The sequence below is a fragment of the Oncorhynchus kisutch genome, linkage group LG6 (genome assembly GCF_002021735.2).
Source record: "Oncorhynchus kisutch isolate 150728-3 linkage group LG6, Okis_V2, whole genome shotgun sequence".
In the NCBI taxonomy this organism is placed as follows: Eukaryota; Metazoa; Chordata; class Actinopteri; order Salmoniformes; family Salmonidae; genus Oncorhynchus; species Oncorhynchus kisutch.
The window spans coordinates 37,353,277-37,473,276 of NC_034179.2; the positions used below are offsets into that span (position 1 = coordinate 37,353,277).

Below are 120,000 nucleotides of genomic sequence, written 5' to 3' on the forward strand. Positions count from 1 at the left end.
GTCTTAATACATTTAGTTTCCTGGATGTTGTTTCCTGGATGTTTTGTTTATTATGTTACGTTTAATTTACGAGACCAGGCTGCACAGCCAGACTTTGGTCCTGGATTAACCGTAAACCCTGAATATTTGCACACTAATCCAGCTTCTGAAACCTTAAATATGGTTTGAATATTTCAGAATTCTCTCAGACCAGTCCTTATTACTCCTGAGCCAAAGATTATACATCCTGATAACTTAACGATACTTTTGTCTTGGCATTTCTGTATGTTCAGGAGATAGACTAGACCTCTAAAATAAGAGTATCAATAGATAAGATCTTGCAATACTGTTTTGCTTCTCTCCCAAGTATGTTCCCATGTGCTGAGTCTGTGTACAGTATGTTATTGGAAACACACATGAATAAAGAGAAAGAGAAAGGCTCTGTATGGCAGCTAGCCTATAAGATCTTCTCTTCTTCTCCTCCTCTCCCCACACTTGGACCTGGTGTCTCTGTAACCATGGCACTGCAGGGATCGCATTTAGAGGCGGTGGGAGTGTCAGTCAGGCCTCTTTAGCAGAGCCAGAGGGAAGAATAGAGAGGGGTTTGGTTAGCATTAGGTCATCACCCCCCCCCCCCCCCCCCCCCCATTCCCCCCTTATATACCAGCCCCCAATCAAGACTGCCTACTATAAGTGCATCTCTGGCTATGACAGAGCTCATCTCAGGGTGCTGCGATGCAGAATGACATCTCAATGAAAGGCCAGCGCCAGTCTTTTACTAGGACCTTTTCACGGCTGCAGGCTTTGTCCCCCCGCGCCCCTCTGTGCAGAGACTCTGGTTTTTTGGGGTGGTCAGGGGGTGGGGGATGACCACAACGGGCTGAAGGAGGATGCGGGTGGGGTTGGGGGGGGACACTGTCATGCCCCAGTGCCCCTCAATCAGAGTCTGAGTCATTGGCCGCAAAATTGGCTCGCTCCATATACCTTGCCTTTGCATATGAATGGGCCGGCCATTGTCCAGGACTAAATGCACATTAAACCTGTCTGGAAACAAGCGAAAGGAGGCGAAAAACTTTTTTCTCTCTCCTTAATAAACTAATTAATTGGACTACGTGTTTCTAGAAGAACGACCTCAAAGCTTTTTATTTGTACCCAATGGTAAAACGTACCCTGTAAAGAAATAGGATGTTTATCGTTTTAACAGAGAGAGAGAGAATAGTGCTCGGTCTGTATCTGTGACTTTGTCTGGCTCCAGTCCAGATTGAAATTTGGTTCTTTTGTTTTGGTGAGAGTGGTAATAGACTCATTGAAGGCTGACACCTTGGTCTCAGAGACACGCTGGTTAAACGGCCCACCATAAGCTTTTGTTCTGGTCACTGTGGAGACAGAAGGGTAAAAGACTGTCTACTAAAGATGTCCACCTTCACCCATGCCAGACAGACAGTTTACTTCAGAGAGATTACGATGCTTATCAGAGTTGGGGTCAATTCCAATTCAATTCCAGACAATTCAGAAAAATCCCTAAACTGTACATTCCATGGCTAAAGGTAAAAAAATCGTATATATTATTATACTTTTTTTTTAAATGTTAAAAAGTTTATAAAGGATGATATGAATAAAGGATCAGGTGACTGAGTTTTATGTGTGAGGCCATATAAAGGACATTTAGGGGTCACTGTGAGAGAAGATGTGACCTATCTTATTCTAGACTAAGTACAAATGTTAACATACATGTCATTGGGACAACTATATAAGCAGAAAATATTGTATTCTAACATTTTTAACATAGAGGTTTGATTTTCAACATCTTTTTGTGCCTGATCGATGTGAAAACACCCAAAGCTAAACTCTCTACTGTTCATTCAGAGGCATCACTGTCCACAGTGCAGAACTGGAGCGAATGTTTCTGGCGTAGCTCCTCGTCGTGCTTTGTGCTCTGGTTCTGGTTGTTTTGACTGGACTAGCACCATGCGGGCCAGCACCGCCACTCTCTCTGGGATCCTGGGGGAACAACGTCTCCAGATCCAGGCCCGACCATGCAGCCGTCAGCTGCCCAGTGGGGTTTGTTTGTGATGGATACGAGTCGGCCCACAGCAAAGCTCCGGCACAATGTCCAGCCTGCTGGTTCAGGGGGCCAGCTGTAGGGGCCTCTCAGTTAGGGGCCCCCAGGGCCAGCACTGGGCACTCACCATCACAACGCAGGCAGCTGCAGTATCAAGCACTCTCATCTCAGCCTGCTTATTCTTTTAATTAGACACTCAGAGAATTAGCTCCCCCCCCCCGCCAGCCCCCCCATCCCCCCACACCCCTGCCCTATGTGGGCTCCTTCAGCGAGGTGGCAGGCTGTGGCCCTATGAGACACAGCTCATATGCATAATCCAGCAGGACCCCAGCTCTCTGAATGAGCTGTTCAAAAGGAGCCCGCACCTCCCGGTATTGGGGGGCCGTGGGCGCAGTGAGAAAATGAAGACCTCTGCTCCCCTCTAAATCCCCAGGAATTTCTCATTAAGCGCAGGTCTCGGGCTCCTGAAGACCCCGGCCCCCCCTTGAGGAGACTCAACCCGGGCAGAGAGAATGGCTACTCCAGTCCACTTTGTGTTAGCTGCTGTTTCCCAATGCTTGTTATTCACATCTTCCCTTTCTCCCGGCACAAGAGGCTTCTCCCAATCGTGCTTTTCAAAGCCCCTCAAGACTTCCTCTTCTTTTCACTTTATTTTCATGTGTGAGTGTATGTGTGTGGGTGTGTGGAAGGGCCCAAGCTTTGGGTTAGAGAGAAAAGACTAATTGAAGTGACATTTTTTAATGGTCTCCTGAGATATTTGGTGTGGAAGCAGCGAGGGCGGATTCATCCGGACACTCACATCAAACAATGTGTTTTTTGGCGCCTTGACTCAAGTTAGCGATAGGCTCAATGCATGTGTATGGAAGAGAGTGAAGAGCTCTGAGAAGGGTAGAGAGGATGGCAGACTTTAAAAACATCTCTGGCTAGTTATTCAGCCGAGGGTGTTGTTACTGCTTCTAACTTTTTGCAGATATTTAAACATAAGATGCCAAAATCCCAAAGACGCTGATTTATATATTTTATTTAACGATTCTGAGAAAATAACAATGGAATATCAACACCCTTCTTGTTTTAATGCTTCATTACATAAGTGGGCTAATGTGCCCTGCCCATCCCAGTCTGTTGCCAACGTTTAAAATGCACATACAAAAACAAACGCTATGCTTTATGCCATCTGCATTTTGAATATACAGTACTAATGGAATTTGATGGAGTGCTCAGATTCCCCTCTGTCATCCCCATAAATAGTGCTTGTCATTTTGTAAACACAGCTACTGTATAAGAGATGCCCTTACCTCCACTTCATTGTGAAATCACGTACCTACAGGAGAAAGCTAAAAGCAATCTTGATAACATTAATTGATTGATCAGCATAACTCTTGAAGAATTTCAACATGGCCTATCCGCATGTCTATTACAAATACAGACAGAGCTTACCCTAATTGGCTCACAAAGTTGGCCTATTGTAGAGTAGAGATTGGCACTACAAGCTGTAGTTCCACACATTACAGTATATTTATCAGCTGTGCGTGCGTACTACTGTGCCTATTGGGATATGTTGGAATGAATGGAGCGGAGGTTTATTACTTGAGTCCTGTCAACAGATTTGATGGGTGTAACGGGATTCTTCCTGGGAAGGAGAGGCGGACCAAAATGCAACGTGGTTGAAGTTCATGTTTTTTTAATAAGAAAACTAAACATGAACATAATACAAAACAATAAACATGGAAAACCAAAACAGCCCTATCTGGTGCAACAAACACAAAGACAGGAAACAATCACCCACAAAACCCAACACCAAACAGGCTACCTAACCTTTATACAGAACCATGAGTGCATGGAACTCCCTTCAATCTTACATAGCACAAATCAACACCTCACAGCACAACGCCTCTCCCCCATGTGACCTACTTGTTGTGTGTATGTACTGACATGTCTATGTAACTAATAGGTGCACACACACACTACATGTTAATGTTTTTAAATGCATGTAAATTGTAAAGTATTTTGTCTGTAATGTATTTTTCGTTATGCGTTGAACCCCAGGAAGACTAGCTCTCGCCATTGGCGTCGGGTAATGGGGATCCTAATGACAGTTTTTCTCAATTGCTAAAACACTAAAACCCATTGGCTGAACAAAGTTCTCAGTTGCCTGGACTCATTTAGCTAATTATGCCGTCTGTTGTCAATACCTTAAACCATTTCACATGGTAAAACACAATTTGCAGATCTCACTTAGACTTTTTAGCAAAACTCTAAACACATTCTCATTCTCAAAACACATTCTGCACTCTAAATGCACATGTCATCCATACTGGTAAACACAAGTGGCAACAATCAAATACAAATAGAGAACACATGTCATTGATTGAACACAACCACTCAAAACTGATTTAACCTGTTTCAAATGATGCGACACAACCAATATAAGCCAGTTCAGAGAGCAAACAGGTTGTTGAAGGTGGGAAGGAGAAAGTCTGAGAATGGATAGAAGAAACAATGTGAGAGGACGAGGACGAGTGCGTATGCGAGGTGGGCGACGATGAGGAAGAGGAGGAGGAGGGCAAGAAAGAGGAAGAGGAGGACGAAGAGGAAGAGGAAGACAAAGAGTGGAAATATCTGATGAAATTTGTGCAACAGTTATAGACCATGTTCTTGTCCATGGACTGACAATGAGGGAAGCAGGACTTAGAGTGCAACCCAATTTGAGGTGATTTTCTGTGTCCACCATAGTAAGGACATTCAGAGAAGAGAACAGGTACAGGATACTACTGTATTTTTGTAATTGCAAATTTACTGTACTACACTATATGCAGCTGTTTCAATAGACATTTGTAAAGTTAATGACTGTATGTATTGTACTGCATGAATATGTTTTGTAACTGCACAACTACTTTTTGCAGAATTGCAAGGCTGCCACATGCAGGTGGTGTCACACCCTGACCATAGTTTGCTTTGTATGTTTCTATGTTTTGGTTGGTCAGGGTGTGAGCTGAGTGGGCATTCTATGTTACATGTCTAGTTTGTCTAGTTCTATGTTTGGCCTGATATGGTTCTCAATCAGAGGCAGGTGTTCGTCATTGTCTCTGATTGGGAACCATATTTAGGTAGCCTGTTTGGTGTTGGGTTTTGTGGGTGATTGTCCTTGTTCCTGTCTGTGTTACTTTGCTCCAGTATGAGGCTGTTTCGGTTTTCATGTTACGTTTATTGTTTTTGTATTTGATTCGTGTTTACTTTGTTTCATTAAACATGGATCACAATAACCACGCCGCATTTTGGTCTGACTCTCATTCACCTAAAGAAAACCGTGACAGGTGGAAGGACAGCTATATTCACTTGGGAGCAAGAGGCCGTTATAGTTGGCATGGTCCTTGAAGATAATGCAATACGACTCAGAGAAATCCAGGCACGAGTGATACAAGACAACACACACATCCAGGGAATCGACATTGTGAGCATTTCCACAATATTGACCGTGTCCTCCATCGTAACAGGATGCGAATGAAACAAGTTTACATAGTACCTTTTGAGAGCAACTCACCAAGGGTGAAAGAACTGAGAGCTCAGTATGTGTAAGTAAGTGTGCATTCAGAAACATTTACTGTATTCCATATTGTCTACAGTACTAACACATACTATGTGAATGACATTACTCTTCAGTACATACAATGTATAGGAATCAGAAGCCTAATTGTACTCTACAGTATAGCACTGTCTCTGTACGACTTACAAAATCCTACATACAGTATATTGTATTTCTACAAGGACAATATTTGACTTGGAATCCTTGGACAGACCCCATAAGTTCATGTTTGTCGATGAAGCAGGCTTCAATCTAACAAAGAGGAGAAGGAGAGGCCGAAACATGATTGGACAGCGGGCCATTGTTGAAGTCCCTGGTCAACGAGGTGGCAATGTCACAATCTGTGCTGCTATCAGCAACCATGGTGTTCTACATCACCATGTTACACTCGGGCCATATAACACCCAGCACCTTCTAAGATTTATTGCCAATCTAAGAGATATTTTATTTGAGCAGCAGGTTCAAGAGCAGCAGGGTCAAAAGCTAAATGAGAATCCCATTCCCACCTATGTGATAGTGTGGGACAATGTCAGTTTCCACCGAGCTGCTCAGGTAAGGGAATGGTTTAACATCAATGGACAGTTTATGAACTTGTACCTCCCTCCATACTCGCCTTTCCTGAATCGAATTGAGGAATTTTTCTCCTCTTGGAGATGGAAGGTGTATGATAGACAACCCTACACCAGAGTAAATCTGCTACAAGCCATGGATTTAGCCTGTGGTGATATAGGTGAGGAATCATGTCTGGGCTGGATACGGCACACGAGGCTTCTTCCCCCGTTGCCTCAGGAGGGACAATATTGCTTGTGATGTCGACGAAGTGCTCTGGCCTGACCCAGCCCAAAGACAAGAAGAAGCACATTGATCACGTTTACTCCTTTGATTTTTGTCCCTTTTAGTATTGTATACTGTAGTACAGTGCATTGTAGGATGTATACTGTACAATGGACAAATTGTATGGCCCTGAACATTGTGCTTTCCATTTATTAACAGTACTGACTGCTCAATAGATTTTGAATGGTTGCAGGTTCATATCAACAAAGAACAAGAATTACAGTATCACAGAGACAAAGGACAAGTTTGTGAGATGCAGAGTACAGTACTGTAAAAATAGGGGTACAAGGAGGAGGAAGAAGAAAATTGCAAAGAGCAAAGCAGAGTAGGGTTTTCTGATCAATTTTGAGCTACTATGATAGAACATGTTTTCGTTCATCAAAAGACAATGACGGAAAAATATGAATATTTTTTTTGATTAAAAATGTACTTCTCCCTGAGAATAGTATGTTTTGAACAATGTGTTTTCTATTTTTCGGTGTATTGTTTACTGACTGCTTGAGAGTGTATATCATTTTGATCACTTTATTTATGATTTGAGAGCAGTGTTTGATTTGGAACACAGGTAAAAACTGTTTTGAGGTGAATGTTTCATTTTGCGAGAGGAGTCAGAGGTTATGTAAATAGTGCTTGAAGATGAGTTTTTGTGCTTAATGTTTTCAGGAAATGGAGCAAGGTTTCAGAAATTGTGTTTTAGTGATTGAGAAAAACTGTAATCAAATCAAATCCCAGTTTACATGAAACTACCTTTGTAAATCAAGGTTGTGAAGGGAGAGAGAGAGAGCGAGAGAGAGAGAGAGACGGAGAGAGGGTGAGAGAGAAAGAGTTGGGTAGAAAGAGGAGAAGAGAGCTGTCAAAAGCACGGACAGCTGACAGCTGGGATTGGGGATGTGAATCATCGGGGTTGGAAGCAGTGGGGGAGTGGAGCGGAATTTAAAACAACAGGAAGAGTCTTCCACACAGTGGGTTCCTGGAGGGAGAGGAGGACAGCGTTGGCCTCCAGAAACTTTCCTTTGTGATATAGTGACAGAGAGACGCCTAAAACTTCATTCACGAGCAACCTCACCCCCCACACACACTCACTCACATGCACACATGCATGGATGCTTGCATACATACACACACATATGCACGCCTACACACCCAATCAGCGTCCCATTAGTGATTCAGTGCAAAGCTTAATTCAGTGCTTAATAAAAGTTTAAACTCAGATGTTGTCGTGTTGGAAATAAAGTTTCTGTTGTTTGTGAACTGAAGTATTCATTGGGGCCCTATTCAAATCATTCCTGGTGTGAGATCAATCATGTATTTGTCTAATCAATCTACATGGCAAATACACAAGCATTATTATTATTATCCATTTTTGTTACAATGGTATATATTGCATTAGTACACATCAAATCAAATCAAATCAAATTTATTTATATAGCCCTTCGTACATCAGCTGATATCTCAAAGTGCTGTACAGAAACCCAGCCTAAAACCCCAAACAGCAAGCAATGCAGGTGTAGAAGCACGGTGGCTAGGAAAAACTCCCTAGAAAGGCCAATACCTAGGAAGAAACCTAGAGAGGAACCAGGCTATGTGGGGTGGCCAGTCCTCTTCTGGCTGTGCCGGGTAGAGATTATAACAGAGATTATAACAGAACACATAATACACAACACAAGTATTACACATATCTTATTTCAATTTGGTGCCTTCAATGAAAGGAATTTAAAATATGTATTTATTTAACCAGGTAAGTCATTGAGAACACATTCTGTTTTACAATATTGACCTGACATATATTTGTTAAACCAACTTCTGTGTTGTTACATGAGTAAATGTATATGGATTTATTGTTTTTCAGAATCAGAATCACTTTACTTGCCAAGTACATTTACACATACCTGGAATTTGACTCAGTGAATTGGTGATGCCAGAAATAGCCCATGTACAGACAGAATACAGGCATAAAGTCAACATAGTCAACATACAGAATACAATATGAATAAGGTAAACATAAAACTCTGGAGTATAATATGATTTACAGTAAGGATATAGAATTTACAGAGGGGATATCTAACCTGGCGGGTTGGAGCGTTGGGCCAGTAACCGAAAGGTTTCTGGAGTGAATCCCCGAGCTGACAAGGTAAAGATTTGTAATTCTGCTCCTGAGTAAGGCAGTTAACCCACTGTTCCCCGGGCACCGATGACGTGGATGTCGATTAAGGCAGCCCCCCGCACCTCTCTGATTCAGAGAGTTAAGTGTGGAAGACACATTTCAGTTGAATGCTTTCAGTTTTACAACTGACTAGGTATCCCCCTTTCCATTTCCCCATATATGCAGAGGGAGGGAGGCTGCCATGATGGATATATACATGCATATACTGTATACAGATGTTTTTATAGCAAAAGGGTCTAAAGGTTCAGTATATATTATGTATATTTGCCAATGAGATCAATTCCAAGTGTAGGTAGATGAGGTTTGAAATTATTTGTGTTTATTTCATTCATGTTCCATCATGATGTCTTGTCCTTCATATCACTGGACTGGTATGAGCAACACAGCAGATTGTCCTCCACCTTTACCATGTGTTGTGCTGCCCCTTGGTGGTAGACTTATGCCACTACAGGTTAAATTAAAAGTTGTATTTGTATAGTAGGCGTATGTATTGTATTCCTTTTTTATTAACATTGTTCAGCGAGGACCCAATATTCAAAATACTTCTGCTGTAGATCGACGATGTTGGAAATAAAAATGTTAAATGTGTAAACATTTACAATTGCCTCTAATTATCTTCACATTCCTTATACTTATGTGATAATATCATATCCACCTCTGCGCAGACGACACCATTCTGTATACTTCTGGCCCTTCTTTGGACACTGTGTTAACAACCCTCCAGGCAAGCTTCAATGCCATACAACTCTCCTTCCGTGGCCTCCAATTGCTTTTAAATACAAGTAAAACTAAATGCATGCTCTTCAACCGATCACTACCTGCACCTACCCACCTGTCCAACATCACTACTCTGGACGGCTCTGACTTAGAATACATGGACAACTACAAATACTTAGGTGTCTGGTTAGAGTGTAAACTCTCCTTCCAGACCCATATCAAACATCTCCAATCCAAAGTTAAATCTAGAATTGGCTTCCTATTTCGCAACAAAGCATCCTTCACTCATGCTGCCAAACATACCCTTGTAAAACTGACCATCCTACCGATCCTCGACTTTGGCGATGTCATTTACAAAATAGCATCCAATACCCTACTCAACAAATTGGATACAGTCTATCACAATGCAATCCGTTTTGTCACCAAAGCCCCATATACTACCCACCATTGCGACCTGTACGCTCTCGTTGGTTGGCCCTCGCTTCATACTCGTCGCCAAACCCACTGGCTCCATGTCATCTACAAGACCCTGCTAGGTAAAGTCCCCCCTTATCTCAGCTCGCTGGTCACCATAGCATCTCCCACCTGTAGCACACGCTCCAGCAGGTATATCTCTAGTCACCCCCAAAACCAATTCTTTCTTTGGCCGCCTCTCCTTCCAGTTCTCTGCTGCTAATGACTGGAACAAACTACAAAAATCTCTGAAACTGGAAACACTTATCTCCCTCACTAGCTTTAAGCACCAACTGTCAGAGCAGCTCACAGATTACTGCACCTGTACATAGCCCACCTATAATTTAGCCCAAACAACTACCTCTTTCCCTACTGTATTTAATTAATTAATTTATTTTGCTCCTTTGCACCCCATTATTTTTATTTCTACTTTGCACATTCTTCCATTGCAAATCTACCATTCCAGTATTTTACTTGCTACAGTGCCTTGCGAAAGTATTCGGCCCCCTTGAACTTTGCGACCTTTTGCCACATTTCAGGCTTCAAACATAAAGATATAAAACTGTATTTTTTTGTGAAGAATCAACAACAAGTGGGACACAATCATGAAGTGGAACGACATTTATTGGATATTTCAAACTTTTTTAACAAATCAAAAACGGAAAAATTGGGCGTGCAAAATGATTCAGCTCCTTTACTTTCAGTGCAGCAAACTCTCTCCAGAAGTTCAGTGAGGATCTCTGAATGATCCAATGTTGACCTAAATGACTAATGATGATAAATACAATCCACCTGTGTGTAATCAAGTCTCCGTATAAATGCACCTGCACTGTGATAGTCTCAGAGGTCCGTTAAAAGCGCAGAGAGCATCATGAAGAACAAGGAACACACCAGGCAGGTCCGAGATACTGTTGTGAAGAAGTTTAAAGCCGGATTTGGATACAAAAAGATTTCCCAAGCTTTAAACATCCCAAGGAGCACTGTGCAAGCGATAATATTGAAATGGAAGGAGTATCAGACCGCTGCAAATCTACCAAGACCTGGCCGTCCCTCTAAACTTTCAGCTCATACAAGGAGAAGACTGATCAGAGATGCAACCAAGAGGCCCATGATCACTCTGGATGAACTGCAGAGATCTACAGCTGAGGTGGGAGACTCTGTCCATAGGACAACAATCAGTCGTATATTGCACAAATCTGGCCTTTATGGAAGAGTGCCAAGAAGAAAGCCATTTCTTAAAGATATCCATAAAAAGTGTTGTTTAAAGTTTGCCACAAGCCACCTGGGAGACACACCAAACATGTGGAAGAAGGTGCTCTGGTCAGATGAAACCAAAATTGAACTTTTTGGCAACAATGCAAAACGTTATGTTTGGCGTAAAAGCAACACAGCTCATCACCCTGAACACAGCATCCCCACTGTCAAACATGGTGGTGGCAGCATCATGGTTTGGGCCTGCTTTTCTTCAGCAGGGACAGGGAAGATGGTTAAAATTGATGGGAAGATGGATGGAGCCAAATACAGGACCATTCTGGAAGAAAACCTGATGGAGTCTGCAAAAGACCTGAGACTGGGACGGAGATTTGTCTTCCAACAAGACAATGATCCAAAACATAAAGCAAAATCTACAATGGAATGGTTCAAAAATAAACATATCCAGGTGTTAGAATGGCCAAGTCAAAGTCCAGACCTGAATCCAATCGAGAATCTGTGGAAAGAACTGAAAACTGCTGTTCACAAATGCTCTCCATCCAACCTCACTGAGCTCGAGCTGTTTTGCAAGGAGGAATGGGAAAAAATTTCAGTCTCTCGATGTGCAAAACTGATAGAGACATACCCCAAGCAACTTACAGCTGTAATCGCAGCAAAAGGTGGCGCTACAAAGTATTAACTTAAGGTGGCTGAACAGGTGGATTGTATTTATCATCATTAGTCATTTAGGTCAACATTGGATCATTCAGAGATCCTCACTGAACTTCTGGAGAGAGTTTGCTGCACTGAAAGTAAAGGAGCTGAATAATTTTGCACGCCCAATTTTTCAGTTTTGATTTGTTAAAAAAGTTTGAAATATCCAAGAAATGTCGTTCCACTTCATGATTGTGTCCCACTTGTTGTTGATTCTTCACAAAAAAATACAGTTTTGTATGTTTATGTTTGAAGCCTGAAATGTGGCAAAAGGTCACAAAGTTCAAGGGGGCCGAATACTTTCGCAAGGCACTGTATATTGTATTTACTTTGCCACCATGGCCTTTTTTTGCCTTTACCTCCCTTCTCACCTCATTTGCTCACATCGTATATTGACTTGTTTATACTGTATTATTGACTGTATGTTTGTTTTACTCCATGTGTAACTCTGTGTCGTTGTATCTGTCGAACTGCTTTGCTTTATCTTGGCCAGGTCGCAATTGTAAATGAGAACTTGTTCTCAACTTGCCTACCTGGTTAAATAAAGGTGGAAAAAAAAAGAGAGAACAATGCCATATCTATTCATCCCTTATAGGGCATAATAGGGCCTACTGAAAAAATAATGGTCGCTTTAGAGCTTTGGGTGGCAGAGGTCAAGCTTATATTTGACCACTAGGTGGAGTAAGGAGTGAGTAGTGCAGTGGAGCCTGTTGGCCGCAGACCCAGTAGGCCTCATTAGATCAGATCTGAATGTCTGGGACATTTGGCCTCCAAACTAAAATTAAATATTTTTTTTGTGACCTGATAGGCCATACAAACGCCATACAAGTACAGTATGTCCGCTCTTCTACTTCTTCTACTTCTAGTGTCTACTTCCTTTTTTGAGGAGCATGAGAGAGGTTGTATTTTGTCAATATAGTAGAAATCTCACTATAATAGTGCAATTTAATAGATATATGTTATACAGAAAAGGTATAGTGATTTCTATGTAACCAAACAACTTGTGATTAAAGTGCAAAAACTTTTTTAAAGGATCTTATCTAAAATGTATTCTATTGCACTGGATGTTTAAATAATTAAGAGTAGGAGTTGTAGGGCCTTCGTGATTCTAATGTTCATAAGTACAGCTGCATGTCCTCTGAGCCAATGGGCTCATGTCTCATACACAATGCTGCAGGTGGAAGGGGGAAGAAATGGCGCGCCACTAACTAAGCGGCTTCCTGTTCCCAAGGCCGCAGGAAACAACCTCCATACGTCCTCCCTCCTTCCCTTTCTCTCTGGCCTCCACAGGAGCGACAGAGCGTGGCAGGAGCCTGGGAGTAAACCAACCAGGGCTTTAACAAACTGCTGCATCCACCGCACAAATAGACAACAATAATAACGCAATGGATGCACCGTTTTTTACACACAACAACATGTTACATATGGTGGTTCTACCCACTTCCTTCCCCACCTGAATAAATGTCTGCTTAAAGAACACTTTATGGTGTTACGCTCCAATGGCTCAGATGAAGCACTGATTCTTATGGAGGAGAAGGAGAGATTGTTTTGTTCGGGGACACTGGTAGCAATGTGACAGATGACAGAAATAGAAATGGTTACTCCTCTGAGGCATGTCATTTACTTGTAATAACAACAGTTTCTGTTTCTTTGCCAGATGAGTCATAACTCATAAGCAGGTTGGGAAGGTGATGGAGAGCAGGGAGGAGTATGGCATCATCATTAAGGGGACAGCGTCACAGTGGATTTGAAGAGGTGACCTTCACCATCCTCAGAGCACAAAACTGCTGTTAAAAGCTCTAATTTGCAGTTACACAATTACACTCATGCAATCAGGAGGTCGTATTAAGTATAATCAATGCATCATGACTTAGTTGTTTACTTTTCAGGGTTTTGCATTCACCACCACCAATAGCTGTTAGATCTGATTGACCCACTGACCTCGAATTATCAATGGGCCAATTACAGTTTTCAATACGTTTAGTAGTGTTATGAAAAAAGAGTTACACTTTATACTACATATAACACTGTTATAAAAATGACATTACTTATGTCATTAATAGTCATGACTGTTGGTGTGCGCTTGTGACAGCAGACTTTGCACTGTCATCATGACACTGTTAATTCAATCAGATGTATTTATAAAGCCCTTCTTACATCAGCTGATCTCACAAAGTGCTGTACAGAAACACAGCCTAAAACCCCAAACAGCAAGCAATGCAGGTGTAGAAGCACAGTGGCTAGGAAAAACTCCCTAGAAAGGACAGAACCTAGGAAGAAACCTAGAGAGGAACCAGGCTATGAAGGTGGCCAGTCCTCTTCTGGCTGTGTCAGAATTGCCTAAGCCAGTTGGGCTATTTTAAACCTAGCTAATTACTTCATTGTGGCATATGACATCATAAGTCATACAAGCTAAACTAATGTAGTAGGCGTAGAAATACGCCAGAGCGGAGTCCCCACTTCCCTTTTTCAGGGGAAACAGCAGTTAGGTTACTGTATCCCTGAAAACCGGCAACTTCCGCTTTCTAACAACACTGCTAAGGGTGGTTATAAACTGACTTCAAAAGCTTACTGTTAATAACATATGGCAGTGTTAAAAGTGTTATAGGCCTAACAGTGTTATGTAGCCCTTATGACAGAGAGTTTTAGTAAAGGGTTACCAAATAAAGCATGCGTATGGATACTGACACATGACTGAATTACATTATCGTCGTGTCATGGACTCATAGAGGACAGTTCATTAACATAAGTGACCAAATCAAGCTGTCAGTAAGTAGGCTAATAGGCAGTGACAGACTTTAGAATGGGCCTGTCAATCACTCTCCCCACAAAGAGGCATGATGAACTCGTTTACAGATAAGATACTTGTAAGAGTCCACATTGTACAGGTGAAGAGTGAAAACAGCTCGGGTAGAGGTGGAGGAGCACAGGTGTATAAATCAGGCATGGCAGCATGTGGTGTAAAATAAGATAAGAATAGAGTGGTCCATAAAAAGGCTTACTTAAACCTGACTAACTTCATCAGAAACTCATGTGCTCCTATCTCAAACCACCATTGTCTTCTGCTATGACTGACTTTGCCGACATTACGAACTGCACAGACACAGAGACAGCACAGCACAGAGGAACACACGGCTCACAACAAGATGATGATGTAAGAGTTTACTTTAAGTCGATTTCTTGACGGATATGTAAATAGATAGGCTTTACATCGTGTTATATATCTTTTTCTCGTTACAGTGCAGTCTAAAAGGAAAGAAAGACGCGTTTAGTAGGGCTTGTAGACGCATGAACGTGTTTGATCTGTCGGGGCGCTATTTTGACTGTGTGTGTGCCCATCGCCGTACACTGCAGGCCCTCTCTCCCACCAGGCTCATGCGAGCGAGGCTGAGCAGGCAGCGCAGTTCTTCCGTGAGGCTTCAGATTTCCCCCTCGATCAAAAATATCGCATATTAATTTTATGGAGAGTGTGAAGACATAGCTTGCCTTCTCGAAATATAGAACTGTTATTTGATTAACATCTTTGCATATTTATTGGTTGTGCATTTATCTAGGACGACTCCACTCCACCCCCTATCCACGGTCTCTACCAATATAATTTCCTTTGCAACAATCCACACAAATAAGACAATACGTGATTCAAACTCTCTTTTTACGTTCAGGGCATGATGGAGTCTATGGAAATGCCTGCGAATTATGGAACACTGTCCCCCTACTACACACACCAGTTACATTTGCCCGTCGTGAACCTTTCTTCTGTAACCTGACATATGATATACACTAAATATTATTGTGGAAAGTGGTTTATTCAATGGTGTTTAATGAATGAATGCAGCTTTGCATTGAGGCTTTGGAATGTTTTGGATGGATTGGAGATGTGTGCGTTGCGGTTCAATCATTTTCGCTTTGATGTGAACTTCATATCGAGCATATTAACACTTTGTGGCCTGTTTTTTGTGAACCGACTCCATTTTGAAGGACCCGGTGAGCAGAGAAAAAGGTTTTGCAACTCGTCTAAAGACAAGGAAGCCATCTGTTTTCTGGGTAGCCTATATTAGAATGCATTTACATTCTAAAACTTTCTAATCCCAAAATGTAAAAGCGCATGAGATGTCCATATGGGGTATGATATGATGCCATTATTGGCACAGATTGAGCAAATGACAGGCATGTCATAGTGATTAATGTGAATGACAGCAATTGAACATCTATGTGATAATTAAAAACCAGTAGAGCGGAATATGCCCGTAATTTTTCCATCCCAAATATTTTTGGTGGAACTCAAAGCCTCAGCATTACTCCAAGCTGGGGGTTGGGAGGCAGTGCCGATTGGTCCGCTCTCACACAGACACGGGCAGGCAGGGGCTGCAAGGGGCAGGTCGACAGCTAGGAAATAGTCATAATTTAATAATGCATTGAATATGAGGTAACAAGGAATTAGAAACTTATAGCACTGTATGATATGTCGCTGTAAATGGGTGGTTCTCTCAGTAAGTGAAATGCATGCATATATTTATCGTTTGAAGGGGCCGCCGGTGGTGTAAGAGCTATCGCAAGTAGAGTATATGTCCACAGGATCCTGGCCTAGTATTGCTGCTGCTGGGATTCTCCTCATCCGCTTTCACAAAATTCGAAAATAGCATATTTAATGATAGAAATGAAAGGTTTGACAGTTGTTTTTGCGGTGACCGACATTTAAATGGTAAGATTCTTGCGGCATATCATTGTCATACGCGTTTTTATTTGTTTAAACATTCCGTCATTGTGCACAGTATACATCTGTCGGTGGAAGTCTGTACGTATGTGTGGCAGTGTGAACTTGTGTGTCGATACTGTATGTTCGCGTGCCAGCTATGCACTGAACCGATATATCTGTGGTGCCTCGTGAGCCATGGCACACAGAGTTGATGCACAGGCGCTGTCAGGAGCTGTCCATTTTATTCTTGGTTTCGCGATTTCTTCATCAGTCTTTTGAAATCAACTTAACCCTTCGTTGTTGCTGGGCAGGACAGCGTGTCATTACAGGTACTCTGGTCTAATTTTAACATGACCAGCGGCCTGCCAAACGCGCAATAGGTTGCCACAATTCCACGTTCTTGGCGGTGTAGCGAGGAGTGGAATGACACTGTTGCCTAATACTTTATTTCCATTTTTTTTAGGTGGGGAAAGATAACCATATCACACTTTTATATATAACGAAACTCAGTCATTTAAAACTTTCCTAATTTTACAACACTATTGTTTTTTTACAACATTTTTAATAACTTTTCAATAATATACCATTACCATCCCCATTTTTGCCACTTTCTATAATAGCTAACCACGAACAGTAAAACAAATTGTATGTGATCAATAATTGCAAATCAATGCAATTAAAGTTGCTATCACTTATTTTTTTAAATATTTTTTGGGCCTATTTTCTGTTTTTTTATGTTTAGGATGGAGCCTTACCAGGATGAGTCGGCCCTATGAACTGCCCATCAGCAATGCTCAGGCCTGTCACACTGACCCAACAGTGACCTCTGCCCCCAATGACCCCTTCTCTCCCTCCTCAAAGCACAATAACCCCAATTCTAGACTAGACCCTCCACGTGCCATGCAACTGTCCACCGCCCCTGCCCTCAAACCTCCATCCACCTATGGGTTCATGCCCAAGAACCTATCCTCTTCCTACAGTCCTCTGAGAAGGCTACAGCACCTGACCACCATGGTCAGCCACCCAGACCTGATACAGGTTGGAGAGGGGGAGAGGGAGGTCTCGCACACCCGGAATGCTGTTGGGAAAACTATCTTTGGGAATTCCTTGGCCCTCACAGCTCCCGAGCCAGGCAGGAGAGACAGAGACACCAGTAAGACTAATCCTAGTGTGGAGAAGAAGAGTGACTGTTGCTTCTCTGACCCACCTAGTCCAGACTTTTCACTGGATAGCAATAGCCCTTTTGCGAATGGCTGCCTGCACTTTGAGTCCACTTTGTTTGATGATGATGATGACGAAGAGGATGATGAGGATACAGCTTTACCTCTGACAGACAGACATAGCAAAGTTGGAAAGTCACCTGAACCTCTTCCTGAATTTTTTAACTTGAAGGTAAAGAAATTACTGAAGCCAGGGCTATCTTTGGGTAAAGGCTTGCAGTCCCCTAGTGTCCCCCCATTAACGGCACATGAAGGTTCAGACGAGGACTGGAGGAGTAACTGTGAGCCGCTCTCTCTTGGGAATAGCCCCTCTGGGCCTTCAATGGCAAGTCCTACTACTGTTATGAACCTTTTACATAACATGGCTATTGACAGCAACATCATGCAGTACCCAACAGCCCTCAAATTTAATCCTGTAACATGTCACAGTTCTGGCCTGGGTACTTCCTTTTCAGTCCAGATCACCTGCTTTACTCTGCAACATAAATTGTCAAGCTTATTGGTTTTGATTATATGTGAAATGTCAATGAAGATAGTGAGAGGCCTAAATCCTAACTAATTAGCAAGAAAGGTCAAGCGAGGTCACTTCCTCTATAATAGATAAGATCCTCAGAGCTGGAGATGATCCATGTAATTCCAGCATATCATATGGTGAATTACAATCAATAGTTGAAATTATACCTTTTGAAATACCTTTTGAAATTAATAAAACACCTGCACAGAGAAAAGTCATTAGTCAGGCCATATCCAGAGCTTTGTTTAGTGGCTGGAATGTTATGCATGATCAGTTGATACAAGTTTAGTCAGGTTGACTGACATCTAGGCTAGAGAGTGTGCACAGAGCTGATATATGCATTTTAGTGTTTAAAAGATAGTTGGTAATATAATGTGGATTTGCACTATCTTGCATCTGGTGAAAATTAGGATAGAGTTGCATGGATTTAACTTTACCTAACCTAATTTACCAGGACTTTGGTCCTGGCAACTCAGCAACCGTTTAGTCTTGGAAAATATTGGAATGCTTGCATATGTTTACATTTGCGTATATAAATTGGCATGTAAATTCTGATATAATACTTTTTTTACTTACAGTACCAGTCAAAAGTTTAGACACACCTACTCATTCAAAGGTTTTTCTGTATTTTCTACTATTTTCTACATTGTAGAATAATAGTGAAGACATCAAAAATATGAAATAACACATATGGAATAATGTAGTAACCAAAAAAGTGTTAAACAAATCAAAATATACTTTGTATTCCTCAAAGTAGCCACCTTTTGCCTTGATTGCAGCTTTGCATGCTCTTGGCATTTTCTCAACCATCTTCATGAGGTAGTCACCTGGAATGCTTTTCCAACCGTCTTGAAGGAGTTCCCACATATGCTGAGCACTTGTTGGCTGCTTTTCCTTCACTCTGTAGTCCAACTCATCCCAAACCATCTCAATTGGGTTGAAGTTGGGTGATTGTGGAGGCCAGGTCATCTGATGCAGCACTCCATTAATCTCCTTCTTGGTCAAATAGCCCTTACACAGCCTGGAGGTGTGTTGGGTCATTGTCCTGTTGAAAAACAAATGATAGTCCCACTAAGCTCAAACAAGATGGGATGGCGTATCGCTGCAGAATGCTGTGGTAGCCATGCTGGTTAAGTGTGCCTTGAATTCGAAATAAATCACTGACAGTGTCACCAGAAATGCACCCCCACACCATGCTTCACGATTGGAACCACACATGCGGAGATCATCCGTTCACCTACTCTGCGTCTCACAAAGACACAGCGGTTGGAAACAAAAATCAAAGGACAGATATCCAACGGTCTAATGTCCATTGCTCGTGTTTTTTGACCCAAGCAAGTCTCTTCTTCTAATTGGTGTCCTTTAGTATTGGTTTCTTTGCAGCTATTCAACCACGAAGGCCTTATTCACGTAGTTTCCTCTGAACAGTTGATGTTGAGATGTGTCTGTTAATTGAACTCTGTGAAGCATTTATTTGGGCTGCTATTTCTGAGGCTGGTAACTGTCATGAGAGCCAGTTTCATCATAGCGCTTGACGGTTTTTGCGACTGCACTTGAAGGACCTTTCAAAGTTCTTGAAATGTTCTGTATTGACTGACCTTCATGTCTTAAAGTAATGTTGGACTGTTGCTTGTCTTTGCTTATTTGAGCTGTTCTTGCCATAATATGGACTTGGTATTTTACCAAATATGGCTATCTTCTGTATACCCCCTACCTTGTCACATCACAACTGATTGGCTCAAAAGCATTAAGATGGAAAGAAATTGCACAAATTAACGTTTAACAAGGCACACCTGTTAATTGAAATGCATTCCAGGTGACTGTCTCATGAAGCTGGTTGAGAGAATGCCAAGAGTGTGCAAAGCTGTCATCAAGTCAAAGGGTGGCTACTTTGAAGAATCTTAAATCTAAAATACATTTTGATTTGTTTAACACTTTTTTGGTTGCTACACGATTCCATATCTGTTATTTCATAGTTTTGATGTCTTCACTATTCTAGAAAATAGTAAAATAAAGAAAAACATTTGAATGAGTAGGTGTGTCCAAACATTTGACTGGTACTGCATATAACATGAATTTAAACCTTTTTAAACATGTATTGAAGTAATTTAAATATTGATTATTTAGTGTCTATCAACAGATGGACAGCCCAAAGAAGAAGTCCCTTCCACCTGTAAAGTTTTTAGAGGGTGAAGTTATATGGGCAAAGTTCAACCGAAGACCCTGGTGGCCTTGTGAGATGACAGTTGACCAAGTACAGGGAACCTACCACAAAATGAAAGGTAGGCCCTGGTCCTGGGTATTATTTTAACAACTCATTGTTTTTTTAACTGATCTTGTAGGACAGATTTGTACTAGCTTGGAAGTGTTATATTTCACAATCCACTTTACATTGAAATGGACACATCTCTCTTGCAAAATGTATTTTATACCTGTGATAAAGGTTAAATGAATATGAAATCTACCGGATCCTTTGCTCCTGTGTGGTGATGTTTCAGAGCCCAGTGATAGGCCTTGTCGGCAGTACCACATCAGAACCTTTGGAGAGCCGTTGGAACTGGCCTGGGTCGCAGGAAAAGCTACACACACTTTTCATGGAGGCTTTGAGTTTGAACAGCTCCCCTTGATACGCAGGAGAGGAAGGCAAAGAGACAAAGACTACAAATACACTGTAATTATTAATGTGAATCAAACATGTGGCTCAGCTTTTTTGTATGTTGGACAATAACCAATCATGTTTTACCTGAATATATCCAAAATACAAATATTTGTGATTACAAAAACACTTTATTTTCCTCCATAGATACCCAAGCGTTTTAAAGCATCTTGGGAAAAAAGTGTGGCTGAGGCAGAAGCTGTCCTCCCAGAGCGGCCCAAAATGGGGCCCTCTAGACCTGACTCCATAGATACAACCCTCCATGATGGGTCCATATTAGAGAACAAGGACCTTCCAATTCCCCCTTCCTCCATTCCATCTGCCTCTATATCCCCTGCACCAAGTCACATAACAAACGGAACTGTGTCACCACAAAGTAAATCTTCCCCAAAAGGAAGCATTTTCAAGAAGCCTCAGAGGAAGAAGAATCCAACTAAAGCATCAAAAGCCAAAAATGAGTTCTTCAACACTGAAACATTAAGAAGCACTGACAAGCCAGAGGGGGACATCGAAGAATGTCCGTATTTGGACATTGACTCTATCCCCAATATTTTGTGTCCTAAAGCACTTGAGCGTCAATCCAAGCCCTCTCAGACTCAGCCCTCAGTTCCAGTAGTAGAAAAAGTGAAGAAGCAGCCTGAAGTCCAAACTGGCCTGTGGTTCAGCAAACCAGGAAAAGACAGGCGACTCATCACTACCACCTCCATATCTAAACACAATTCCTTTAGCAAGGGCCCCTGCAAGAAAAATACTCAAACTGCAGCTGCTGTCAACAGACAGACACAAGTGTCCAGTGTGGCAATCAAGGAATGCTCTAGTCATCAGTTGAAGACTTCAGTGTCCAGTGTAATAGTCAAAGAACGCCCTGCTGATCAGTCGAAGACTCCAGTGTCCAATGCAACAGTCAAAGCAATGACTGGTAATCAGTTTAAGACTCCAGTCTTAAGTGTGCCCAAGCTCACGGATCAGTCGAAGGACCTGGGCAAGCAGCCTGCGCATCTGCCCGCTAGCAACCGCCTCATGACCAGAGCTCTTAAAGCTATGGAGGAAGCTGAGCGGAAGGTGTCATCTTCCAAAAACACGCCCTCTGATAAACCAGAGACCAAAACAAACTGTTATACAGAGGACAAACCTTCAAAGGTTGACAACGATAATCAGATCATGGCTTTTCCAAATTGCTCTTCATCAAAGTTCACCAGGTCGAAGGACTTTGAGGCAGAGGTTAAGACAGAAAATGAGAGCTTCTTTGTATCCCAGATGCCTGCGGATTTCATACCTCTAACTTCTGGGAAGGAAAAGAAAGAGAACCGTGTGTCTCACATCTCCTCCTGTTCCTCTCCCTCGCCATGCTTCTCTCCCATGGATGTCTTCAAAGACATCAAAGAGTTATCCTTCAAGTCCCTGGAATCAAGTGATGGTGATGGAAAACATGTGTCTTTTAAACCAGACACTAACTACAAGTTCAGTACTTTTCTCATGCTGCTGAAGGACGAGCACGATACCAGGGAGAAACATGGTACACCCTTGGAGCTGGAAATCGGACCACCCACTGCCCATGTAAAAGAGGAGCCTTCAGTAATTCCACCCTTACTAGGAGAGGAGTCACTCAGTCAAGGCCCTAGTCTCAGTAAAAGTCAACAGTGCAAGGGCAAAACAAAGGCCAAACCCATGCTCAAGTCTTCTCTGAAAGTAGAAATCCCACAACTTGAAGGCAGCATAAACCAGGACTTGAAAAGGTCAGCCAAAAAGAGAGGCTTGTCTGGGACTAAAAATAAACCTAATAGAAAAGAGCCTTGTGGTAAGAGGTCTCCTGGACCTGGCTACCTTGGGATGGAGGCCTCACACCATCTTTCTAGCAATGCCTGTCCGAAGTTTAACCATGATTCAGGGACATTAGGGGGGTTGGGGGAGGGCTGCAGTGGGCTAATGAATGAGAGACTACAGAACATGGTGCCTTTGGAGCAGGGTGGTGCAGACCCATCAGTGTCCTTTCAGACAAAGACAAGGTTGGACCAGCAGATTATTCCTGCCATCAATTCTGCAAACACTACACAAAGTACTGGGGAAGGCCAGGAGGCTCCCACAGGTAAGGAATAGTTTTTTCTTCTTCTTGGTTTGACAGAAGGGTATCCCAAAGGAGATTATGACTGATCAATGCATTGACTTTGCTTTGGGAATTATACCATAATGAAAATATCAAAAGCTATAATGTGATAGCTTCCGATTCAGGGCCATGATGCCAAATTCTGTAGATCATGAAATGTCATGGTTTTTACATGTGTGGCATATTCATACTTTTTGCACACTTGTCCTTCATCAGCACATAAACGAATTAGAAAACCAAGCAAAAGACTCATAGAATGGACAGAAGAGTATGATCAGATATTCTCCACAAGGAAGAAACAGAAAAAGGCCCTCCAGTCTTTGGGAAAGGTAGCTCACTCAAACATACAGTATTACATCTCTTGGATTTTCAGGGTTTTGTATCATCATACCAGTTCTATACCCTCTTCATGTTTTTCCAGGTGGCACAGTCCAACAGCAACAAACCAGATCCCCTACCATCAGAGAAACCCACACATGACCATGCCCCTCTGAACCCACTTCCTGAAATACAATCCCTGCCCCCAGAGGAACCATCCAAGACCCCAAATGGACAAGCCCCTCCCCGAATAGAGAACACTCCCCCTCAGGATGCACCTATCCTGTCCATAGATACTCTAACCCTGCCTCCTGAAGCAGACCCTTCGCTGTTGTGTGACAGTCTTACAAAGAGTGTTGGTGAGAAACCATTTACATATCAAATGTATACTTTGGTTGAATTGCAAAAAATTACAAAATGTTTTCGTAAGCAATGTGCCCTGAAACCAAGGAATTACTGGTTTTATTACATTACTCCTCTGTAGTAGTGGTCTCATTAACCCAGATGTGTGTAAAGGTCCACAATAACGCTGTCCTGTGGCAGGTGACGTTCCTTACTTGGAAACCATCCGTAAGAGACAGAGAAAACCCACTCTGAAGATTCTGGAATACTCAGAGGCTGCCACAATCCCAAAGAAAAAGGTATGGAGGGGTTAGGGAATGGTTGTGCTTTGTTCATTAACCTTTTTGGGATAGGGGGCAGCATTTTCACTTTTGGATGAATAGCATGCCCAGAGTGAACTGCCTCCTACTCGGTCCCAGATGCTAATATATCATATTAGTATTAGTATCGGATAGAAAACACTCTGAAGTTTCTAAAACTGTTTGAATGATGTCTGTGAGTATAACAGAACTCATATGGCAGGCGAAAACCTGAGAAAAATCCAACCAGGAAGTGGGACATCTGAGGTTTGTCGTTTTTCAAAGCTTGGCCTCCGAATACACAGTGGGATATGGATAAAGTTGCACTTCCTACGGCTTCCACTAGATGTCAACCGTCTTTTAGAAACTTGAATGAGGATTCTACTATAAAGGAGGGGCTCATGAGACCTCTTTGAGTCAGTGGTCTGGCAGAGTGCCTTGGTCTCATGACGTGCGCTCCCGACAGAGTTACCTCTCGTTCCAGTGCTTTTCTGAAGACAAAGGAATTCTCCGGTTGGAACATTATTGATATTTAATGTTAAAAACATCCTAAAGATTGATTCCATACATCGTTTGACATGTTTCTAAAGGATTGTAACGGAACTTTTCAAGTTTTTGTCTGGACGAAGTGTCTGCGCCTCATGAAGATGGATTATTGGGCTGAACACGCTAACAACAAGTGGCTATTTGGACATAAATGATGGACCTTATGGAACTTTATGGAACAAATCACTCATTTATTGTCGAACTAGGATTCATCAGAGTGCCGTCTGATGAAGATCATCAAAAGTAAGTGAATATTTATGGTGTTGTTTCTAACTTTGTTCACTCCAAAATGGCTTTGGATTTGGAATCAAAACATTACTGCACGTAAGGCGCCAATGTAAACAGAGACTTTTGGATATAAATATGCACATTATCGAACGAAACATACATGTATTGTGTAACATGATGTCCTATGAGTGTCATCTGATGAAGATCATCAAAGTTTAGTGATTCATTTTATCTATATTTCTGCTTTTTGTGACTCCTATCTTTGGCTGGAAAAATGGCTGTGTTTTTTCGACTTGGCTATGACCTAACATAATCATATGTTGTGCTTTCGCTGTAAAGCATTTTTGACATCGGACACAATGGGTAGATTAACAAGATGCTTATCTGTCATTTGCTGTATTGGACTTGTTAATGTTGGAAAGTTACATATTTCAAAAAAATATTTTTGAATTTCGCGCGCAGCCTTTTCAGCGGAATGTTGTCGAGCGGAACCCCTGCCCTAGAAAGGTTCAAACTTCTTTTGGCTTGTGGGCAGTATTTCGACATCTGGATGAGAAGCGTGCCCAAAGTAAACTGCCTGTTTACTCAGGCCCAGAAGCTTGGATTTGCATATAATTGGTAGATTTGGATAGAAAACACTCTAAAGTTTCCAATTTAAAAAAAAAAATATCTATGAGTATAACAGAACTGATATGGCAGGCGAAAACCTGAGGAAAATCCATCCGGGAAGTGGGATTTTTTAGATGTGGGTAGTTTTCAATTGAAGAGAGTATAGAGTATCTAATGTGTTAGGACCCAGATTGCCGTTCCTATGGCTTCCACTAGATGCCAACAGTCTTTAGACATTGTTTCAGGCTTGTTTTCTGAAAAATTAAGAAGAATGAGACCTTTCTGTCAGTGGATTGTAGAATCATGCAGTGCTGGTTTGCACGTGTGACCAAGTGCACGCCCTTTGTTGTTTTTCCTTTCTATTGAATACGCTTTTGTCCGGTTGAAATATTATTGATTATTTAGACAATTGACAACGTGAGGATGTATTTTTCTGTATTTTTTGATCGCCTTTGAGCCAGTTGATTACTGAACAAAACTCGCCAACAAAACTGAGTTTTTGGGATATAAAGATGGACTTTATCGAACAAAACAAACATTTATTGTGTAGCTGGGACTGTTGTGACTGCAACCATATGAAAATCATCAAAGGTAAGTGATTCATTTTATCGCTATTTCTGACTTTTGTAATTCCTTTACTTGGTTGTAAAATGATTGTATGCTTTTGTAAGTGGGGCGCTGTCCTCAGATAATCGCATAGTATGCTTTCGCCGTAAAGCCTTTTTGAAATCTGACAAAGTGGCTGGATTAACAAGAAGTTAATCTTCAAGCCGATGTATAACATTTGTATTTTTTATAAATGTTTATTATGACTATTTCTGTATTTTGAATTTGGCGCTCTTCACCGGATGTTGTCGAGGTGGGTCGGTAGCGGAAAGGTTAAGGGGACAATGTGCAGTTCAATCAATAACAAAGCATACACCCCACCACCTTTTTGCGTAAAGGGCTTAGGAATGGAGCTGGAGAAATGTAACCACCAAATTCATAGATTATTATTATTTATTTACCTTTATTTAACTAGGCAAGTCAGTTAAGAACAAATTCTTATTTTCAATGACGGCCTAGGAACAGTGGGTTAACTGCCTGTTCAGGGGCAGAACGACAGATTTGTACCTTGTCAGCTTGGGGGTTTGAACTTGCAACCTTCCGGTTACTAGTCCAACGCTCTAACCACTAGGTGGGGCAATGGATGCAAGGACTGACCATCTATGAGATCAAAATGATAGTTTTAATCATGTTTTTAAGCTATACAGTGTTTGTTTACAATGTGTTTGTTTACAATGACATTGTTTACAAACAGTGGAGGGAAAAAATATATATTTTGGGTCTGATGGGGTTAGACAGTTGAAATAAGCTCATGAGGCATTTATACGTTACATTCTTCAAGAAACAATTGCTATATATAATTAATTTTAAAGTAAAGAAAAAAATGTACCAATTACAGATTGCCCCTTTAAGGATTTTTGTATCTGGTCACTACTGTGATAGGCTGTAAGGCCTATCACAGTAGTGAAGGCCTTACAGCAGGGGTTGACTGGTTAATTGTGTATTACAGGTCAAGCCCCTGAAGTCCAGCTCATCAAGCCAGGCTGTTCATTCAGGTCAGTCTACACAGGAAGGACCTCCCTCAAACTGTCCGCATTACACAGTTCTTAAGCGTCTTTCCCACTGTTGTGTAAGATGTGTACAGGAAAAGCATTAAGAAATGTAAGGCTATATACTGTTTATCACAATGCTTTGTGATACTGCTTTCATTTACCTCATGATTGTCAATTCAGAGGTTTGATTGGTCTTGGGATCAAAGTTGACTTGACTATTTTTTTCCCCAGGCTCTAGACAACACTCCTTTAAATCAAAGTTCAAGCAACCAATGACATCCACCACTGCATCCTCCACAATGTTGCCCTGCACCCCTGCACCCTGCCCCCAGACACAGAGTTGCATGGAGAGGGGGTCAGACATCGACCTCACCACGCCCCCCACTAAGGACACTAATCTCCATGACGATGGGAGGGACACCATAGACCCAGAGGTCAGACAAGAGGTTAAATCTGCAGCTTAATTTGATGGTCCATATGTTTTACCTGATAATAACATAGAAATTACATGGTAAAATTGTAATTACAAAATAACGACCCAAAAAAGAAAAGAATAACACTAAAACATGCATCAATACGTACCTGAAAACATTCTGCATCGAATAGTGTTACGGCATGATTGCTTGCAATGTGGCTTTCGGTGCTTGAACTGTCCTGCTGATTTTCTTCTTATTTGCACCTCAGGGTTTTGCATCCAGTTTCGATGACAGCTTTTCATCCATGAGGGAGGAGTCTTCACAGTGCGATGACACACTCTTCCCCAATAAGAAGATCATAATGGACAGAGGGGGCGTGGCCTCATTGAAGGAGAATGTGTGTCAGGTGAGTACGTCTAACATCACCAATATAAGAGTGGTAAGGGGCCTCCAGAGTGGCGCAGTGGTCTAAGGCACTGCATCGCTAGCTGTGCCACTAGAGATCCTGGTTTGAGTCCAAGCTCTGTCGCAGCAGGCCGCGCCCGGGAGACCCATGGGGTGGCGCACAATTGGCCCAGCTTTGTCCGGTGTTAGGGGAGGGCTTGGCCGGCAGGGATATTCCTGTCCCATCGTGCACTAGCGACTCCTGTGGCGTGCCGGGCACAATGCACGCTGACACGTTAGTCAGGTGTATAGTGTTTCCTCTGACACATTGGTGCAGCTGGCTTCCGGGTTAAGCGGACGTTGTGTCAAGAAGCAGTGCGGCTTGGCTGGGTTGTGTTTTGGAGGACGTACGGCTCGTGACCTTCGTCTCTCCCGAGTCCGTAGAGAAGTTGCAGCGATGGGACAGGACTACCAATTGGATTCCACGAAATTGGGAAAAAAATCTATAAAAAGAGTGGTTACCTTGTGTTTATTTAACCCTTTGACATGTACCAACAAACGGGTGTGATCATTCTACAGTGGTCCCTGCAGGATATACTCAAACCGGTGTGATTAGAACTCTTATTTAGAACGTCCAGTTTCGATTGACGCAACAGTCTGCGATTGAGCTGGCCACACTGTTTTTTCACAGAAACATTTTGCACAAACACAGTCCTCACAAAGTTATGTCCTGAATGTGAGCAGTTTATTTTTGGATGCAATGTTCAGACATTCAGAAGTAGCAACGTCATAACACAATCATTCAGCCGGAAAATGTAGGCTACATTAGTCCTAGCACTAACTCTCGGCTGACAGAAACCACAATATGAATTATCTAATAGCAATTACTATTTATAATTCATCACATCATGGGTGAGCTCACCATTGATCGAAATAATTGAGTAAAACACTTTCTAAAAATCTTAAGTAATCCGGCGATATTTCGTTTGTGCACGCCACCATGTTTGTTTTTTCACTCCAACCAAAGATATGAAGAGGAGGCAAGATGAGTTTGGTCTGTTTGCAGTATGCATGTTGAAGTGGTGTGTCGTCTACGATCAATCACTTCCATTCAATTGCGGAAGTTTACTCGAAAGATAAGTGAACCATTCCTTCATCTCATTATAACATCTTTGGTCTGACAGATGTTTACGTGACACCCAGAATGCATTGTATAATGTCAACAAACATGGTGCCACACATAGCTGGCAAATAGCTTAGCATTAGCTCATCATAATTAGTACAACCTTAAAAGAGTATTTTACACATATCGCAGGTATCTATTACAATCTATGCAATAATCGGAATGCATTATTTGTCACAAGTACATGTCAATGTGAATAAAACTGTAAATACATTATGCTCTACATATACTGTACATACAGTACCAGTCAAAAATGTGGACACACCTACTCATTCAAGGGTTTTTCTTTATTTTGTACTATTTTATACATTGTAGAAACTATGAAATAACACATATGGAATCATGTAGTAACCAACAAAGTGTTAAACAAATCTAAATATATTTTATGTTATAGATTCTTCAACATTGCCACCCTTTGCCTTGATGACAGCTTTGCACACTCTTGGCATTCTCTCAACCAGCTTCATGAGGTAGTCACCTGGAATGCATTTGAATTAACATGTGTGCCTTGTTAAAAGTTAATTTGTGGAATTTATTTCCTTCTTAATGCATTTGAGCCAATCAGTTGTGTTGTGACAAGGTAGGGTTGGTATACAGAAGATAGCCCTATTTGGTCAAAGACCAAGTCCATATTATGGCCAGAACATCTTAAATAAGCAAAGAGAAACGCCAATCCATCATTACTTTAAGACATGCAGCTCAGTCAATACAGATAATTTGAAGAACTTTGAAAGTTTCTTCAAGTGCAGTCGCAGAAACCATCAAGCACTATGATGAAACTGCCTCTCATGAGGACCACCACAGGAAAGGAAGACCCAGAGTTACGTCTGCTGCAGAGGATAAATTCAGTTACCAACCTTAGAAATTGCAGCCCAAATAAATGCTTCACAGACACATCTCAACATCAACTGGTCAGAGGACACTGTGTGAATCAGGCCTCCCTGGTCGAATTGCTGCAAAGAAACCACCACTAATAAGAAGAAGAGACTTGCTTGGGCCAAGAAACACGAGCAATGGACATTAGATGGGTGGAAATCTGTCCTTTGGTCTGATGACCTGCATCAGATGACCTGGCCTCCACAATCACCCTATCTTAACCAAATTGAGATGGTTTGGAATGAGTTGGAGCGCAGAGTGAAGGAAAAGCAGCCAACAAGTGTTCAGCATATGTGGGAACTCCTTCAAGACTGTTGGAAAAGCATTCCAGGTGAAGCTGGTTCTGAGAATGCCAAGAGTGTGCAAAGTTGTCATCAAGGAAAAGGGTGGCAACTTTGAAGAATCTCAAATATAAAATAGATTTTGATTTGTTTAACACTTATTTGTTAACTACATGATTCCATACGTGCTATTTCATAGTTTTGATGTCTTCACTATTATTCTACAATGTAGAAAATAAAGAAAAAATAAAGAAAAACCCTTGAATGAGCAGGTGTGTCCAAACTCTTGACTGGTACTGTACTGTGAAACGACAACACGTTATACAGAAAATACGGCACTTACTTTGATAGCAACACACATGTCCAAAGTTATAATTTTGGGGGGAAACAACAATAGTGGCATTGAGAGCGCCAGCCCAAAAATGTGCCAGAGGGAAAAAGTTTGTGCAAGACTGGGTAAATGTCTGCATACTCGATCTGCGTAACACTGAGGAAGTGCTTGGGCTCTCCTTGAAGAAATTTGTCCAGCTCAGTAAAGCCTCAAACATAAATTGTCTGCAACAGTGAAATGGGATACTTCTATGTTAATTAATGTGGAGGCGGAACACACCTCAATTCAAACTGTTGTTAGAGAATAAAACTTGATAAAAAATCATTTGAAATTGACAAGTTGAAACATAACCTACAGATAATTATCAGGCAGCGTGTGATAACTATCACGTTGCGAAACAATCCCATTTTGGAATGTGCATAAAACAACTCACGCTGGGGTGACCGTTAGGGATATTTGGAACTCACATGTGAAAAGGTTAAAGTGCTATAAGTGATTGTGGAGTCTGTTTGCTCTTTGCCCATCAGAAAGTTTCAGACAGCTGTGTACATTGTTCTAATGTTGTGTAAACCTTTATGGACTGTATGGGTAGGTATGTGAGAAGACTGGGGATCTTCTGCTGTGTGAGGGCCAGTGTTGTGGGGCCTTCCACCTCCAGTGTAGCGGCCTCACAGAGCCTCCTAAAGGGAAGTTCATCTGCCAGGAGTGCAAGTCTGGTGGGTCAAGCATATATTCTGTAAAAACACAACCACTGTATCCTCATTAACATATTTTTTATGCCTCATTCCTACTTGGACAAAATTGTGGAAAGACTATTATTAGCTGCATCTAGAGTTATCAGTGTGCTATCTGATTGTTTCACACATAATTTTGCTGATTCTCTCCCCTCAGTTACCCTCTCATCCTAACATCCACCATTCTCTCTGGCTTGTAAAAGCAAACCAGTTTATTAAACTTGATGTGTTTGTTGCTAGGTGTCCATACCTGTTTTGCGTGTAAGAAGCCCGGGGAGAACGTGAGGCGCTGTATGATCCCAGTGTGTGGGAAGTTCTACCATGGAGAGTGTATCGCCAATCACGCTCCCGTTGCCCCCCTGCACGGGGGCTTCCGCTGCTCCCTCCACGTCTGTCTGTCCTGCTTCATCACTAACCCTGTCAACCCCTCCGTCCCCAAAGGTGTGTGCTGCTCTGCTCCACCCAGCACAGTTCAGTTTAATTCGATTTTATGCAAATCTTCTCAATTGCAATCACCTTACCCTGGTAACTCTACAGGAGAACGGGATGACATATGTTTTCTCAAATAATTTTCATTTTGCACAAGAAATTCAGATAGTTCATATCAACACTATGATAGAAAGACCCACTACTTGAAATTAGCTGTGGGAAGTAAATACCAGTCAAAGGTTTGGACACAACTACTCATTCATGGGTTTTTATTTATTTTTTACAGTTTCCTACATTGTAGAATAAAGTGAAGATATCAAAACTAAGAAATAACACATATGGAGTCATGTAGTAACCAAAAAAGTGTTAAACAAATCCAAATATATTTTATATCTGAGATTCTTCAAAGTAGCTACCCACTGCCTTGATGACAGCTTTGCAGACTCTTGGCATTCTCTCAACCAGCTTCACGAGGAATGCTTTTCCAACAGTTCCCACATATGCTGAGCACTTGTTGGCTGCTTTTCCTTCACTCTACGGTCCAACTCATCCCAAACCATCTCAATTGGGTTGAGGTCTGGTGATTGTGGATTCCAGGTCATCTGATGCAGTAGTCCATCACTCTCTTTGGTCAAGTACAGCCTGGAGCTGTGTTTTGGGTCATTGTCCTGTTGAAAAACAAATGATAGTCCCACTAAAAGCAAACCAGATGGGATGGAGTATCACTGCAGAATGCTGTGGTAGCCATGCTGGTTAAGTGTACCTTGAATTCTAAATAAATCACTGACAGTGTCACCAGCAAAGCACCATCACACCTCCTCCGACATGCTACACTGTGGGAACCACACATGCAGACATCATCCATTCACCTACTCTGTGTCTCACAAAGACACGGCGGATGGAACAGAAATCTCAAATTTGGACTCATCAGACCAAAGGACGGATTTCCACCGGTCTAATGTCCATTGCTCGTGTTTCTTGGCCCAAACAAGTCTCTTCTTATTATCGGTGTCCTTTAGTAGTGGTTTCTTTGCAGCAATTTGACCATGAAGGCCTGATTCATGCATTCTCCTCTGAACAGTTGATGTTGAGATGTGTCTGTTAGTTGAAATCTGTGAAGCATTTATTTAGGCTGCAATCTGAGGTGCAGTTAACTAACAATTTATCCTCAGCAGCAGAGGTAACTCTAGGTCTTCCTTTCCTGTGGCAGTCCTCATGAGAGCAAGTTTCATCATAGCGCTTGATGGGTTTTGCGACTGCACTTGAAGAAACTTTCAGTTCTTCAAATTTTCCATATTGACTGACCTGCCTGTCTTAACCTCTCTTGGGTAGATGGCAGTATTGTAAGTGTCACTCCAGGTGGACTCTACTGTTTTGGTGTGCATGAACTGGAGCACGCTTCACGTTGTTTTTATCCGGTATTAGAAACAGTTTATTCCGTCTTCAATTGTATTGATTATTTACGTTTTAGGGTACCTGAGGTTGGATTAGGAATGTTGTTTGAAATGTTTCGACCAAGTTTACAGGTAACTTATTAGATACTTTGTAGGCTTGTTGGACGAGTTGAAACCGGTGTATTTCTGAATCAAACACGCTAAATAAATATAATTTTTTGAGACATAAAGAAGGACATTATCGAACAAAAGGACGTTTTGTGATGTTTCTGGGAAGAATATCTTCAAAGGTAAAGCATTAATTATATCGCTATTTCTGACTTTTGTGGCGCACCTGCCTGGTTGAGATATGATTTTCAGGTGTTTGTATGTGGGGCGCTGTCCTCAGATAATCGCATGGTTTGCTTTCGCCGTAAAGCCTTTTTGAAATCTGACACAGCGGCTGGATTAACAAGAAGTTAAGCTTTATTTTGATGCATAACACATATATTTTCAAGAATGTTAAATATTTGAATTTGGTATTTCTGAATTTCGCGCTCTGCAATTTCACCGGATGTTGGCCAGGTGGTACGCTACTGTCCCACCTGCCCATAAGAAGTTAAAGTAATAATGGACTGTCGTTTCTGTTTGCTTATTTGAGCTGTTCTTGCCATAATATGGACTTGGTCTTTTACCAATCATACCTTGTCCCAACACAACTGATTGGCTCAAATGCATAAAGAAGGAAACAAATTCCACAAATTAACTTTTAACAAGGCACACCTGTTAATTGAAATGCATTCCAGGTAATTACCTCATAAAGCTGGTTCTGAGAATGCCAAGAGTGTGCAAAGCTGTTGGCAAGGCAAAGGGTGGCTACTTTGAAGAATCTGAAATATAAAATATATTTTAATTAGTTTAACAATTTTTTGGTTACTACATGATTCCATATTTGTTATTTCATAGTTTTGACGTCTTCACTATTATTCTACAATGTAGAAAATAGTAACAAATAAATAAAAACTCTTGAATGAGTAGGTGCGTCCAAACTTTCGATGGGTACTGTATGTGTACTAGATATTCTAACTAACAGCTCATTCTGCCTCTGTCCCCCCTGTGTTGTGTGGCCTGTAGGTCGTCTGACACGCTGTGTGCGATGCCCTGTGGCGTACCATGCCAACGATTACTGCATGGCAGCGGGCAGTGTGGTCCTGGCCAACAACAGCTTCCTGTGTCCCAACCACTTCACCCCCCGCAGGGGATTCCGAAACCATGAACACGTCAACGTCAGCTGGTGCTTTGTCTGCTCTGAAGGTACGCCGGCCTCCACATATGTTGGGTTGTTAGAGTCCGATATGCATAGATACACTCAGTAAATACTTACCTACATATGTAATGTGTATTACATGATCAGGGTACAATTTTCGCAGAACACATGATCAGAGTTCATATGTACTACAGCCCAGTTACATCTCTGTTTGCTCATCTGAGTTTTCAATCTCATAGACCAGTCCAGTAGACAAACTGTTATTCCTCTCCCATGCTCCAGGGGGCAGTCTGTTGTGCTGTGAGTCGTGTCCTGCTGCCTTCCACCGGGAGTGTCTGAACATCGACATGCCCGAGGGCAGCTGGTTCTGTAACGACTGCCAGGCCGGGAAGAAGCCCCACTATAAGGACATCCTGTGGGTCAAAGTGGGCCGGTACAGGTCAGTACAGCCGCCTGGGGACCAACCTCACTGGCTATCCATTGGTTGTCAAAACAGCAACAAGTTGCCTAAAGACGAAACAGATGGCATCCAGGATATTAAGTCCTTCCCTGCCTGAACCACATTCCTCATGATAATGTGTCCTTTAGGTGTTCTGACATTACAAAACCACCAAGGTACTGAGAACTGAAATGCACCTGTATTTCTCTTCACAATATGGCAGTGGTTGCAAATGGTAGTGTTTTTTCTGCCATGTCCCATTTCCTTTTCTTGTTCATATCGTCTTTTCCCTTCCTATCTTCTGTCTAGGTGGTGGCCTGCGGAGGTCAACCATCCCAAGAACATCCCGGAGAACATCCTGCGTATGAGGCACGACGTAGGCGAGTTCCCTGTGCACTTTTTTGGCTCCAACGACTACCTGTGGACCTACCAAGCCAGAGTCTTCCCCTACATGGACGTAGACACCAACAACAAGGAGAAGATGGGGAAAGGTGTCGACGTCATCTACAAGAAAGGTATTCACACCAATTTTGATTGGCAGTAGAGGAAATTTGAAGGGGAGGCTTGAGCTGTGCAAGTGTGTGTAGCGTGGGTGTGTGCAGAGAGTAAGAGTGTTTTGTCAAAGTGAATTATGACAAGGTTGTCGTTGACTTTATGTTAATCTTTCCCCAGCTTTGGAGGAAGCTGCTCGCAGGTTTCTGAAACTGCAGGCAGAGAAAGAACTAAGACAGCTTCAGGAGGACAGGAGGAATGACAAGAAACCCCCTCCATACAGACACATCAAGGTACCATAACTGCCACATCTCTTGCCGCACAAAATGTATACATTAAAGGCCCATTGAAGTCAAAAACATGACTTCCTGTGTTTTATATACACTGAGTGTACAAAATATTAGGAACATCTTCCTAATATTGAGTTGTACCCGCTTTTGCCCTCAGAACAGCCTCAATTCATTGGGGCATGGACTCTAAAAGGTGTCGAAAGTGTTCCACAGGGATGCTAGCCCATATTGACTCCAATGCTTCCCACAGTTGTGTGAAGTTGGCTGGATGTCCTTTGGGTGGTGGACCATTCTTGATACACACAGGAAACTGTTGAGTGTGAAAAACCCAGCAGCGTTGCAGTTCTTGACACACCCAAACCAATGCGCCTGTCACCTAATACCATACCCCATTCAAAGGCACGTCAATATTTTGTCTTGCCCATTCACCCTCTGAATGGCACACATACGCAATCCATATCTCAAGACTTAAAATCATTCTTTAACCTGTCTCCTCCCCTTCATCTACACTGATTGAAGTGGATTTAACAGGTCACATCAATAAAGTATCATTGCTTTCAACTGGATTCACTTGGTCTGTCTATGTCATGGAAACAGCAGGTGTTCCTAATGTTTTGTACACTCAGTGTGTATTTCTACTATGAACTTGCAATAATACTGTAAAATTGTGAAAATTATAATAATGGCCTTTTAGTGTAAGAGCTGTCTGATAAGACTGCCTGAAATGTCAGCCTGTTTTGGAGGGATGAGGTTTTGGCCTGCCTGGTGACGTCACCAGACGGTAAATTAGTTAATAGACCAATAAAAAGGAGAGTTACAAACCTTTCTGCCAATAACAGCTAGTTTTCAGTTTTCCCTTCCCCACTTAGATCACTCCCAGACTCCCAACTAACAGAAGTCATGCTTGAGAAATTGCTCTTTGCTAACAAGCTATTTTTGTACATTTTTGACAATTTTTATTGAAAACAGTAAGGTACTTAATTGTTACCCAGAAATGATTTGATATTGAGATTTTAAAAAGTCTGCGTTGGACCTTTAAGTTTTAGTTTTGAGCTGTAGAAGTATTACCACACCCCCTTTGCAACTTCATTCCTCTGAAGTCACTCGCCTAACCCCTCAGGTGAATCGGCCAATCGGGAAGGTGCAGTTCATCACGGCTGACCTATCAGAGATCCCACGCTGTAACTGCAAGGCTTCAGACGAGAACCCGTGTGGCATCGACTCTGAGTGTATTAACCGCATGCTGATGTACGAGTGCCACCCCCAGGTGTGCCCAGCGGGCAATGGCTGCCTGAACCAGGCCTTCACCAAACGCCAGTACAGCCAGGTGGAGATCTTCAGGACTCTGGCACGAGGCTGGGGCCTTCGCTGTGCCCATGACATCAAGAAGGTAATGGTGGAGGTTTTACCATTAATCATGTAAAGTAGAGATCAATGTGCCACCATGAAACTGTATCCCCTGGGGCTTAAACTATATTTTCAAAAGGCTATGGATTTGAAACAGGCTTTGTTTGATTCTTCTTCAATCCAGACAGATTTCAATTCCAGCAGACTTTTTTTCTAGAAAGTGTAAGCAATATTTTGGATGTTAAAGGAATCATGAAGTATGACTTTTGAAAGGGTAATCAGTGATATGATAATCTAATCATCAAACCATAAAGTTGATGAAGCCCTGTCATCAATGGCCATCATGGCTTTGAAACATTGATTTGCACAAGTCTATCTGCTATGATCTTTACATGTAAATTACCCTTTCAAAAGTCAGTTAAAACCAAGGGAGCTCTCAGATGAATCCAAGAGTAATTATTTGAGTAGTAGAATGATTGGTAGTAGAATGAGTGTTCCACTGTGTCTCTCATCCTGACGGTCATGGTTGTGTTCTCAGGGGGAGTTTGTGAATGAGTACGTAGGAGAAGTGATCGATGAGGATGAGTGCCGGGTCAGGATCAAACATGCCCAGGATAACGACATCTGTAACTTCTACATGCTGACTCTGGACAAGGTACGGCTCAGGAGTCAGGATTTCAGAGCTCTCGTGCGACTGTCTCTTGGCCTGAAGTTACCTCTGTAATCGTATGACCTTTAACCAGGATTTCTGTAACTAGCTACAGGAAGTTGTCATGGGTTATTAATGCTATTGGCTATGTTATTGGTTATTATCACTACTATTGACAATTGTTGGTTTCTTGCTCTCTTAGATGTTAAGTCCCCGATTCCGAATGATATTTCTGTGAACAAGCCGCTCTGTGAACGGCGTTACATACTCTATGAACGCGCTGGTTGTCCTGATTCATATGCGCTATTGCAAGCGCAGCTGTGAGTTTCACGGACACAGGAAATCTGGTATTTGCATAGGGAGCGACGCGTCACATTTTCTTTGCCTGTGAATCTCACAGCACATGTAAAAAGTCAAGCGGATGCAACAACAGTGGTTTCAGCTCGCTGTGATGTTCTCAGGCGGATTTATAGCTCTGAAGTTGTAACGAGTCTGCACAAATTTGAATGGTATCTCAACGCCGCTCAGAGGACGTTTGGCAGAAAAGTCTCTGTCGTCAGCCATATGAAACAGTGCCAATGTTGTACTGTCACTAAGTATGCTCATATTTATTTTACAGTTATAAGAAAGGTGAAATCTTATAATAAGTCATTTATAATTTGATGTTTTACTGTATTTAGAAAGAATTTCAGTCCTTTCATGCCCTATTGCCCCATTTTTTTGCATAGGGGAACAAATCATAATACAGAGCTGCCAACTCTAACGCAGTGGCCGTGAGACACGCATTTGACCCGCATTTGACCCTCTTCTCACGGCACACCTCTTATATTTCACGCATTGAAAAGTACTGCTTTTATCTATTCCCTTGAAAAGTACTGCATTTATGTAGTCCATTGCAGTCAGCGCGTTAACCTTTCATCTGTGCTCCGAATCGTTTTGAAATCGGAGCATCTGCACATTCAATTTAACATCATCACGAGCGTAACCTCTTTCATTGTCCTGTCTTGCCACAGCACTGTGAACCGCGGCACATTGAAGCATATGATTGGCCTAGTTATGTAAGGGATCAGGGGGGTTGGTTGCATGTTTTAAAGATACACCCCTCAATATTAGAGTAAAAAGAGCTGCGCTGTTTTATGTACAATGTTGTCAACTAAATTAGGTGGCTGTTACTCCCGTCCGCATTGCAGAATGCAGCCTTTTGACAGCATGTACTAAAGTCGATTTAATCCACACTTGCATTAGTCCCCTCTTTTGGTGATTGGCATTTAGGATAAAAACTAATTTATGCTTAATCCAAAATGTGTTCGGAGGCTCCGTATGGATAGTGTGACGCAATCATGGATCCTCCAGAGACATGCAGAGGCCACATTTAGCTCCATACCGCATCGCCGTACAACTCCCAAATTTGGTAACAATGCGGAGGGTTTCTTATATCGATGTATAGCTCCGCATTGACATGATTGGTTGACGGTAGGTGGGGGCGGGAGGTCCTGTTGAAACACAAACTAATTTCCTTGACAACTTCCTTCACAACAGCTCTGTGCTGTTTCGTGAAGCGCAAGAAGTATGAATGCCCTGACTTCTGCAGAGGCCGTATCGCCATAAATGCTGCACTGCCAATGCAGACGTCAGATTGACAATGCATTGCCTTTTAGGCTATTACAACGAAAAGGCAGCAGACAGACCTACAGTATGTTTTATCAGGGAAGTTTGGTAGGGTGAACTGATTTGTAACTATGATAATAATTTTGTCAAACAGACTGTGAACCGAAAAGTGTAAGTTTGATTCTAGACTATACAAATTCTAGACTATAACTATACCAATAATTTGGTCAGTGTGTAGGTGCAGATTTATGTAATCTTGTTTTCGGGAGATTTTATTATCTACAGTATTTACTTGATCTAGTCTGATCAGTGGAACAATTCTCATTCTTAACAGTGGGCTAAAATATAGGATAATTAGTGTGGCTTGTCAGCAAGAAGACTACTGTTATTCCCCACACATATTTTATTATTACACTTCTTCCCAATTTTGACAGTGTAATCACATATTTGAAATCTGATATGACTACTTGTGTCTTTTGAAAATGAATTGTATGACGCTATGTATTAATGCAGCCATTCATGGACAGTTTTGAATAAGTCATATTATTCCATATTAAATGCTCCAGAAATCAAATGTAATTTATCAGATGAGAACAGGGATCAATCTCTTTTTCCAACCTTCGCCCTGTTTGTAGAATTTGCCGGTCTCCCTATCTCATTTCATTACTGTCTGAATAAAGCGTCAAACAACCTACAAATATGTTAACAAAAAATGTCAGCATACTTTAAATTTCATAATAATCTCAAAGAAACAAAGTCATCCAATTTTGAGTGTTTATTTAATGTTGAAAGCATCCTGAATATACCTGACCTGTGGTTTTTATTTTAAACTTTTCCACCCTGGTCATAGGCCTATGCCATGTCAAAAATCATAGAATTGCAGGAAGTTAGCTTAAAATGAGGAACATTTTCCTGGGGGAGGACACCCAGTCCTCCATCTAGGGATTGTGCCAGGGCTAATGAAATTCACATAGCAAATCTCACTCCAAGCTTTCTCCAAAAGTTGGCAGTCGTGTCATATTTATAATTTTTTATATTTCATAATATTTGAACTATGTACTTGAGCTTAGGTCCTCAAAAGTGAGTACACCTCAGCTATTTATTGTTTAAAAAAGTACCTTAGAGGTGAGTTCTACACCTTTCTAAAATTATGCAGCATTACCATTTATGTTTATGGCCATCTTATGAAAAATTATTACTTTTGGGTATGTCTATTTAGGCAGAAAGCTACATTTTGCCCTATCATTCAAGAGAGGGGGTTCTTTTGGTTTTCTGTATTTCATCTCAGAAAATTACATCTGCTTTGCATGGTATCATAAAGACACCCAAAAGTAATGATGATTGAACAGTGTTGTCCATGTCGGTGTGTTGATTAGGATAGGATCATTGATGCTGGGCCAAAGGGGAACCAGGCCCGCTTCATGAACCACAGCTGCCGGCCCAACTGTGAGACACAGAAGTGGACGGTGAATGGAGACACGCGTGTGGGACTCTTCACTCTCATAGATGTCCCTGCAGGTGAGCGGAGCTTTGGCTTAAGGAGTTTGTGCTATATTACAGCTTTGGTTTTTGGCAACACTTTTCATTATGTAGGCATTGGCAGGAGAACTACACTACATGACAAAAATTATGTAGACACTTGCTTGTCGAACATTTTCGTTACAAAATCACTGGCTTTAATATGGAGTTGGTCCCCCTTTGATGCTATAACAGCCTCCACTCTTCTGTGAAGTCTTTCCACAAGATGTTGAAATATGGCTGCAGGGACTTGCTTCCATTCAGCCACAAGAGCATTAGTGAGGGCACTGATGTTGGGTGATTAGGTCTGGCTCGCAGTCGGGGTTCCAATTCATCCCAAAGGTGTTCGATGAAGTTAAGGTCAGGGCTCTGCGCAGGCCAGTTCTTCCACACCAATCTCGACAAAACATTTCTGTATGGACCTCGCTTTGCGCATGGGGGAATTCAGGACAGGTCCTTCCCCAAACTGTTGCCACAAAGTTGGAAGCACAGAATCATCTAGAAAGTCATTGTATGCTATAGCATTAAGATGTCCCTTCAATGGAACTAAGGGGCTTAGCCTGAACCATGGAAAAACAGCCCCAGACCTTTATTCTTCCTCCATCAATCTTTACAGTTGGCACTATGCATTCCGGCAGGTAGCGTTCCCCTGGCATCCGCCAAACCCAGATTCACCAGTCAGACTGCCAGATGGTGAAGCGTGATTCCACGGCGAGCTTTACACCACTTCAGTTGATGCTTGGCAATGCGCATGGTGATCTTAGGCTTGTGTGCGGCTGCTCGGTCATGGAAACCCATTTCATGAAGCTCCTGACGAACAGTTATTTTGCAGACGTCGCTTACAGAGGTAGTTTGAAACACGGTAGTGAGTGTTACAGATGAGTTTGAAGTGCTTCGCGCTTCAGCACTCGGCAGTCCCGTTCTGTGAGCTTGTGTGGCCTACCACTTCGCGGCTGAGCAGTTGTTGCTCCTAGACGTTTCCACTTCACAATAACAGCACTTACAGTTGACCGGGGCAGCTCTAGCAAGTCAGAAATTTGACGAACTGACTTGTTGGAAAGGTGGCCTCCTATGACGGTGCCATGTTGAAAGTCACTGAGCTCTTCAGTAAAGCCATTCTACTGCCAATATTTGTCTATTTAAAAAAAAAAAAAAATATTTAACCTTTATTTAACCAGGCAAGTCAGTTAAGAACACATTCTTATTTTCAATGACGGCCTGGGAACAGTGGGTTAACTGCCTGTTCAGGGGCAGAACGACAGATTTGTACCTTGTCAGCTCGGGGGTTTGAACTCGCAACCTTCCGGTTACTAGTCCAACGCTCTAACCACTAGGCTACGCTGCCGCCCCAATGGAGATTGCATGGCGGTGTGCTCAATTTTATACACCTGTCAGCAACGGGTGTGGTTGAAATAGCCGAATTCCCTAATTTGAAAGGGTGTCCACATACTTTTGTATATATAGTGTATAAGGGTAGCATTGTATCAGGTATATAAGAAAAGGAAGTTACATCATATTTACCACTGTGAGGGCAAAGTAGGCCATAATTTGTGTATTTACAAAAAAAAATCTTACACAGTAATTACATAGGTTATTCCATCAGCAGTTCATGTCCATCTCTCCATCACTTGTTGTGGACACTGGTTTATATCTGTCCTCTATGGGTCGTTTTGTCTGTCTCCAGACACAGAGCTGACTTTCAACTACAACTTGGAGTGCCTTGGGAATGGGAAGACTGTGTGTAAATGTGAAGCTCCAAACTGCAGCGGCTTCCTAGGAGTTCGGCCAAAGGTGAGAGGAGACACTGGAACCAGATGTTATTATTTATGACATTCATCCACAGAATGAATAAGATACATCAATAGTAGAAACAATCATGATAACGATTTTAAATGATCTTTTCACAAATCCAAGAGGCCTTTGATACAGTATTCAAAAGAGTAGTCATGTCAATGGGAATGAGATAATTGAATGAAAGGGCCATCTTCAGTTTGGGTTTCTGTGTCTCTATCAACATCCTGACCCTTCGTCCTTCCCCAGAACAACCCTCCAGCAGACGACAAGGGCCGCAAACTGAAGAAGAAGGTCCTGGCTAAACGGAAGAACAAGATGGAGTTGACCAAGGAGAGGGAGGACGAGTGCTTCAGTTGTGGGGACGGGGGACAGATTGTGTCCTGTAAGAGACCAGGCTGTCCCAAGGTCTACCACGCAGACTGTCTCAACCTCGCCAAGAGGCCTGCAGGTCAGTGGCACAGTTAGATTCCTGTCAGAGGACATGATATCGTAGTATTATAGCTCGTAATGGTTTGTTATATTTCCCCTCTGTTACTGTAGGTTTGTGTGATTGAGAATGATATGCATGACATATTTCATGCATTTTCACTGTTTGAAGTCTGCCAGATCCCTGGTTAGCAGTCTCAGTGAGCTGATTACTTCTCTGTGTTACTGCTGATGTAGTCGTGTCTGACTGCCCTTGTCTGATATACCGTATCTATCTCCCTGCTCTGTGCTGCAGGTCGGTGGGAGTGCCCATGGCACCAGTGTGACCTGTGTGGTAAGGAGGCAGCCTCCTTTTGTGAGATGTGTCCCAGCTCTTACTGCACACTGCACCGCGACGGCATGCTCTTCATCTCCAAGCTGGACGGACGGCTGTCCTGCAGCGAACACGACCCCTGTGGACCAGACCCCCTGGAGCCAGGGGAGATCAGGGAGCACCTACCCGACATCTGTGCTCTCTCACCGGGCCTGGAGGCTGGCGTAGTAATCCCTGGTGCTGCTGTGGCTGGTGCTGCTGCTACAGTCACTACTACAGGGGACCCCGAGCCTTGCCCTGGTCCTGAGTCTGAGTCTTTCCCCCCTCTCCCCAGCTCTAGCCCCATCTCTGGTCACTTTTCTGTCCCAATATCTGGCCCCATCAGCACCCCTCTAGCCAGCTCTGAGGCCCCCGATAGCTCTCACCTTTTCCTTCCCCAGTACTCACCCATCTCTTCCTACGAAGATGAGAAAGAAGAAATTGAGGATCCTTTGGGTGATGAAGAGGGGGATGAAGAGGGGGATGGAGAGGGGATGGATGGAGAGTTGGAGGATGGCGAGATGGAGGGTCTTGAGTTGAAAGATGAAGTAGAAGAACAAGTGGAGGAAGAGGAAGAAGAGTAAAGACATAATGTTTCAACAACTGCATGGTGGCTTATCATTCCACACAGTTCATACAGGGTGGAGGGGACATGGACACTGATCAGCCAAACCACAGAATAGCCCCGTCAATCACTGCTCTTATTGTCCAGTGAGCATGTGATTGTCCTGAAGGTCTACCATGTGGGGAAAAGGGATACCTGCTTGTTCTTGAGGGTGGGCCAGAGCTCAGCATCATGTAGATTCACTCATCTTTGTATATAAGGATCTGTTCTTGTCCAGAGGATTTATAGATCTGTGAATTCACACACCGCCTTGTTCAGTCAGACCCCCGAGAAATAGCAGGATGTTACAATGGAGTCTGGGCTGGTGTGTCGAAACGAAGTAGGATGGAGTTGCCGCTGGACACTGATCACGTCTAGCGTTTTCCCCCTAATAGTCAAGGTTACGGTTTGGGGTGAGTACACTGATCCTGGATCTGTGCTTAAGGGCACAATGGAGTATGATGGGAACTGTATTCATATAGCTAGGCCCATTTGGATCTCTTCATGGTTCGTTGTCAAAGCTGCTGGTTTTTGTTTTAGAACATGTTTACACTTCTGCACCTCCTCTTTGAGGACACAGCAACTAACTTATCTGAAGGGTCATCTTTTTCAAAGGGGAGACTGAAGAGAAGCGGGACAGTGCTGTCAAAGGCACGGATATCCCCTCATGAGCAAGTAGCCTATAGTTGAGTCTGTTTCTCTCTGAAGCAACTCTACTGCATGGCACAAATGAGTAATGCTGTGAAATGAGTACATCAGCCATGGAAATGATTAGTCACACTATCAACCAGTCCTTTCATCCTTGTCATTGTTGTGCAGTGCACAGTCTATATCCGTATCTGTTTGATGATCATTAATCTACTGTCTCTGCTGCCCCCTGCCTTACCACACCAAATGATACAGACACCTAGACAATACACATGCAATCAAATGGCTTAGTTAGTACATGTGGGTAGTACATCAAGGAGATGGCTTGATATTGAACATGCCCACATCCTAATCCATGACAGCACTTTGCGTTCTCCCCTAACCCTGGCATTGCATCACCATTAGCTCTTCTGTACTGATATCTGTTTGAGTGCAGTTGGCTGTACTGTAGGTCTTGGAACACAAGCTTCCTCACATGGTGGAGCTTTGTCTAGAAACTGAACTGAACCTTCAATGTGAAAGTGCCATTGTACTCAGCTGTTGAGTACGCGGCTTGACGTAACCTTACATCTAAGATAGCTAGCTCTTGTGTGTGAATTATACTCTATGACATATTTATGTAGACCTTTATAACGCACAAATTAAGACGGGACTGATTTATAGTAGTGGCATTGCTATGTCTCTTTATATCATCCATACTTTCCATTTGAAAGGCTATACTCCTGCCTTTGGTTTAGCACTAAAAATGACAGATCTGTTCTGTTCCCCGGCTAAAATGCTTTCACTACAGTATGTTTGTCTCTGCTATGTGTTTTGTCCCTCTTGAAGCTTGTCTCTGTCTCGCTGTCTTTGTTGTGTCCGTTTTTCATCTCTACTTATATGCCTTTTCAATTGAGTCAATCAGTTTTGGGGTTTCTATGAAAGAAGGGAGGTGAAGTTGGTGCTGGAGGGCCATAGAACAGAATGAAGTGGATTTGCCATTTCCCTGTTATGGGGATGTTGTGTTTCCATTTCTGAAGCTTGTATCATGCCTTTACAATAAGCAATATTTGTAGTGATTAATATCGCCCAATCTTGTAACTTTAGTTATGTCGAAGTATCTCTAGCAGCCTTTATGTATTAAAACTTAACTGGCTTAGTTTTAATTCATCATGCAAATATGTGCAATTTCTTGCATTTGAATAGAAATCCAACCAGTTTTTTTTTATGATTTGAAAAATGTATGAAACAGTTCGGTCCCTTCTTATCCATATACTGTTACTGTGAAGGTTGCCATGGTGCCCACTGCTGTTGCTCCAATATAGAGATACAGGCACCATCGTCATGGCCTGACTTGAACATCTTTACCCAGGAGTTATACAGTAACTCATAATTGTATTTTAATAGCACTAAAACAAATACGAATTTTAACAACACAGATATAAGATCCTAACTGATTAATACATCTGTTGGAAGAATATTTGTGCCTGTATATAAAAGCTAAATATGATGAATGAAAAAAACATGACCTTCAAATAAGTCTAGAGCCAGAAGATATGCGTTCTCTGGTCTCAGCTCTGTCATCAACCTGTCCAACGAACAAGATCACTTACCTTTAATACATATTGGTTGTTGGTTGAGTTGCTGTCAACAGATGTGGTAAATAACACTTTATATTGCTGTAACAATATCACAGTCATCAAGCAGATAATAGTAGGCTACGATAGCACAGTAAGAGGAGGTCGAGGGTCATACATCACATGAGACGAAACTCCCAACTATCACCACAGTACTTTGGAACTTGTGATACGATAATGAGCTGTATATCTTTTTCTACATGGTCAGTTACCCCTCGGTCCTCTTTGAAGGGTTGTCTGATAATGCACAAAGAGTTGGGAGGCTGTATCACTGTTTATATACATTCATACACATGTAACAAAGCTTCTTTTTTTTTTGCTGTCATGCTTCTTAGCTTCTGACTTCCTTCCCTCTCTGCCTTATTCAGACGTGTAATTAATCTGTTCAAAATGTAACCGTTGAGAGTTCAATAATATCCTTCTGCCTTGTGAGGAGATTGAAAGGTGTTGTATTTGTTTGTACATAATAAAGAAAAAGCTAAGTTGCAATCACATGATCTGAACGTTTTTCTTCAACTGTTTTTTGGCATTTGGATTTTGGACCGAGTTTGTATTGTTATTTTTCAGAAGGTACATTTTAAGTTAAAAGCAATCTTACTGTAATAACAATTAACAAATTATTGCATTGGGCTGGGGTAGATAATAATCCACATTAGAGGTGCTTATGTTATAGCAACTGGCTTTAGCAGTTGTTTTTAGTTTTAGCTCAGTGTACTGTTAGCCTTGTTAATAAAACTGACCGCTGTGCTCACCCCTGTTTCACCTCACATGTTGCTTGGAAGTTTTCATAGACCTTAGCCAAATACATTTAAACTCAGTTTTTCATCATTCCTGACATTTAATCCTGGTAAAAATTCCCTGTTTTAGGTCAGTTAGGATCACAACTTTATTTTAAGAATGTGACATGTCTGAATAATAGTAAAGAATTATTTATTTAATATTTGTTTTATTTCATCACATTCCCAGTGGGTCAGAAGTTTACATACACTCAATTAGTATTTGGTAGCAGTGCCTTTAAATTGTTTAACTTGGGTCAAATGTTTTGGGTAGCCTTCCACAAGCTTCCCACAATAAGTTGGGTAAATTTTGGTCCATTCCTCCTGACAGAGCTGGTGTAACTGAGTCAGGTTTGTAGGCCTCCTTGCTCGCACACGCTTTTTCAGTTCTGCCCACAATTTTTCTATAGGATTGAGGTCAGGGCTTTGCAAAAGGCCACTCTAATACCTTGACTTTGTTGTCCTTAAGCCATTTTGCCACAACTTTGGAAGTATGCTTGGGGTCAATGTCCTTTTGGAAGACCCATTTGCGACCAAGCTTTAACTTCCTGACTGATGTCTTGAGATGTTGCTTCAATATATCCACATAATTTTCCTACCTCATGATGCCATCTATTTTGTGAAGTGCACCAGTCCCTCCTGCAGCAAAGCACCCCCACAACATGATGCTGCCACCCCCGTGCTTCATGGTTGGGATGGTTTTCTTCGGCTTGCAAGCATCTCCCTTTTTTCTCCAAACATAACGATGGTCATTATGGCCAACCAAACAGTTCTATTTTTGTTTCATCAGACCAGAGGACATTTCTCCAAAAAGTACGATCTTTGTCCCCATGTGCAGTTGCAAACCGTAGTCTGGCTTTTTTATGGCGGTTTTGTAGCAGTGGCTTCTTCCTTGCTGAGCGGCCTTTCAGGTTATGTCGATATAAGACTCGTTTTACTGTCGATATAGATACTTTTATACCAGTTTCCTCCAGCATCTTCACAAGGTCCTTTGCTGTTGTTCATCTCCTAGGAGACAGAACCCGTCTCCTTCCTGAGTGGTATGACAGCTGCGTGGTCCCATGGTGTTTATACTTGCGTACTATTGTTTGTACAGATGAACGTGGTACCTTCAGGTGTTTGGAAATTGCTCCCAAGGATGGACCAGACTTGCAGAGGTCTACAATTCTTTTTTTGAGATCTTGGCTGATTTCTCTTGATTTTCGCATGATGTCAAGCAAAAGAGGCACTGCATTTTAAGGTAGGCCTTGAAATACATCCACAGGTACACCTCCAATTGACTCAAATTATGTCAAGTAGCCTATCAGAAGCTTATAAAGCCCATAACATCATTTTCTGGAATTTTCCCAGCTGTTTAAAGGCACAGTCAACTTAGTGTATGTAAACTTCTGACCCACTGGAATTGTGATACAGTGAATTATAAGTGAAATAATCTGTCTGTAAACAATTGTTGGAAAAATGACTTGTGTCATGCACAAAGTAGATGTCCTAACCGACTTGCCAAAACTATAGTTTGTTAACAATACATTTCTGGAGTGGTTGAAAAATGAGTTTTAATGACTCCAACCTAAGTGTATGTACACTTCCGACTTCAACTGTATCTGATATAGTGGAGTTAAACAATATTGCGAGCAGCGGTCAGTCTGGTTGACCAGGCTAATGTACTGAAAGTGTCACACAGACACACTAACAAAGAGACTTGCAGAAATTGAATCTTTATTTTTCCAATTTACAACATGCTAGAAAACACAGTCACTGGAGTCCACACAATGAATGATCATATCAGCAGACTCTGTGGACCTGTAGTGTTGGAAATATATGCATGTTATCTACAAGGCCTCAGACACATGTGGGACTGCAAACAACCTCTGGCTTCATGCTTGTACACATTGCACCTTCTAATAAGAGTCCTGTAAACCATTCAGAAAATGAAATATGTGAACTATCCCTCTTTCTCAGGCACCAGGTCTGCGCCCTTGGGGAGTGACAACATAGAAGATGCTGCGTGTGTAAACAATAATGGAGCCTGCTATACACCGCTAATGATGGATATGTGATTCATTACTCAAGGGAAAACCAGCCTGTGGGCCCATTGCTGCTGCTTACTACTAGTCTCCTACATGCACAACTTCAGTGGGACTGAGAAAAAACCTCAGTGAGGTTTCAGTATTTCCTCTCATTTATCTTTGCACTCAAATTCAATAGTAGTTCTAACTAAGCTCATTTGAACACACATTGGTAAAATCTAGTAAAAATCAGCCATTAGCTAGACTGTCTCAAAAGGTCAAAGGTGTCTCGAAGTGTAAACATTAACAATACATTCACAGAAAGTTTAAACTTCCCATTGTGTGTGAAATAACGACAATGGTCAGCCACAGTTTGATGAGGTGTCTGTGAAACATTAAGTTAGTGACTTGCTGGATATGAAACACATTAGCTACACATAGCTGTCTGTATATAGGGTTTCTTTTTGCAATGGCATTATCTAGTACTTTTAGCCATGGCGACGTAACTCTCTTATTACAACATTTACCCAAAAACCTTTTCCTGTGTTGGTGCATTCCATATACGTTCAACTGTATGAGAGCTTATGACAACAAAAAAATATATGTTACATGACAATAAATGTGCAGGTACATAGTATGGCAAGTCCATTGCAACCTAGAGTAGACAATGAAAATAGTCTATAGTTTAAAGCCCCAAAACCCACAGAATGGTCATTGAAATCAAGTACTTAAAAAGCACACTCACTCAAGACATTTGATTATGGGATAAAAGCTATACATGTCATTGGCATAATGAATTTATATAAGGGAAAGTTTGAGATTTACTGGGGTGGGGTGGTCCAAAATAGGGGTGTCGTCTAACGTTTTTTCTTTCTTTCTTTTTGCTTTTGGGAGGGTTTTTATTGGGCACAGGGGAGGGTAGTGTGTTGTTTCCCTGGTTTACATTCGTCCCTTTGCAGGTTTTACTATATAATTTCTTCCATCCTAGACAAATGTCCTCATCCGCTTGCATGCACCTCCCTTATATCAAGTTGCTTTGGTTCTTCTCTTATGCACTATGCTTTTCCGTGAGCTACCTTTTACTATACCACAGGTCAGTATAGTATACCAGTCTATCCTGCCTTCTATCCACCATTCATAGTGACAATAGCGCTAGGTGGATCATTTGTCCAGATCTACAATAGGCTAACTAGCATCATACCACAGATAAAATCATTCAAAGTTGCACCAATTTTCACTATCAGCAAAGAGGCCAGGTGGGTCATTGCGCATGAAAGAACTGTGAAGAAATGAGACACGCAACTCAAAAAGCTCCCCTAGTCATCTGGTTCTGGGACAATTATGTTTCAATTATCCTACATAGACTAGCCTATAACACCACAATGCAATGAGATATTACATTATTGTTTTCAAGTACAAAATTTAACTCTAGGCTATAAACTGCAGTGAAAATTGTATTTAAATAATGGTGCAAAAGCCCTGTGATTTGAATGTTTCATTCCATTTGGATCACTTGTGGGTCTACTCGCCTGTTAATAAGGTATAGGCAGAGTAGCAGGCCAGTTTGGCTGTATTTTAAGTTCTGATACTGATATGCATTGTCTGTTGCAGATCATCATTCTCCCAAGTCATTCTATAATAAAAATGTGGCCACATATGCTCCCAGCAGGCCATTATTCAGGAAAGCTTAACGCGTGCTCTGCCTCAAGAGATCCATCCCAGCGGCTATTTCTCACGCACCTAGAAACTGTGCAGCAGCCATTTGATGAATGGAAAGAGACATATGTTTAACTCCAAAAAGTGTAATGACATTTGGAGACTGCCAAGCCAAGCCTTCGATACTGGGTAGGCCTGCAAGGTAGGGCAGGATCTAGGCCTATTTTCAGTTTGTCGAGATTGACAGTATATTTCATTGTAGTGTTGAAAACACAAACCATGAACTTGAAGCGCCTGAAATGGGTATGCTTTGCTTATGGGTTGTGTGGTGCATTGACATTAGATTTCTAGCTAGCTGAGCATTGTCTGCAGCCGGCTCTGATCGTAGTGCATCGACTGTGCCACAAACCATGCTGAAGTGGCAAAGTCGATATCCACATTTATAAACACAGTTATTGTTATTTGTGGTCGTACATTTCTTTTCCTGACACCTCAAGTTGGACACTCTAACCCCCCCCCGCCCCAGTAAACTTTGAACTGTCCCTAAATGGCCCTATACACCTCTATCCAACTACATAAACGCAGCGACAGAGTAGTTGTCACACATAGTTCTACGTATATTTGTTTGGCAAAAATTTGGGAATGGATCGTATGCGATGCTCCGTTGCTCTGTTTGCATGAAGTGTATAGCGGCATTAAGGTGAGTTGATAGACACTAAGGAAAACAAGGCTTTTTAAAAAGTGGGGTTGAAGTGCTATTTCCTTGTCTGCTTCATTCCGATATCCCCCTTGGCAGGTATTTTGTCCTGAGAGAGGGGAAGTCCAATCATTATGAGCACTCCTTTAAATGCAGTGAGCATTGAGCCTTCTATGGCACAACTAAAAAAAGCAATCAAAAAAACACAGTACTGCTTGAACTCCTCTCTTTCTTTCTCTAATTTTAAATTAACAGGCTCCAGGTGGGATGTCTAGCATCCATCCAACATTTCCAGGTTGGTTTTAGGGCAAGTGACTGCTGTCTACCAGTAAAGGTTTAATTGTGGCAGCAGGAATAGAAATAAGAGTCCTTCTTCTGACCCAAGTCAATACCTGTCTCTTCTGTAAAGAGAGAGCAGAGTTGTATCAACCAGACCTATTCAGGAGAGCAATAATTCACCACAGTAGAGATTGAGAATGATAATTCATGACAGTAATACTACCATTGCAGAATAAATGTGCACTGACAGCTAAACTATAGAAGCAATATCTAAGAAGAGAGCCAAAGTCTCACCGGTCATGAATTGGAAGGAGATGATATTAAAGTCCTCTGCAACTTTTTGGAACAGCTCATCTGGAATGTGGTTAAAAGAGAATATGAGTCTACTGCTGCAATTAATATTTTTGGGAAATGTAGTTTTATGAGACTATACACTAGATTTGAAATTAACTGACCATATGAGGTGTCACTTACCCACGTTGTTGCCTGTTTTACTGGATGTTTCAAAATGCTGAGCCCCAATCTCTGTAGATGAGAATGTTGAAAGAATAAACATAAACTACTCTAAAACAGCCAGTCCTTATACTAATCTGCCGGTGTAAAAAGGGCTTTATAAATAGATTTGATTGATTGATGTCTGGTAAGACACTCAGACTCCATGATTAAGTGGGAGTTAGTGATGATGATTATCATAGCAATTTACCATCAGCAAAGTCCTGAACGTCATGGTAGTCTACTTGCCGCAGGCCCCGGTCACTCTCAATCAGGTCAACCTTTGTGCCACACAGGTATATCTTGCAGTGCTTCAATGGAGGTCATAGAGGAAATTGTGAGCAGTTACATAGGATCATTTACAGAGCAATACCCATCATGGAAAGTGAGTTGTGTTTTTATAAAAGGGTCTCGAACCTCTTCACAGTTTTGCACCTCCTTCACCCAGAATTTAGCTCGCTGGAAACTGCTGGTGTCTGTTAAATCTACAGGAGGGAAAGTCACACAAATAAGATCAATGAAAACACAAAACTTGACTAAAACATGATATATTTTCATAGTTATAAAAGTATATTCAACCTAGAATATTCTGCATTACTATTACTAGATAGTACTGTTGCAATGTAAATCAGCCCATAAAAACCACACTAAAAACAGAACCAGCTACAACCAAAAAAGAAACAGAACAAATTGAGTCATCAACTGTGGTAAATGCCTCATCAGATATTTTCCAAACCATGAAAATTCCCCCAATGAGGGTTATATGATTGCAGGACACGTGAGCACAATTCACAACATGCAGAGACGTTAATTGCTCTCAACAAGAATTTCCTCAATGAAACATTTTGGATATAAGAACTCCATAGTAGCAAAATATAAATAAAACGTAGACAATGACAAAAAAGTAAACAATAATAAACCTAGACAGAGTGCTACTGACAGTGTCATTCCATGGGGATTAGGATTTACCATAGCAGACAATGGCAGCCCTGGCTCCTCTGTAGTAGATTCTACTCATAGCCTCGTAGCGCTCTGATCCAGCCGTGTCCTGGGTTGCAGAGAAGGAATCACTTATAGTGATCCACACATAGCCAGTAGCTACCCCATATCAAGCTACGATGGATTCATTCATTTATTTTCCAGGGTTTATAATTCACCAGACAGTGCCATAAGGCGTATAGAGACTCATGCAAATGTATTTGCCATTGTATTTTACGTAGGATGACATCAGTCATTGTCACTCACCCATATTCCCAGGGTAACCACCTTGTCTCCCACCTGGATTGGTTTGGCAACGAATGCAGCCCCAATAGTCTATCGAAGAAAGACAGATTGCAAGAAAAAAAAATTGCAAGTCAAATATTGAGAAAGAATCTTCACACATAAGCAGAGAGAGCATCCCACACATCCAGTTGGAATCACACACTGTCCTAGGAAATTAACTGATACTCACGTTCTGGTAGGGGCCGACAAGAAAGCGATGGTGGACATATCTCTCTACAAGGCTGGTCTTACCTACACTCTCCTTCCCAAGCATAACTACTTTGGCATCCACACGCATTGTCATACTGCACAAGACCAAGATGAGATAGGAGAGGAGGAGCAGGAGCAGGAGAGGGGTAGACCAGGATGCTGAAAAGCTGTGCAACAGAAAGAGAGACAATACAATTCGTATTTTATTCAGCAGCAAGTAGCTAGTAAGATTAAGTTGGGCCTGTAAACCCATGCTGCGTCAAGAAACAAAACTTCTGTAAAATGTGGTATCAAACTGTCTGTTCAAGCTTGGTCCCTAATGTAATCTCCAATTGAATTTTTTTTTTTTTTTTTTTGAAGTGACACTCAATTTAATGGGTGGCAGCCACCCACCGCACCAACAGAATGACGGGTTAATCTGCTAGTCGGAACTAGGAAACTGACATTTCCGATTTACTAACAGGTTGTAGTTATACACGTGCCGCATTGAACCAGTTAGCCAGTCGGACATCTCCGAGTTTCTTAGTTCAGACTAGTATGTGAACGCGCCAACTGTATCATAAATTGCGAAAGCAGAATTTGTTCCAAGAGAGCAGCATACATTTCCTGTCAACAATTTACAAGAAGTTCAAATGGGCATGGGTGTGTAGCTAGATAGTTAAAATACACGTAATGTTAACAATACGATAACGTTAGAGAGGTCAACAATCAACAAAATGGTACACACAATTAGCAGACTTGAAAGATGACACAAAATGCGAATTAACTGTTCGCTAGCTAGCTTGACAGTTGCAATAGTACTATTAGCTAGCTAGCCAACGTTTGCCATCATACATTAGCTAATGATGACTTGCTAGGTAACGTTTTCTAAAACCAAAACACTTACCTGCTTGGCAAACTCAGCTAAATGTGTTCAAATTGAAGAATGAGAACCGAGTCGGATTATACTAAACTAAATGTAATAGCTAGCTCTTATGTGAACATTTCGTTACAGTTAAAGTTAGCTATCTAACTAGCTGGCTAGCCAGTGTTTGAGCCACTCGAGGTTGCTCTTGTTGTTGTCAGCTTACGCAACGTCAATTGTACTACAAACTAAAATTACAAGCAGCAGAAAGATCCCGAACACGTACTGTATATTGTCTATGACATTGCTATGCCATATGGCAAATCTTACTCGACATGCATTTCTGGCAGGCTCAGCCTCATTGTTAGCTTGCAAGAGGCTTTGCTATGGGGAACTACTTAGAGGAGAGACATTCTACAGAATAAATAAAGGTTAAATAAATAAATAAATATACAGGATGTGATGTCATTAATAACCATAACCCCCTTTTTTAACACAAAATGGTTCAAATCATTTTAATTACAGTTAAATGTTGTTTGATATAAAACAAATATTTCAAAAACATGCCCAACTCACCAGGCAAGATGATCATTCTTCAATCAATTACGGTCATATGAGTTGCTCCCAAAATTCTGATTTGAATGTATTTATGCTTTGAACATTTTATATAAAATAGATGAATATGGGAAATATGCATCAAATTGATGTAGTACATTTCTCAAAACTACAGTTCCAACACAAAGCCCATTGATCATTATTTATTGTAGTTCCTGTCTCTCATCATCATTGAACCTCTGCTAGCTAGCTACATGTCAATTATTAGTTTAGAATAGCAAAGTCGATTGAATATAATGATTAGAATTAAGGACTGGCTCAAAACATGAGAAAATAACTAACGACCAGCACTCTTTTAAAATAGTGCAGGCTGAGTTTTCTACCACCCTTACGAAAAAAGACTGCAGTCAGAGAGCAGTATAACTGTAGTACAATGCAGTTAAAGTGCAGTCTAACTGCATTATGTTGTAAATACTGCGTCCAAAATAACAGTTTTTTACTACAGTAATTTTTCAGTATAACGGCAGTTAGAGTGAAGTATTTTGGACGCAGTAATTGCAGAATAACTAGGACGCAGTAATTGCAGAAAAACTACACTGTAGTTATTCTGCAATTACTGCGTCCAAAATATCACAGTCGACTGCAGATACTGCACTTTTACTGCAGTTTCAAAATGGCAATCTTTTTTTGTAATGGCAAAAACGGTGTATAAATGCAAGAATGCCCCCGAAATCAGGTATTATCTATCGTGTGACAACTTCTCCCAAGGGCTGTGTCCTGCCGGGAATCAGAACATCCATTGTCGCAACGTTCGATGTGCAATGAGTTTCTGCTATTAGTAGGCCTACATAAAAAACATTCTGCTTATTTGTCCAAATGGTACATAGTTAATTAGATCATGGTTTGTGTTGGGACTCGTAAGTTGTCACACGATAATTCCCGGGTTCGCAGGTATTATTTCTTAAGTAATACATTTCTCAAAACTACAGTTCCAACACGAAGCCCATTGGTTAAAACTGCATAACAGTGTATTTTTGGTCTCTGTGATTGGTGCATTGATCCCACCCTCGAAAAGCCTCATGTCCCAGTACAGTCCCAACCAAGCATAGAGAAACAAACATGGCTGATACAGAGGGAGCCGAGGAAATTTATCCAGGAATTTTGCAAGAAATTTTTACTTCCCCGTTGAATTTGAGTCTGCTTGGCCTCTGTATATTTCTTTTGTACAAAATCTTCCGCGGAGACAAACCTGCAGATATGGGCGAGGTCGAGGAACCTCTGCCTAAACTCAAGAAAAGGGATTTCACGTTAACGGAGCTGCAACCGTACGATGGGCTGCAAAATCCAAGAATTCTCATGGCTGTCAATTTTAAGGTGTTCGATGTAACCAGAGGAAAGAAATTCTACGGGCCAGGTAAAATACGTTTGTTTTCATGTGCTGTCCGTCGAGCAAGGACTTGGCTATTTCCGCCTAGAATAATGGTTGGCGCAACTGTAGCCAAGTGGCTTGCTGGTCTTTCGATTGTATTACTAAATGTGTTAATTATATGTATGTGTGTATATTACTAAGTTGTTACATTGTAACTGCGACCATTCTAAAACGCCACTCCCCCCCTCTCTTATTCATGAATCATTTGCCCAGGTTTGAATTTCACAACACGCGAGCTGCTAGTGACGTGGTCAGTCTAGTTGGCATGTAACCTCTCACCGAGTTGATTGATCCTGCACTGTCACGCAACCCCTCCTGAGGAACGCCCTCTCTGAAAATATGTATAAATTGCAGTATTTTCAGTCTATTATAGTCTATGTCCCTTATTGCTGCTCCTCGTTTATGATGTTGTGTTTCAGTTGCCTTCATTCCATTTTAAAAAAAATAGTTTGACACAGGTGAATGCCTTGCACAAAGGTTTAAAATGAAATTCAGCCAGACCAGATGGTTGCACAAAGTTAGGCTTGTTGAGGCCTATTAGAGAGTAATGTTAGTTCTCATGTCACAGATTCAGACTGTCCCTTCTGTCAGCCTCAACATCTATAAAAAATGGGTTACTGTTGGAGCTATCTCTGAAGCTGTCATAGAATACAGTCAGCTATGTCTGTTGGAGAGCTTGTGGAATTTAATTTACACTATAAAACTGCATACTTTCAGAAAATGGTAGTCATCGGCCAATGTATACACACTGATAGTTTATTAGAACCTGTCTATTCACAATCACATTTTAGTTCATAAAATACTTGGCTGAATTTCAAATCAAACTTTATGTCTGTGTGATGGTTTCCAGAGGGTCCCTATGGAGTGTTTGCTGGTAAAGATGCCTCCAGGGGCCTGGCCACATTTTGTCTGGAGAAGGAGGCCCTGAAAGACACCCACGACGACCTCTCGGACCTCAACGCCATGCAGCAAGAGAGCCTCAACGAATGGGAGACCCAGTTCACTCGTGAGTTTATGCAGGAGTTGATAGAAGTTGCTACAAAACACTGGTTTAAATTCTGATACTGTATTTTCTACTTCTACCTCAAGCGGAATGACCCTCTTGCAGTGAACATCACACACACCACTCAACAGTCTTTAAAAACAAAATGTTTTTATTTAACTAGGCAAGTCAGTTAAGAACAAATTCTTATTTACAATGATGGCCCAGTGCAAGTTCTTCATGCCCCCGAACAGTTTTGATGGCTTAGAATGATTGGTGTTTCAAATCCATTTCTCTATTGTGCCTCAGGGCATAGCTAGTGTTTGTGTGATCCAGTCTTTTTGTGCTTTAGTCAACTCCTCTGTGTTCCTCAGTTGAATGGCTTGGCAACGGCAGAAGAGTTCTGCACAAGCAATAGTATAGTGCCATGCCAGGGCATAATGTAATAGTACTTTGCATCAAAATGAATCTTTTTGATACACTTTCATCTACATACCATTGAGTAGTGCTGTGAATTTAAAACCACACATGGGAGTCTTTCTGGGCCAAGGCTGATCTCCACCCAGTGATTACCATGTCCTTGATAATGGCTCTGATGTTGTGTCTGGCGAAGGTCTCTGAGGGACTCAATGTAATTTTCTTCTTCTTCCTGTCTTTCACAGAAAAGTATGACTACGTCGGCAAACTTCTGAAAGCTGGAGAAGAACCTACCGAGTACACAGATGACGAGGAGGTCAAGGACAAAAAGAAGGACTAGAACTCAAGTACACAAGAGAAATTCAGATGCCTTAATTTTTTCAGGATAATGTGATGGATATTGCCTTGTGTTGCTGCATTTGAACGCAATGCTTTCTCCTGTATGGTTTTTGTATTATCACATTTTCATGGACCATCGCCTCTTATGCTAATTTCAAATGCTACAGACCTTAATTTACCAAAATCTAGTGGATTTTTGGTTAAGGTTTGAATAATTCTTGAATTCTGTGGTGTCTTTGTAAAGTTATATAGGTACTATTAGTTGTCATGTAGATGCTGATGGAAGATCTATTACTGTAGCTTGAGATGAACGTATTTCATTTTTGTAATCATGAGATGACCACAGATTTTCAACACAAGCAGATAACATTCCATCAGAAATATTTTGTTTGTTTTTTGGCTCTGGTGTTAGAGTATCTATAAAAAAAATCTGAGTTATCCATCACTAAGCATAGCTAAATATCACATACTCGGTCTGACTGAACTGCAGTTAGTTTCTCATATGCGTTAGAGAAGATCATGCTTGATATACTCACTCTAGCATTCACTTTCAGCATAACTTTGTAATAATAACACAATTGGTCTGATAATTCCACACACTGCTAGTGTAGGGCTTGCACTGGATGAAGTATGTTTTAGGATGTTCATACTGTAGCACAAAATATAAAAATGTTGAGTGAACTAAGGTGCTTCCTGTACCAATTATGTATGCCATGGTAAATACTCCCTGGAATTGGCCAGAATCTGGACTCAAATACTGGTAAACACAGGAAACACTCTACAAAATGCATTACAAAGGAATGTCCTAGTTTGTGTGATCATGACACTGATATTTTGATATGATAAATAAATCTACCCAAATGTTTAATCAACCTGTGTATGGTGTTTGTCAGTGTTTTTTGTTGATGTGTGTTTATGAATGTTGGGTCTGAGCATGATATATTCAGGACACACTAGTGACAAAGCTCTGGATTGATGATGGGCATGATTGTGTGCATGGAGCCCACCTGAAATAATAGGTGTTTTTTTAGTCTATAATTCTGAACAGTATTTACTCAGTGGTGGTGAAAGTATTTTCCAATTGTCATACTTGAGTAAAAGTGAAGATACCTTTAATAGGAAATTACTAAAGTAAAAGTGAATATCATCCAGTAAAATACTACTTGACTAAAAGTCGAAAAGTGTTTGGTTTTAAATATATTTACAGTGCATTCGGAAAGTATTCAGACCCCTTGACTTTTTCCACATTTTGTTACATTACAACCTTGTTCTGAAATTGATTTTCCCTCTTAATCTGCACACAATATCCCATAATGACAAAGCAAAAACAAATTTTGACATTTAAGCATATGTCAAAAAAAATATCACATTTACATAAGTATTTAGAATCTTGACTCAGTACTTTGTTGAAGCACCTTTTGCAGCGATTACAGCCTCAAGTCTTCTTGGGTATGACGCTACAAGCTTGGCACACCTGTATTTGGGGAGCTTCTCCCATTATTCTCTGCAAATCCTCTCAAGCTTTGTCAGGTTGGACGGGGAGCGTAGCTGCACAACTATTTTCAGGTCTCTCCAGAGATGTTCGATCATGTTTGATCCCCAGTCTGATGTCCTGAGTGCTCTGGAGCAGGTTTTCATCAAGGATCTCTCTGTACTTTGCTGCACTCATCTTTCCTTCAATCCTAACTAATCTCCCAGTCCCTGCGGCTGAAAAACATCCACACAGCATGATGCTGCCACCACCATGCTTCACCGTAAGGAGTTCCAACTTGGTTTCATCAGACCAGACAATCTTGTTTCTCCTGTTCTGACTCCAAGGGGACTGTCATGTGCCTTTTAATTAGGAGAGTCTTCCGTCTGGCCACTACCATAAAGGCCTGATTGATGGAGTTTTGCAGAGATAGTTGTCCTGGAAGTTTATCCCATTTCCACAGAGGAACTCTGGAGCTCTGTCAGAGTGACCATTGGGTTCTTGTTCACCTCCCCGACTAAGGCCCTTCTCCCCCAATTGCTCAGTTTGGCCGGGCGGCCAGCTCTAGGACGAGTCTTGGTGGTTCCAAACTTCGTCCATTTAAGAACGATGGAGGCCACTGTGTTATTGGGGACCTTCAAAGCTGCAGACATTTTTGGTACCCTTCCCCAGATCTGTGCCTCGACACAATTCCTTCAACCTAATGGCTTGGTTTTTCCTTTATCCAGTTAAAACCTTTCCTCCAACCCCCATGTTATCCAGCTTGATAGGGAGGCCTTCCTTCCACATCATATCATAAGCCTTCTCTACATGAAAGAAAACGGCTACCACCACCACCTTATTTGCCTGTGCCTTACATATGACTGACTCAAGTTACAGTACAGGATCCATCATTCCCCTGCCTTTCCTGAACCCACTTTGATCAGGTGACATTAGTCCTCTCCTCTCCAGAAAGTAAGTCAGCCTTTCCATTATCATCCTTTCCATAAGTTTACATACGTGAGATGTCAACACTATCGGCCTACAGCTTGAAGGAGTATTGGGTTTTTTCCCAGGTTTATGTATTGGTACCTCTACCGCCTGCTTCCAACTTCCAGGCAGTTTCCCTTCCTGCCACCCCTTATTGAAAAGGCCCAATACTTTCCCCATTGCAATGTCACTGAGATGAGCCATCATGATGTAACACATCTCATCCTTCCCGAGGAGATGTTACCCCAGCTTTAGCTAATGCTCTCTTCATCTCAGCCAACGTAAAAGGGCCGTTCAATGTATCCCCCACCACCTCTTTCTGATCCACAACCCCCGGATCTTCTCCTCTGACCCATCTCTCCCACGTTGCCCCTCTTCTGTCAGATTATTTGAGCTGTGCACCTTCACAAATGCCTGGGCTAACATCGCTGCCTTCTCAGTATCTCTCACTGCAACAATCTCCCCATTTTTCAGCACAGGGATATCCCAATCTCTTCTGACCCCACACATCCTCTTAATAATCCCCATACTTCTCCCGCAGGAGTGGTCCTGCCGATGTTTCCAAAGAATCGGCGCCCACACTCCCTCTTAGCTGTCCTAATGATCCTCCTTAATACTGCTTGTGCTTGTTTATATTGAATCAGGTGCTGGTAATTATGGGACCTTTTCAACATTCTGAAAGCCCTGTTCCTACACTCTTCACCATGGGACTGCGTTACTCTTTCTCCCCTGTACCCATAGGAATCACCTTATTCCATCATTGACCTGAGACAGCTCCTGTTCACTCAACTCCTGAAACTGACGCCACTCCGCTTTCCCAAAACCATCTCCTCAATCCATTTCCTACTGAAACCTCCACCCTCATTCCTACAGTACAAATGATAGGATAGTAATCACTACCCACTGTAGTTGGGAGGTATTGGAGGAATCTACCTCTGCCTGCCATTGAACTTGAGATCAGAGTAAGATCCAGAGCAGATTCATTTCCAGTTATTGGGTCAATCCTGGTTCCCCGGCCGTCATTAAGACTCACAAGCCCTTTCTCATCCAGTAGTTCCTACAACACTTGTCCGTTTACATCAGTCCGTGACCCTCCCCATAGTGTACTATGAGCATTAAAATCCCCACACCACATTACCCGTCTCCTATCTTGACCTTCTACATTCCTAAGGGCCAGCAAATCTAGTCTCTTACACAAGTTGTAAAGGTTCACTATTACCATATTCCCCCCTGGCAACCACACCTCTACCACAACATACTCCTGCTCCACACCCTCTCCCACACACCTATATGGGATCTCCCGCTTTATAAAGGTAGCACACCCTCCTCCTCACGTTGCCACCCTATCTCTACGGACTGCAACATAACCTAGTAATACAAAATCTAGAGTAGGTTTTAGCCATGTCTCCTGGAGACACATCACATCAGGTTTGGCTGGTAACTCCTCAAGAAACTGCTTGAACTCTTGCCCATTAGCCATCAAACGTCTGGCATTCCATTAAAGGATTAACACCATAATGCAAATTAACCAATACATGTTTCCTGGCTGTGTCATGGTTCCACCTGTCACCAGAGGGTGTCAGAGACCATCCTAGAGACATTAACGGCACTTAGGTGTGTCCTATTTACTCATTATGAGTCTTTTCTGTTGCTCTTTGAAGAAACTTGAATTATTTACCATGTGCGGTCATTTCCTGAGTATGGTTGTCAATACTTAGTGTTTGTTGTTTTTCAAGTGCACTGTGATCCTGCCTGCGGCTACTGTTTCTCAGTAAAGTATTATGTTAATCCTTAACCACTGATTACTCATCTGGTCTCTTCTCTCATCTGGTCTCTTCTCTGCGCCCAACCTCACCACGTCACAGGCTGGACTGATTCTCAATCTTATTGAGGTCATCCTGTACATTTTCCCATGTCAGTCCTGTAATCCCAAGATATCTTTATCTTCTTAGTCCTCGATTGTAATTTCTGTGCAATTGATTGCTGATGTCACAAATGTAACACACTTCCTCATGTCCAGTCTTGTGTTCTCCCCCATTCTGCTCCCTCCATCACACCCAACCTGCATCTCAATCTGCCCTGGAATACCTGCTCTTCTAGGTGCCTCGATTGTTTCTGTGTGAACTACCTTCATTGCTTCTGCATACGAGATGTTACGCTCACTCCTCACCTGCTGCACTTCAACCTGTCTTTTCATCACTGAACAACCCCCATACACTACACTATGGGTGCCACCACAGTTACAGTACTTTAACTGAACCCCATCTCCACATACATGTTCTCCCCCACACTTCGTTCATCTCCTTTTGTCTTTACACACCACATGTCCAAACCTTTGGGCAAACATTTATAGCAATTCAATGGTTTCGGAACATATGCTCGCACAAACTCAGCAAAAAAACATAATTTGTAAAAATCCAAATGACAAGACAGATCTTCATTGTAAAGGGTTTCAACACCATTTCCCATGCTTGTTCAATGACCCATAAACAATTAATGAACATGAGTCTGTGGACAGTCATTAAGACACTAACAGCTTACAGACAGTAGGCAATTAAGGTCACAGTTATTAAAACTTAGGACACTAAAGAGACCTTTCTACTGACTCTGAAAACCTCCAAAAGAAAGATGCCCAGGATCCCTGCTCATCTGCGTGAAGGAACGCTCAACGCACCAGGAATGCACAATCCCTCCATCAGTGCTCAGACTGTCCACAATAGGCTGAGAGAGGCTGGACTGAGGGCTTGTAGGCCTGTTGTAAGGCAGGTCCTCACCAGACATCACCGGAAACAACGTCGCCTATGGGCACAAAACCACCGTTGCTGGACCAGAAAGTGCTCTTCACTGACGAGTCACGGTTTTGTCTCACCAGGGGTGATGGTCAGATGCGCGTTTATCGTCGAACGAATGAGCATTACACTGAGGCCTGTATTCTGGAGATGGATCGATTTGGAGGCAGAGGGTCCGTCATGGTCTGGGGCAATGTGTCACAGCATCATCGGACTGAGCTTGTTGTTATTGCAGGCAATCTCAACGTTGTGCGTTACAGGGAAGACATCCTCCTCCCTCATGTGGTACCCTTCCTGCAGGCTCATCCTGACATGACCCTCCAGCATGACAATACCACCAGCCATACTGCTCATTCTGTGTGTGATTTCCTGCAAGACAGGAATGTCAGTGTTCTGCCATGGCCAGCGAAGAGCCCGGGGCTCAATCCCATTGAGCACGTCTGGGACCTGTTGAATCGGAGGGTGAGGGCTAGGGCCATTCCCTCCAGAAATGTCTGGGAACTTGGTGGAAGACTGGGGTAACATCTCACAGCAAGAACTGGCAAATCTGGTGCAGTCCATGATGAGGAGGTGCAGTACTTAATGCAGCTGGTGGCCACACCAGATACGGACTGTTCCTTTGATTTTGACTACCCCTTTGTTCAGGGACACATTATTCAATTTCTGTTAGTCACATGTCTGTGGAACTTGTTCATTTTATGTCTCAATTGTTTAATCTTATGTTCATACAAATATTTACACATGTTAAGTTTGCTGAAAATAAATGCAGTTGACAGTAAGAGGACATTTATTTTTTGCTGAGTTAAGTAACTCATATACCCAATCCTAAATTTTCTTGGCAATAACAGATCCTCAAAGTTTAGTGCTTGAGTTTGAGTGCCTTATACTATTTAGCATTGATACACACCACCACCACCAAACTTCCATCATGAAGAACTTTAGCAGTCAACCTCTCCAACTTTACTCTCCAAATCCCTAGCCATCGCGGTCAGAATCACCGCCGTGACTCCACCATGATTCTTAAATTTCACCAACACCTTAAACTCCACTTCTCTCAGTAAAACACTGCGACCCCAACCTCCATCATCACTGCTCTCCTCTGACAAGACCTGCAAAGGCTCCTCAGGCTTTCTTGTCTTAACCTTTACACTTACTGTACCTCTACCTTTTCCCACTCCACCACTACACTCCACCACTACATCCCATCCTCCTCAACTCCTAACCTCCCCACCTTTCCTTCCATCTCTGCTCCAGTCACAGCCCAGTGTTGCTCAACCACCTCCACCAGATTTCCTCTCCATTTCGTTTTTCTTTGTTCAAATCTGTTAACTTTGCTATATTGAATAATTGTTGTTTATCTATCCTAATTTACCAAACGTGGACAGCTCAAATCAAGTTGTCATCTCAAGTATGATCAATGGAAACAGGATGCACCTGAGCTCAATTTCAAGTCTCATAGTAAAAGGTCTGAATATTTATGTAAATAAGGTATTTCTGCTTTTTATTTTTAATACATTTGCAACAAAAAAAACTGTTTTCACTTTGTCATTATGGGTTATTGTGTGTAGATTGATGATTATGTATTTATTTCATTAATTATAGAATACGGCTGAAAAGTAACAAAATGTGGGAAAAGTCATGGGATCTGAATACTTTCCGAATGGACTATAAGTATCATTGGGTGTCAAGACATTTTTTTTGAGTAAAAGGTACATTACTTTCTTCAGGAATGTAGTGAAGTAAAAGTTAAAGTTGTCAAAAATATAAATAGTAAAGATTCCCCAAAAAACTGCTTAAGTAGTACTTTAAAGTATTTTTACTTAAGTATTTTAAACCACTGTATTTATTCATCACAATGTCCGAGTTCTCTACAGTGTGTAAAACATTTTATCACGTAATTACAGAACCTGTATGTTATAAAATGTGACAAAATATATGTCAGAAGTGGGATTTGAACCCACGCCTCCATTCGGAGACCAGAATTCCCGTTCATACGGAAGGAGCTGATCCTTGAGTCTGGCGCCTTAGACCACTCGGCCATCCTGACACTGATGTGAAAAGTGGGAAAATAATGGTATTTCAAAATTGGAGCCAGCAATAATTTCAGTTAATTATTATTTTGTACATTATTATTATTGATGGTTGAATATTTATTTACAACATAGTGCATTACGCACCAACAGTAAAACATACAGTAAGACATAAAAAAAATAAAATAAACGCTCATGTCAGTTCGCGTTAGTTATGCGCATGAGCGTAGAGTGCTTTTTAAATAGTTTCCGGTATTTGTCACCAACGTTCTTCCATTTTGTTCTTCAAGGGTATCTACAAACCTCAAGTCGAGCCAACATGTTTCGGTTTGTTAAAGCAGCGCTGAACGTCTCCGGTAAGACATCGTTTAAAGTTATAGAAATCTGATCCCTTCATCTTGTGTTCGTTTGAACATTTCTGTAAACGAGCAATTATTGTCTGAAGCTAGCTCGCTAGCCTACCTAACGTTACCAAGTCTTAGCGCTTGTAATTTTGACTGCGTGAATGTAGCAGCCAAGCTAGCGCTACTAGTTGGCATGCTGTTTACTTAAATCTTTTTACAAAAACTTTACCTTGATTTGTCATGTCTGTTTTTATTCTGTAACTTTGTCATTGTTAGCTTAACTTGCAGGCAGTGAGGGGAACAATCAGACGGTCATTAACAATGTCAACTTCTCTCCTAGCTAGTTAGCTAGACTCTCGTTACCTCATCCCAAAGCCAGGCGTTAGGTTGGGTATTGCACCAGTTTAGCATACAAATACATACGTGAAAGTCAGATACTACAGATCCAACATGACAATGTGATAGTCAGTGGAGAAGTCACATTGACATTCCATCTCACGACTCTTTGGATACGATGAGTCCTGTGTGCTAACAAATTTGCGTTCCATGACCCTGTTAATTGTTTTACGCCTGTGTTAAACAGTATAACCAAGGGCTCATAACCTCCTCAACAATGATAATCACTCACTGTGTGGATGTTGTTCCCTGCGCAAACAACGCAGCTATATTTTGTTTTATATATTCAAAGCAGGACAAGGTGCCCGTCAAGTGAGGCTCAGTTCGACGCACTCCCCCGAATTCCATGCCAAGTATGGCACCGGACTGATGATCGGAGGATTCGCGTTTTGTGTGTCTGTCTGGGGATTTGTACGTTTTAATATCTTTGTGCACATTTCTTGTAAAACACCTTGTGGTATAGAACAATATATACATTTGTATAGTCTTGTGTGTATTATTCCTTCCCCAAAAGCTATGCATCAACATCAAATGTATTTATAAAGCCCTTTTTACATCAGCAGTTGTCACAAAGTGCTTATACAGAAATCCTCACTTGAGTATTCATTCACTTGCTATGTACGCACATCAGTTGTGTTTTGTGATTCTGTCTCCTCGTTTTCAGGTACTGACACAAACCGGCATCACATGGAATCTGTCTCCAGTCGGCAAGGTCCAGCCTAAACCATGGAGGGAGGTAGAAGAATAATGGACTGAGGCTGCTCCCTTTTCCTCTGTGGAGATAGACCACAGTCAACACCACAACCCTTAACCCAGATATCCCTATAAACATTCTGGTTGTACAGATGGATACCCACATTTTCAGCTTGTTACCGCGCTGGCATTACCTATATATACATTAAATTTAAACTAAAAACCTTGACTGATTATTTTACTTAGGCACACTGTGTCCCCTTTCATGTACCTTTTCACATGGAAGGGTCTACACTTGTCAAATGGAATCAGGAAAGTAAGAGTCAAGAACTTTATGGACAATACCTGCTCAATGTTTAGACTTTATCTGAAAATACTTTCACATGTTATTTGTCAATGTTCAGTGTATTTACGGATGTCATTCTACGTGATTCTGAGGTTCAGGCTTGGATGCATGTCCTGTCACTACTGACTTTTTCCCCACCCCCCCCCGTTCTCCCCAATTTTGTGGTATCCAATTGGTAGTTAGTCTTGTCCCATCGCTTCAACTCCCATAAGGACTCGGGAGATGCGAAGGTCGAGAGCCCTGCGTCCTCCGAAACCCAACCCAGCCACACTGCTTCTTGACACATCTTAACCCGGAAGCCAGCCGCACCGATGTGTCGGAGGAAACATTTCTGACATGCCGTAATTGCCTGACCAATATGTAACTGAGGGTGCTGTTGCTCGGTAAATGTTTTCACCCCATGTCTGATACAGATACAGCCATGAGATGTATAGCCAGTCAATGCTCACTCATCAGAATCACCTTTTCACAAAGTACATTTACACACACACACTCAGAATTATTAGGTAATATGGTGCTGCTAGTGATAGGACATTTTAGAGACCATGCAGACTGCATTAACTTAAGTGATAATGCCCGAAAAGCCGGTGTTTGGAGGATATTGGCACAAACACCAGCTTTGAGGGCATTATCACTTTTCTACAACAGGTTAGCAATATATTTAAATAATGATTGACATTTTCATTAACGCTTTGATGAATTTAATCCTTCCACAAGATTGTCCCGAAACAAATCTAGGGTTGCTACCCAATGCGGCTGGTTGCTCATTTTATTGGTTCGGTGGCCAGAGTCGTTCTGTATCTATGGATGCGACCCTGTTCGTTTTAAATGTTCGATTGTACAGTTAATTATCATATAGCAAAAACTGTGTGTGGGCATGCATTGGTGGCCAGAGTGCATCGGCTGCCTCCATCGCGGTACTGCACGACTCCAGGGCATGGAAGCATGCAGGAAAGATTTTTGCTGAACCTCTGGCAGGCGGTTCAGGTCAATCATGACCAAAACCAACCAACCACCTGAACAGTCTCTGTGCTGTGGCCCTCAAACAGCAATGTGGCACAGACTATAGGACTATGCATTCTTTTGCACATCAAGCCATCTGAACTGTACACAAAATAACTGCACTTTCATCTTTCTGCATTTAGATCTATTTATTCTGATACTGTAAATTTCTACATCCACTGTAGGCTATATCAACTGTATAGCCACTGCTGTCTAGTATAGCTCTATGCTCACTACATAACTGTATAAAATGTGCAGTATGTGAACTTTGTTTATACAACGGGTGGTTCTAATCCTTAATGCTAATTGGTTAAAAAACGCATTCCAGCCGGTGTCTATTCCACAAATTACCACCTGCTAAATCTGACGGTAAAATGCCTATTTACTCTGTTCTATCCGATTGCGCAATCCACTGTCAACCCAGGCAGGAAAGTTAACTTGATCTCCACCATAAAAAGCATCTAGACATTCTCACATTTCTTGTAGACTAACATTTAGATTTCAACAGCATTTTCAACAACTCTCTCTGACATCTGCAACATTGTTTAAATATTCAAATTCAATCTCCAACTGCCCACAGGTCATGTGGTTTGGTAAGACGAATGCCGCTCTCCCCACAGGTGTGATTACTACCTCTGAAGGTTTAGAGCTTGAGGTAGTCCCCTCATACAAGTACTTGGGGGTATGGCTAGACGGTACACTGTTATTCTCTCAGCACATATCAAAGCTGCAGGCTAAGGTTAAATCTAGACTTGGTTTCCTCTATCATCACTCTTCTTTCACCCTAGCTGCCAAACTAACCCTGATTCAGATGACCAGCATACCCATGCTAGATTATGACAAGGTAATTTATAGGTCGGCAGGTAAGGGTGCTCTCGAGCAGCTAGATGTTCTTTTTCATTCGACCATCAAATTTGTCACCAATGCTCCTTATAGGATACATCACTGCACTCTATACTACTCTGTAAACTAGTCATCTCTGTAGACCTGTCGCAAGACCCACTGCTTGATGCTTATTTATAAAACCCTCTTAGGCCTCACTCCCCCCTGGGATATCTACTGCAGCCCTCATCCTCCCTCCACATACAACACCTGTTCTGCCAGTCACATTCTGTTAAATGTCCCGAAAGCACAAAGATCCCTGGGTCGCTCGTCTTTTCAGTTCGCTGTAGCTAGCGACTGGAACGAGCTGCAACAAACACTCAAACTGGACAGTTATCTCAATCCCTTCATTCAAAGACTCAATCATGGACACTTCCTGACAGTTGTGGCTGATTTGTTTGTCTCTACTTTCTTGCCCGTTGTGCTGTTGTCTCTCCACAGTAATGTTTGTACCAGGTTTTGGGCTGCTACCATGTGCTGTTGCCATGTATTGCTGCAATGTTGTATTGGTGGGAGATAACTGGGTTTTGGCTTCATTTAAAATGCTCTTCAAGTTAAAATAGGATTTATTTTATGTGATGCCTATGGAGTTGACAATGGTATTCCACAAGGCAGTGCTATTAGTTGTATTTTGGCTATTGGGGCTTCCCTATACAGTGGCTTGCAAAATAATTCACACCCCTTGGCATTCTTCCTATTTAGTTGCTTTACAACCAGGAATTAAAATAGATTTTTTGGGGGGGCTTGTATCATTATGCCTACCGCTTTGTTGATGCAAAATGTTTTTTATTGTGAAACAAACAAGAAATGAGACATTAAAAACAGAACTTGGGCATGCATAAATACTACCCCCCCCCCCTCCCCCACACACACACACAATTAGATTCTGGGCTTTGACTAGGCCATTCCAAGACATTTTAATGTTTCCCCTTAATCCACTCGAGTGTTGCTTTAGCAGTACGCTTAGCGAGGTGCTGGAAGGTGAATCTCCATCCCAGTCTCAAATCTCTGGAAGACTGAAACAGGTTTCCCTCAATAATTTCCCTGGCAGTCTCTATGGGGGTGCCACAGGGTTCAATTCTGTATACATCAATGATGTCGCTCTTGCTGCTGGTGATTCTCTGATCCACCTCTACGCAGACGACACCATTCTGTATACTTCTGGCCCTTCTTTGGACACTGTGTTAACTAACCTCCAGACGAGCTTCAATGCCATACAACTCTCCTTCCGTGGCCAACTGCTCTTAAATGCAAGTAAAACTAAATGCATGCTCTTCAACAGATCGCATCACTACTCTGAACGGTTCTGACTTAGAATATGTGGACAACTACAAATACCCAGGTGTCTGGGTTAGACTGTAAACTCTCCTTCCAGATTCACATTATGCATCTCCAATCCTAAATTAAATCTAGAATCGGCTTCCTATTTCGCAACAAAGCATCAGTCACTCATGCTGCCAAACATACCCTTGTAAAACTGACTATCCTACAGATCCTTGACTTGGGCGATGTCATTTACAAAATAGCCTCCAACACTCTACTCAGCAAATTGGATGCAGTCTATCACAGTGCCATTCGTTTTTGTCACCAAAGCTCCATATACAACCCACCACTGCGACCTGTACGCTCTCGTTGGCTGGCCCTCGCTTCATATTCGTCGCCAAACCCACTGGCTCCAGGTCATCTATACGTCTTTGCTAGGTAAAGCCCCGCCCTATCTCAGCTCACTGGTCACCATAGCAGCACCCACCCGTATCACAGGCTCCAGCAGGTATATTTCCCTGGGCACCCCAAAGCCAATTCCTCCTTTGGCTGCCACTCCTTCCAGTTCTCTGCTGCCAATGACTGGAACAAATTGCAAAAATCATTGAAGCTGGAGACTCATGTCTCCCTCACTAACTTTAAGCATCTGCTGTCAGAGCAGCTCACAGATCATTGCACCTGTACATAGCCCATATGTAAATAGCCCGTCCAACTACCTCATCCCCATATTGTTATTTATTTTTTTGCTCCTTTGCACCCCAGTATATACTTGCACATTCATCTTCTGCACATCTATCACTCCAGTGTTTAATTGCTAAATTATAATTACTTCGCCACTACGGCCTATTTAAATCAAATTTATTTATATAGCCCTTCGTACATCAGCTGATATCTCAAAGTGCTGTACAGAAACCCAGCCTAAAACCCCAAACAGCAAGCAATGCAGGTGTAGAAGCACGGTGGCTAGGAAAAACTCCCTTGGAAGAAACCTAGAGAGGAACCAGGCTATGATGGGTGGCCAGTCCTCTTCTGGCTGTGCCGGTTGGAGATTATAATAGAACGTGGCCAAGATGTTCAAATGTTCATAAATGACCAGCATGGTCCAATAATAATCACAGTTGTTGTCAAGGGTGCAGCAAGTCAGCACCTAAGGAGTAAATGTCAGTTGGCTTTTCATAGCCGATCATTAAAAGTATCTGTACCACTCCTGCTGTCTCTAGAGAGTTGAAAACAGCAGGTCTGGTCTAAATAAAGGTGAAATAAAACAAATATATACTAGTAGGCAAGGTAGTGGCTTTGGTTGGCTAGTTGGAAAGCTCGCTGATTGATGAGTGGTTTGAGGGAGTAGGAGGATGGCCCTTCTGTGGTGATGGGGGATGTTCTTCCATGGTTACTCCCAGATCCTGTTGTTGATCTAACCTTGGTAAAGTAAAGGAAAGATTGTTCAGAAGTCCATGATATAGGGAAACTGGTTGACAATTCCATTGGTAGAAGTTATGCTTTTTTAAACAGCTTTTCACAGATGGATCCAAGGACCCAGATAGTGGGGGCACAGGAGCAGGTGTTTACGTTCCTGAATTTGATGTGCAGATATGTTGAAGACTAACAGATGAACTGTCAGTATACCCATTTGAACTGTTGGCGATAATAGTTGCCCTCCAGTAGGTGAGGATGTACAACCTGTTAGAATTATAGTATGTTCAGATTATCGGTCTGTGTGGAATAGTTATCATCTGGTAAATCTAATAGGAGTGACCTACTATTGGAGCTATTAATGTTATCAAGAATTGAGAGAATGGGTGTATTAGTGAGATTCTGCTGGGTCCCAGATCATTCGGGTGTGGAAGGGAATTAAATTGTAGACCAATTAGCCAAAAGAGCTTTGAAACTAGATGTAATTGATATTAGTGTTCCACTGGGTAGAGGTAAGATCAAGGCCATTTTGAAATATGTGTGGCAGAAGAGATGGGGACTCTGAGCACAAGGGCTGGTATGTAAACTCAACAAAAAAAGAAACATCCTCTCACTGTCAACTGCATTTATTTTCAGCAAACGTAAAATGTGTAAGTATTTGTATGAACATAAGATTCAACAACAGACAAACTGAACAAGTCCCACAGACATGTGACTAACAGAATAGGAATAATGTGTCCCTGAACAAAGGGGGGTCAAAATCACAAGTAACAGTCAGTATCTGGTGTGGCCACCAGCTGTAGTAAGTACTGCAGTGCATCTCCTCACGGACTGCACCAGATTTGCCAGTTCTTGCTGTGAGATGTTACCCCACTCTTCCACCAAGGCACCTGCGAGTTCCCAGACATTTCTGGGGGGAATGGTCCTAGCCCTTACCCTCCGATTCAACAGGTCCCAGACGTGCTCAATGGGATTGAGATCCGGGCTCTTCGCTGGCCATGGCAGAACATTGACATTCCTGTCTTGCGGGAAATCACGAGCCATATGGCTGGTGGCATTGTCATGCTGGAGGGTCATGTTAGGATGAGCCTGCAGGAAAGGTATCACATGAGGGAGGAGGATGTCTTCCCTGTAACGCGCAGCGTTGAGATTGCCTGTAATGACAACAAGCTCAGTCCGATGATGCTCTGACCCTCCACCTCCAAATCGATCCCGCTCCAGAGTACAGGCCTCGGTGAGGCGCTTATTCCTTCGACGATAGAAGCGAATCCGACCCTCACCCCTGGTGAGACAAAACCGCGACTCGTCAGTAAAGAGTACTTTTGCCAGTCCTGTCTTGGTCCAGCGACGGTGGGTTTGTGCCCATAGGTGACGTTGTTGCCGGTGTTGTCTGGTGAGGACCTGCCTTACAATAGGCCTACAAGCCCTCAGTCCAGCCCCTCTCAGCCTATTGCGGACAGTCTGAGCACTGATGGACGGATTGTGCATTCCTTGTGTAACTCGGGCAGTTGTTGCCATCCTGTACCTGTCCGGCAGGTGTGATGTTCGGATGTACCTGTACTGTGCAGGTGTTGTTACACATGGTCTGCCACTGCGAGGACAATCAGCTATCTGTCCTATCTTAGGCGTCTCACAGTACAGACATTGCAATTTATTGCCCTGGCTACATCTGCAGTCCTCATGCCTCCTTGCTGCATGCCTAAGGCACGTTCACACAGATGAGCAGGGACCCTGGGCATCTTTCTTTTGGTGTTTTTCAGAGTCAGTAGAAAGGCCTCTTTAGTGTCCTAAGTCTTCATAACTGTGACCTTAATTGCCTACCGTCTGTAAGCTATTGGTGTCTTAACGACCGTTCCACAGGTGCATGTTCATTAATTGTTTATGGTTCATTGAACAAGCATGGGGAATGGTGTTTAAACCCTGTACAATGAAGATCCGTGAAGTTATTTGGATTTTTACGAATTATCTTTGAAAGACAGGGTCCTGAAAAAGGGATATTTCTTTTTTTGCTGAGTTTATATGCCCTCCAAAGAAAGGTCGGTGGACCAAGATTCAAAGGTCAGATTAGGAAGGAATAGGTGATGTTTGCCCGATTGCGGACATTGAACTCATCATTACATCTGGTTGGCAAGCATGTGACTGGTTTGTGTATGGTCGATGAAACGGTGGAGCATGTGCTGTTTTATTGTTGAAGAGAGGGAAAGATTAGGGTGTAGGGTCATTGAGATTGGAGGGAATTTGGGGGACGGTGTAGTAGAAGTTAGTAGGGCTGTTTTTTTTATTTTCTCAGAAGTACTGAGTTAGGTAGGAGGGTTTATAAATGTTGTAAATAGTGATTGACCACACACTCCTGCACAGTAGGTGGCGGCATGCACCTTTAACGTTGGTTTGCGGACAGCCATTATATCATAGAAGTAGTGTCGGACTTTATTAGCTATTGTAAGTAAAAAAAAGCCATGGGGCTAAGAGTAAGTACTAACAAAGTAACAAGAAGCAGACCCCTTAACAGTAAGATGAAACTAACGTCAGCTTGTGATGACTTGTGACTTAGAAAGTTAGCACTTACCTAGTAGATAGTTTCCTTCAGCGGATGTTCCCATGTTCTCTTTGAGATGCATATTTGTTCAAGACGGCTGTCAATCGAAAAACTAGAGCCAAGTCTTTGCAATCGCAAAACATTTTACATCAACCCACTGATGCGCGTGTCCGTATTGGCAGATGTAGCAAATGCACGCGCCCACAGAACTGTTTTTAAGTTTGAGAGACATCTGCACGAGCTTAGCCATTAAAGAGACGCGCGTGCAATTATTGAACTGGGAAAATCTTCACGCTGTGAGGAATTTCACAACATGACGTCACAACCAGGACGATTGCGAAAGATTTTACATGACACCCTGTGCTGCGTTAGTACATTTTGGAACGGAACCGGTGCTGTATAGAACGACCAGATAGGGAACGCTGTTAGCATGGGCGCTACCATTTAAACACGTCACTCGTTGCTTCAAACCACACCAACCAAACCGGAGGAAACGTATCTCAAAGCCTGTTCCAGAACCTCAGTTGTCTGGAAAGCGCCACTTCGAGCAGAATGCCTTATTTCAATGGGATGTTGTTTTAAGTCCCATATGTCATATCTTTCTGGAATGGCATTTTAATAAATATTAATTGGAAAAATGTCTGGTCTCTTTCTCAGAAGTTTCTTTGAACTAATACGATTAAATAACTTTCATATACATGAATCCACAAGTGCTAACCCACTAAACATTATCTTAAAACGTTTGAAAAATATATTATTTCTTGTACATTCTGTAAAGAACATCCGCAGGCTGTTTTACATTTATTTTGGTATTTCTCTTATAGAAGTAGAGTCTGACTTTATTAGCTATTATACGTAAAAAAAAAGAAGTAATAAGCTACTTTGAGCTACGAGTAAGTACTAAAAAAAGTAACAAGAAGCTGTGACAAAATATCTGTTGATTATATACATGCTAATTTTGCCCTTCTACTTGAAAATGTGACATTCGGTTTTACAAAATATAGCAAAGACTATGCAAAGCCTTTCTTCTTCTTAAACTTCATTGTTATTTTTGCTAAATTCCATATTCATAAATGACATTTTAGCAATAAACCTCTTTATTATTTTTGAGAATTAAATTCAACAATATGTAAACAATTTCTTCTCATAACAAAAAAGCAACACAAAATGTAAATGTTTGTACTTTTTACAAGGTCTTCATATAATGTATTGTTTTATTCCCCTGGCTGTTAGCAATGTTTGCATACTCTTTGTTTTTCTATATTGTATATTTTTTTAATTGCATTACAATGATTTGTATTGTATTTTATTTTAAAATTATAAAAATAGTCTTCGAGCAAAACGTTACGTGACTTTCGTCACGCCGTTTCCCGTTAAATTGAGTTTTAAATGGAGGACAGCTCATATGACTGGCACTGGCATAACCCAATAGCAGTGCTGATGCAGCAGTTCCGTACTAGCTTTGGACCAATACACCGTGAATGGGCGTGTAACGTCCCGCCCACCCGAAGTGCTTCCTTGCCTCGCAAATGTGATTTCATTCGGGAACTACCCAACAGCAGAGTGAGGTAAAGGCAGAAAAGCAGCTGCAACTAAAATATCCAAAATGTCCCTGTCAAATAAACTCACCCTGGACAAGGTGGACGTGAAGGGGAAGCGCGTGATCATGAGGTGAGTTCGAATTGAGCCATCGGAAAGGGGGTTATTGGTGCTTTCAAGACAACTGGGTAAACGAGGTCAAATCAGTGATCTTCAGGTCGGAAAGTCGAAGTTCAAAAATAATGCCCGAGTTTGCGACTTGTAATTCTGAGTTGGATGACCGTTAAACGATATCCTTAGTCGAACTCGTTTTTTCCGAGTTCGCAGTTGTCATGAAAGCAGCATTAGACATCGCACTGTGATTCGTTACAAGACAGTAACTGAGAGACTTTAGCTTTGGAAACATTCACGATACATTGTTATCGAAGAGCTACATTGAACTTAATTGCAGTTAAAATATACATTTGGTTGGCTTATATCGACTAGTCAGACCTTTTATTAGTGTTTCTTCGTGGTGATACGGGTCCTCACTATTTACCATAGCCACAAAGTCTGAAATTCCGCTTATTTCAAATCTTATTTCAAACCTAATCTTAACCACACTGCTAACCTTCTGCCTGACCCTAACCTTAAATGAAGAACAAAGGACATTTTTGGTTTTAATGAATTCTTATCATATAGCCAATTTTGACCTTGTGGCTGTTGTAACTACTGAAAACCGGCGATGCATGTGCAGTCAGCATGTAGGCCACAATGTGACAGATCACCTAGCTTGCCACTCTAGCTAGCTATACTGAACAAAACATATAAACGCAACAATTTCAAATATTTTACCGAGTTACCATTTATATAAGGAAATCAGTCAATTTAAATGCATTCATTAGGCCCTAATCTATGGATTTCACTTTACTGGGAATACAGATTTGCATCTGTTGGTCAGGGACATGGATCAGAACCAGTTAGTATCTGGTGTGACCACCATTTGCCTCATGCAGTGCGACACCACCTTTTGCATGGAGTTGATCAGGCTGTTGAATATGCCCTGTGGAATGTTGTCCCACTCCTTTTCAATGGCCGTGCAAAGTTGTGGGATATTGCTGGGAACTGGAACACGCCGTCTTACATGTTGGTCCAGAGCATCCTAAACATGCCATGAAAAAAAACGGAAATTTTCAGCTTCCAGGAATTGTGTACAGAGCCTTGGGACATGGGACCGTGCATTATCATGCCGAAACATGAGATGATGGCAGCAGATGAATGGCACAACAATGGACCTCAGGATCTTGTCATGGTACTTCTGTGCATTCAAATTTCCATCAATAAAATCAATTGTGCTTGTTGTCCATAGCTTATGTCTGCCCATACCATAACCATACCGCCACCATTGGGCACTCTGTTCACAGAGTGGGCAAACCGCTTGCCCACATGACGGCTAATGGTAGAGAAATTAGCATTACATTATCTGACAACAGCTCTGGCGGGGTGGACATTCCTGTAGTCAGCATGCCAATTGCACACTTCCTCAACAGGAGACCTCTGTGGCATTGTGTTGTGACAAAATGGCACATTTTAGTGGCGTTTTATTGTCCCCAGCACAAGATGCACCTGTGTAATGATCATGCTGTTTAATCAGCTTCTTGATATGCCACACCTTTCAGGTGGTTGGATTATCTGGGAAAAGTAGAAATGCTCACTAACAGGGATGTAAACATTTGTGCACAAAATTGGCGCAAAATAATATTTTTGTGAGTATGGAACATTTCTGGGATCTTTTATTTTAGCTCATGAAAGGTGGGACCAACACTTTCCATGTTGCATTTTATATTTTTGTTCAGTGTAGTTAGCTGTCTAACATTAAAGGTTTACAGAGTAACATCTAACAATACAAATCATTGTTTTCTATTTCCGGGGTAATATTTGTGTAAACTCTTGAATTGTGTTCTGTGGGTGTCACTGAGTAGGCTGTTAGCTTATTTCATGGGGTGCATTGTCCATAGGTTAGGCTGTACAGTGCAATTTGAATATTCAATATGCACAATCGGCTGACTGGGAAGGTGATTTCACACAGTCAAAGTCCTGCAATAAGAGCTAAGACAATATGTGTGTAATCTCTTGATTTTTCCCGTGTCACTGAATATGCTGATACCCCATGGGTATCATGGGTGCACAATCCATATAAGGCTGTACAGTGCATATAAGTATACCCCCAATTAAATTATGCAGTCTAATACATCCAGTGGGATTTCAAGTATTTTTTTTGTTTATTTATTATTTATAAACTAATTACAGGTGACCGATTCCAAGCTTGCCACTCTAGCTAGGTAGTTAGCTGGCTAACATTATAGATTTACAGAGGCATGTCTAACAATGCAAATTATTATTTCTAAACTATTTTTGGGTTAATCATTTCGATTGACTGTAAATACATTTTATACATGCTTATGGTGTTATTGTACTGAGTTTCTAAACCCAGAGGTGCAACATTGCAAGACTTCCGCAAACGCTTGCGAAACAGACCAGGCCGGGGTTTGAATAGTTGGACATGTTATCACTCCAACCTCGTGAAAGTGACAAACGGACACATTTTCGTCAAACTACTCCATATCGAAGGAGTGCCTTTGATTTGATGGCCTGCACATGGGCAGTTATGCACGAGACGACTGTTAGACCTGATGACGTGCATGCGCTTAGCTAGCCAACAACGCCATGACATCGGCTACAAGTGTGATCTGGCATTTCTATTGAAGGAGCAGTTGAAGGAGCAGTTTTAGCCTATCTTCCTAGTGTACTTTCTGTGGTTATTGTTCACTTTTCACACGATGATTATATATTTTTTTACTCTGCTATGGTCACTGGCAGCTGTCAACCTCCATGTGTGGTTTGCCTTCAAAATGAAAGTCCCTAATTGAAAGCGATGCAAATGGATACAAATAGTGAAATCATTACATATTTGGATTAAATAATGCTAAACAATGTTGGAATGTTACATAATTTGTAAAAAAAAAAAATATATATTATTACTGCTCAAAAAAATAAAGGGAACACTAAAATAACACATCCTAGATCTGAATGATTGAAATATTCTTATTAAATACTTTTTTCTTTGCATAGTTGAATGTGCTGACTACAAAATCACACAAAAATTATCAATGGAAATCAAATTTATCAACCCATGGAGGTCTGGATTTGGAGTCACACAAAATTTAAAGTGGAAAACTACACCACAGGCTGATCCAACTTTGATGTAATGTCCTTTAAACAAGTCAAAATGAGGTTCAGTAGTGTGTGTGTGTGTGGCCTCCACGTGCCTGTATGACCTCCCTACAACGCCTGGGCATGCTCCTGATGAGGTGGCGGATGGTCTCCTGAGGGATCTCCTCCCAGACCTGGACTAAAGCATCCGGCAACTCCTGGACAGTCTGTGGTGCAACGTGGCGTTGGTGGATGGAGCGAGACATGATGTCCCAGATGTGCTCAATTGGATTCAGGTCTGGGGAACGGGCAGGCCAGTCCATAGCATCAATGCCTTCCTCCAATGCTGACACACTCCAGCCACATGAGGTCTAGCATTGTCTTGCATTAGGAGGAACCCAGGGCCAACCGCACCAGCATATGGTCTCACAAGGGGTCTGAGGATCTCATCTCGGTACCTAATGGCAGTCAGGCTACCTCTGGCGAGCACATGGAGGGCTGTGCGGCCCCCCAAAGAAATGCCACCCCACACCATGACTGACCCACCGCTAAACCGGTCATGCTGGAGCATGTTGCAGGCAGCAGAATGTTCTCCACGGTGTCTCCAGACTGTCACGTCTGTCACATTGTGCTCAGTGTGAACCTGCTTTCATCTGTGAAGAGCACAGGGCGCCAGTGGCGAATTTTCCAATCTTGGTGTTCTCTGGCAAATGAAAAACTTCCTGCACGGTGTTGGGCTGTAAGCACAACCCCCACCTGTGGACGTCGGGCCCTCATACCACCCTCATGGAGTCTGTTTCTGACCATTTGAGCAGACACATGCACATTTGTGGCCTGCTGGAGGTCATTTTGCAGGGCTCTGGCAGTACTTCTCCTGCTCCTCCTTGTACAAAGGCGGAGGTAGCATAGGAACTGAGAAGTGGTCTGTGGTCCCCACCTGCAGAACCACTCCTTTATTGGGGGTGTCTTGCTAATTGCCTATAATGTCCACCTGTTGTCTATTCCATTTGCACAACAGCATGTGAAATTTGTTGTCAGTCAGTGTTGCTTCCTAAGTGGATAGTTTGATTTCACAGAAGTGTGATTGACTTGGAGTTACATTGTGTTGTTTAAGTGTTCCCTTTATTTTTTTGAGCAATGTATATAATTTGACAATAAATAAACTAATCCCACTGGATGTATTAGACTGCATAATTGAATTGGGGGCAACCTATCGATTATGCACCCATGAAACGGGGAATCGGCATAATCGGTGACACCAACAGAACACAATTCTCAAGAGTTAACACAAATATTAGCTTCTTAGCTCTTATTGCAGGACTTTGACTGTGGGAAATCATAGTTAAGGCTATACCGTGCATAGAAGTATTCCCCCAATGCAATTATGCAGTCTAATACATCCAGTGGGATTTAGTTTCTTTTGTTTATTGTCAAACTATTGTGTTTAATTTTAAATTATGTAACATTCCAATCAGCGTTATCCAAATATTGCATGATTCCATTATTTGTATCACTTTCAATAAGGTCATCTTTTGAAGGGGAACTGCAAATTCCACTATTGTGGCTAATTTGTTATTATGGCTAGCTTCACATCGGTAGGGACAAAATCGAAACGCATTTTATTTGTCACATGCGACGAATACACAATAGACTTTTCCTTGAAATGCTTAGTTACGAGCCCTTTCCCAACAATGCAGAGTGAAAATTAGCACAAAAAAAGTAAAGGGTAACACAATAAAATAACAAGGCTATATAAAAGGACTACTGGTGCTGGGGGTACGAGGTGATTGAGATAACATGTAGGTAGGGGTAAAAGTGACTAGGCAATCAGGAAAGATAATAAACAGTAGCAGCAGCAGCGTGTGAAAGTGTGTGTGGGGTCAATATGTATGTCTTTGTTGGAGTGTCTGTAGTATGTGTGGGTTGAGTCCAGTGAGTGTGCAAGAGTCAGTACAAAAAGGAGAAGGAAGGTCTACAATGACAAAGAGCCAACATTTAGGCAGGCTGCTACTAAATATGTTAATGAAGTTATTTGTAACTATAGGCTACACTGCAGCCTCAGTTAGCCTAGCTAGCTAACCTTAGCTAGCGTAACTTGCTTCTCCTGGTTCATAGCAGTCCAAGACAGGTATTATGCAATCATAGTTGATGATGATAAATAACCTAGCTATGGCAGCTATGACACTAGGCTACCTTAAATAAAGGTAAAAAAAAGAAAAGTCAACTATAGTGTCAGTCAACTATAGTGTCAGTCGGCTTGGTTGGTTGCTCTCTCTCTCTCCCTCTTCCCTGCTCCCATGTCACTCGCTCACAGTACAGCCCCTCCCCTGCTTGCTAGAGCGGCACCTCTCTCCCTCCTCTTGTGCTTTATCAGCTCCAGTTAATAAAGTGACTCGGACTGGTTCTGGATCTGACCAGGTTCATACGGAACTGGTCTAGTTGTCCTCGGGTCTGTTTGGAACATGTCTCGATATTTACATGTTTTCTTTCTGCATGTCCGGGTGGGGAAGCCCCAGGTCCATTTTGGAACAGGTCCAACTTTTTGGATAGGTAAAGACCTATAGTGTGGATCTTATAGGTCTCCAGTGATGTGGACGCTGAGGAACTTGAAGCTCTCTGCCTGGTCCACTACAGCCCTGTCGACGTGAATGGGGGTGTGCTCGGACCCCCATTTCCTGTGGTCCACGATCAGCTCCTTCCTCTTGTTGAGGGAGAGATTTTTGTACTGGCACCATACTGCTAGCTCTCTGACCTCCCCTGTAGTCTCGTCGGTGATCAGGCCTACCACCGTTGTGTCGTTGGCAAACTTAATGATTGTGTTGGAGTCGTGCACATCCACCCAATCGTGGGTGTACAGGAGGGGACTAAGCATGCGCCCCTGTTTTGAGGGTTAGTGTGGCGGATGTGTCGTTGCCTACCCTCACCACCTGGTGGCGACCCATCAGGAAGTCCAGTTGCAGAGGCAGGTGTTTAAATCAAGGGCCTTTAGTTTCGTGATGAGCTTGGAGGCCACTATGGTTTTGAATGCTCAGCTGTAGTCAATGAACAGCTTTCTCACAGGTTTTCCTTTTGTCTAGGTGGGAAAGGGAAGTGTGTCGTGCAATAGATGATGCGGTATGCGAATTGGAGTGGATCCGGGGTGTCTGGGATGGTGTTGATGTGAGCCATGACCAGCCTTTCAAGCATGTCATAGCTACAGATGTGAGTGCTATGGGGGCGATAGTCATTTGGACAGGTTACCTTGGCGTATTTGGGCACGAGTGATGTCAGTTCTATTCATGGCATTTCTATCTGCAACATTCCAAAATGTTTTTGTACTCCGTGTGGCCAAGCAAACACACTGAGTTATGTATGAACTCTGCTCTGCCCATCGCTTGTCTGTCTGGAAAGCCTCCGCAAATGGAAACGTGTGATGTCCGCCCCGTTCCGTGTGCCACGTTGACGGACACATGGAACGGGGCGTTCCGTGTCTCCAGCTGGCTGATTGGCGTTATAAGGTAGGTAATGTGAAGCGCAGCACAGAGAATTTTCAACCAACCGTAGCCCTACTTTAGCTTTGGGACAGAACATCGGAAGTCTGTGTATTGGTTGTGTATTATCAGAAGTTTGCATTGGTTGGACTCCCTGATGTGTCCCAAAGCTAAGGGCCCACGACTGAGTTTGGAAAACCCTGCACTATTTGACTGAGGGGGTGCTGTGTTTAAGACACCTCTATCTTGCGCCTACCCCACTGTGGGGAGAAAGTAATAATTTTGGAAGCTATAGAAATGCATTAATGTCTACATATTTTAAAAAAAATTATATTATGTGAACATAAAATACAAATAAAAAAATATAAGTCATTTCTTTTGAGATTACTTATGTTACTGTCCGCACAACAACAAAAACACATTTAAATAAAATTGTCTTTGTATAATGTTGTCCTTCAAACATTTCATTGAAATACTGTGGAAATTCCATTCATTCATATGGAGGACTGCTCCTACTGAGGAGTGCAAATATGTCCGACCGTGTCTTCAAAGCCTCTCAATGGCCAATATATATAGCATCAGCAATCCAGTGTTTTATATTAATTATTGGTTTCCACCACAAAGTCGAAAGTGCGTACACATCGTTGGATTACTTCTTGGAGCAAATGTATTTAATGTAACAATTCAAACGAACCCCCTGCAACTGTAGTCGTGGCCAAAAGTTTTGAATGACACAAGAATTCATTTTCACAAAGTCTGCTGCCTCAGTTTGTATGATGGCAATTTGCATATGCTCCAGAATGTTATGAAGAGTAATCAGATGAATTGCAATTAATTGCATAGTCTCTCTTTGCCATACAAATAAACAGAATCCCCCAAAAACATTTCCACTGCATTTCAGCCCTGCCACGAAAGGACCAGCTGACATCATGTCAGTGAGTCTCGTTAACACAGGTGTGAGTGTTGACGAGGACAAGGCTGGAGATCACTCTGTCATGCTGAGTTCGAATAACAGACTGGAAGCTTCAAAAGGAGGGTGGTGCTTGGAATCATTGTTCTTCCTCTGTCAACCATGGTTACCTGGAAGGAAACGTGTGCCGTCATCATTGCTTTGCACAAAAAGGGCTTCACAGGCAAGGATATTGCTGCCAGTAAGATTGCACCTAATCAACCATTTATCGGAGAGCGGTTCAATTGTTGTGAAGAAGGCTTCAGGGCGCCCAAGAAAGTCCAGCAAGCGCCAGGACCGTCTCAAGTTGATTCAGCTGCGGGATCGGGGCACCACCAGTACCACCAGAGTTTGCTCAGGAATGGCAGCAGGCAGGTGTGAATCATCTGCACGCACAGTGAGGCAAAGACTTTTGGAGGATGGCCTGGTGTCAAGAAGGGCAGCAAAGAAGCTACTTCTCTCCAGGAAAAACATCAGGGACAGACTGATATTCTGCAAAAGGTACAGGGATTGGACTGCTGAGGACTGGGGTCAAGTCATTTTCTCTGAATCCCCTTTCCGATTGTTTTGGGCATCCGGAAAAAAGCTTGTCTGGAGAAGACAAGGTGAGTGCTACCATCAGCCCTGTGTCATGCCAACAGTAAAGCATCCTGAGACCATTCATGTGTGGGGTTGCTTCTCAGCCAAGGGAGTGGCTCACTCACAATTTTGCTTAACAACACAGCCATGAATAAAGAATGGTACCAGCACATCCTCCGAGAGCAACTTCTCCCAACCATCCAGGAACAGTTTGGTGACGAACAATGCCTTTTCCAGCATGATGGAGCACCTTTCCATAAGGCAAAAGTGATAACTAAGTGGCTCGGGGAACAAAACATCGATATTTTGGGTCCATGGCCAGGAAACTCTCCAGACCTTAATCCCGTTGAACTTGTTGTCAATCCTCAAGAGGCGGGTGGACACACAAACCCACCAATTCTGACAAACTCCAAGCATTGATTATGCAAGAATGGGCTGCCATCAGTCAGGATGTGGCCCAGAAGTTAATTGACAGCATGCCAGGGCAGATTGCGGAGGTCTTGAAAAAGAGTGGTCAACACTGCAAATATTGACTCTTTGCATCAACTAGATATAACTGTCAAAAGCCTTTGACACTTATGGAAAACTTGTAATTATACTTCAGTATTCCATATTAACATCTGACAAAAATATCTAAAGACACTGAAGCAGCAAACTTTGGGAAAATTAATATTTATGTCGTTCTCAACTTTTGCCCACGACTGTAATATATGGAAGTTTGGAAGATGTGTTATCTTCCAAGTTGGGAATTGAAGACTTATATCGCCAAGTAAAGCTTGGTCTAACATGTCTGTGTTACACTTACCATTACCTACCTAATAATGCATATCAGCCAGCTGGAACAGTAATAATGGTCTTACTTGGTGACATTTTTAATAGGTATATTTTGGGTACTTCAGCAGGTGATACATGCCACCACTCGTGACAGAACACAGGTAGTTGTTGTTGTCTCACGTTTTCCCTATTCAAACCAATTACATGCCATAGGAGTGATGCAGAATGGATGCAAGCATCCCTAAAATGTTAATTGCAACAATGTTTAAGTTATTTTGCATTAAGATGATATCCGAGTTAAAGTACAAAGCTCTAAGCTGTGGATACTCTACTGTATTTATATTCAATTAGCTCGTTAATCTTAAACACCATCCTATCCATTTTAGCTGATGGCATTTGCTTAGATATTGTTGTCATGTGTGGCCCCCAGGGGTGTTTCAGTACATTGAAAAACGACACCCACTTTTAAATGTCATAGGGCATCCTGGAGTCCCCAGCTCCATGTACCCATGATGACTGCAGGAGATGCATTAGGCCTTTTCCTTCCTAAAGGTCAAATCCACACTCTTATTAACACAGATGACTTTAAGCGAGTGTAGGACAGGGTTTGGGAAACCCTAATACCCCCCCCCCCCCCTTTAGTGCACAACACAGCTGATTCAAATAACCAACTCATAATCAAGCTGTGTAGTGCTAGGGTAAAAACCAAAATGTGGACCCAGCAGGGGCCCCAGGACTGAGTTTGGGAAACCCTGGGGTAGACAAATTACTATGAAAATATCTCATCACATTCCAACCCGGGGCTTGCCATAACATGCATAGCTGTCTGTACATCCTACTTCTATGAAGTGGCATTGCTTACTTGTGCAGAATAGGACAAACTGTGACTGACTGTCAGGACCTTGGGCTGTTATGGAGACTTTGCTGTGGTAGAGCGAACAGTCTGGCAGGCCTGTGCCAAGCCTGTCAAGCAGCCAATGTGCTGGCCTTATTCTGCGTATATGCATATCCTTGCTCCACCTTCAGTCTTTTATCCCTCGTATAAAACACCTGCCTTTACGGCCCTGTAGTGTAAGGTGCAGGTTAAACAAATGGTAGACTATTACAAGGGCATCACTAGTGCGGTGGTGCATTGTTCCCATTTTGAAGGGGCCATTGCTAACAAAGGCATTCCATAGCAGTGTCATTCTTCCCCTATGCTGACCGTAGGGTTCTAGTACAATAGAGTACGGTTGTGGCACACATTGCCTGATCCTGCACTTCACTGCATCAAGTGGGCCGGAGGAGAAACCAAGAGGGGGATGGAGTTAGGTAATGGGCAGGAGAATGAGGGATGCTGCATGTTCTCATGTCACTGTGTGCGTCATACAGGAAAGTGTTTGGCGGCTGAATCATTTCCATTCAATACTAAGCCCAGTGTCATGGACACGTTTTATAAGGGTTGCAAAGCCACTGGTAATTTACCAAAGTTACCAGAATCTTCAGTAATTTTGGTTCTAATGAGAAAATCTATCGTAAGTTTGGTAATTTATACTGGAATAACTTAATTTTTTTATAGTATTCTATTATACAGTATATGTCTGTTCATGAGTTTCTAGTAGATGGACAATATGGTTTGAGGGAACATCTAATCAACAATGGAATTATTTTCTATTATCTCTGCAACTCAATAACTTAGACTTTTTGACAACTGCCACCAGTTTGACACAAACATTGACGACAAATACATATTGACACAGTTAAATAAATCTTAGTAAAAATATATAAAGGATATTTCATTCTGAAACACTCATATTAAACACCCATTGTATTTACTAACCTTATTTATATTTAGGATCATGTTTTACAGCTTTGTCATTCTATTTTGATGTATTCAATTATATCATATTTGACATGTGATAAGGCCACACAGAGGGCCAGAGCTGATTGGACACCCAAAAGGGCCACTAGGTGTCTTGTGATAGGTTACATAAAATCCTTAAAAGATACCAAAATTCGAGTAGTTTACTGGTAAACGTAGTTTCCAGTAATATACCCTTTCTTTTCAACCATACATTTTATAATGCTCAAAACACTGAGTATTACTGTGCCCAAAGCTGAATGTTATAAATGTCTTTTGCAGGGTTGATTTCAATGTGCCAATGAAGGACCATAACATAACGAACAACCAGAGGTAATAATGAGCTTGTTTTCATTTTATCATCAGTAACTAATACACATGATTAGACCAAGTGCTACTAATTTATTCTATAGGAGCCCGATTCCAGCCTTTGCTCATACTGTGTGCCTGTGTATTCCAGGATCAAGGCTGCTGTCCCCACCATCAAGCACTGTCTTGACCATGGGGCCAAGGCTGTGGTGCTGATGAGCCACTTGGGTCGTCCTGATGGGAACCCCATGCCTGACAAGTTCTCCCTGAAGCCTGTGGCTGCCGAGCTCAAGAGCCTGCTGGGCAAGTGAGTGAGACCTCATGGCATAGCTGGCTATTACCATGCTGCGAGTGAAATATAACTCTTGTATGTGTGTTACTTTGCCATTGACTGAGTTGTACCAATGAATGAATTGGTATGATCTCTATTGACACACTTTGGTTCTCTCAACTGACAATATTTCAGTGAGGTGTCTGAATAAAGTACTCAATCGTGCATGTGTTGCACCCATTTTCAGGGACGTGCACTTCCTGAAGGACTGCGTAGGTCCCGACGTAGAGAAGGCCTGTGCTGACCCTGCAGCCGGTTCAGTCATCCTCCTGGAGAACCTGAGGTTCCACGTTGCAGAGGAAGGCAAGGGCAAGGACGCCTCCGGAAACAAGGTTGGTCAACGACTGCAGTAGCCATTCCCAGAGGCCCTTTCTATTTACATAAAATGAGGGCTCCTACCCTGCAGAGGCCCAAGCTGCAACTGTCACTCCTGTGGTGTTGGTGTCAGCAGAGCTGCTAAAGGCATCACAGATGAAAATAAAGCCAAGCTGCAAAATAATGACTCATCAGTCAGCCATCTGACCTGAAAAGCAGGAATTTTGTAATTTGGAGACCAATGTACAGAAAATGGCGTCTCATCTGTTTGAGGAGTGCAGCCACAAATTACTGCGTCACTGAGTACATCCATACTAAAACTGTTAGCAGCTCTTAAGAAGGTTGCACCACTGAGAGTATTATGTAAATGCATAGGTTTATAGGATGAGTTTCCTATAGTATCTGTGCCTGCCTGTATCAATGGCCAGGATTCTACCTCTACTTCTCCATCTCCTCTCATTTACCTGAGATGCAGCCCTGACCTGTTGACATTTGGGTGAAGGGCAGTGGGTTGTCTCGGGTCTAGCGGTTTGCTTTTCTTGTCTTGTGAGCCCTGGCTGATATGCAACCCTTTAAAGAGGGAGGAGATTGGGAAGGGGGGTAGCTGTCGACCTTTCACAAAATCCCTCGATGGCTGGGGGGTGGCAGGCGACAGAGTAGGTAAGTCTAGATGTTACCCCTAACTGCTGATTCGGGGTCAGATCTTTTTCATTCATCTTATGCTTGAGGATAGGATTGGGGGATAGTGTAATCCCAGCTCTGTGGTTAAGGGCAAGGTCTATGATGACCTGGACTACTGTACTTGTGCCAACTCCTGGCATTTGAATGGGACACCATAGATCAGCCATGACCTTTCTGTGACCTTTCTGTGAGAGTGTCAAGAACTTTGCTGTTAAAGGTCAGTAGGAACGTTATTATAAAGTACTTACAGTACCCTCTTCATACAGTCCACTCCCCTGGCATCACTGCAGTATATTCACTACGTGCTCCTTTAGATACACTATCTAGAATTGGCTGTTCAAAGAAAAACGAACCATGGGTTTATAGTCTTCTGGCCCGTAGACTACTTTCAGAGTGAGGGACCCTCTAACATTAATATTAGGTTGTCAAATACAGAACTTCCCCTTTGAGTTTATGTTCAGTAGTGCTGAGCGATTTAGAGCTTTTTTTGAGGTTGGTTCGATTATTACAAAATTACGGTTTTCGGTTTCAATTATAATTTTTGACATTAAATGCACTATGTATTATTTGGGCTGAATGTTGTCACACAGAATAAAACAATTAATAGAAGTTTTACAATTTAAGGAATGGTAATGACCTCCCATAACCACTTATTAACCATAATTTACTTTAATAAAATATTTGTTTTATTTTTATTTCATTCCAAATCATCTCATATCTATAGAGCTGCTACCTATATGCTGTCTAACAAAATCACCATTTTAGTAGGTATTCAGCAGTACTTTGAATTACAACTATCAATCACTTAAGATATAATATATTTTCAGGTAGAGATACCTCTCGAAGCAACTGCTTTCTATCCCTCTCGATCACCCATTCTCTCTTCTCTCAAACTCTGCCTGCTCCACACCGTTGGTATTATAGCTCAGTGCTCCACACAGACTGGATAAGTAGGCGTGTGTGTAATGGATTATGGTCATTTTAAGTAATTACCACTTTTTTTGCGCTAAACTGTAGAATATTGGCCTGTTGGAAACTACAACATCCTACTACATGCACAGTTCAGGCTTGATCTGTTGATCTCTACAGAAACTGCGCATTGAGCTCACAGACAAAACAAACTAAATGGAATATAAATAATTGACCCAACGTCAGCCACTTAGTAGTTTAAAAACCGAAAAAGAACACATTCGGTTAATCGCTCAGCGCTAATGTTCACTAATGCTCTAAGTGGAGCCCAGCGTTTGACCATTTGTGCAAACCACCCTTTATTTGGTACCTTTATTCTGTTGCGTGTGTGAGCCTCTGAATTGTCTTGCATCACTACATTTCTATGTCACACTAGGGTTGCACATTTTGGGGAATATTCAGAGGTGGAAACTTTCCGTGGGAATTAACGTGAATATTGTGGAATTAATGGAAATATATGCATATTAATACGATTTAAATGTAGATGTTTTTTTGCATTTGATATGTTTACCATATGGAGACAAACATAAACCTTATCATAAGTAGACATAATTGAAAATGATTAAATCCTTCCAATAGAAATAAACTATTTAGTTACGAATTGAACTTTAATTAAATGAGTTGACTCGTCACATGGCATGATTTCACTGAACAACAAAAGGGAATATTGAATGATCCCCAGTGATCCATCACATCTCCCAAAAAGATTTTCAACATAGATCTGTAAATTGAGTCTAGAAACTAAAGCTTTGGTTGTCTTCCTCTCAGGCGTCCATGTCTTTCCCTGGACCTCCTCAATGTCCACCTCTTGAACATCAGACTCATCACTTTCCAATCTTGTTGAGGATGGCTCGTTGTCAGGCTCAAAAAGCATCAAATTTGCCCGGATGGCCACCAATTTTTCAACCCTTGTATTGGTCTGCCTGTTGCGTGTGTGTTCCCAAACAAGGATCAGTTATGCTCTGAGGTGGCTGATGTTGGTGGGATTTGGAGGATGATTGAGGCAATTGGGGAAAGAGCCTCAGATTCACAAAGTTCCTTCCACCAGGTGGCTGACGAGATATGTTGGCACGACTGCCATATTGCATCTCCATTCCAAAAACCTTGCTTGGAAGTGTACTTCGCCAGACTGCCAAGAACCTTGCCCTCATCCAAGCCAAGGTGGTGAGACAATGGAGTGATGACACCATAAGCCTTGATCTCTGCACCAGACCGGATGCTCTTGCCAGCATACTTGGGGTCCAACATGTACGCTGCGGCGTGTATGGGCTTCAGGCAGAAGTCTTCATACTTTTTGATGTATTTCAGAACTGCAGTTTCCTCTGCTTGGAGCAACAGTGAAGTGGGCAGGGCAGTATGGATTTCTTCTCTTACATCTGCAAGCAGAGTCTGAACATCAGACAGGATGGCATTGTCTCCCTCAATCTGTGCCATGGCTATTGCTGTAGGTTTCAGGCTGCTCACCACTCTCTCCCAAAATACATCATCCAGGAGGATCCTCTTGATTGGGCTGGCCATTGTCGGCAGACTGATATGGCCATTTCTTGGAGAGACTCCTCCCCCTCCAGGAGACTGTCAAACATGATGACAACACCACCCCAACCGGTGTTGCTGGGCAGATTCAATGTGGTGCTCTTATTCTTCTCACTTTTCTTGGTGAGGTAGATTGCTGCTATATCTTGATGACCCTTCACATACCGAACCATTTCCTTGGCTCTCTTGTAGAGTGTATCCATTGTTTTCAGTGCCATGAAGTCCTTAAGGCGCAGATTCAATGCATGAGCAGCACAGCCAATGGGTGTGAAGTGAGGGTATGACTTCTCCACTTTAGACCAAGCAGCATTCATGTTCGCAGCATTGTCTGTCATCAATGCAATACCTTTTGTGGTCCAAGGTAATTGATGACTGCCTTCAGCTCATCTGCAATGTAGAGACCGGTGTGTCTGTTGTCCCTTGTGTCTGTGCTCTTGTAGAATTCTGGTTGAGGGGTGGAGATGATGTAGTTAATTATTCCTTGCCCATGAACATTTGACCACCCATCAGATGATTGCAATGTAGTTTGCTTTCTCTATGATTTCCTTGACCTGCACTTGGACTCTGTTGAACTCTGCATCCAGCAAATGAGTAGATAAAGCATGTCTGGTTGGAGGGGTGTATGCTGGGCGAAGAACATTCAGAAATCTCTTCCAATACACATTGCCCGTGAGCATCAGAGGTGAACCAGTTGAATACACAGCTCGAGCAAAACGTTCATCAGCATTTCTCTGACTACGTTCCTCCATCGAGTCAAAAACGTTTTCCAGGAGGACCATGGGGGTAGTTTAACCAAAATATGCCACAATACCTAGAATTACCTTATGTGCATCCTATAAAAAAAGGTTCACTGTTTTAAGCTAACTTCCCATGGAACATTTCTGGGCATTTACCGGAAGGTTTCCGACCCTTTGCAACCCTATGTCACACCCAGTGTTCTGCCACACCGGTGGAGGTAATACAGGCACAGCTTTATCTGGTGGCCTAGAGGTGTAGTGCATGAGAGAATTCAGAGCGCTCACACATTTGCACCAAAATAATTGCAGACATTCATGGATGGATGACAGGTCCCCCTCACTGTTCCATGGCTGCAGGGAGAAGGCATAGAAGTACTGCCAGAAGCTCAAAGGGAGCTCCTCCTAAACATCCTGAAGAAACCACCAGGTGTCCAGAGATGTGAAATGGATAAAGGGTCAAAGGAGCTATGGAAAGCTCTAAATAACATGATGGATGTGGCGCTAGATGTGCACCAAAAAGCCTGGCAAGCAGAACCAGATGCTTTGGCCAATAGTGGTACTCTACAGTGTATTGTCAGCATGGAGAATGGACACTTAATCATCCAGTCCCCTGAGGAAGAAGGGTTTGGGCAAGAAGGCCAAGTTTCTGTCAGCAAGCCAGATAATGGGGGAAATGAGCTAAAGGCTCAGCTAACTGCCGAAGCTGAGAAAAGGAAGAAGGCTGAAGAAAGCCTGCTGATACAAGGAGTCGTTCTACAGAAAGAGCAACAGCGAGCCGCCAAGCTGGAGAAGTATTGGAGCGAGACTTTGCAGGAGCTGCAAACTTTGAAATGGGTAACTAGAAGAAAATGTGCTCCACATGATGATGAGGCTGAAGAGTTGAAGAGGAGGCTAAAGATTTTTCAAGATCTCCTCTGCAAAACTGAAGAGGAGAAAAAGTGTCTTCGAGAAGAGATTGAAGACCTCAATGAAGAATGCACAGTCCAGAGAGAGCGCATTGAGAACCTGAAGCGGGAGAAGGGTGAGCTACAAGCCAAAGTGGTAGAACTAGTGCAGGTAACTGAGGGTCAAGATGAACAAACCCAGACTGGGGAGTCTTCTACTGTTTCTCAAGATGTAAGCTGCCAGACCAGCACATTAATAGATGGTCACAGCCAGACGGACACCCAATCATATTTCATCTCTGTGATTAATCAGACAGACTGTCTTGGTAAATCTCACAAGAATGAAGTATCTCAGACCTGTCCATCACATGTTGGTGTTAACCATGATGCCTGTGAGTATGACCCCAGTGCACTGCAGAAAGCCCAGTGCACTCAAGAAGAAGAGTGGTGGTGGGATTCTGAGCAGGAGATGGATGATGAGTGCTATGCGCTCAACTACCAGGAACCCACAAACTCGGTGAGTGAATCCATTTTCATATGGGGACGATTATGGGAAACATTCAGAACCAGAGAGGAAGAAGGATGTATGACTAACAACCGTGGAAACTAGTCTCACCTCCCAAAAGGTTGCAGCTGCCAGCACCCAATTCGCCACAACAAAGACTGCTCAAATGATTGGACCACGTTTGGACCATTTCTATAACTCACCTTTTTGATTTAAGAAATACACCAGCTTCTGCCTGGTTTTGAATTGTGCCTTGTGTGTCGAGCCTCTGAATTGTCTCATATCACTACGCTCCTAGGTGCCACACCAAGTGTTCTGACTCGTATTATAAACCCTTAATACAGTTGCGGAACATGGATAGATGATATGGGCTATATTGATGAATGTGGAAAATGGCTTATTTTATATCATCCCATGTAGTATTTATTAATTGTCATCAATAGGAATAAATTAGGCCTCTGTTTACTGCACAATAGGCCGTACAGTTCTGTCTGACAGGTGTGTAAACCGCTCCTGCTGGTAGTAATCTGTCTATTCTCTCCTTTATCTTCTAGACCAAAGCCACCCAGGAGCAAATTGATTCCTTCAGAGCCTCTCTGTCCAAACTGGGAGACGTCTACGTCAACGATGCTTTCGGCACAGCACACAGAGCCCACAGGTAGGGGTCACCACACATTCTGTGGAGGAGTCAAGCATAAACTCTGATCTTTTGGGATCTGCTGTTTTAATGAAACTTAGAAGCCATCACTTATTGCCTATCCCTTTCTCCTATACTTTCATTTAAAAAATACTTTGTCATCTCCTTCCTGTCATCTCCTAGAAAGATTTTTTTTAAATAATTACAAAAAATAATAAAGTGATTTCTTTCTCTTCCCCCAGCTCCATGGTTGGAGTGAACCTGTCCCAGAAGGCTGCAGGCTTCCTGATGAAGAAGGAGCTTGACTACTTTGCCATGGCTCTGGAGAAACCAGCCAGGCCCTTCCTGGCCATCCTCGGAGGGTAAGTAACTGGTCAAAGGACCGTTTGATGCTTTAGTTTACCATGTCACTGATTGTCAACAGGGCAAGGATAGCTCTGTGATGAGTTAAGAATAAAGTACCCAGAGACCTGCATCTGCTTCTATGGTATCACTACTGGGGACTGGCTCTTCAACTGGTTGATCCAGCTACAATAGACTGGTCTGGTCATATTATATGCACAATGAAAGCCATGCAACCTCACTTAAATATTTCTCACTGTTGCTCTCTTTCTATTCTCTCGACCACTCATTCACTCTCTCTCCCTCTCTTTCTCTGTTGACACATCAGCCTTGGGCTGTTGTAGTATCATTCTCAAGTGCAGGATTTTAAATTTTTTTAATACACAGAAGGCAGTCCAGGAATTGAGACCTTAAGCGTGTTGTGTAATACCTCAATCTGTGCGACCGTACTGTCTTTTCCTACTACTGAGCACAGCGGTGGCTGCTGAGGGGAGAACAGCTCTTAATAATGGCTGGAACGAAGTGAATGGTATCAAACTGTGTTTGATGGACTTGATACTATCCTACTCATTCTGCTCCAGCCATGACCACGAGCCCGTCCTCCCCAATTAAGGTGCCACCAACCTCCTGTGACTGAGCACTTTACAGCCTAGCACAGTGGGAAAACTAAAGAGCGCGCGTGCACACACGGCTAACTACCATTGCTCACATGTTGAAATTGGCTCAGTGTTGGAGCCCATTTCAGCTGGGCATTGTGCAACCACCATGTCCGATCAGTGTCTGAGTGCAGCCAATCAGGTTCTTTCACTGCCACAGTTCTGTATTTTCAAAGATTTTTACCCAGTTCAGTTTTGTGGACCTCTGCCAGTGACAAAGGACATTGATATGAATTGGCTAATGATAAGCCCCTCAACAATGGATGACAAATGGTAGGATTTAGCACTAAATTCATGAGACAAAAGAAACAAGTGTCAACTACAACAAACTTTTCTGTCCCAATATGACTCTTCCTCAACTAGAATGTTTTACCATGTATGCATTATAACTCTTAAGTGTTTTATAATGGATTCTAGATAAATGGGCTTCATATTATTGGGCTATCAATGTTTTACTATCTTTAACAGTTTTTATAGAGTTTGTCTGTTGTGTGCAGAGCCAAGGTCAAGGACAAGATTCAGCTGATCAACAACATGTTGGACCAGGTCAATGAGATGATCATTGGTGGTGGCATGGCCTTCACCTTCCTCAAGGTCCTTAACAACATGGAGGTGAGAACAGAGAGAGGGAGGAAGATGGGGAGAAGGCGGTGGGAGAAATGGAGAGATGCTAGCCCTTTTTTGGAAAATTATATTTAAATCGGGATTTTAACCTCATTTATTTAAATGAATATAACTCAGAACTCTTGTGCCTCTGCACAATGTAGTTACATTTGTTTAATGTTCGACTATGGTGTATATCACGGTTATAGTTTACATCTTACAATGAGTGATCCTCTCCTCCCTGCCAGATCGGCACCTCCCTATACGATGATGAGGGTGCCAAGATCGTCAAGGAGCTGATGGCCAAGGCCGAGAAGAACAAGGTCAAGATCAACCTCCCCGTCGACTTCATCACCGCAGAGAAGTTTGACGAGCATGCCCAGACTGGCACCGCAACCGTGGCTGCTGGCATCCCTGCAGGCTGGATGGTGAGGAGAGCAACCTAGGTCATGTTCATTGGGGCACGCAACGTAAAACATTTTGTTACAGAATACAAAAATAAGTGCTTCCTATTGGAAAAATCCAGTGTAATTAGTTTTTTTCCCCCTCTGTTTGATGCCTAATAAACATAACACTGATTGGGTTTTATAGTCTTGAAGGGTTTTTATGGGAATGTTTCGGATAGTTCTTGTGCTAGCTAGAAATTTGATATACTGTATCACTTCGAGAGCCAAATTAATTATAGGATTTTTTAATGTAAATACTGTAGCTGAATACCCTCAACAACACACAAAACTGTGGTTGAGCTCTGTGTCCCTGTGTCACCCTCTCTTCTCTCCAGGGTCTGGACTGTGGACCAGAGAGCAACAAGCACTTCGCTGAGGCTGTAGGCAGAGCCAAGCAGATTGTGTGGAACGGCCCCGTGGGTGTGTTTGAGTTTGAGAACTTCGCCAAAGGAACCAAGGGCCTGATGGACAAAGTGGTGGAGGTCACCAAGTCAGGCTGCGTCACAATCATCGGTAAGACCCTCGACCATTGTGTTTATATACAATGACCAAAAAACATATATTTGTCCCTGCACCTAATCCTAACTTTTGCAAATAAATACACATATGATAGAGATCATTCGTTAAACAAAGCCTGCTCTTGCGCATCATGGTAAAAATAATTTATTCAAGTTTATACTTGCACTGCCATTTTGATTGGAAGCTTTGGCTCATCCACTCTTGATATCATTCTCACCGCCAGATGGTGCCAAGCACCTTTTCTTCCTCACATCTATAGTAGTGAGGGATCTCTATGATTTGAATGCTACCTACCTGTTGTCTTGGTGATGCCCAGGTGGAGGCGACACCGCTACATGCTGTGCCAAATGGGGCACAGAGGACAAGGTCAGCCATGTCAGCACAGGAGGCGGAGCCAGCCTGGAGCTTCTGGAGGGTGAGTGATCGCGGTCTAATCCTTACTGGTGTCACGCTGACCTTTGACCTATGCCCAGTTCAAAATCTGTGTCTAAGGGGATGCAGGCTAGAAGGAACAAAATTACATTTTGGTACTGTTATCAATAGTTACATCATGCATGGATATGATGACTTATGTAATGCTGAAGAGTTTTTCCAAAGCAGTGTCGTTCCTTTCTGCCCACAGGTAAAGTGTTGCCCGGTGTGAATGCCCTCAGCAGCGCCTAAGCCCCATCACTGAGGAGAGGGGGGAGTGAAGACCAATTCACCCGCCAGAGTTTGGACCCCCAAGTGAAAAAGCTCTGTCTCCTGCCCTGCATTAGCACCTCTACCACCATCCAGTGACCCAGACGTCAAATCACCTGCTTTCTAGTTTACTACTGTACAGACGGCTGGCACAAATGGGAATGAGCTCTCTCACTTTTCCACCTGCCCCATATCTACATCACTGAGGAAGTGGAGGCGTTTGTAGCTGAAGCCACCCTCACATGCACTTATGTTCCTTCCTGCTGTGTTTCTCTCGGAGACGAGGGCCAGAGACCAGTCGGCTGCAGCTACAGTCGTTTTCACCATACAGGAATTTGGGAATGTGCCATGTGTTAAAGAGCGCCTGCGGGTGCATCACTCTTGTTTAGCCAGCCAGCCCTGGGAGTATTACAACCCTTCTAGCGTAAAATTGTGTTGTAACTCTATCTAGACCTTTTATATTTGTCCTCAGCCACCACAAAAATGTTGGCTCTGTCAGTTGCCCCCTTTGTCTCAACCATGTCCTCCCACCTGTTATGTCATCCTTATGACCCCGTGGCTTGTAAAATAGTCGTTCCCCAGTGGGGGTTTCAGAGGGGTCGAGCTACTGTAAGTCATGTGACCTGAGCAGATGCTCACGGAATAAAACACTTGGTGTAAAATATAATATATTTGACTCTATTTATTTTTATGTAAGTGTCATTTTCACTGCTAATTATAAGTGTGCATGCTGAACACTGCTACATGTTATTTTTTTAACATTTAACCTTTATTTGACTTGCCTAGTTACATAAAGAACATTCTTATTTACGATGATGGCCTACCGGGGAACAGTGGGTTAACTGCCTTGTTCAGGGGCAGAACGACAGATTTTTTACCTTGTCAGCCGGTTGATTTGATCCAGCAACCTTTCGGTTACTGGCCCAACGCTCTAACCAATAGGGTACCTCCCGCCCCAAAACATGTACTATACTTATGCTGAATAGTGACTATTATGCTGAATACCATGGCATTACCACACAGGGTTGGGGAGTAACTGATTACATGTTGTCAAATCACATGTTATTTGTCACATACGCTGAATACAAGCTCTTAACCAAAGCTGTTTAGAAGCCTCTTGGCCCTAGACCTGGTGCTCCGGTACCGCTTGCGTTGTGGTAGCAGAGAGAACAGTCTATGACTAGGGTGGCTAGAGTCTTTGACAATTTTTAGGGCCTTCCTCTGACACCCCCTGGTATAGAGGTCCTGGATGAAAAGAAGCTTGAACCCAGTGATGTACTGGGGTGTACGCACGACCCTCTAGTGCCTTGCAGTCAGAGACCGAGCAGTTGCCATACCAGGCAGTAATCCAACCAGTCCGGATGGTGCAGCTGTAGAACCTTCTGAGGACCCATGCCAAATCTCCTGAAGAGGAATAGGTTTTGTCGTGCCCTCTTCACGACTGTCTTGGTGTGCTTGGACCAGGTAAGTTTGTTGGTGACGTGAACACCAAGGAATTTAACTCTCAACCTGCTCCACTACATCCCCGTCGATGAGAATGGGGGGCGTGCTCAGTCCTCCTTTTCCTGTCCACTATCATCTCCTTAGTCTTGATCACGTTCAGGGAGAAGTTGTTGTCCTGGCATCACACGGCCAGGTCCCTGACCTCCCCTAAATGCTGTCTCGTCATTGTCTGTGATCAGACCTACCACTGTTGTGTCATCACCAAACTTAATGATGGTGTTGGAGTCGTGCCTGGCTGTGCAGTCATGAGTGAACAGGGAGTACAGGAGTGGACTGAGCACGCACGCCTGAGGGGCCCCCGTGTTGAGGATGTGTTACCTACCCTTACCACCTGGGGTGGCCTGTCAGGAAGTCCATGATCCAGTTGCAGAGGGAGTTGTTTAGTCCCAGGGTCCTTAGCTTAGTGATGAGCTTTGAGGGCACTATGGTGTTGAATGCTGAGCTGTAGTCAATGAACAGCATTCTCACATAGGTGTTATTTTTGTCCATGTGTGAAAGGGAAGTGTGGAGTGCAACAGAGATTGCATCATCTGTAGATCTATTGGGGTGGTATGGAAATTGGAGTGGGTTTCTGGGATAATGGTGTTGATGTGAGCCAGACTACGGGTGTGTAGTCATTTAGGCAGGTTACCTTAGTGTTCTTTGGCACAGGGACTATGGTGGTCTGCTTGAAACATGGCACTTGCCAGTTGGTCAGTGCATGCACGGGGTACACGCCCTGGTAATCCGTCGGGCATTGCAGCCTTGTGAATGATGACCTGTTTAAAGGTCTTACATCGGCTGCGGAGAGTGTGATCACACAGTTGTCCGAACTGACCTTGGTTAATTAGTTGTTTAAAAACCAAAAAATAACCAACAATTCCGTTAATCGCTTAGCACTACTGTTTTCTCAATTACATTTGATTCAGCATTGAAAAAAGGTGCAAGTTTAAGTTTGTTCAACATGAGTAAGCCTGACCACCATGATGACACAGCAAATGCTTTTGATGGATCTTTTTTTAATGTAATAATTTAAATCAAATTGAACCTTTTATTTAACTAGGCAAGTCTGTTCAGAAAATTCTTATTGCCTCTTAAAGGAAAAGTAATCCAAAAGTAACAAGGTTAAGGTACTGATTACAATTTGACAGGTAAATAGTAACTGATTACATTTAGAAAGTAACCTACCTGACCCTTCTACGGCAGCGTAGCCTAGTGGGTTAGAGTGTTGGACTAGTAACTGAAAGGTTGTAAGATCGAATCCCCGAGCTGACAAGGTTCAAAATCTGTCCTTCTGCCCCTGAACAAGGCAGTTAACCCGTTGTTCCTAGGCAGTCATTGAAAATAAGAATTTGTTCTTAATTGATTTGCCTAGTTAAATAAAGGTCAAATAAAATACTACATGTACTATGTCTACATATCTTTAAAGTGAGAATGAACAGAAATGAACAAGTCATACTCATACAACAGTTTGATTTACATGATGTTAACATTGAGGACAGGGGCTCTCCAGATTAAGTAATGAACTTCAAGAAAGGCAACATACTGGTAGCCTTTTATTTTTGTATGAATTGTGTATATATGAATGGTTCCATATCATACATTTCAAGGGACTGAGATGATGCATGGTATGAGTACATTTTCATCATGTCAGGGGCTATGAAGGAGTTGGCAAATACAGTGGGGCTGTAAAACTACACTATCTACAATGCACCGAACTGTTAGTGTTCTCTCAGGCTCCAACCCTCTACCTGGCGAGGTGTGCATTTTGCAGCAATCCCAGCTCTTGACAATGCTAGGAAAAATGTGGATTTGTTAGCTTTTACTGTTGAGAAACGATGATAAATTTTACAAAGGTGTGCACGCACTAGGCGTATTTATGTGGTCACGAAATACAATTGTTGCAAATAGTTTTACACCGGGGCGTTCTTTTGGAAGACTAAAAGTAGCATAGGGAGGGCTTCTATTGTTGACTTACATGCCCATTCCCCATTGTAATTTGCGTGACCTTTGAATAATGGGAGTTACACGGTAATTGACTGCACTAGTGACAACATGTGACAGTTTACGCCATTTCAATGGCGATTTAAAACGTTGCATCTGAGCGGGCAACATTTTTGTCAACCTTATCTGTAGCCTAGTTTATCGGTATTGCCCAACAAGGGAACTGGACCGTAGGCCTATAACGTTATGTAACACTTTGTTCCTTTGAAGGGAGGAATGGCGGTGAGATCTGAAGAAAACAATTTACAATGATCTCAGTCGAACACTGGAGTCCGGAGGAGGTGGCGGAATGGATCCATCTCATCGGGTTTACAGAATGCGCACAGAGCTTTTTCGGTGAGTTCAATAATGCGCAGCTTGCATCCAAATTCATAACCACTATGAATAGATGGTTGAACATGGTAAACATAGCTCTCCAAACTTTTAAAGAGGGCACAACATTCTTTTCAGGCCCCATTACAGTTCATATTTCCACCACACAGTGGTGCACGTTTTACGCCAAACAGTATCCCCAGGACCAGCCCACTCATTCGTCAATTCGATTGACGAGGGTGGCATTTTCCAACACCTCCAACCTCACATAATTCTTCCCAAAAACAATGATCATTTCAATCAACCAGTGGCATATGTTTTTCTGGGACAATGTTGCCTTGTGATAAGCAGTGCCCACTTTGTCAATGGCAGGGACGCTTGTTCATTCCCATGCACGACTTTCCTACCAACGTTCCGTCCAAAAAATAATCTAATGAATTATTCACTGTAATCAGGACTAATAAAACCAATGCAACTACCTGTTTTCCAAACGGTAGACCTACCACATGGATGGGCATTCATAAAATGCCATTGTGGCTGATATTGTAGGTTACGCCCCAGTAAGCACAGACCAATGCAAAAGTATTTTGTTAGTCTTTTTTTGTGTTTTACCAACTGTAGGCCAACCACAGATGGGCATTCATAAAATAAAATGTAATTCCACACTGTAGGCTACACTTCAGTAAGCACAGACCGATTTATTTCCACGGAAGTTGGATTTTGGTCAGGACCAAATCTGAACCAATCAAATTTAGTCCGGTCTGGACCAGCCTTGGTTTGGCCCAAACATAGACGTCTTTTTGGTTCAGATTTGGTGCGGTCCGGACCAAAAACCAACATCTGTGGATGTGGAAATAAGACGTCGCGGTCAGTCTGTGCCAAATACTAATTCTACTATATAGTGCATTCGGAAAGTATTCAGACCCCATGACTTTTTCCACATTTTGTTACATTACATCCTTAATTCTAAAATGGATTCAACAAATAATTTTCCTCGTCAAGCTACACACAATAACTCACAAAGCAAAAACAGGTTTTTAGACATTTTTGCAAATGTATTAAAAGTTTTAAAAAACATACCTTATTCACAACCTTTTCTATGAGACCTGAAATTGAGTTCAGGTGCATCCTGTTTCCATTGATCATCATTGAGATGTTTGAACAACTTGATTGGAGTCCACCTGTGGTAAATTCAATTGATCGGACATGATTTGGAAAGGTACACACCTGTCTATATAAGGTCCCACAGTTGACAGTGCATGTCAGAGCAAAAACCAAGCCATGAGGTCAAAATAATTGTCCTTAGAGCTCAGAGACAGGATTGTGTCGAGGCACAGATCTGGAGAAGGGAACCAAAATGTTTCTGCAGCATTGAACTTCCCCAAGAACACTGTGGCCTTCATCATTCCTAAATGAAAGAAGTTTGGAACCACCAAGACTCTTCCTAGAGCTGGCCAAACTGAGCAATCGGTGGAGAACGGCCTTGGTCAGGGAGGTGACCAAGATCTTGATGGTCACTCTGACAGAGCTCCAGAGTTCCTTTGTGGAGATGGGAGAACCTTCCAGAAGGACAACCATCTGCAGCACTCCCCCAATCAGGCTCACAGCACTCTCCATAATGTTTTTATTTTATTTTCCTTTACACCCCAGTATCTCTATTTGCACATTCATCTTCTGCACATCTTTCACTCCAGTGTTTAATTGCTAAATTGTAATTATTTCGCCACTATGGCCTATTTATTGCCTTACCTCCCTTATCTTACCTCATTTGCACACACTGTATATAGACTTTTTCTATTGTGTTATTGACTGTATGTTTGTTTATTCCATGTGTAACTCTGTTGTTTGTTTTGCACTGCTTTGCTTTATCTTGGCCAGGTCTCAGTTGTAAATGAGAACTTGTTCTCAACTAGCCTACCTGGTTAAATAAAGGTGACATTTAAAAAATTTAAAAAGGCCTTTATGGTAGAGTGGCCAGACGGAAGCCACTCCTCAGTAAAAGGCACATGACAACCCGCTTGGATTTTGTCAAAAGCCACCTAAAGGAATTTCAGCCCATGAGAAACAAGATTCTCTCGTCTGATGAAATCAAAATGTAACTCTTTGGCCTGAATGTCAAGTGTCACATCTGGAGGAAACCAGTCACCGCTCATCACCTGGCCAATACCATCCTTATAGTGAAGCATAGTGGTGACAGCATCATGCTATGGGGATCTTTTTCAGCTGTAGGAACTGGGAGACGAGGATCGAGGGAAAGATGAATAGAGCAAAGTACAGAGAGATCCTTGATGAAAACCTGCTCCAGATCACTGGACCTCAGACTGGGGCGAAGGTAAACCTTCCAACAGGACAACGACCCTAAGCACACAGCGAAGACAACGCAGGAGTGGGTTCGGGACAAGTCTCTGAATGTCCTTGGGTGGCCAAGCCAGAGCCCGGACTTGAACCCAATCGAACATGTCTGGAGAGACCTGAAAATAGCTGTGCAGCTTGAGAGGATCTGCAGAGAATGGGAGAATCTCCCAAAATCCAGGTATGCCAAGCTTGTAGTGTCATACCCAAAAATAATTGATGCTGTAATCACTGCCAAAGGGGCATCAACAAAATACTGAGTAAAAGGTCTGAATACTTATGTAAATGTGATTTTCTGTTTTTTAATAAAAATAAAAAAAGACATTTGCAAAAATGTCAAACCTGTTTTTGCTTTGTAATTATGGGGTATTGTGTGTAGATTGCTGGGGGGGACGACGACTATTTAATACATTTTAGAATAAGGCTGCAATATGACAATGTTGGAAAAGTCAAGTGGTCTGAATACTTTCAGAATTCACTGTGAGCTATATCTGCTCCAGGATTTATGTTGGAATTTTTTACAGAACGTTGGATGAGAGCCACAGCAATGTGCTTCTCCAACAGCACCATGGAGAGGAATGGACACGCAAAATATGTTGCGCCCCTGCCTTTGACAAAGTGGGCGCTGCTCGCCTCCTGAGAGGTGCAGTGGACTAAGGCACTACATCGCTGTGCCTCTAGAGATTTGGGGTTTGAGTCCAGCCGGGCCGAGACTGTGAGACCCATGGTGCGGCGCACAATTGGTCCAGCGTCGTCCGGGTTAGGGGAGGGTTTGGCCGGCAGGGATGTCCTTGTCCCATCGCACACTAGCGACTCCTGTGGCGGGCCGGGCGCAGTGCACACTGACACAGTTGCCAGGTGTACTGTGTTTCCTCTGACACATTGGTGCGGCTGGCTTCTGGGTTAAGTGGGCATTATGTCAAGAGGCATTCCGGTTTGTTTGGGTTGTGTATCGGAGGATGCACGGCTCTCGACCTTCACCACTCCCGAGTCCGTACAGGAGTTGCAGTGATGGGACAAGACTGTAACTACCACTTGGATACCACGAAATTGGGGAGAAAAAGGGGTAAAAGAAAACTGGGCACTGCTTAGCACAGGGCGGCATCAGCGCTAAAAAGCCCAAATGCCACTGGTTTTGCGAAATTGCCATTGTTTTTGAAAATATTTATGTGATTAGCGACATCATCTATGTTTGATCCGGTCTGGACCGGCCTTGATTTAGTCCAAACGGATGTCTATAAATTAACATATTTTCAACTTTCATTCAGAACCGAAAAGGAAACCGATTTCAATGTTCGGAAAATAAACTCAGCAAAAAAAGAAACGTCATCTCACTGCGTTTATTTTCAGCAAACTTAACATGTGTAAATATTTGTATGAACATAAGATTCAACAACTGACCTCCCGGGTGGCGCAGTGGTTAAACGCGCTGTACTGCAGCGCCAGCTGTGCCACCAGAGACCCTGGGTTCGCGCCCAGGCTCTGTCGTAACCGGACGCGACCGGGAGGTCCGTGGGGCGACGCACAATTGGCCTAGCGTCGTCCGGGTTAGGGAGGGCTTGGCCGGTAGGGATATCCTTGTCTCATCACGCACCAGCGAATAAATGGTTATTTTTCAATGTCTGGAAATGCCTATTTTAACCTTCTGGAAAAGCCATCTTTTCACCTTTCATTAAGAACCTAAATTTAACATAACTTCAACACCTGAAATGTCTTTTCAATGTCATTTTGCTTACAGGATAATTACATTTTTGCAGGGGGCAGCAAATTGTTTTGTTTGACTGAGGGTGGCAGAATGGCCAGGACTGGGCCTATCATCCCTGCTCTCTAGCTTACATTTGGGCAATAATGTAGTCTACAGGAGATCACACAGTGCTGTGTTCAGCATTGTCCTCCAACAATTTGTAACACATTGATAGACATCTTTTTTCTCTCACAGAAAATGCAATAACTGGCGTGGATCTCTTGGAAATCAGTGATTCAGTGTTAGGTGAGTTAAGTTATAGCCTACATTCTATCTTTTCAGACATATCACCCCCCCCCCCCCCCTCATCCTTTGGTGAGCTTGAATGGGAAATCCATTTAAATTCAGGGAGTGGGATTTTTGTCAAAAAATTCATACTATTGTGGGTAGGAGAATATTGTTAAATGGGGGGAAAAAACACTACCTTGGCCTACTTATCACATGATGAGTGAGGTGTGTTTTGTCCTTTGTTGAATGATGTAATGAGTCTTGTCAGTGATGTTTTTGCAGTTAATTTGTCTGGGATGTGCACATTCCTCCATGTTTCTGTCTAATCATGTGTTCTTCCTCGGTTCACCTGTAGTGTACACAAAGGTGCTGATGCATCATAGACTACTTCCCAGATAATACACACTTGACTGAATATTTTATTAACATTATTAAAACGCTTGAGATTTTAAGTAATTTAGGCATATTAATAGCCTAGGCTGCAGTTGAGTGTTGGTAACTGCAATTAATTTGGTCTGATGTGACAGCAACATACAGTCAGTCATCAGGGGCAATAATTGAATTGTGACTGAAAAGCTGTATTGCATTGAAAAGGAGTTTGCATTTTTTCCCAAAGTGCACTTATCAGGACCCAGGTGTCAACTCTGTATTCCATGGTGCAAATCACTTTCCTCTCCCAGTAGGCTATTTTCATGAACTGTAGCCATATGAATATATAGGCCTACCCGGGAGTTCATAAAAGACCGAGAACAATAATACCAGGACAGGTCTATGTGCGTTTGTAAAGTCGGTAAACTGCTCATATAGCCTAGATACTTTTACAGATACGTCTTTTACTGTTGTAACCATTTTCATATCGATAAGGTTTAACCAAATTCGGTTGTGTCGGTGCTTTGGACAGGTCCAAGGAATTGATCTCCTAACATACAAAAGGCTTTTGTATTTTATTTATTTTTTTAAATTCTTGCCTGAGTGACGGTTCCAAAAGCCAACCGAAACGTCAGCAAAATTGGCTTACTTCCGATAGCAGACTGGAGAAGGAGGGATTTTCTCCATGAAAAGTTTTGACTTCTTTGGTAGGAAAGGGTTGGGGGTTGCGCTTGTCGGCTCTCAGATGCATACACTGCTACTGCGACTTTGCGGTTCGGGGCTGTTCCTTTATGCATTCTCTTCATAGCGCAGTCAAGTGGAAAAAAAGATTCTTAAACTTTTTCATCAGATTAAATATGAAATGGGAACAGAAGCATACGCTTTATTATGTGGAAAAGAGCAAACAGCCTGCTATTCGAAGGAAACTCGTGAAGTAACATGGATTAGTCATATCAGAATTTTTAGAATTGTTTGAGGAATTTTGCACGGTATCCGATCTGTATCAAATCTATGGAAATAGCCGAGCAGGGACGTCGAGAACGGAGCAGCAGTCGTTTCTACGTGAAGTTTAATTGAAAGGTAAACACGACTACATAACGGAATATTGTTTGCCATAACTTGTAAAAGTATATGATATATGCTATTGGTTGGTTACTCTACCAGAAGTAGATTTGTGTAGTTTATGGAAGAGAACTAAACAGTAGTCCAAGATACGTTTGTAGACACTTCGGTGGCATAACAGTGATATTACAGTGGAACAGTGTTCAATGATGCTCATGTTTGGACTCACCTATGTACTGGCACCGAAAGGGTTGGCCATGTTTCCTCTTTCTTACTCTGGCGTCATTACTTGTGTATGAGTGACATTTGTTTTTCTTAATTCTATAACTCAAAAATAAACCATGACCCGTGAATGTATTAAAATATTTCATAAAACCCATAATCCGTAAAAATATTACAAATTAAACCATACATCTATGATCTGTAAATATATTCAACATGTCTAACAGATAAAGCTACAATTTGAACAAATGTAGAAATCCCTAACATTTACAGCTGTGGAATGCTCATTTGCACATTCAAAAGGTGCTTGTGGATCTGTGTTCTGTTTACATAATTGATTTTTTTTTCTGCATGTCGATGTATTACAATCCACAAATGTTACTTCATATGAGTCGGCTATCTCCAATAATTGGGATAATCTTTGTTACTTGATGCGCGGAGTGCCGACAGATCACGTCTGTGTCCTTAGAACGCTTTCTAGCTAGAAGAGAAAATTACTTCATGAAATGTGAGTATAACGTTTATTTACTAAACAAATTATGTTAATGTTTAGAAACTGACTTTCATATGAATGTTAAATTCGACCATTGGGGCATGCAACGCCGAGTGTGTGCTTTGGACACTAACGTTACTGATAGTTAACAGGTAACTCATGAGAAGGGTGCAATTGCGGCTCACAAATCGGGGCATTCCTGCATCTGCAGGAACCCCTCTTTACACTTGGTAAATGTTTTTAGGACAAGCGGGGGTGCTCCAGTACAGTAGGTGGCGGTAATGCAGAATAATGTTGGATGCCAGCCGCCGATAAACCTGACAGAAGAAGGGGTGGGGGAATAGCTGTACGCTGGTAGACCATGTCCTTTTCCCACAGTTCTATTAACGACGGGGAGGGCAGGTGTTCGGCAGGCGGGAGTGAATGACACTGTTCTAGCTTAGCTAGCTAGTCCTAAGGAGGACTCCGCTACACAGGAGGTGGGGGTGGCACACTGTGTTGCCCCAGCCTCCCACCTGCTGTGCTAGCGGGAGGCAGGGATGAACGGTCGACGGTATCCTTCACCCTAGCAAGCTAGCACATAGTGTCACTAACTCGCAAGCTAGCACCCCGGAAGGCGTTGGCGACCGGTAGACAGTGTCCTTTGCCCGCAGCATTCGGACACGCCCTGAATTGCGGACTGCAGTTGCACTCTTCGATCTTATCAGCTGTTTAGCCGAACAACCAAAGTTAAACTTAGTTGTTAATTCAGGAATGTGTCAAATGTAAAGAACCGCTCAGTTTTGAAATCCTGAATTGGTGATGTTGCAAATGATATTTTTCAATCCATTTTCTTTTCAGGGACTAAACAGGGCAATTGATGCTTTGGCAGGACTAAGTTAAGAAATTATAACTCTCTGATTAAAAACGTTAGAAAATCAGCTAGCTATTTTTTTGCTCCATGTAAGCTTGCTTGCTAGCTAGCCAAGTCATTTGTTGTTCATCCTTACCTACTATTTATTAATATGCATTCCGTGTCTGACTACGGTCAGTTCAATCCCTCTCTGTATTGTGTTGCACCGTTGGGGGGCTGGGCAATGTTACCAGTTGAATAAAAGGCAAAGTTATTATACTCGTACTGTAAAGACTATTATCAGTAAAAAATTATTAACCTGACACTAATAACGTGAGGGTTTAATTGTGTAACAATGCACAGGCCATTATGATTCAATGTAATCTGATCATTTTTGTGAACATGTTTTGAAGTATGAAATGACCCATTTAAATGTAAACCTATTACAACTTGATCAAACTTATGAATATGTAAAACTGCATAATGATGGCACATGGAAGTGCAGAAACAATATATGCACTGATTGACACACCCTGTCATCCATTCAGACACAGGGAAGGAGTTAACAAGTCATCAGGAACAAAAAACGTGTGCTTTTGGCTTGGGTTCCAGCATGTGGTCCTCTTGCCTCCATTTATTGAGCGACTCCTGTTTATAAGCTTGACCAAATAGCTTAATAACATGCTATTTCAAATGTTTTGTGTAACAAGTGGTGTGTGCTGCTCAACTCAGTATTGTTATTCATTTTTTACAGAGCTGTCCATTCTGAGTCAACCTAGAACCATGACCCCTCTTTGCCTGTTCTACCACTGACCAGCTGCTTTTGGATTCTACTGCAACTCTCCACTAGTCAAGTTCTCCTTTTTTCCAGGCCCTTTGTGAGTTGTTTGATCTGACTGCTGACTCGGCCAAGGACCTATAGCAGTGTTTCCCAAACTCGGTCCTGGGGACCCCAAGGGGTGGACTTGGGGTGGGGTGAGGGGGGGTTTCCCTAGCACCACTACACAGCTGATTCAAATGATAAAGCTTGGATTATTTGAATCAGCTGTGTAATGAAGTTTTTTTTAAACTATGCGCATCCCTTGTGGTCCCCAGATTGAAATGTTGACCTAAAGAATGTAGTAAAATGTCATTTTGTTTCAGCATATACACTACTGTTCAAAGGTTTGGGGTCACTTAGAAATGTCCTTGTTTTTAAAAGAAAAGCACTTTTTTTTTTGTCCATTAAAATAACATCAACTTTGATCACAAATAGATTGTAGACATTGTTAATGTTGTAAATGACTATTGTAGCTGGAAACGGCTGGTTTTTAATGGAATATCTACATAGGCGTGCAGAGGCCCATTATCAGCAACCATCACTCCTGTGTTCCAATGGCACTTTATGTTAGCTAATCCAAGTTTATAATTTTAAAGGGCTAATTGATCATTAGAAAACCCTTTTGCAATTATGTTAGCGCAGCTGAAACATTTTGTGCTGATTGAAAAAAGCAATAAAACTGGCCTTTAGTCTAGTTGAGTATCTGGAGCATCAGCATTTGTAGGTTCGATTACAGGCTCAAAATGGCCAGAAACAAAGACCTTTCTTCTGAAACGTGTCAAGCTATTCCATGCGAGAAATTGCCAAAAAAATGGAAGATCTCGTACAACGCGGTGTACTACTCCCTTCACAGAACAGGGAAAACTGGCTCTAACCAGAATAGAAAGAGTGGGAGGCCCCAGTGCACACCTGCACAAGAGGACAAGTACATTAGAGTGTCTAGTTTGAGAAAGATGCCTCGGAAGTCCTCAACTGGCAGCTTCATTAAATAGTACCCGCAAAACACCAGTCTCAACATCAACAGTGAAGAGGCGACTCTGGGATGCTGGCCTTCAAGGTAGGAGTTCCTCTGTCCGTGTCTGTTCTTTTGCCTAATCTTTTATTTTATTGGCCAGCCTGAGATGTTTTTTTCTTTGCAACTCTGCCTAGGAGGCCAGCATCCTGGAGTCGCCACTTCACTGTTTTTTTGTTGTTGTTTTTTTCACCTTGATTTAACCAGGTAGGCTCGTTGAGAACAAGTTCTCATTCACACCTGCAACCTGGACAAGATGAAGCAAAGCAGTGTGACACAAAAAAACAGAGTTACACATGGAATAAACAAACATACAGTCAATAGAAAAAGTATATATACAGTGTGTGCAAATGAGGTAGGATAAGGGCAATAAATTGGCCATAGAGGTGAAATAATTACAAAATAACAATTAAACACTGGAGTGATAGATGTGCAGAAGATGAGTGTGCAAGTAGATATACTGGGGTGCAAAGGAGCAAAATAAATAACAGTATGGGGATGAGGTAGTTGGATGACCTATGTACAGGTTCAGTGATCTGTGAGCTGCTCTGACAGCTGGTGCTTAAAGTTAGTGAGGGATATCTGAGTCTCCAGCTTCAGTGAATTTTGCAGTTCGTTCCAGTCATTGGCAGTGGAGAACTGGAAGGAAAGGTGGCCAAAGGAGAAATTGGCTTTGGGGGTGACAAGTGAAATATGCCTGCTGGAGGGCATGTTACGGGGTGGATGCTGCTATGGTGACCAGTGAGCTGAGATAAGGCGGGGCTTTACCTAGCAAAGACTTATAGATGACCAGTTGGTTTGGCGACGAATATGAGGCGAGGGCCAGCCAACGACAGCATACAGGTCGCAAGGGTGGGTTGTATATGGGGCTTTTGTGACAAAACAGATGGCACTGTAATAGGCTACATCCAGTTTGCTGAGTGGAGTGTTGGAGGCTATTTTGTAAATGACATCGCCGAAGTCAAGGATTGGTAGGATAGTCAGTTTTACGAGGGTATGTTTGGCAGTACGAGTGAAGGATGCTTTGTTGCGAAATAGGAAGCCGACTCTAGATTTAATTTTGGTTTGGAGATGCTTAATGTGGGTCTGGAAGGAGAGTTTATAGTCTAACCAGACACCTAGGTATTTGTAGTTGTCCACATATTCTAAGTCAGAACCGTCCAGAGTAGTGATGCTGGACAGGCGGGCAGGTGTGGGCAGCGATCGGTTGAAGAGCATGCATTTAGTTTTACTTGCATTTAAGAGAAGTTGGAGGCCACGGAAGGAGAGATGTTTTGCATTGAAGCTCATCTGGAGGTTAGTTATCACAGTGTCCAAAGAAGGGCCAGAAGTTTACAGAATGATGTCGTCTGCGTAGAGGTGGATCAGAGAATCAACAGCAACAAGAGCGACATCATTGATGTATACAGAGAAAAGAGTTGGCCCGAGAATTGAACCCTGTGGCACCCCCATAGAGTCTGCCAGAGGTCCGGACAACAGGCCCTCCGATTTGACACACTGAACTCTGTCTGAGAAGTACTTGGTGAACCAGGCAAGGTAGTCATTTGAGAAACCAAGGCTGTCGAGTCTGCCGATAAGAATGTGGTGATTGACAGAGTAGAAAGCCTTGGCCAGGTTCGATGAATACAGCTGCACAGTATTGTCTCTTATTGATGGCGGTTATGATATCATTTAGGACAATGAGCGTGGCTGAGGTGCACCCATGACCAGCTCGGAAACCAGACTGCATAGCGGAGAAGGTACGGTGGGATTCGAAATAGTCAGTGTTCTCTTTGTTAACTTGGCTTTCGAAGACCTTAGAAAGGCAGGATAGGATAGATATAGGTCTGTAGAAGTTTGGGTTTAGAGTGTCTCCCTCTTTGAAGAGGGGGATGACCACGGCAGCTTTCCAATCTTTAAGTATCTCAGACGATACGAAAGAGAGGTTGAACAGGCTAGTAATAGGGGTTGCAACAATTTCAGTTGATCATTTTAGAAAGAGCGGGTCCAGATTGTCTAGCCCGGCTGATTTGTAGGGGTCCAGATTTTGCAGCTCTTTCAGAACATCCAGCTATCTGGATTTGGGTGAAGGAGAGATGGGGAGGCTTGGGCAAGTTGCTGTGGGGGGGGGGGGGGGGGTGCAGGGCTGTTGACTGGGGTAGCCAGGTGGAAAGCATGGCCAGCCTTAGAAAAATGATTATTGACATTTTCAATTATCGTGAATTTATCGGTGGTGACAGTCTTTCTTAGCCTATGTGCAGTGGGCAGCTGGGAGGAGGTGCTCTTATTCTCCATGGACTTTAGTGTCCCAGGTCTTTTTGGAGTTTGTGCTTCAGGATGCAAATTTCTGTTTGAAAAAGCTAGCCTTTGCTTTTCTAACTGCCTGTGTATATTGGACTAGGAACCGAAAGGTTGCAAGATCAAATCCCTGAGCTGACTAGGTAAAAATCTCTTGCTCTGCTCCTGAACAAGGCATTTAACCCGCTGTTTCTAGGCCGTTATTGAAAATAACAATTTGTTCTTAACTGACTTGCCTAGTTAAATAAAGGTCCAAATAAATAAATTAAAATCTCGGTTCCTGACTTCCCTGAAATGTTGCATATCGCGGGGGCTATTCGATGCTAATGCAGTACGCCACATGATGTTTTTGTTCTGGTCAAGGGCAGTCAGGTCTGGAGTGAACCAAGGGCTATATCTGTTCCTGGTTCTAAATTTTTTTGAATGGGGCATGCTTATTTAAGATGGTGTAGAAAGCACTTTTAAAGAATAACCAGGCATCCTCTACTGACGGAAGGAAGTCAATATCCTTCCAGGATACCCTGGCCAGGTCAATGAGAAAGGCCTGCTCGCTGAAGTGCTTTAGGGAGAGTTTGACAGTGATGAGGGGTGGTCGTTTGACCGCAGACCCATTACGGACACAGGCAATGTGGCAGTGCTCGCTGAGATCCTGGTTGAAGACAGTAGAGGTGTATTTGGAGGGCAGGTTGGTTAGGATGATATCTATGAGGGTGCCTGTGTTTACAGATTTGGGTTTGTACCTGGTAAGGTCATTGATAATTTGTGTGAGATTGAGGGTATGTAGCTTAGATTGTAGGATGGCCGGGGTGTTAAGCATGTCCCAGTTTAGGTCACCTAACAGCACAAGCTCTGAAGATGGATGGGGGGCAATCATTTCACATATGGTGTCCAGGGCACAGCTGGGGGCAAAAGGTGGTCTATAGCAAGCGGCAACGGTGAGAGACTTGTTTCTGGAAAGGTGGATTTTTAAAAGTAGAAGCTCAAATAGTTTGGGCACAGACCTGGATAGTAAGACAGAACTCTGCAGGCTTTCTCTGCAGTAGACTGCAACTCCGCCTCCTTTGGCAGTTCTATCTTGTCGGAAAATGTTATAGTTAGGGATGGAAATGGAAAAATGGGAGTGGAGCTAGGCACTGCAGGGCCTGGATTAACCTCTACATCTCCAGAGGGACAGAGGAGGAGTAGGATAAGGGTACACCTAAAGACTATAAGAACTGGTCGTCTAGTACGTTCGGAACTGAGTGTAAAAGGAGCAGGTTTCTGGGCATGGTAGAATAGATTCAAGGCATAATGTACGGACAAAGGTATGGTAGGATGTGAATACAGTGGAGGTAAACCTATGCATTAAGTGACGATGAGAGAGCTATTGTCTCTAGAAACATAATTTAAACCAGGTGAGGTCACCGCATGTGTGGGAGGTGGAACTAAAGGGTTAGCTAAAGAGTATTGAGCAGGGCTAGAGGCTCTACAGTGAAATAAGGCAATCACTAACCAAAACAGCAATGGATAAGGCATGTTGACATTAGGGAGAGGCATGCGTAGCCGAGTGATCATATGGGTCCAGTGAGTAGCTCGGCGGGCTGGAGACGCGACGATTCAGACAGCTAGCAAGCCGAGGCTAGCAAGCTAGCAGAAGGGCCTTAAAGGGACATTGTGACTGAAGAAGTCAGTTGTAGCCCCCTCGTGCTGTTTCGTCAGTAGTCCAGTCGTGATGGATCAGCAGGGCTCTGTGTGGTAAAGGGTCCAGGCCAATTGGCAAAATAGGTATAGTGGCCAAAGAATTTGTTCGATGGGTCTCTTCAGTTAACAGTCCGGTATGCTCTAGACAGCTAGCGGGCCGCGGCTAACAGGCTAGCCAACATTCAGGGGACATCGTGATGGAGGAGCCACTTGGAAATCAAACCTCGGGAAGATTACGTCGGTAGTCCAGTCGTGATGGATCGGTGGGGGTCTGTGTCGCCAGTAGAAGGGGTCCAGGCCAATTGGCAAAATGGGTATTGTAGCCCAAGGAGTGGCTGACGGACCTCTTTGGCCAGCTGGGAGATGGGCCTAGCAAAGGTTAGCTCCAGGCTAATTGGTTCTTGCTTCAGGACAGATACGTTAGCCAGGACTGGCCACTGATAGCAGCTAGCTAGCTGCGATGATCCAGGTGAAATGGTTCAGAGCTTGCGGTAGGAATTCGGAGATATGGAGAAAAATAAGTCCAATGTTCTCTGGTTTGAGTCGCGCTGTGCAGCCTGGCAAGAGTTGTCCGGGCTAAAGGTTAGCTGATGACCGCTAGCATTGGCTAGCTGACTACTAGCAGGTAGCTAGTTAGTTGGCTAGCTTCTGTTGGGGTTTCCGGTTCGAAAGAAAGAAAATAGCAGATCCATACCACATTGGGTGAGGCGGATTGCAGGAGATTGTCGAATTTGAGGTAAGAAAAATATTTTAAAAATCTATGCGAAGAAAAAAGATATATACACAGGACACGATGAGGACAAAGACATCTGACTGCTACGCCATCTTGGGTCTTTGGAATGATCAATTAGCCTTTTAAAATTATAAACTTGGATTAGCTAACACAGCGTGCCATTGTTCTGTTCTGTGCGCTGTTCTGTGAAGGGAGTAGTCCACAGCATTGTACGAGATCTTCAATTTCTGACATGGAATAGCCTTCATTTCTCAGTACAAGAATAGACTAACGAGTTTCAGAAGAAAGGTCTTTGTTTCTGGCCGTTTTGAGCCTGTAATCGAACCCATAAAAGCTGATGCTCCAGATACTCAACTAGACTAAAGAAGGACGGTTTTATTGCTTCTTTCAATCAGCACAACATTTTCAGCTGTGCTAACATAATTGCAAAAGGTTTTCTAATGATCAATTAGCCTTTTTAAAATGATGAACTTGGATTAGCTAACACAACGTGCCATTGGAACACAGGAGTGATGTTTGCTGTTAATGGGCCTATGTAGATATTCCATAAAATATCAGTTGTTTCCAGCTACAATAGTATTTACAACATTTAACAATGTCTACATTGTATTTCTGATCAATTTTGATATTTTAATGGACAAAAAAATTAGCTTTTCTTTAAAAAACAAGGACATTTGTAAGTGACGTAAAAAAATGTAACGGTAGTGTAAATATTAGAGATGTTTTGCTCATTTTGTAAAGGGTGGGCACAGTCAGACAGGATGGATTCTCCACTGTCAAGACCAACCGATACAAACACTTCTTTACCCCTAACGGCCATTGCCATTTGAACACGGGGAATAGGAGGAGGTAGGCTAGTCTGTCTGATGAAGACGTGGGGTTGGGGAAGGCTTGCTTTTTTTGGGTTATTTTCCTGTTTATACTGAATTTATCACTTAAACTATGCATTACTTTCGTTTGTTTCTTTTCTTTTGAGTGGCAACTACAGGTACATTTTTTATAAAAGTATAATTTGAAGTGGATGATGTACCTGTTGCATGCTCCAATAGACAGATTTAACATTCATATGAAAGTAATTTGTTAAATGTTAATATAATTTATTGAATGAATAAATAAATGTTATACTCATATTTCATGAAGTTGTTCTTTCTTCTTCTAGCTAGAAAGCGTTCTCCTGAGAAGGACACAGCCATGACACACATATTATCCCAATGATTAGAGATGGTCGACTCATCTGATGCCACATTTGTGGATTACAATACATATTCCCAAAAAATAGCACAGAATACAGATCAACAACCACTTTTTGAATGCGCAAATGCACATTCTACAGTTGTATATGTTAGGGAATTCAGAACATTTGCTCACATTGTAGTTTTATTTGTGAGCTATGATGAATATATTTACAGATCATCCATTTATTTGTGACATGGTGAATGTTAGTGCTATGATAAATATATTTACAGATCATCCATTTATTTGTGACATGGTGAATGTTTGTGCTATGATGAATATATTTACAGATCATCCATTTATTTGTGACATGGTGAATGTTAGTGCTATGATGAATATATTTACAGATCATCCATTTATTTGTGACATGGTGAATGTTAGTGCTATGATAAATATATTTACAGATCATCCATTTGTGACATGGTGAATGTTTGTGCTATGATGAATATATTTACAGATCATAATTGTTGGATTTATGTGGACTATATGCATGGATGGTGGTAGACACATTTACAGAATAAAGAAGCAAATCTCACTCCATAAATGTGATGTAGCGGATTGAGTTTATAATATTATTTTTCATGAAGTACATTGCCACTAAGTTACAGCATACAATGTTTCATGGTGCCCTATCCCAAGTTTTACAATTACTGTAGTTACCCAATACATTACCCCACCCCCTTTATCCCTTTTCATATGTGGCATAAATCCTGTAATGGACTTATGCATGTATCATGCATTGTTGTGTCCTGTGCTCAGTTTTGAACCTTATATTCCTTTAATTATGCATTTATTATACAGTAGTTGAGACCTAGACATGGGACCATTTCACTTTGCTTGTGAAGGTCCTCAAAAGGCTTTCCAACTTCATAACAACAGTCAGTCCTTCCATTCATGGCAGATAAATGAGCCTTATCCCAGTCTATTTTCACTCACATTCATCCTCTAGCCTTTGTGTGACAGTACCATTGGCAGCTCTGTGTGCCTGTGAGGAGACTTCTGTTCCATTATTAAACTGAATGCCTCTGTATGTTATCCCCCTGTAGGTTCAATTAGTGTGGACAGATGTCCCCCTGCTCCTCAGGAATGTGGTAGGCTAGTAGTAGTCCTGGGGGTAGCTGGTGTGGCACACATGCTGTCCGACAAGGAACGGGCCTTGTTGGTGTAGTTTGAAAGAAAGGGTATGTAGACTAAACACGTTCAATAACTTGTATCACTATAGACTAAGAATGATTTACATGTAATGATCACGCATTGAAGTGTATATGAGAATGTTATTTCTATGTAACCACTGATCATACTAAAGGTAAATATGAGCTGGAGTTGGTGAGTTTCCCCATTCTCAAGGAGGTTGTGGATTGTTCTGTTCAGTCTGCTCTGATTACACACTAGTTAGTCTAACTCTAATTGGCCCTTATGTTCTTAATTTACACACTTGACACAGTGATGCCTCATGGAATGATCTTATTCTCATCGGATTTTTGAGGAAGGTGGATTTCATACATTTTATCTTATCAAATTATGTGATACTAGGCCTACATCTGCCCAATTCAGACCTAACCCATTGAAATATTTGTATATTACATGAAAGTGTGTGTGTGTGTGTGTGTGTGTTAGGATACATTCCAGAGGGAAAGCTAGGGTTATTCTCTTTGACCACAGTGATTTGGTTCCTTCCGTTTGACAGGATTCCAAGAAATGCTCAAATTACAAAGAACAATGACCTTCTCTGGTCTCTGACTGTTTGGATCTGAGCCAGTGTTGATTATCCCTCCCTTGTCCTGTCCCCTTCCTTCCTCTGTATGGTGGCCCTGCCTGGGCCAATGGGGAGCCAAGGAGCCGGAGGCCTTTGAGTCTTAGAGGTGGTGGTGAGTGTCTGCCAGATCAGTGCCTAGCACCATTGACTCACAGCACTGGAATGTCTCTGACTGTTCCACTCACTCTGCCTCGCTCTCTCGTTATCTCTCCTATCTCGTTTTCTCTCGCTCATTTTCTCTATAGTTTGCTCCCTCAGCCTCCCCTTCTATCTCCCTCCTTAGCCGCTTGCTCTCAACCTCAGTACCACATTTTTCTCTCATTCTCTCTCCTGCCTTCCCTCCTTTCCCCTCTTTCTGTAGAGGAGGCCCGAAGTCATGTCTGCTGACTCAGCCTTGGAATAATCCAAATGCCTCTTGATTTCCTCTGCGCTCACGCGACATCCACAATGGGTGTAGATGATCCACAATCTGCTTAATAATAATCTTTTTAGTAATATCAGCACACTCATTAATTAATTAATGAAAAATGCAACTTCAGTGAATTACTAACAGCCTCCATGCCACATTGCTCCCCTTCACACACACAACCTGTTAAAATCAACTCAATGGCCCACCAGTCCCCTTTGTCCCAATGGGTAGTGGGAGGCTGGGCAACGCAATGACTGGGTCCAGAGGCCACAATGTACCTGCTAACTCCAGGGAGGGAAGAGACATCTAGTACCACTCTGGAATGTGTCAGTGTGGGAGGCGGAGTCCTGGAACTCATGGAAGGTGGTGGTGTGGGGGGGGACTGCAGAAGGCGTGGCCAGATACTGACTCATTTACAGACACGCAACACCCTGGACCCATCATTCACTAGGTGCCCAGGTGGATGTGTTACTCAGTACAGTATCAGTGTTTTGGGCACAACCATTCCAGCACTTCCCAGCTGTGATCCCCTGGTCCGGCTCCTCTTCCAGATGGAGTTTGTTTTGGACACAGGAGCATTTCCGTCAAGGGCTCACTCACAAATCCCGATGAAGTTCTAATCGGTGGTAGTGTAATTCTACTGGGACAGAGTAGGACGGAAGTCTGAGTCTGCCACTGCTGTCAGTCTCGTGATCGACTGTTGAGTTGTAGACCTGGCATTATAAACCCAGATAGTTGATTTTCTTCACATTGTTGATCCAGAAACATGGAAAGGGTTGAGCTGAAAGGGGAGGGGGTTGAGGGGGAAAGAAAGGTAGAGCCAGGGAGTAGGAGGCGAGGAGAGGGTAAAGAAGATGGGAGAGGGTGATTTTCCTTAACTGTTGAGGAAGACCAAATCATTCCACAGCCAGTGTGACAGAGAGAAAAAGCGATTTCATCTCTGCAGCACATGCTTCCCATCAAGTAAGTGTGTGTGTGTGTGTGCGTGCGTGCATGTGGTAAGAGGTTTAGGGAGTTGTATATGAGCGGTTAGGGGGGGGGTTTGGTGTCTGAAAGGTTGGCTGTGTATCAGGAACATTTGTATGTGTTGCGGAGAGAATTAAACCACATTACAGAGATTTTGATTGAGTTGGAAAAAGAGAGTGATGGAGAGAGGCTCCAGAGAGGAAGCATGTCAGCGTTGTCAAAATGGCTGCTGCTGGGTTTGGTCCGTTTATGATGATTCTCATTTAGGAAGAGGGCCAAAGATCTTCAACTCATCAAATAAAATCACTTTACCCATGTCAGCACCTCTCCCAAACCCTTCCCGACCAACCAGAACTAGAGTTTTATCCATTCAAATTTAGGTTTATTGAATTCCTTCTCCCCAACAAAGGACTTAAAAAAAAAACAGTGAACCGAAATGAGCAATTCCACGGTAACAGAATGACGTTGAGACATCCGATTTTCCACTTTAAACCATTTCAAATCAAACTTTGTCACATGCGCCAAATACAAGTGTAGACCTTACTGTGAAATGCTTACTTACAAGCCCTTAACCAACAGTGCAGTTCAAGAAGAGTTAAGAAAATATTTAACAAATAAACTAAAGTAAAAAATTATAAAGTAACACAATAACAACATTAATGAGGCCATATACAGGGGGTACCGAGTCAGTGTGCGGGGTTATAGGTCAGTACATGTAGGTAGGGGTGAAGTTACTATGCATAGATTATAAACAGCAAGTAGCAGCAGTGTACAAAACAAATGGGGGGGGGGGGGGGGGGGGGTCAATGTAATAGTCCGGTGGCCATTTGGCTTGGGGGTAGAAGCTGTTAAAGAGCCTTTTGGTCCTAGACATGGAGCTCCCGTACCGCTTGCCGTGTGGTAGCAGAGAACCAGTCTATGACTTGGTGACTGGAGTCTGACAATTTTATTTCCTCTGACACTACCTATTATATACCGCCTATTATATAGGTCCTGGATTGCAGGAAGTTTGGCCCTAGTGATGTACTGGGCTATATGCACTACCCTCTGTAGCGCCTTACGGTCAGATGCCAAGCAGTTTCAATACATGCTCTCGATGGTGCAGCTGTAGAACGTTTTGAGGATCTGGGGACCCATGCCAAATATTTTCAATCTCCTGAGGGGGAAAAGGTGTTGTCGTGCCCTCTTCATGACTGTCTTGGTGTTTGGACCAGGATAGTTAATTGGTAATGTGGACACCAAGGAACTTGAAACTCTCGACCCGCTCCACTACAGCCCCATTGATGTTAATGGGGGCCTGTTCAGCCCGCCTTTTCCTGTAGTCCAAGATCAGCTCCATTGTCTTGATCACCTTGAGGGAGAGGTTGTTGTCCCCCACACGGCCATGTCTCTGACCCACACGGCCGTGTCTCATCGTTGTCGGTCATCAGGCCTACCACTGTTGTGTCATCAGCAAACTTAATGATGGTGTTGGAGTCGTGTTTGGCCATGCAGTTATGGATGAACAGGGAGTACAGGAGGGGACTAAGTACACACCCCTGAGGGGCCCCAGTGTTGAGG

General features: G+C 42.5%; 7 protein-coding genes and 1 non-coding gene across 11 annotated transcripts in view; 6 read left to right on the forward strand and 2 right to left on the reverse strand.

Moving 5' to 3' along the window:
- The first annotated feature begins 16,064 nt into the window (after positions 1–16,064).
- LOC116374313 (uncharacterized) lies at positions 16,065–18,099 on the forward strand. Its single transcript, XM_031825940.1, has 3 exons — positions 16,065–16,399; positions 17,136–17,938; positions 18,043–18,099. Exons 2-3 carry the CDS (start codon positions 17,153–17,155, stop codon positions 18,097–18,099), a joined length of 843 nt encoding a protein of 280 aa, XP_031681800.1. The 5' UTR covers positions 16,065–16,399; positions 17,136–17,152.
- Positions 18,100–20,272: 2,173 nt separating this feature from the next.
- On the forward strand, positions 20,273–46,381 carry LOC109892779 (histone-lysine N-methyltransferase, H3 lysine-36 and H4 lysine-20 specific-like). Its single transcript, XM_031826688.1, has 21 exons — positions 20,273–20,409; positions 20,626–20,798; positions 20,931–22,869; positions 23,104–23,216; positions 23,309–23,564; positions 23,749–23,846; positions 26,785–26,830; positions 27,059–27,261; positions 27,512–27,649; positions 30,891–31,014; positions 31,273–31,473; positions 33,969–34,148; positions 34,384–34,540; positions 34,850–35,055; positions 35,213–35,325; positions 36,443–36,712; positions 37,208–37,324; positions 40,303–40,444; positions 42,129–42,235; positions 42,485–42,686; positions 42,960–46,381. The coding sequence occupies exons 1-21, from the start codon at positions 20,367–20,369 to the stop codon at positions 43,598–43,600; spliced, it is 5,469 nt and encodes a 1,822-aa protein (XP_031682548.1). The 5' UTR covers positions 20,273–20,366; the 3' UTR covers positions 43,601–46,381.
- A 1,978-nt stretch (positions 46,382–48,359) lies between these two features.
- Positions 48,360–54,554, reverse strand: LOC109892780 (ras-related protein Rab-24). Its single transcript, XM_020485553.2, has 9 exons — positions 54,150–54,554; positions 53,244–53,430; positions 53,036–53,104; positions 52,760–52,838; positions 52,208–52,275; positions 52,002–52,101; positions 51,773–51,823; positions 51,593–51,652; positions 48,360–51,420 (listed from the first exon to the last, which is right to left on the reverse strand). Exons 2-9 carry the CDS (start codon positions 53,355–53,357, stop codon positions 51,356–51,358), a joined length of 606 nt encoding a protein of 201 aa, XP_020341142.1. The 5' UTR covers positions 53,358–53,430; positions 54,150–54,554; the 3' UTR covers positions 48,360–51,355.
- Positions 54,555–55,578: 1,024 nt separating this feature from the next.
- Positions 55,579–58,701, forward strand: pgrmc1 (progesterone receptor membrane component 1). Its single transcript, XM_020485554.2, has 3 exons — positions 55,579–56,076; positions 56,942–57,097; positions 57,736–58,701. Exons 1-3 carry the CDS (start codon positions 55,782–55,784, stop codon positions 57,828–57,830), a joined length of 546 nt encoding a protein of 181 aa, XP_020341143.1. The 5' UTR covers positions 55,579–55,781; the 3' UTR covers positions 57,831–58,701.
- Positions 58,702–64,994: 6,293 nt separating this feature from the next.
- Positions 64,995–65,105, reverse strand: trnal-caa (transfer RNA leucine (anticodon CAA)). Its single transcript has 2 exons — positions 65,068–65,105; positions 64,995–65,040 (listed from the first exon to the last, which is right to left on the reverse strand). It is a non-coding gene; the product is annotated as a tRNA-Leu (tRNA).
- A 213-nt stretch (positions 65,106–65,318) lies between these two features.
- On the forward strand, positions 65,319–66,620 carry cox7b (cytochrome c oxidase subunit 7B). Its single transcript, XM_020485555.2, has 3 exons — positions 65,319–65,444; positions 66,121–66,239; positions 66,493–66,620. Exons 1-3 carry the CDS (start codon positions 65,408–65,410, stop codon positions 66,574–66,576), a joined length of 240 nt encoding a protein of 79 aa, XP_020341144.1. The 5' UTR covers positions 65,319–65,407; the 3' UTR covers positions 66,577–66,620.
- Positions 66,621–75,297: 8,677 nt separating this feature from the next.
- On the forward strand, positions 75,298–97,118 carry LOC109892783 (phosphoglycerate kinase). Its single transcript, XM_020485556.2, has 11 exons — positions 75,298–75,634; positions 86,589–86,639; positions 86,767–86,922; positions 87,134–87,278; positions 93,125–93,228; positions 93,450–93,569; positions 94,703–94,817; positions 95,057–95,236; positions 95,590–95,767; positions 96,090–96,188; positions 96,396–97,118. Exons 1-11 carry the CDS (start codon positions 75,570–75,572, stop codon positions 96,434–96,436), a joined length of 1,254 nt encoding a protein of 417 aa, XP_020341145.1. The 5' UTR covers positions 75,298–75,569; the 3' UTR covers positions 96,437–97,118.
- Positions 97,119–105,648: 8,530 nt separating this feature from the next.
- The window catches only part of amot (angiomotin), a 46,474-nt gene continuing 32,122 nt past the window's right edge, over positions 105,649–120,000 (forward strand). For 3 of the 4 annotated variants that reach the window (XM_020485557.2, XM_031826689.1, XM_031826691.1), the window contains exon 1: positions 105,649–106,025. The gene's annotated coding sequence lies outside the window, so the exon portion shown is untranslated. The remainder of the gene's footprint in view (positions 106,026–120,000) is intronic. The other variant, XM_020485558.2, reaches the window with a different exon arrangement.

Excerpts from the sequence above, each read along its gene's own strand:
- LOC116374313 (XM_031825940.1), top strand. The coding sequence starts at position 17,153 with ATGAGTCGGCCCTATGAACTGCCCATCAGCAATGCTCAGGCCTGTCAC. Across the intron at positions 17,939-18,042 it reads GCCCCTCTGGGCCTTCAATG|TTCTGGCCTGGGTACTTCCT; the intron begins GCAAGTCCTACT and ends AACATGTCACAG.
- LOC109892779 (XM_031826688.1), top strand. The coding sequence starts at position 20,367 with ATGACAGTTGACCAAGTACAGGGAACCTACCACAAAATGAAAG. Across the intron at positions 23,217-23,308 it reads CCCTCCAGTCTTTGGGAAAG|GTGGCACAGTCCAACAGCAA; the intron begins GTAGCTCACTCA and ends ATGTTTTTCCAG. Across the intron at positions 23,565-23,748 it reads CAGTCTTACAAAGAGTGTTG|GTGACGTTCCTTACTTGGAA; the intron begins GTGAGAAACCAT and ends GTCCTGTGGCAG.
- LOC109892780 (XM_020485553.2), bottom strand. The coding sequence starts at position 53,357 with ATGACAATGCGTGTGGATGCCAAAGTAGTTATGCTTGGGAAGGAGAGT. Across the intron at positions 53,105-53,243 it reads TTGTCGGCCCCTACCAGAAC|ACTATTGGGGCTGCATTCGT; the intron begins GTGAGTATCAGT and ends TTTCTTCGATAG. Across the intron at positions 51,824-52,001 it reads CGTTCAGGACTTTGCTGATG|AGATTGGGGCTCAGCATTTT; the intron begins GTAAATTGCTAT and ends TCTCATCTACAG.
- pgrmc1 (XM_020485554.2), top strand. The coding sequence starts at position 55,782 with ATGGCTGATACAGAGGGAGCCGAGGAAATTTATCCAGGAATTTTGCAA. Across the intron at positions 56,077-56,941 it reads AAAGAAATTCTACGGGCCAG|AGGGTCCCTATGGAGTGTTT; the intron begins GTAAAATACGTT and ends GATGGTTTCCAG. Across the intron at positions 57,098-57,735 it reads ATGGGAGACCCAGTTCACTC|AAAAGTATGACTACGTCGGC; the intron begins GTGAGTTTATGC and ends TGTCTTTCACAG.
- cox7b (XM_020485555.2), top strand. The coding sequence starts at position 65,408 with ATGTTTCGGTTTGTTAAAGCAGCGCTGAACGTCTCCG. Across the intron at positions 65,445-66,120 it reads AGCAGCGCTGAACGTCTCCG|CAGGACAAGGTGCCCGTCAA; the intron begins GTAAGACATCGT and ends ATATATTCAAAG. Across the intron at positions 66,240-66,492 it reads GTGTGTCTGTCTGGGGATTT|GTACTGACACAAACCGGCAT; the intron begins GTACGTTTTAAT and ends CCTCGTTTTCAG.
- LOC109892783 (XM_020485556.2), top strand. The coding sequence starts at position 75,570 with ATGTCCCTGTCAAATAAACTCACCCTGGACAAGGTGGACGTGAAGGGG. Across the intron at positions 86,640-86,766 it reads AACATAACGAACAACCAGAG|GATCAAGGCTGCTGTCCCCA; the intron begins GTAATAATGAGC and ends TGTGTATTCCAG. Across the intron at positions 95,768-96,089 it reads AGGCTGCGTCACAATCATCG|GTGGAGGCGACACCGCTACA; the intron begins GTAAGACCCTCG and ends GGTGATGCCCAG.